The 122,822-nt window shown below is 34.6% G+C and overlaps 4 protein-coding genes across 7 annotated transcripts in view; 1 reads left to right on the top strand and 3 right to left on the bottom strand.

Annotated features, from left to right (window-relative positions):
* Window positions 1-7,635, bottom strand: part of LOC132558458 (NF-kappa-B essential modulator-like) — a 17,490-nt gene extending 9,855 nt beyond the window's left edge. The window contains exons 1-5 of one of the 2 annotated variants that reach the window (XM_060223035.1): window positions 7,577-7,635; window positions 6,246-6,539; window positions 5,668-5,867; window positions 4,050-4,196; window positions 3,324-3,717 (exon numbers count right to left, since the gene is read on the bottom strand). In XM_060223035.1, coding sequence (XP_060079018.1) covers window positions 3,324-3,717; window positions 4,050-4,196; window positions 5,668-5,867; window positions 6,246-6,507 — 1,003 coding nt within the window. In that variant the 5' untranslated portion in view covers window positions 6,508-6,539; window positions 7,577-7,635. Of the gene's footprint in view, window positions 1-3,323; window positions 3,718-4,049; window positions 4,197-5,667; window positions 5,868-6,245; window positions 6,540-7,425 lie in introns of both variants that reach the window. The other variant, XM_060223034.1, reaches the window with a different exon arrangement.
* A 10,928-nt stretch (window positions 7,636-18,563) lies between these two features.
* Window positions 18,564-49,073, top strand: LOC132558429 (histone deacetylase 6-like). Its single transcript, XM_060222996.1, has 31 exons — window positions 18,564-18,675; window positions 19,309-19,506; window positions 19,974-20,008; window positions 25,219-25,360; window positions 27,059-27,196; window positions 28,185-28,256; window positions 29,350-29,375; window positions 29,724-29,828; window positions 30,217-30,285; window positions 30,761-30,887; window positions 31,384-31,449; window positions 32,292-32,351; window positions 36,400-36,489; window positions 36,828-36,934; window positions 37,743-37,868; window positions 38,516-38,677; window positions 38,901-38,957; window positions 39,278-39,362; window positions 40,134-40,174; window positions 40,463-40,559; window positions 40,777-40,874; window positions 41,722-41,826; window positions 41,948-42,016; window positions 43,070-43,196; window positions 44,230-44,295; window positions 44,664-44,723; window positions 45,054-45,143; window positions 46,257-46,360; window positions 47,449-47,516; window positions 48,323-48,365; window positions 49,004-49,073. The coding sequence occupies exons 1-31, from the start codon at window positions 18,634-18,636 to the stop codon at window positions 49,071-49,073; spliced, it is 2,745 nt and encodes a 914-aa protein (XP_060078979.1). The 5' UTR covers window positions 18,564-18,633.
* Window positions 49,074-68,905: 19,832 nt separating this feature from the next.
* Window positions 68,906-72,453, bottom strand: LOC132558456 (uncharacterized). The gene is made up of 2 exons (XM_060223032.1): window positions 70,348-72,453; window positions 68,906-70,313 (listed from the first exon to the last, which is right to left on the bottom strand). The coding sequence occupies exons 1-2, from the start codon at window positions 71,111-71,113 to the stop codon at window positions 70,300-70,302; spliced, it is 780 nt and encodes a 259-aa protein (XP_060079015.1). The 5' UTR covers window positions 71,114-72,453; the 3' UTR covers window positions 68,906-70,299.
* Window positions 72,454-72,509: 56 nt separating this feature from the next.
* LOC132558455 (G-protein coupled receptor moody-like) lies at window positions 72,510-108,788 on the bottom strand. 3 transcript variants are annotated; one of them, XM_060223028.1, is made up of 3 exons: window positions 108,580-108,788; window positions 75,380-75,464; window positions 72,510-74,552 (listed from the first exon to the last, which is right to left on the bottom strand). In XM_060223028.1, exon 3 carries the CDS (start codon window positions 74,083-74,085, stop codon window positions 73,105-73,107), a length of 981 nt encoding a protein of 326 aa, XP_060079011.1. In that variant the 5' UTR covers window positions 74,086-74,552; window positions 75,380-75,464; window positions 108,580-108,788; the 3' UTR covers window positions 72,510-73,104. The 3 variants fall into 3 exon arrangements, with proteins under 3 accessions (XP_060079011.1, XP_060079012.1, XP_060079013.1); XM_060223029.1 differs by lacking the exon at window positions 108,580-108,788 and adding an exon at window positions 108,307-108,573; XM_060223030.1 differs by lacking the exon at window positions 108,580-108,788 and adding an exon at window positions 107,853-107,918.
* Window positions 108,789-122,822: the final 14,034 nt, after the last annotated feature.

Below are 122,822 nucleotides of genomic sequence, written 5' to 3' on the forward strand. Positions count from 1 at the left end.
ACCACCAAAATCAAAATTGCCACGTTCAATATCTAATGTGGCCACCATTTGCAGGGACACAAGCGCAGCATCTTCGAGGCATTGACCGAATAAGGCGTTGAATTTTGATTTGAGGAATGTTCCTCCACTCTTCCTGAAGAGCGATTTCAAGCTGCCGACGCGTCTGGGGCTGTTGTGGTCGCTCTCTCACAGCCCTACCCAATTGGTCCCAAAGATGCTCGATTGGACTAAGATCCGGGGAAAACGCGGGCCACGGAAGGGTTGTGATGTTCTGATGTTGAAGGTAGTCTGTAGTGATACGAGTGGTATGTGGTCGCGCATTGTTGTTTTGTAATAACGCTACGTTTGGGTGTCCAGCAAAGAATGGAACAACAGGAGGAGTTAAGACCTCGTTGATGTAGCGCTGTGCTGTTAGATTGCCGTCAATAATTACTAGAGGGGTACGGTATGCAAAAGAGATACCTCCCCACACCATCACACTGCCCCCGCTATCCGTTTCCATTACACAGCAGTCCAAAACCCTTTCACCTCGGCGTCGCCACACTCGAATTCTACCGTCATTTCCTCTGAGGCGGAATCTCGATTCGTCGGTGAACAGGACGCCAGCCCACCGACGTTGGGTCCATCCTCGGCGCTGTCTTGTCCAATTTAGACGATTCTGACGGTGAATTTGAGTCAATTCGTTTCCTCTAAATGGATGGCGCTACGCCAATCCGGCTGTGCGAAGGCGACGACGCACAGTACTAGCTGACAAACGTCTGCCATGACTTCCTATCGTCTGTCTAGCCGTTCTTGTCACGGTTTGAAAACGATCTCGCAGATGACTTATTCGAATGTAACGGTCCTGGTTTGGCGTCGTCACTCTCTGTCGCCCCGGACGAGGTCGATCTCTCACGGATCTGGTTTGTCGCACTCGTTCTGCCAGTCGATTGGTTGTGGAAGCAGAACAACCCATTCTCCTGGCAACTTCCCTCTGAGAAAGCCCTCCTGCCAGCATACCCCAAGCTTCGTGTCTTTCATTGTCTGTCAGTCGAGGCATTTGTAGCAAATAATGATGACAATTTAAAAAATTGATGACGGAAAAATGTCTGCCTGTAATTACAGTGTTCACCAGTAGTGACTGAGCAAGGATGTAACGCACTTTAGAGCGCCGACGTGCAAACTCATGCTTTTACGACAATGCCCTGTGGTACGACAAGGAGTTGATATTACTCGACCATTATTTCGTTAGTATTGTAGTGCATTGTGTTTTGGCTAAATACAGCAGAATAAGAATCTAATCCTTGTTGTGAAGAATATATTATGTCCAAAATTTTAGTGTTGCGTTTTTATTGGCGCCGAGTATATATTGAAATTAATCCCCTGTAAATATTAGAAACTATAAAGTTTCTTTCCCCACAGTTTTACTATTGCCAGTTTTGCCCTTTTATCAAGAGGATGCAATTATAAAGAGGGCTTAAAATTAATGCTTATGTAGAAATACATTTCCATATTTTCAAGGGCAAATTTAGCACTGGGTGAAATAGCTTTGTACCTGGGTGAAAATAACACTGGGTGAATGTTTCTATATATATATATACAGTAGCTAAATTTCAGTTAATACAATTTTGAAGCGGGCTTTATATAAATATATTCTATCTGCAACTGGAGTTTCATATAAAGCAAACAATAGATATCAGATGTAAATGCTAAGCGTTGGACAAGTATTTAATTTATTGTTAGATACCATAGGACAGATTTGTGAAAAAATTCTACAAAATTCCATTGTTCATTAAACATATATATATATACATGTAAAACTGTTAGAAAAGAAAAAAAGAAAAACAAATATAACATCTGTCAACTAGGATGATTTTTTTCAATTATCATGTCTACATTGACGGCGTTTTTAATACATACAACACAATGGTGACAATTTTAGTTCTTTCCACCAGACATTTGAGGGGATGTAAGTAAACTAACCAAAAAAAAAAAAAAAACAACCAGAGAGAAGTATGAAACAAAAAGGCCATGCCTTAGTGCTGTAGACCTTGAAAATGTCTTTGCATAAAGGCTGTTAATGAAGACTAAAAATATAAGCTAGGAAAGAAGAGAAAAGGTTAAGTCATGTAGCTGACTTGTCAAACTTAAATGCCAACAAGACAAGAAATGAAGTGCAGTCTAGTATATTTATGAGCACCAGCAATAAGTGAATATTTATTTGAAGAAACTATGATAAAATTTACTTCCTAATACAGTAAATGATGAAATATTTCCAATTAACTAATAATGTTCATAGATTGCTATTACTTAAATGCCTCCATAAATTACCGCTGCACTTAATAATCAAAAGTAATTAGTTTATGTATACAAAAGCAACACAACAGCTTATCATCATAAGTATTACTTGTAAATTCAGGGACAGATAAATTCAAAAAAGTCAGTAAGAGAACTTTGTGCTTAGATCCCGGACAGACCAATTAAAATGGTACATTTCTCAAGAGTGTTTTATAATGCTATACCTTGAGACTGAAATACATTCTATATATAAAACAATGACAAGCATTTCGATCAAGAAGCAAAAAATCATTTTATCCCTTACTTTAAATTAATTCATACATTGCACCAATACAACTAATTCTTTCCTTTCAGAAAATTTCATTATCTAAACAGCAATGTCAAACAAATGATTCATGTGCCACACAATACATATATGTATAATTTTCCGTTCACAGACTGATTGACTAGATAATAGCTTAACTATAAGCTTTATATAGATTTCTATGTGAAATAAAACATTACCTTCACCCGATTTCATTTCAACTGTAATTAATATATACAATGCTATATAAACACTTTCTTTCCAGAAAAGTTGTACAATTCTATGTAAAATTTATAGATGCTGTCAATAAGATGATAAGTGTACCATGTTTTTTGAGAATTGATATAGAAGATTGTGATTCAACAGCTATGTAGCTACAGGCAGAGTGTTATGGAGCCAGTATAATATATATTTCTCAGATACAACATTATTGAAGAGAATTTGAATGCATTTGACACCTATGACCTTGAATAAAGGTCAAGGTCAATCATTTGAACAAATTAGTAGCCCTTCATCCCAAAATGCTACAGACCAAATATCAGGTCTCTGAGCCTCTCAGTTATTGAGAAAATGTTGTTTGAAGATTTTCACATATTTGACCCCTGGCGATAGATAAGAAAGTAAATGTCATTGTATTCTTTTCTAAATCTTTTGGAGTATGTAATAAACTATATAAAGGAAAATACACACTGTCATATACTTATAAAAAAACACATTTTCACACTCACATGAAAAGACTTACATCTATCCCCTGGTTTGGGAGAGCCTTCCATCAAGGTATAGCCAGCACTTTTAAGCAACTCCTCATTTTCTTGGTTTTTCTTTGAAAGTTCCTCCATGCTACTCATCAAATCCGCAACTTCTAATTTCTTCTTTTTGATTTCTGCTTTCAGTGTTTTATTTTCATTTATCATTGCTCTTAATTTGTTTGATAGTTCCAAGTTTTCAAGAGACAACATATCATATTCATCTTGCACTCTTTTATTCATATTAAGGTCAGTTTTCAATTTTGAAATTTCTTCTTTGTCAGCTTGTCTCTTTAGGGTCAGTGTTTCCACCTCTTTGGCATGACTGTCTCGCTCAGATTCTGCCTTCCTCAGCCTTTCTTCATCCTCCTTTGTGTTGGCAACAAAGACCTTCAAATTAAGAAAATGAAAGCATTAAAATTATACCAATATGATATTATTTTTTTGCATTTTATCCATAAAGATATCTCTCCAATATCCATTTTAAAGGAAAATACATATTACAGCTTAAGAAAATACATGTAAGCAGTCTGTATCTTAAATCAGACCAGTAAATAGAAGTAAAATGTATCTGTACTGGCTTGCATGTATATCAATAATTCTTTTTTAGTCCATGACGATGAAATTCAATGTTTTAATAAAGTTCAGAATTTATAACTTTACTGGTGAAATTTAAAAAAAACAAGCTTTAATAACTACAATAAAAGTTCGTGAAATCTCACCACATCACTTTCCCTGCCCTGATTTGACTGGTTGTGAAGAGAAAGTTCTTTTAACTGGTGTCTAAGAATGCCAATCTCCTGATCCTTGACAGAATTTTCTTCCTTCAGTTTTGTTGTTGTCCTCTCCTGGTCTGTGAGCTTTTCAGTCTGGCAAGTTTAAGAAATGAGAAATCAGCTATACTTGTATGAGAAGTTTTTACATATATTTCCAAAGGACACATGCAAAAAAAAAAAAAAAAAAAAAAATGATGACCACTATTGTTGATGTTTGATATACCTGTAACAGATAACTGAAGGCAGTTTATCAAGATCCTCAGAGTAACATTTAATAAATTTTACTGATGAATTTTGCACAAATAATCCCTTATTTTATGGATGTACTTTTGAATTATGCCGGTCATTTAAAATAAATAAAATATTGAACTTGTTTGGGGCCTTCAATGATTACAAATGCACAGGTAGAGCCTGACTTTACGTACAGTAATACAACCTCTCTACCAGTGTCTGTACTGTTGAATATTAACAAAGGCTATTGCATGTTGATTAAGTTCCTATAATCCCATAATACATTTTTGTAAGCTGCATTAAAAACCGTTTATGATGTCTCCTACAGGTACTACATTTTTTCCCCTATTCTGCAGATTTTGTTTGGTCCACATATAAGCCGCACTGGTATATAAGCCTCACACTCGGCTCACAAGAAGAAAATGTGTGGCTTATAACATGGAAAATATGGTACACTATTATTTTCTATTCTGACCTAGATAGAGATCACAGTATTACATGTGCTTAATGACAATAAAATATGCAAAGGAAATGTACTGAAAAATGCACATATAATGTCTGAATGATGTTACTATGTATCAGCACTTCAATATTTTTCTACTCCTTCATTTGCTTCATCTAGATATCATGTGACACTTAGGATGTTGCACATCATGGTGATTCCCCCTCCACAGTAAAATTTACCATGTCATTCAACTGAAAAGCTTAGTTACAAAGACAGCAATATTATACTTGTACATATTATTGTTATATTCATTAATATATGTGTTATGTCTAGATGGTAGCAAACATACAGTAACTTCAAGTCCACATTCATCCTTCCTCTGAACAAAGGTAGCTCTTTTTGCTATCCTCTACCCTTGACCATCTCTACCAATGCTGATTTTACTCACAAGTAAAATTAATCTTTCTTATTCGGGTCTAATTGAGAATTTCAAATATTTCGTCATTTGAAAATTTTGGATTAGCTTTGGACTTCACTTGCCATGTAAGTGTAAAGTAAACAACTTCTATTTTCTCTGAAGTTTCATTTTTCGTAAATCAAAATTATTTCAAAAATGTATTGCCCGTTTAAAACTGAAAAAGCAATACTTCCAAAATTGTGACATTAACAGTTAAAGTACTAAATCTGAATTGATAGTGAATTCATTAACAAAACCTCATCAATCTTGATATATGTACTTCTAATCCAAAAAAATAGCAATCTGTGTAAATAGGATTGGCGAGGAAATCGTTTTTCTCCTTATATTAAGAACAATACCCACTGTTCATAGTGTCAAGATAGAGAGGTTCTAATTTTGTTAATCTAGCAATTTATGATTACTCTGATTACCAGTGCAAGATTTGCTTCATCAGCCTGTGACTGTAAGGATGATCTTAGTTTTGTGTTTTCCTTCTTCAGTTCCAGAATGACATTGCGTGTCTGTTCAAACTTGTCCTTGTTTTGTGCGTTACTTTCTTGGACCCTCGTTTTATACTCAGCCAGAGCCTCGTACTGCTGTCTCATCATCTCATTGTTTTCCTTCATATAGTCTACAAGGAAATACATTTCATGTAAACGTCAATTTCAATCAAATTTGATTGTTTTATTTCAAAGCATTGGAAAAGAGAGTATACATAATTATAAAACATTAGATTATGGAACAGGAATTTTTAAGTGATTTACGTATAATCTGAGAGCTGGGAGTATTGTCATCACTCATGCATTGATTCAATCAAGACTTATTGTTACAAATGACAAATACTGCAGTTGACTCTACATCACTGATAGCCCTAGACAAGAATGAAGGGAATTAAGATCAATAATTCAATAAATCAGTTAAGTATTTAAGTTTATAAATGAAGTTACAATTTTTCTCGGTCAACAAATAAATATTACAGATAATCAAAAATCTCATTCATCCAATGCACCTCTTAAATCTTTGTTTTCCTTCATCAGTTCCTGGACTCGTTCCAAAGCCTGTTCCAGTGTAACATCAGTCATAGATATTTGTCCCATTCCCATTGGATTAACATAACTCAAATCTGCTGGAGTTCTCTGTCCAGAACTAGGCGGAGTGATCACATCGAAAGACGTCCCACCATTTAAACTTCCGGGTGAGTGACGGAGTTCTATTCTTGGGCTTTCCCCATTGACCATGGGTAGACCATTTGGTGAATATATGGCAGACATTATTATTTCATTTCTTTTGCAGCATGATTTCCCTGAAAAAAAATATACAAAAAATGACCCATAAAATCTTAATGAAAAACTCATTACAGAAGGTGACTTTGTGAGGCAGATATCGTACAGAAACATTTCATGATCGCATGATGTCTTGACTTAATTGAACTTACAGGAGGTTACTTAACACATTTGATACTGGCATTATAAAGGTGTGAAGCCAGTCAGAGAAGTCATCAGGCAAACAGCCTGAATGCATGAATGGCTCGAACTGAAGTTGACACAATTCCCTGTTATTATCATAGCCTGTCAAGTACTTGTTGATAAGTGCTCTTTTCTTTGATGTAAAATTTTCTGTGCACACAACTTTTTCTCCATCAACCCAACCCAACCCAACCCAACCCAACCCAATTCAACCAACCAAACATGAAGCAAATTTTGAAAAGTAGAATGAAAGTATGAGGTCCAGCATATATATTTGTATCAATCAGACGCATATGAATGCAAATAACATGTGTTATATATGTCTCTGATATCAATGCAGAAGATAATGTGACTCAGAACAAACAGACTGAGAGTGTTGGGATGAATAAATGTAATACTATTAAAATCTATTGTATGTCCATAACCAAATGATTTTGATCCATTTAATACCAAATTGTACTTAAGATAATCTTAATATTAAAAGGAATGGTAAAGTGGTGATCTGCTGAACTGTCCATGTCAAATCATGTATGGTGTTCCTCTCTTCAGCTTGCCTAAATATTCTGTGTCTACTTTCCACATAAATAACAAGTTTGTATATAACAAACTGTATTGTACCTTTTCTAAGGAGGATTAATCGCCTATAACTTGCAGCGTTCTTTTTATGAATACGATTCTTTATCAAATGACAATAACATAAAGTAAAAGTACTTGCCTGCTTACCTTTACGTTTTAAGGAGGAAGAGTTTTAACTAGTATCGACAACAAATCGAAAGTAAACAACTGTTTAACAGGAACCTTTGAAGAAAACAGTGGTGATAGTCTGGATTATCATTAAATAATAAATAATTGCGCTTTAAGCATCATTTTCTACCGTGTAAAACTTGAATTCCGCGACTTCCTTTTCAGCTCAAAATAGGCTATGGGCTTTTTGCATCTGTCATATCAGTAAGAACTATTTTGATTGGAAATTCCCTGTTATCCTGAAAAGTCAGTCGTTATCACCAAGAAATAGTCTAGAACTGTGTCGTTGAACTAAACGTGGTAATCAAAGGAGTTGATTGAGTAAAACACAAAAGAGACTATGCATAGACCACGTTTGCATCTTTTAAACGCTTTAACTATGTATGTTAATTAAATTATTGTAATTATTTCTTAAATCACGCGAAAGAGATATTGTGTATAGTATACTTACCTTACATTGATTCCCTGTATATGAAGTAATTTAAAAAAAAATAATTCAAGCAAAGGACGTATTATTATATATATAATACTGGATTCTCAAACCAGTATCTAAATATTTAGTCACGAGATATTTTATATAATAGACTAGATATTCTGGTATAATTTGGTGAAGTCCAGGATCATTATCGTTCCAGTTGGTTTGACATAGCAGTAACTTAATTCCGTAGATCTTCCAGTTACCACAACATATTCGGGCCCTGTTTTTTTTTAAATTAACATTTGCTTTCATATCGATAAAAAAAAAATCCCGTTCGATCAGAGACATATATAACACATCCTCTACGACCGAGAAACCTTTGATATCTATGAGAGAAACGCTACATCACTCTGAAACATATATATAAACTTCATTTATTTTACAACAATTGCGAAACAAGTTATGTCAACTTATACTAATCACCCTTGTTGGCCGGAATGTAAGCGCGCGAGGGGTCTTATTGTGGGAGGAAACCGGAGTACCTGGGGTACACCCATATGGTCGGGCCTTTTCACGTCCGTTCCGGGAATCGAACTCCGGTCGGCGAGTGCGTTACCGCTGCGCTACCCGACCACCCACTCTGATGTCTGTGTCAATCTAGTATTGAAGGGTATACTTCATTGTAACTCTACTTGTTCCTGTACTTTATGTTGCATGTAAGGAAGATGGGTTCTATATTTCATTATTGTGCAATTTATATTCTATGATGCTGATAATGAGGAGTCTTGGACACGGAAATGACTTCCGTGTGTGTGTGTGTTTTTTTTTATCTTCATATAGCCACTAATTCGTCCGTGATTTAACGGGTTTCACAACGACTTTTCCCCTATTTTCAATGCCGGCAGTGAAAACGTGAACACTTACAGATAAAAGCTTTATCGCGCTATCTTGTACATTATCAAATTCACGGTGGTTCCTCGCTGTAAGTAATCTCTTTCAGTCAGTATCAAAGAGTTTATTCGCGTTGTATGTAAAATTGTCCTCTCCGGCATTCGCTCCCTTTATCGTCTAGTGGAGTAAAAGTATATGTTCAAGCAGGGACGTCCCTGATACAAGATATCGGAGTTAGGTTGTTTATTAACGGGTTTTGCGTCCACTATTACGGACTTTCAGCTGACGTTTCGATATTAGTTATGTACTGGTAGTAATGTAATACAGACTACGTCCTTTGTTGTTGGAGGCTTGCATGCAAAAAATAATTGTAAGTAATACCTTATTTTTAAACATAAAAAAACAAAACAAATAACAAAACAAAACAAAACAAAAAAACTTCCAGACCGAAAGTCAGAAAGTCGATTAAGGGAAAATGAAATTTCTGGTCCGGAAACAATCCTAGTTTTTTGTGTGTTATATATATCAGGGACGTTAATATATACGTCCCTGTATATATAAAAAGGTAAAAAAAAAAGTCGTTTTTTTTCGATATATAAGAAAATAAAACATATCCTAAGCTATCAGAAATAATTTGTATGTAAAATTCTGATCTCAGAACTTAGAAAATAGCGAATTGAATACAATATAAAACGGCGTTTCCCAAAAAGCAACCACGAAACGCTTCACTGCTTTTTTCTCAGAATTAAGTTGGTTATTTTCATTTTTTTTTATTTAGCTATTTACTAATCAACGAAGCGTTTAAATGGCATTTCTTAAGATACAAGTTTCACTTTAAATTAATCTTCATTTCCGATGTATCATATATCAATTTTCTAACGTTCACTTACGTTCGAAAATGTTCAGTCTTACAGAAGGAGGAAATGAAACCAGGGAACCGGGGACGTCGATGTAATATGAAATGTGACTGCTGAAGAATTGGTAATCCACAACGACGATAATCATGTTAGAGAAATAATTGCCTTAAAGGGGTCAACTACTGATCCTTAAAGTGCACTGCACTTCTGTAGTGTAACAGATAATTATCTGTTTGTCTAATGGGCCTATAAAGTATATTGCGAACAATAGAAATTGGCAGGATAAATAGGCAGTTCTAGTTTCTCCGTTTATTCCTGACTGTATTTAGTGCAACCTTTACAAATTTGAATTACTTCCGGGTCAAAATCTATTTCAGAAGTTGGAGTAATCTACACACGAACAACCAATGGTTACAGAAAAGTTGATTTTACACAGGTATGGTCATCATGTCACTCGTTGGCTGGTCTTACACGTAATCGTCTGATACATTAAGTTTTTTCACGACTGACAAATAACATATAACTTTTCCTAAATAGTTTCTTCATCTGAAACATGTATACCTATTAACTGGTTACAGCTGTAGCCTGTGGCCTAACGAATTCAGAAGCGTCACGTACACCATGCAGCATCATTCACGTCATAGATAACTTCCGTTATAAAACGGATTTTGGTAGAATCAAGATAAAAGTAAAAGATCGGAGTCGAATCATTGTGATTAATACCCTGGTGACATCATGGACCAATATGTATATGAGGATCCAACTGGAAAGCAATGTTTAGATGTTAGAGAAACATATGACAGGCGCCTTTTGCTCGGCACAAGAAAGTCAATATTAACAAACAAATATGTAGTTCAAAGCTAAAGATCAATTGTACATATGTTATAAATACTTTTTAGGATAATATTTAATTTTTCTCTTTCATACATGCTTTTCTACATTTTATTTCAGGTATTGAAAGAAAGAAAATAGCTATATGACTCATGAAAAAATATGTTTGCTGCAAAACTACACACGAACCCAGGGACATATAATATATAAATATGTATATGGCACTTTAATAGAATCAATTACATTGTATTGTTATATAATAATAGGGGCTGGAAACAAGTCTGCTAGAGACTTAACTAGCCTTGATGTCACCAGAACACTGATTTTGTCATGATCATTTGAGATAAAACCTAGAAATAGAAATATTCAGTGAGGACCTGTAATATAATAACTTGATAATTATTTATGGCTTTTATGTTTGTTCACTTAGCTGTGAAGTAATCAATCTCCCTCCACTAATGTCTGAACATCTTGGATTGATGACACATTTACAATATAGTGTATGTCTTATTCAGACTACACAGCGAGCCCTCAAATGATTATACTCCCGCAATTCTTCCTGTGATATAATGTCACAAAAAGTGCATCTACTTCATATGTACTATGTACATTTTTTTCATGACGGCTTTCTGAAGTTTGTGTAACATTAACTACTGGGACCAACTTTTATTCTCGAGTTCAGCGAGTGCTTTATAGTATTTTGTGTTGTAATTCTAAACCAACAAGATTCAGCTGTCGATCATACATTTTTTTTTTATTACATTAAACAAACATCCATTTTTGTAAAGATCAGTAATAACAACACTCCAATATATAAAGTTGACATTGTTTTTTGAATTTGTTTTAAAAGTTTAACGTCAACGATTATGGCCTTTTGGAATTTTAATATATCAGGAGACGTGATAAATATGACAATCAAGTTAATATGTATATAAATCAATGTCTGTACTCAACTTACACAAGTTAATAAATATTAATTCATTAATATAGGTGTTCCATGCTTGTTTATTGTAAAGTCTTGTAGTAAAGAGGAGATACAAATAAACTTGTGAATGAACGGAAGAAATTAGAAAAATTCATAAAAAATAACAGAATTATGCATCCTATTTATGTATGTAGTTATATATTTTACATACAATATGCAAAGATAAAATATGACATAATTCATAACGCGCGCGCGCGCGCGCGCGCGCGCGCGCGCGCGCGCGCGCGCGCGCGCGCGCGCGCGCGCGCGCGCGCGCGCGCGCGCGCGCGCGCGCGCGCGCGCGCGCGCGCGCGCGCGCGCGCGCGCGCGCGCGCGCGCGCGCGCGCGCGCGCGCGCGCGCGCGCGCGCGCGCGCGCGCGCGCGCGCGCGCGCGCGCGCGCGCGCGCGCGCGCGCGCGCGCGCGCGCGCGCGCGCGCGCGCGCGCGCGCGCGCGCGCGCGCGCGCGCGCGCGCGCGCGCGCGCGCGCGCGCGCGCGCGCGCGCGCGCGCGCGCGCGCGCGCGCGCGCGCGCGCGCGCGCGCGCGCGCGCGCGCGCGCGCGCGCGCGCGCGCGCGCGCGCGCGCGCGCGCGCGCGCGCGCGCGCGCGCGCGCGCGCGCGCGCGCGCGCGCGCGCGCGCGCGCGCGCGCGCGCGCGCGCGCGCGCGCGCGCGCGCGCGCGCGCGCGCGCGCGCGCGCGCGCGCGCGCGCGCGCGCGCGCGCGCGCGCGCGCGCGCGCGCGCGCGCGCGCGCGCGCGCGCGCGCGCGCGCGCGCGCGCGCGCGCGCGCGCGCGCGCGCGCGCGCGCGCGCGCGCGCGCGCGCGCGCGCGCGCGCGCGCGCGCGCGCGCGCGCGCGCGCGCGCGCGCGCGCGCGCGCGCGCGCGCGCGCGCGCGCGCGCGCGCGCGCGCGCGCGCGCGTCGTAATTTTCATTACATCAGTTTCCAATCTCTGACATGATTGTCGTGCATAAGACGGTGATGACACCACCGCGATAGATCAAAGTCTATTGTAACATATTGGTATTTGTGGATATGTCAATGTGTGTCTTGTTATGATCTTGCAAAATTTAAGCTAATGAACGAAAACAAAAAAAACTTTCGTGAAGCCATGAATCATGCAGTTTAAAATGTTGATCAATTTGCGTTCACTTTAAGGCAGTGCCGATTTCATGTTAATTTTAATTTGTTTTGATATCCACACAAAGTTTATGTTAATTGATATACCACTCAGCTTAGTATGTTGACGGCGTTGCTTTTCTCGCATCAATGCTTTTGCTGAAAACAACTGGCGTCAAGACTACGACAATCATTGTTTTCATATATATACTCTGTAATAATGAGTTATAATAATTTTAACCAAAAGTTTGTGCCACTAAAATCATGGGTAATATCTTATTGTAGTTGCATGAACATATTGTGTTGAAAATCTTACATTTTCTCACATTAATTCGTTTGCTAATAGCAACCAGTGACAAGACCACAAGAATCATCGTGTTCATTAATGTTAATTTTAATGACAGGCTGTTTCTCTCTGTGGTTGCTTAAACATCTTCTTTGTCATTCATGTAGACTTCCTTCTTTTTTCCATTTCTTGATAGCCTTTTTCCTGCATCTCCAACCTATGGTATTTATATGTCACAGTCGATTCGGTATTCAAGAGCCTGTTCCCATTATCATGATTTTAATGCAAGAAGCCGTCAACAGATGGTCAAACTCGTATTATGGGGAAGTTTAATGGTCGCACTTGTGATCTCATTGAGAAATATTCTATTTCTTTGTGTTATATGAATCTGGGCATATTTGAAACTTGTTCGTTTACTGGTTGGATCCGTTGTTCTAAATACCTTGTCCTTATTTGAGAATGTGACATTACTTACTTGGATTGACCAAAGTTAACACAACGGATGTTGTCGTTGAAGCAGAAGACGCTTGCTCTTTGGGAAATTCTGGTCTTATTTTCCTTGTACTTTTTCAGTAGTCTCCGTGTAGACTTTTCGTTTGTGTTTATTTTACCCTTGTTTCATTTAATTTGTGTTTGGATTGTAATTATGTTGACATAAAGGTATTTTCAGTTGTTTTTTCCAGTTTTCAGTGAAGTGAAAATGTTTGGACATTCAAATGTCCAACCAAGTTTGAACATATAGGTCATCATAACAACTAAAACACATTCAGAATAAACATGTAGAAAAATCTTATATTTCTACTTCACTTTGTTGTGACAATAAATATTCAATAAGGCTTGTAATTTAGACACTTCTTCAATACATCAGAAATTACAGTGTGTATAAAATAACTTTTTATTCAATGCTTCCTGAGATAAATTTTTTCATACAATATTAACGTTTTTCAAAAATTTCAAATTTTGATTGCCATGGCAACTTTAAACCGTAAATCAGTAAATTTTTGGCATATACATATCCTTAGATTCCTTCTCCAGTAGTTCACAATATCAAGAATTACGCATGTATTTTTTTTGTTATTCATTTCCATGGTTGAAAATATTTGCTAATACTAGGAAATTTATATTTTTTTTCCAAATGTTTAAGATTCTGGTTGCTATGGTAAAATCGTTATTCATACAACACGATTTTTGTCAAAAGATTCGGAAAGCTTGTATTTTATGGTCCTAAGTATACGGGAGTTGCTGACCAAAAAGTTGACTGGAAAAGGGTGAAAATTCATGTTGAAACAAACTGACAGATTTTTCTTAGTGTCATGGAAAATTCTTGGGAGTTAGGAGTTAAAGGATGAAGTGTCTATTTTGTTGCTTGTATGAACTGATTAATGGTAATGAATATTGTGCAAATGAGGTGAACTATGAAGCAGCGTGCATGAGGTTCAGTTCTCTTCATCAATACATGAAAACAACAAAAAATATTCAGTTCTTGTATCAGCTAAAATTTCAGCATTTTGATTGCATTTGACCCTGAAGTACATCAATATATCATACATGTGTGTACACATACAAAACAGCAGCAAGCTAGCTTCATTCATCGCCATAAGTAACAAAATTTTTTTTTTTTTTAAATTCGGTTTCGAAACCTGATTCTCATGATTTATGCTAAAATTAGACATTTTAAAATTTAATTTTCATTTTTCTATGAATTGAAAAAAAATGTTGTTTGTTATGCAAGATTCGGAAAGTGCTCTCTATTCACAATTGTTTTACACAGCAACAAGTTTGTGATTTATTCACACCTCAATTAAATGAGTCGCATATAGCTGTTGGAAGTCCTGTTCTAGAATTAAAAAACAAATTTATAAAAATGAAATTTGATAAAACAAGATGAGAATGCTGACATGAAAACTTAAGTGACCATTGTTTTGGAAGTTTTAACGTAGTGACATGAGATTGGCCTGTAGCAGTCACTAATTTCTCATTACTGCAGTTTAAAGGTAAACAGCCCCAGGTACACTTTACAGATGATCATGTAGACTCAGCGCTCAAGGACTGCATTTGAACTGTAGAATAATGAGATGCATATTTTCTCTGACCACGCATGAACAATCATCAATTCTGACAGACGAAGCAGATCGTTTTGCATGAAACCTATATGGTAGATCTTGTATAAAAAAACGCTTATCAAATGCAGTTGTTGAAATAGTGCTTTCAGGAATGTCATTGTCCTGGCAGATCAGACAGTTTCAGGTAGGGTCCTTGGGTAGTAAACCTCTGGATACCACAGGGTATGCTGGGAATTACTCGCTAGATATAATAACAATACATTATGTAGAAGTGTTCTCAACATTCACCAGCTGAAGCTGGGTTATGTGAAGAATGTCTTGTTGATTTCATTACATAATCCACGTTTTATTGAATAGAATGTTATGCATTTGTCCTTAGATAAATAATGTCAGCTGTCCAAAGGTAATGCTACTCAAGTGCTTATCTGTGAAGCATTGTTTGTTTTGGCATGGATGCCTTCATCCAGTTAAAAAAAATTGTAATTTTCATATGCATGTTGCACAAGGACATACATGACATGACTTTAATTGTTGATAACACTTACTGAATGTTTTCTTTGCCTGCCAAAGGTACAGAGTGAGAGGAACCTTTCATTGCAATTTGAAAGCAAGGAATTTTAGTGTACAAGGACAAATTACAAACCTCCATATATAAATTAACATGTAAGCTGGCAGTTTTTGTGGATCAAATTTTTGGTAATTTTCTCTTAAAACAATCAAATTATGTTTAAATGGATTTAAATTTCACAATCTGGATGTAAAAGGGCATCTAATACACATGTATTCCATTATTTCATGGACTAAATTTTCTAGGTCATTTTATATCGTGAAATAGAAAAAGTATTGTTGCGAAAATAATTGGCTCTATGGTATTACAAAAAGTTTAACATAAATAACATATCCCTTTAATAAGCAATTTATCATACTGAGATGTAAAATTTGATGTAAATCAAGTATTATATTTCTTCCCTTGCATGCAACACATCAATTTTGATAAATAAAGTTAGTGCATACTCTGATGACGTAATAACTGACACATGATTCAGGTTAGGAAATAATTTAGATCAGAGACTTTCTCATCGTCCAAGACTTAACACAATGGTCGTGACATGATCAGAATGTTCTGATTGAAATCATGTCGAGATTATGTTTTCTTCGGACATTTTTGATAGATTTGAAATTCATATTTTCACAGTTTGTACATTTGCATTGCCCTCAGTGTCCACCCTCAACACAGAGGTTTCGTACATGCATGATATTTTTGAAACAGTACAGGAATTGGATGTTCTATAATTAAGTTCTCTATTTCATGTAGTAATGTGACACAGAACATTACTTATGTTTCCTCACTGAACACGCATGCTTTGTATAATTGATATAAAATATATAAATCTATGAACATCGGCATCCGGAAGATGTTATTTAGGTCTCCAAGAGAAGTGAGTATTTATTTTTGGTGAAAAAAAAATTAAAAAAAAAAAATCGGTCATCACGACAAAAACTACTTCGGTGTGATGAAATTTTAAGCACATCTTCACAAATGTCATGTATTCAATTTGCATAAATGTATAATGTATGCGAGCCCAAGAACAAGAACAAGGCCATCTTCAGTACATGGAATTTTAATTTCACCAGGGGCACTAAATTATATTTAATCTTAGACACAGCTCTCTACACAAATATTCATACAGGTAACATAATTTCATACATCAGAAACAGGGGCGCAGATTTCAACTTATGTCTCTGAATAGATTAACACAATATGCATAGACACAAGTATAACATATAGCCATAGTGACGTGTAACTGTGAAAGCATTGTTAACTGAGCAAATTTATAGACATAAGATATTTTTCAAACTTTTCTGAACATTTTAAGCTGTACCCGCCCATTATTTCTCTGCACAGACCTGTTTGGTAGCCAGGATACATATCATATCTATTCTAGTGAGCTTATACTGTGGCCTGGCATCTGCCTTTTCCCTTGTTTTCAATAGCCAAGTGGTCCAGGATACTAATATTGGACCTCTAGCAATACTGAGATGAAGTTATAACACATTTGTTCAAATGAATGGTTGTAACCTACTTTCGTTGTCGCAGATGTGAAGTGTCAAGACCTTCAAATGACTTTTCAATAATCATAAGGCCAAGGTCACTGATATTGGTTCTGTAGCATGCTAGGATGAAGGGCTACAAAGTTTGCTAAAATGAATGACCTTGACCCACTTTTAAGGTCAGATGTCTTTATAAAGTAAGGTTTCTTCTTTTCAATTAGCAATAGATTCTGGGTCATACTCTTTGTGGTAGCACACAAGAGGTTTTCAAATTTGCAGAAATTGACTTAACAAACTGACTTTCCTATGTATAAACCACAGAACAGATAAACGATTCAGGCCTATTGGGCCTCTTACTTTTTTTTGATATAGGTGTGATGTATTTCTGAACTGCCCTGGTAGAGTTATAGGCCAATTAGTTCAGCATGAGTGTAATAGAATTATCTACCCTTCAACACATGCTAAATAAATAATTTGGATATCATTTTAGTTAAGAATTATGTTGTTACTTACATTTAAAAACATGTATTTCCATCAGGACTCCAGAACTGTTCACAACATCAATCATAAATACAGTTTTACAGACTTACTCATCCACATAGAATATTGACAAGTTACAGTTTACTCAAGTTTATATAGGAAAATAAAATTTTTGAGCATAAGTTGTTTAATTTCCATCAGAAATATCTAAAAAAAATCTTCTTCTCAAAACCCAGACATGGTAGAATTAAAATACTCTTCATGGATGGAAGTGTTTGAGGTTGTTTTGCCAAAGTCATGAATTTCAAGGCCCCTGGGGCTCACATTTTCCCCAGGGGAGGGGATGAAATTTGTTATATTTTATATAAGAAAAGCAGATTTTTGAGCGTAATTTGTTTAAACTTGGTCAGAATTGTTTGTATCACAGTTACAATTAGTTACTACAATGACAGTTTGATGTACTGGTGTAACCTTCCTATTCTGTGGGATCAGAAAAACTGGAACAATAGGTTCTTCTTTGATGATAGTTTTTTTTAGTCAGGTTAGCTGTATGTTTTATTATTTTTGTGTTAGTAAACTTTAGAACTGTATTTTAATAAAAAAAAAAAAAAAAAAAAAACTGAACAGAAAGAATTTTACAATTCATTCAATTTTCTTGAGTGCAAATTTAGTTTTCTCAGGGTAACTTCAAAAAGGTAGAAAGTTAATCTTTAATAGATTAAAAAAACCCAAATGATTACACACCCTTAAAATAAAATAGAAAAGAATCTCATAGATGGATTTTACACAATGTTCATGTGAAAACATGAAAAAAAACTTGAAGTCATTACCAGCACCTGGGCGCTATCTCTTAATCAAGGACGGTCGTCTAAATGTATGATTTATTTGGGAAAGCATTATAATGAGATAATATGTCCTCTTGGTAGTATGTTCCTGGCTGACAGAAGAAGAATACGGTCACTTAAAAAATCAAATTTGCCTTAATGGAAGGATTTTAACTGATAAATAAAGGAAAAGAATCCTGTTCCTGTAAAGTTTGAAATATCAGAAATTATTTTGTGATAATGAATATATAATAGATTCATTAATTGTCAATCTGTTGATTATCAAGTAACAAAAATATTTCATGTCAGATTTTTATTTTTTAATTTCAGAAATCTGAACAACTGATCCGTTTAGCTCACTGTAAAATTCACACTTTGAAATTCCTCTGAAACTATTGCAAGTCTGAGTATGGATGACAAAGGAACTGACGAGACCGAAGTTGAGATACCAGTAAGTCACTGATCTTTTTCATTGATTAAATTACTTGTGTTACATTGAATTTCAGAATTCATTGTTTGTTCTGTTAGGGTTATCTATTGTAGACTAATTTCTTTTTTTTTGGCCTTGAGTTTATTTATACTTTCAGTTCTTCTGTTCAACTTCATATATATACCTAATATCTGATTACATTAACAAAATTCTTTTACCTGGTTTGAAGTACATGAGATGATTCTGAATCTGTTGTGCTTCCATTTCCATCATATTTTGTCTGCCATCCATAACAACACATCACAGCTGAATTTAACCAAATTTTGATGTTGTATAGTTTTCTTAGCCTCTAGTCATAAAACGTTCTACATTCGTATAACAGAGGTCATTATTTATTTCAATGCCTCCGCTCAGATTTGAACCCAGGACCTCTTTGCTGACTAGTCTTACGCTCAACTGATTGAGCTAATACGAAGCTCTCTCAAGTCTAGTGATATATTGTGACTAATATTTTACCTGGGTTAAACATATCTAACTGAACTGAATGATCGTGGCTGTCTATGGTGCAGAGGTCATAGACCAGACATACTTGTTAACTAAACATTCAGTAGCTATATACAAAAAAATGATACAATGTTTGATATGTCATTACAGACTGAGGGACTTAGTGCGCACTCAGCACATGTCATTCATCGTGAGCGACTGGAGAGAGTGAAGCGTCAGGGTAGAGAGAGAAGAAAACAGGAAGAAAAGAGGAAAAAAGAGGAACAAAAGAAGAATCTAGAGAACCCTGAATCCTCGGAGAGTGATGATGAGGATGATGCTTATTTGATAGAACAGCTTACTAAAATGGTTAATATCTTGTATTTTGAAACATTTCCTTCATTCTGCTGGTGATTATATCGTTTATATAAATACTGACATATGTAAACCTGGTTCTATCGGCTCAGTCATGATGTTTTCACAATGACATTTAGCTAGAGGAGAGATGATAGTTTGGTTAATGATAAATTAGTTAGGATGAAGCTTGATCAAGTTTGCGAAAAGCAATGACCTTGACCTATGTCAAAGGTCACAATGGTTAAATTTGTTTCTCTCAGAATACCATTATTGCCAATTTGCCTTGTGTTTGTTCATTTACTTAATGAATTGTATACCTAATTTTTTAAGTTTGTCAAATGAATTTTGAAAAATTTAATATATACCCGGTGAGTGTTTCAGGCCCATTGGGTCTCTTATTCTGTTAAATATTACAAGCTATTATCTAATAGGATTGATGTAATATGACCTTAATTTTTGGAAAATTCTTTATCTTTAAGGGTATTACTGTGAATAAACCAGAGCCTCCTGAAGGGTGAGTAACATTTTATATCCCCATTTAGATTTTATTGGAAAATCCTCGAGATCTGATTGGTTTAAAACACAGTATGTAGGAAGCATTGCATCTACATGTTCTCTTAGGGGTAAGGGAGGTGGGTGGGGGGAGTTTATAGTCCTGACAAATGATTCTTAGCAGTAATTTAGTGAATGAGGTGTAAGTCATGTTTGGAGGCTTTACATGTCATATGACATCATATTTTATTCTTTTCATCTCCTGTGAGACAATAGGCTTTTGTTGTCTGCTTTAATTTGGCAAAAACACTGTCTCAGTTACTGACAAAGAAACACAGCCAGCTGGAGTTAATCAAAGGAGACATGAAGTAAATTTATATTGCTGAATTGTAGACATAAAATTTGTGAAGAGAAAAAATACAGATGATCTATGATTATAATGATGTCACTCTTCAAATGAAGGGAGATTTGTATGACTGCTAGTTGTGTTGTTGCTGCTGTTAAATAAATTAAGATATAATGAATCAAAGATGGATGATGTTGAATTGGGAGTCATGTTACCATAGACCAAGAACTGTGTAATCAAATGACTTTCTCTATTTTTACTAGGGAATCACTTCTCCCTGTGGGGACTGAGTTATCTATAAATATTGGCATGATATTACATGTCATTTGTGTAACACATTTTCCAGCTTCAGAACAGAGTTTAATTGGTGTTTTACAAATAAAACTCTTCAGAATAAAGAAAGACAGATTAAAAGGCAAAGTGATTTCTGAAAATAAACAATGTGTATTTTTGGATTTGTGTTTTTCTAAACATTATGAAGACAGCCTCATCATTGACCTTATACAATATCTTGTGGGAGTTATGTCCCTTTAAACACCATGTCTGGTCATTGTTTTGTGTACATCGGCACCCAAATTTGTCAGATTTTGTGACTACCCCAGAAGTTAGATGACTGTTTTGTACTGACATTGTGTCTTTTGTCTATCATATTAAGAGTTATTGCCCTTTATTGAATTTTGATATAGTTCTGTCCATTATTGGTCTTTGGAATGAGGAGTTTGCAAACTGAATGTCGAGTCGTGTGTCAATACCTGTCATTTGACTCCTGTATACAGAGTTATGTCCCTTTGTCATGCCTTTACTTGGGTTTTAGAAGTTCACACTTTAGTTAAATGTTAGATGCCCTGGTATATGTTAGTTTGTTCCTCCCATGCAGGCTTAGACATATAAAGCCCTTTATTTTTCTTGTAAACATATTGAATTCAGTTTAAATGTTTTATTTTCAGTTAAGTAATTTTCATTTTGCATAAAAGTTTGTCTAAACAATGATTAAACTGGTTAGTAGATTGTCTACCTTGCTCAATCTTTTGAAGTCATCTGGTATGAAGTATTCCCTCTCACTTTGTCTCAATACTGTGCTTTGCCTTTTTTTCTCATTTTTCTATACTACGTTTTGCAAATTAGACTGACCATGACCAAGTATTATGATTTGAAATTAGGAATAGGGAGGAGGCAGATTCTTCTGGGGCCGGGGAGGTAGGGGCCAAAAAGGTTAATTCTGTCTGATGTTGCACACAAATTCTATAGTGTATTTGATTGATGTTGACTGTTTTAAGTAGAAAACATCTGAAATTCTTACTCAGCACAACTGACTCTGATAAAGGGCAGGGGCAGAAATAGGGAATTGAGGCCATATTGTTTAATATATATAATATATAGAAATAAATATCAGCAATGGTACCTCTTTGTAGGATCGGGATTAACATAAATCAGGCGCCAGTCTACATGAATTGTTCAATGTTTTATTTATACATTGATATAAAGGACAAGATTGCAACTTAGACCATGTTTAATCTACACTTTGATGTAGACTAATACGATCTGTTACCTGTAACTGAGCGCGATCAGGGTATCTCAGTCGACGGCTAAGATCCTGTAATATAATCCCAACTGAGGCATTAGGCGAGGTTAGGATGTTACAGGATCTTCTTAGTCCGAGACCGAGATACCCGGTGCTCGCTCAGTTACAGGTAATAGATTTTTTTCCCCCAAATCTACTACTCGAAAAGTTATTTAATATTTCATCAAAGTTTGGAGTATCGTGTGGATGCCTCAAACTACACACACAGCCTCTTCACTTTTAAACAACGTTTGGATATTGCTGCGTTAACAATGTTGGCCGTACTTACAAAAAATACAACACATTTTACAGTGAAGATCTTATTTCATCCACAACATCAGAAATCTTAACATCAAAAAATACACAAAACAGATCATATAAAGCAGATAGTACATTTTGCACCGATTTATATGTACCTACAAGTGGATTAATACACTGATGCGTAAACATTTTTGAGAAAACACTCGTAAGGGTACTAGACAGATCGGGCGAGACAGAAAAATGTAATATTATGTATTACATGGGATATCCCTGTCTTAGGTGTAAGACAGTTATCTTGGACTTCTGGGAAAGTTTTAAAGTAAAGCATTCTGTCTACATCGCACAATGGTAATTGATTAACATCCTCCAAATGCATTCTGAATTTGTAGATTTAGCAAGTTGTTGGTGTGATATATATATAATATATCATGAATGGTCCATGAAGTATGTGTTAAAATTGATGATATTTAGTTCTATTATTTTATAACATGGTTACACTACATAAAATGATAAAATGATAAGGCCACACTGATGTGAGTGGTGAAAAAATGAAACTGTGCCTTAGCTGTTTTTCATGGGAAAAAACATATTTATCTTTCACTTACAAGAACAGGGATGTGTACCTGTGTGATATAGAGAAATATTGTTCTGAACTAGCTAGAATGGGTAATACTCTTGTTTTCAAACCAGTAAATAAATGTGAAGTAGTTGATATGAAAAAGCACTTTGTACAGCTGTATCAAAGCCCTTTATGGTACCATCTGTGGACCTAGTCAAAGGGAAAACATTTGTTTATAATAATTGTAAACTACCCTATAATTTTCCCAGTGACAGGTAGGATGTTTGCTTGTTTCACTTTGTAAAGACCATTTTCACCTGAACAGGTAAAGTAATAAGACCTATTCACCCTTATTAGTGAAGGTTGGAATTCTAGGTTAATACCAGCTTCCTGTTCCCAGATTTTACCTGAAGTTATCATTACTCTTATCTATCGCCTGTTGAGGTAACTATGTGACAGTCTTAGGGATCTGATCAATTTAGAAATAACCAGGTTTCTATGAAGGTACTTGATATCAAATCATTGATAAGTACTGTGACATACACGGAAACTATTAAAGAAACTTCGTCTGTTAAAGGATGTTATAAAAAAAAACTGCTTTTAAAGTAAAGATGTGAATTAACTACAAGAAATAGTCTTCAGGATATATGTTGCCTAAAACATTTGTACCTGTTTTGATGATAAGTGTTTGGCTTTTAGTTTAAAATGTTCTCAAAAATTTATTTAACATGATATTAAAAACTTATTCCCAGTATATTGTGTTTAAGAGTTATCACTCTTCAAAGCTTTTAACTAATATTTTTAAGTACTAGTTCAGAATGGCCCCTAGTCTGAGTCTGTCCTCATGAAAAACTTTATTTTTAATTACTTTGCACTTGAAATTTAATTCTGATGAAATGATTTCATTGAATTTTTTGGCATGGATCAGATGTTAATATTTCATGCGGAACCATAACAATTAAGAAATTAAACATAGCTAATATTAGAGTGTTTCAAATTCATTTGATAAAAATTCCATGTATTTTCAATCCTTTATGACAGTTCAACCACAGTAAAAGTAACTTTAATATCAAAATTCTCATTTCAACCAAGTGATTTTTCTATGTCTTTATAATAAGTAAACTCCAAAAAAATCTTACAAAATTTTGATGACAAATATGTCTTTGTGAACACCTGTTTTCAAAATATTATGTCAAATATATTGTTTGTCTGGTAACCGTTAAAGCCATCATTATTCTCTGGTGACAGAAATTCCATTTTTACCTTGTTGAAGAGACAACATCTCGCAACAAATACTGACAATCTGTATTAACTAGCTAACCTTTCAGCAGGATGTTGGGAGGGACAAAACGTAATATGTTATCAGTAAACTGCCTAGTCTTCTATTTACTCAAGATATTGCATGCATGATAATATTATTTGCTGAAAAGTCCTTGGCCGGTAATAATGACCTTTGCTCTTAAAATAGTTGGATATCATTTCTGTTCTTGACACTTTACACAAGGAGGGTTCACATGTGGGGATAATTGCTTATCAGCCATAAATTTCCCTGTCTCTGTTACGCATGCTATCTGCTTGACATTTTTTTGAGAAGTGACTACATACCACATAAAATTCGTTACAGGAAAAGTTCCCCTCATACTGACATTGGAACTGAGTTTTCTTTTCTTGTTCATTTCAAAATTATCAAAAATATTCTTGGAAAATTGTTTTAGTGAGAGTGGACAACGAAGTTCAATATACCGATTGTTAAAAGTCCGAAGAGTTGTGCAGTAGTCGTTTTAGGGATTTTTTATTTCACTTTCGAAAAAAAAAAATCCAAATTCTCAATGGGATATGCTATACATTCCATGTTGGAGAAAATGTCTGGAGATCCTTTACAGATGACCAGCAATTGTGATATTGTGGCGTTGCTGCTTGGAACTCTTGACCAGTGTATTTCCAATGGTCAGACTCTCTCATCATTGTAAAAAAATTTATGTCATTATAATTAGAATATCAACCAGTAATCGCCATGTGGAAAAAGTTATCCAAACTTGCTTCAAGCGTATTGACCTTTGTGAAAAGCTGGTTTTGGGAATGGCCTGACCAATTAAGGTATCTCACAGACAGGGTGTGATCTATAGTTTTGTTTAAGTGTTACTAATGGCTTTTAACCTCATCATTGGAATGATCCTACGTTTATCTTCATTTCAGCTTAGTATAAATATTTATAGACACACTGAATTATTTGTAATTGATTTAAAATCAATATACATGTAATACAAGGGACTGATTGTATATTTTGATTTAAGTACTTGGAAAATTGAACAAAAAATTATTTAAATGTTTTGTAGTAAAACTTCAAAGCAGTTACATTTCTGTTTCTGTACATATAAGGATGCAATATGATGTCTACTTTTGTAAAAAAAAAATAAAACATTTTTTTTTATATATATCATAATTAATCTTGTGTTCTAGTGTTAGATGTATTTTAGTTTTTGACAAATGTTTTGATTTTTACAGTTCTGGTCTTGTGTACGATGATAGAATGGCCACATTCCACTGTTTATGGGATCCAGCCTTCGCGGAGAAACCTGAACGAATAACAGAGGCATTTGCTCGATGCTCCGAGCTCAGACTTGTAGAAAGATGCATGAGAATTGAGGTAAATTGTATATGTGTAGCATTAAATATGAAGCCATGTAAAATTATGTCATATTTTTTTTTTTTTTTTGCTAACTTCCGAAACTCACAGTTTTTTGAGGTAGATTTTCATAAGAATAAAACTGAAAGAACTGATCGCAAATTGCATCCTTAATACTCCAGGGGTTAATCTCACTATCACTTTCTGCACCCAGGGAACATTCCATAAGAAAACTGAAGGTGCTACACCTTGCAGATAAGAGAAGACTAGTTTGATCCTTTAATGTACATCAAACAAATCTCGAGGTCGCATAAGAGGATGTTTTTGTGGGTATGAAGTTAGGTGTTGCTCATTTGCAATCTTCAAAGGAGCATATCAGTCTGTGATTGGTCAGTTTTAAGGTCACTTGAGACAAATTCTCATGGTGACCTATTGCTATCACCTTCATCCGGCGTCTTGCATCATGCGTCTGTAAACAATTTAATATTTGCCACTTTTTCTCAAAAACTCCTGATCCGAAGTCAATGAAATTTTGCAGAAACCTTTCCTAGCCTAAGATAAACCAAAAATGTGAATTATACAGTCCCCACACCACAGGGGCCTGAGGAGCAAGGCCAAAATGGGACATATTGACTTAAATTTCCTTGTGGGGAGGGGTATAGTTTATTATAGTATGTACATGTATAGAAAAGATAGATTTATGAGCATAATTTGTTTAATTTCCATTGAAAATATTTCAAACAAGGTTGAATTATGAGTGAAGGATGACAGCTTGATGGTATGCTATGTCCAAATTGATCCTGACTGACCCCAAAAGGGCTGATGAATGGGGCCAAAAGGGGTCAAATTGACTTAGATTTAAAAAAAAAGTCTTCTTCTCAACACCCAGATATGGTAGAATCAAATGCTCTTCATGGATGGAAGCATCTTAAGGTGCTTGATCAAAATTGTGAATTTCGTGGCCCCAGGGTTTCACATTTCTCCATGATAAGGAGGTAAATTCTGTTTATATAGGAAAAATATATTTTTGAGCATAATTTGTTTAATTCTTCTCAACACCCAGGTGTGGTAGAATCAAATGCTCTTCATGAATGGAAACATGGAAGTTGCTTTAATTATCAAAATTGGTCTCACATTTCTTCCTGGGGAAGAAATTGTTTTTTAACTTTACTGTAATTTTCATAGAAGATTAGCATTTTTGAACAAAACGTTGGTTATCTCCCACAGGAAATATCTTTGTAAGATTTATAAGTATAGGATGACAGTTTTACTGGCTTCATTGTCACAATTTCTGTTTCATGACACTTGATAACTTCCTTTTAACCTTTATAGTCAATATAGTCTCAGGTGACTGTCAAGGCCACTAGGCCTCTTGTCATTCACCTGAAACCTGCTCCAGACCAGTCAAATTACTTTGCCTTCTGTTTTACCATGGAATATTCCAGGGGTGCAGAGAGCAATTATAACCCCTTGACTAGGTAGGATGGTTCCATGAGTGTAGGGGAAAAGGTGATTGTAACCTTGGGTGTGTGGGGGATTCCCAAATAGACAAAAATGTTCATGAGAATGATAGAAATAAAAGAATGTGACTGTTTTTTCCTGAAATTTTAAATAATGACGTAATAACAAAAAAAAAAAAAAAAAACCAAAAAAACAAAAACAAACAAACAAACAAAATTGTTATTTGTATTTTAAGTCATTTGCTGTTTGTTATAACAGGCCCAGTATGGAACAGAGGACCAAGTGTTACTTCTTCACACAGAAGCTCATTTGGAAAAATTGAAAGAAACTGTGGACATGTCTAGAGAGGCACTTAAGAAACTTTCAGCTAAATATGACTCGATATACTTACACCAGGTATGTAACTACAGTATTTGTTCTAATATAGGCCCTTCCCCTACCCACTTCTGTCCACCAGTATGTACCAAAACAGTTTTCTGGAAGTTTTTTTTATTAGGTTTGGAGAGAAATAATTTAAATCTAGTGTGTTGCTTCAAACAACGCAGTTACAAATCAAAATCCATTCCTAATAAAAAAAAAAAAAAAAAAAAAACTCAAAATTTTGCATCTAGTCTATTGTTATGTTGAGAAATAATGACTCAAAATTTGGTGTTTGGCTTTAAACTACAGGATAACAGATGGAGTTTCAATCCAAGTAAAAAAATCCAAATTCAAATGTGGAGTTATTGCCCCTGACACTTTGAATATTGTGCAAGATTGCAGTTTTCAGAAAATTTTATTGTAATGCTTAAAGATACTGACTTGAAATTTGGTCTGCGGCTTCAAACTACATAGTTACAGATGGAGATTGAATCTTGGTCAAATCCAAAGTTAGGTGGAGTTATAAAATACCATTTAAAGTGGAGTTAATGGCTCTTTGCATTTTTCTGTGATGGTCAGAGATTATGACGTCCAGTTTAGTGTATGGTTTCAATATACAGAGTCACAGATGTAGTTTGAGTCCCTGTCGAAAAATCCAATTTCAGTTTTATAGACTTTTCTCTGTCACAGATAGAAATTGGGCAATATCAAAAAATTTTGTCCACTGGTCCCATTCTCCTGTTTGCTATTGGCCTATGTTTGTAATTAATTTTTGTTTAAAAAATCCTCGTTGCCCCACCAGGGATGATTAAAATCCTTGACATGGACCTCTCCTGTGAGATATGTCAGTAAGTGAGCTGGGGTGATAGGACATTCATAACATACCAAGATTTCTAGGGGTTTTTTTTTTTGGAATTGATATCTTTTATTTTTCAAATAATCTTAATTTGAATCAAATTGAAATCAATTTTCCTCAGCTGGTATAACAAGAAGATTCTTTGTCAATGTTATTATTACACTCTAGGCGACATACGAAGCCTCCCTGCTGGCTCTGGGAAGCACTGTGGAGCTGATGGAACAAATTCTTAAGAAAAAGGTATGTAGGTCAGAGGTGTAGGTTGACAATTTATCTGAAATTATGTAGGTCAGAGGTGTAGGTTGACAATTTATCTGAAATTATGTAGGTCAGAGGTGTAGGTTGACAATTTATCTGAAATTATGTAGGTCAGAGGTGTAGGTTGACAATTTATCTGAAATTATGTAGGTCAGAGGTGTAGGTTGACAATTTATCTGAAATTATGTAGGTCAGAGGTGTAGGTTGACAATTTATCTGAAATTATGTAGGTCAGAGGTGTAGGTTGACAATTTGTCTGAAATTATGAAGGTTAGAGGTGTAGGTTGACAATTTGTCTGAAATTATGTAGGTCAGAGGTGTAGGTTGACAATTTGTCTGAAATTATGTAGGTCAGAGGTGTAGGTTGACAATTTGTCTGAAATTATGTAGGTCAGAGGTGTAGGTTGACAATTTATCTGAAATTATGTAGGTCAGAGGTGTAGGTTGACAATTTATCTGAAATTATGTAGGTCAGAGGTGTAGGTTGACAATTTATCTGAAATTATGTAGGTCAGAGGTGTAGGTTGACAATTTATCTGAAATTATGTAGGTCAGAGGTGTAGGTTGACAATTTGTCTGAAATTATGTAGGTCAGAGGTGTAGGTTGACAATTTGTCTGAAATTATGTAGGTCAGAGGTGTAGGTTACAATTAATTTCGATTTATGTAGGTATGTTTATAATTGACCGCAGATTATATAGGTCACAGGTGTAGATAAACAAGTAATTTCCAGTTAAGTATGTTTAAGGTGTAGGTTTACAATTTATCAAAAAGGCTTTATAATATTAATTGATGAAGTTTACGTTTCATGCTTAAGTTTTACAAAGTGCCCATTAAGTTGATGTTTTCTGTATTTAAGGTGAGAAATGGACTGGCTATCATTAGGTAAGTAGCCAATCATTACATCTTTAGCTAATTATATTGAAATTATTGTTCTTGGTGAAACACTAGTGAATTTATGTTTAGGTGTAGGTTGATTATTTACAAAGAAGGCTTTATAATATTACAATTGATAAATACGTTTCATGCTTAAGTTTTACAAAGTGCCCATTAAGTTGATGTTTTCTGTATTTAAGGTGAGAAATGGACTGGCTATCATTAGGTAAGTAGCCAATCATGACATCTTTAGCTAATTATATTGAAATTATTGTTCTTGGTGAAATGTTTTGAATTTATGTTTAGCCTCCAGAAGTCATCATGATTAATTACTGAAGAAAACTCTTAAACCTTACAACTTATAAATAGGTTTGATGGTTGGTGAACAGAAGAAGGAAGCAGTCCTTCATTAAACAAGGCAAATGATGGAATGAATTTTCTCCATCTTCTTAGCATAGTTGTATTGGTCATTTCTGTATATGTAATTTTAGCACTCTCTGTTAATAATATCATTTTTTGTATGTTGTAGTTTCTTATCATGTTTAATTAAATGTTTTGTTTTCGACTTGTTTAGGCCTCCAGGTCATCATGCTATGACTGAAGAGTTCTGTGGCTACTGTTTCATTAACCAAGTGGCTATTGCTGCCAAGCATGCAGTAGATAATCTCGGACTAAAAAGGTAAGGTACTCTCAGGCTTCTAGGTCCAAACTCTGAGAAAAGTACCATTCTCTCAAACACTTAGTCCAAAATTTAGGAGTGAAAAGGTAAGGTACTCTCATGCTTCTAGGTCCAAACTCTGAGAAAAGTACCATTCTCTCAAGCACTTTGTCCAAAAAAAGGTACAGTACTCTCAGACTTCTAGGTCCAAACTCTGAGAAAAGTACCATTCTCTCAAGCACTTAGTCCATAATTTAGGAGTGAAAATGTATGGTACTCTCAAGCTTCCTGGTCCAAAATCTAGGACTAAAAAACCATATGTATCTATAAGCTACTATTCTGTGAGTCTTTTGAATGACGTTGATTGAAATGATGTAAGAAAAATCTCCTTTCTCTCTTTGTACTTCAGGGTGCTGATTGTGGACTGGGATGTCCATCACGGTCAAGCCACACAACAGATGTTCTATGATGACCCAAGGTAATTCACATTCCAAACCTTTCTTTGCCTGGTGGGGAATGTATACTGTAGTCAATTTTTCTCCATCAATTGATCTGTTGACTGCAGGTTTTCTTAAATTGTCCTTCTAATATTCACAATCATTTCTTTTTAAAGTTGCAGTTGGTGCTGATAAGAATGAAGTAGGTTGTGCCCTACAAATTCTTTTTCTGTTTCAGTAATGGATACATGCATGTTTGAGGGTAACACTACATGGAGATTGTCTTATGTAATGTTACTTACCCTGAAAAAGTGCTCTTAACATTTATTTATAACTGAATTGCCATGCTAAAAAGTGTTATCTCCCTTTAGTGAAATCTTCATTTTTTTTTTATTTTGTGATTTGGGGTTCAGAGTGGTGTTGGGGGAGATTTGTTTGTTTGAGACAGTGACTTACAGGTTTAGTTTTATGCACTTTAAGGATATTTATCTGAAATATATTTCTCTGTTTTTTTAGAGTACTGTACTTTTCAATCCACCGGTATGAATATGGAAAGTACTGGCCTAACCTTCGAGAATCTGACTACGACTTTATTGGGGAGGGAAATGGTAAGGGGTACAACGTTAATGTACCCCTAAATAAGGTTTGTATATCACGGTGATGTCTCCTCCATAGGTTTACATAGTCCTTACTTTAACAACCATTAGAATCTTAGATTTACCAAAAACATCCATATAATCTCATTGGGGATTTCTCCGTCCAAAATGAAAGTTTCATCAGGGTCGTTTTCTCTGCAATGATTTAGATACATAAGTATCTAGTTAGTTCATAGATAAACAATGACGAATGTCTTCAACGAAACAGAATATACCTGGTCTTTTAAAATACCTCGCTTTATTCTTTACACTGTTCAAAGGTCTGTGTTTCAATATTTTTTTTTAATCCAGTTTTATTAAGAATGAAAATTTTGACATTGATAATATAACTGTACTTGCGATAATTTCTCAAAAATGTTACGCATACGTGTAATTTTCTGTGCTATGGTGCATATTGTAACCCAGATAATGTATCAAAGTAACTTATATGTATTTGTATGACTATATACTGTCAGTGTGAAGTTTTCTTTGTCTTATCAACAGGTTCACATGAATGACACTGACTACCTAGCGATATTTCACCAGATTCTTATGCCGTTAGCTCATCAGGTACGTATTTTGCTATCTCTCATTCATTCCTGCTAATTGTGTTGAAATTCACTGTTTGAGAAAATTGATCTTGTGAAAAAAAAAGATAAAAGATAAAAAATATTATGTTTTAAAAATTTTTTTTTTTTAAAATGAATAACAGAAAAAATGGTAAATGGTTTCTTCATCTCTCAGGCCAAATCCATGTGAAATGACAGGTTTAAAGTTGAAATGAATCAGTTGAAACTGTCAACGCCTTCTCCAACTTAGTAGTGGTAAACTTGAGACATGGAATTTGGTGATTTGAGGATTGATAAACTTGACGTTTAATCTGAGAGTTAGATGTCGTACCATTTACAATGCTTACTTTTTCAGTTAATGATGTAAATGTTAAACTGAAATCAAACAATGCTGAAATGTTTTTAAGTATGATGAATTAAATTTTCAGCTCAATCATGTAAACCTATATTTTTGGTGATGTATTGCTGGTTGTTTTGCAAATATAGCCCAGCAAACAAATTTTAGTGCAGCCGGACTCGTCATTTTAACATCTAATGGTTGAATGTGTTATACAGATCAGTAGTGGTGAGAACTTCCATAATTCATGTTGTGTGTTTAATTTTTTTAATCTATTTGCATAAACAAAGTTGGAATTTATTTGCATAAATAAAGTTGATTTTTTAATTTCAGGAAAAAAACATGCTGAAAACTGATTAAAAAAAAAATCTTTAATATTTAAAATCTATTTTAATAAATCAGACGAACAAATATTCACTCCTTTGTTGAGGTTTCATAATTTGTAATTGTGGGTGGATGATGTCATAACTTGAATTAATCACAAAACAATTTTTGCTTTATTTTAGTTCAGCCCTGACCTAGTTTTGGTGTCTAGCGGGTATGATGCAGCGATTGGATGTCCAGAGGTACCAGATGGAATGCTGAGATCGTTTTTTTTTTTTTTTATATATAACTGCCAGCTGTAAACTCCAAACCCACCTTTCTACACACTGTTTGTTAAATTTTTGCAGCCAACAATATACCAGCATATTGAAAAATATATTTTTTGAATGGTTTAAGCTAGAAGCCTTCTGTGGACATATGTGGATGATGAATTAAAGATGAAAGAGACATATAGATAATATCAAGGTGTTTGGGGTTTGCAGCATTTGTTTGTTATATCATGTGTTGTGTCCCTTTGTTTCTTGTAATGACTTTGTAATGCATGTAGAGCTTTGCTGTTGTAGCATCCAAAATTATATTTCTGTACTAGAAATGACAACATGAGAAGCTGCACCTGCAGTACATCTGGGTACATCTTATACACGACCTATATACTAATTATAATGCTTGTAGATAAAACACGTAGAAGATAAAAGACTTATGAATACTTACTGCTGATTTAGTTAATAATTTCATATCTCTATATTTCAAGATTGTTTTATAAACAGGAAGTATGCTTCAAATACAGAAAACAGATTTTTTGTTATCCAGTTAGTCAATATATAAGTATATCAGCAATTAATTAAATTTAAGTCAATTGTTGTCTATATTATATAGATATATCAAAGTCATTGTTGTTCAAACTCCGTAAATCCTGTATCATTAGTTTACAGCACCGCAGATAAGTGGTTTTTAGATATTTGGACATGACTGGATCTGTTATATACTCAATTATTTGTTGACTGGATTTTTAATGCGGTACATTTGTTAAGATATTGTCAGAGCTGCATTGTGAGATGCACAGCTTTTGGATTTATCCACACCTCTCTTTCTGATACTTCCTAATAAACACACATAGAAGCCACATTATACCAATGTACACCTGTTGGTATGGACATTACAAACAACGAGCTGGATCTGATGACAGAGAATAAACTAAATTTAAAAAAAAAACAATAATAGTATTAAGATCATCCAAAACAAAAAAAGAATAAAAATGATCGTCAGTTTTTTACAACATTGTCTTGAAAGAAAATAATCTAAATTTCTAGAAGGATAGATAAAAGCTAAAAAAAAACCCCACCTCATTATCCAAAATCTTTCTTTCCGTCATATTCTAATATACTCGTATGATTTTTAGCCCTCCATCCTCAGATGGTGGGCTTTTTAAATCGCCTTATGTCTGTGGTGCTGGTTTGTCCGTCCCTTTGTCCATAAACAATGTTTGTTATCTCCTGATAAGTGATGGATGGATCTTTCTCAAATTTCAGATGTTGGTTCCCAATTGTTACTAGTTTTGCCAGTTTGATTTTGGAACTGATCAGCAAAACAAAATGGTGGATGAGCAGCCATCTTGGATTTTGAAAGAAAGTTTCTTATCTCTGTTTTTTTTTTTTAAATATTTGGGGGATCTTTCTTAAATGTCTCATCCTGGATTTGGCAGTTGAAAATTATTGTTGTTTTTCTTGAGAGGAATGTCCGAATTTTACAGCAGAGAGAAAAGAAAAAAGAGAAATATTTGAACTTTAAAAGAATAAATAAAGATCAAACAGTTGTGGGCACCAAGATTCCTTTGGGATCTCTTGTATAGATAATACAATAGTGATTTAGTCTTATAACACAAACTTAGATCTTCTTTTTGTAAAGAAGATCTGAGACCATTTAATACATTCTTGAGATACAGTGAAATTTGTCTTGTGGTGAGAACCTTGTTTATGCCCATTGATTCTAGGCAGATGATTTGTATGTCAGTTTTTCAAACACATAGCTGTACTTTAAGTAAAGAAACATGTCTGAAAGAAAGGAATCACATATTATTTATGTGATGCTGACGAAACTGGTGATAAAGCCAAATGATAGACATCAAAATTGTATATCGTAATACTGAGATGTAATATTCAGCAGTTAAAAATGATGGACTCTGACAACAAGACAAATTACATTGTACTTTTTAGGTATATGCCTGGCATGAATGCATGCATGTTTTGGTGACTAGAAAGACTGGTGACTAGAAAGGCTGCTATATGTTGAGCAGTAGATGTATATCTTATTTACTTAGATTGATAGATGGGTGTTGTTTCTGCCATAGTTTTCTCCAGACCTGGTGTTAGTTTCTGGAGGCTATGATGCAGCTATCGGTGACTACAAGGTCAGTTACAGCAAATGTACCGAGACAGGTGACAAGAATTGTAAACCGAGTCAAAATTTAAGATATTGAAAAAAATAACATAGAATATATGTCATTGTTATGTTTATAGAATGTAACCAAGAAAATATTTGATAAGATGATATAGAATTATCTGTAATAATGCTGGATGTACCATAAGGAAAATTGTAAAATAAGATGTGTTACATTTATAAAAATATTTGAGGAGATTTGTAAGAAATACAAAATAATATAAGATAATAAGATAGTAAGATAATTAACATAAGATTCATGAAAAATATTGTTTGGAGATATGTAAGATATTGTGTGAAGTGACAGATTATATCAATGTGGTTGTGACATTATAAGGTTCTTTCCTTATCATTTGGGTCTATTGTTATGTAAGGAGTATGAAGTTTGTACAGCAAGAGTACAAAATCTGAGATACCCAAAACTTTTGAATTACTTTTGAAAATTTGAAAAAGACAACTATGATGATATTGAAAGAATTCTGTAAAATCAAAGGAAAATTGTTGTATTGGTAAACTCTTACTATTTATCATGGTAGCCTTAAAACGTTAGTTTCCTGACTTTTCTATAACTGCTTTAACTTGATACTACATGTATACTATATGTAGACCAGGAATGATCTGTTAATATGTTATGTTCGGAGATCTGTTTTGTGGATTAACCCACTAGTAGTTCATATCCCCAGCATTGTGTGTTTGTATTTAAATTGCTTTGTGAATTAACCCCTGTAGTCCATATCCCCAGCATTGTGTGTTTGTATTTTAATTGTTTTGTGGATTAACCCCTGTAGTCCATATCCCCAGTATTGTGTGTATGTATATTAATTGTCTTGTGGATTAACCCTTGTAGTCCATATCCCCAGTATTGTGTGTATGTATTTTAATTGTTTTTGTGGATTAACCCCTGTAGTCCATATCCCCAGCATTGTGTGTTTGTATTTTAATTGTTTTGTGGATTAACCCCTGTAGTCCATATCCCCAGCATTGTGTGTTTGTATTTTAATATTGTGTGTTTGTATTTTAATTGTTTTGTGGATTAACCCCTGTAGTCCATATCCCCAGCATTGTGTGTTTGTATTTTAATTGTTTTGTGGATTAACCCCTGTAGTCCATATCCCCAGCATTGTGTGTTTGTATTTTAATTGTTTTGTGGATTAACCCACTAGTAGTCCATATCCTCAGCATTGTGTGTTTGTATTTTAATTGTTTTGTGGATTAACCCCGGTAGTAGTCCATATCCCCAGCATTGTGTGTTTGTATTTAAATTGTTTTGTGGATTAACCCCTGTAGTAGTCCATATCCCCAGCATTGTGTGTTTGTGTTTTAATTGTTTTTGTGGATTAACCCCTGTAGTCCATATCCCCAGCATTGTGATTTTGTGGATTGGTTGTTACGTGGATTAATCTCTTGTCTATAGTGTCCAAAGATTCATTCCACACTTGCAATGTTAAGGATTAATGATGTTTGACCCTTTCTTCTATTAATTTAACTCGTTAGTGGGGTAAATAGCAGGCTTGTTTTCACGTGTTAATGTTGTAAATTGAAGATTATGCATGTTTATGTTATTTTCAGAAATTATTCTGAAATGCAGTTGAATTTGTCATACTGTATTAATTGGATTTTAAAAAAATATCTGTATGTCCAAATTATTATTTTAATGTATATTTTCAATTATACTGGAACAAGTAATCAATATATACCGAATATAATTAGTTTAAATAATTAACATTATTGATCAGGTGTAGAAGTTAATTTATTAAAGCCGTATGTTTTCCTTTCTTTATCTTCATCTGTGTGTGTGGTACAGGCAGCACACTGGTCTCTATCTAGATTTTTTTATCCTTGTTTGATTGACAGGGTGAAATGCGTGTTAGTCCAGTAGCGTACGCCCACATGACACACATGTTGATGTCGCTCGCTGAGGGACGTGTCTGTATATGTTTGGAGGTAAAGCTATCAAATCTTTGTTTCTCCTGAAGAAGTTAAAATTTTCATCTTATATATTAATTTGTGTATCTGTCTCTTTGTGTTGGTTAGGGTCGAACTAGACTAGGATATATCTGTGGATCTAACCAATGTTAGTCCTGTCCTTAAGTGAGGTTAATATTCAAAGGAACTGCACATTTCATAAATGCAGAGCTCTAAAATGAAAGATAAATATCTTGACAAGTTAGAATGAATATAAACCAAAGAATACTATTTTTGTTGATTGTTATATGATAGTCTTAAAGAAAACCTGATGACAATCGAAAAAATATAACTTTAATTTCTACAAATTTGGACAGGGTGGTTACTGTATAAAGTCTCTGTCTGAGGCTGTTGCCTTAACACTGAGAACACTACTGGGGGACCCTTGTCCTATCTTACCTGCCATGGGGGATCCTTGCCACAGGTGAGTTTAGAATTGTGTTTGACACAGCCAAGGAAAGAACAAACAAATTTGATGTGCATTCATTGGCTTTCACACTTCTGTCTTGACATAAGACATTGTTATGCACAGCCTGTCTTGATATAAGACATGATTATGCACAGCTTGTCTTGACATAAGACATTGTTATGCACAGCCTGTCTTGACATAAGACATTGTTATGCACAGCCTGTCTTGATATAAGACATGATTATGCACAGCCTGTCTTGACATAAGACATTGTTATGCACAGCCTGTCTTGACATAAGACATTGTTATGCACAGCCTGTCTTGACATAAGACATTGTTATGCACAGCCTGTCTTGACATAAGACATTGTTATGCACAGCCTGTCTTGACATAAGACATTGTTATGCACAGCCTGTCTTGACATAAGACATTGTTATGCACAGCCTGTCTTGACATAAGACATTGTTATGCACAGCTTTTGTTAAGTATATTTTCAGACAATAGAATTTTTTGCTGTGTTAATGAAAAAGAAATAAAAACAGAATTTTTTTTTTCTCTTAACATTCAAGTGTGGTTTCCACATCAACATTAATAATTTGCACACAAATAAGTACGTAAGCAACCACATATGGTACTGAGTTGGATAATAGGATGCTTAGCTTCTTTTAGGACAAAAACAGGTTTTTAAGCTTATTTTCTCAGAAAGTAGGAAGCCCTATAATCATCCAGGTTTGATGCACAGCTGGCTTTCAACTTAGACATTATTTTATTGTATTCCGTCATCTCCTGTACTAAAGTTTTAATGTTGAACTTCTTGTTACAGTATAACGTCTACTATCCTCAATGTGATCAAAGTTCTACGTCCATACTGGAGCTGCTTCAGCTACCAGACAGAGCTTACGTGGGAAGAGTTATGTCCCTTTGAAGATGTTAATGAAATGCCTCCAAAGTAAGCATCCATTATGAAGTTATGCAGAAATTAAGTGTTGTGTAGTAAATAAAAAAAACATGGCTGATTTCCTTTGTTAGGTCACCTGAGACAAAGTCTCAAATGACCTATTGCGATTGTCTTTTGTCAAGCATTGTGCGTCGTCTGTCGTTCATTGTTAAATATTTACATTTTCGACTTCTTCTCAAAAACGGAAAGGCCCAGGGTCATGTTTTTGGGCCAGTAGCATGCGGGGATGAAGGTCTACCAAGTTTGTTCAAATGAATGACCTTGAAACTATGAAACAATAAAAATTTTTGTAAGTATGAATTTATCGGTTGTGTTCTGTCTGTCCTAATGCTTGGACAGATGGACAGGTTCTTAAACTGTCCAAAGACCCGAAGACTTCAGGTGACTGTTAATCATCAGTCTGATTAATTCTATCTAGTACTAGTTCTGTAAACTACACCAAGAAGTTATAGGTCAAGGTATGGTTTTAATAAGATTGACACAAGGATTCATTTTACAGAGCATTTAAGAAACTTTCATCTCATGCAATCATATAAAAATTGATCACTCTTATCTGTAGCATGCTTTGTGTTATATGTGATTGAATAGAAACAATACTTAAGTGTAGTCAGACTGATTAACATATTTTCTAACCACAGGCCAGACATGCCATTTGTCACAGACGAGAACAGACCCAAGGAGTTCCCAATCATGTATGAGTTTGAGGAAGGAGTCGAGGAGGAATATATCATACAACACAAATTTGACCCAGTCATCGATCAGCTGATTGCAGAGACCTCATTAGTTACACCCCCAAACAAGTAAGCTGACATTTTAATTAACAAAAAATAAACGAAAATACAAAAAAAAATAAATAGATATAAATTTTAGAAAAATTCATAGGTAATGTAAAAGTGACAATGATTTTTTAAAAATTGATAATTGGAATATCTACTTCACATTTCAGGAAACTATGTGAATATTTCTTTATTTAAACATGTTGAGGTTTCCTGTAATTAAACAGAAGTATTTTTGTGTTTATAGGACCTGTATAGTGTATGATGAAGGTATGCGAGCCCATCATGCTATCACATTCAGAGCGTAAGTTACAATTTTATCCTAGTGATATTTAAATCTAACAATGAAGCTGAATAGATGGTGATTTTAACGATATACTTAGCTTTTTACACTACATTTATATGTTCAGGGTCAGATAGACATTTCTTGGAGAGGAAAGCTTATTATTAAAAGTCAGCGAATGCATGATAACAGATAATTTATTCTTGGTAATTGCTAATACTTGCTGTATTTAATCCTTCTCAAATGTTTTCTTAGTATGTCTACCCTAAAGCTGGGTTGGAAAGACTCGAATCATGTCACCAGTTTTAAATTTATTTGATTTTGAAAACATTTTCTTATAGACATCCCGAGGATCCAGATCGTGTCACCAGTATATTTGACAAACATGCAGAGTGGGGCTTGCTGGATAGGTGTTTACGTGTTCAGGTAATGATGACGTTTTGATGTTTGATAGAATTTAAGGTACAATGTTTTGAAAGCCTGGACATCTTAGGTAAAATGTGATGAAGTGAAGTAACAGAGATATGTTACAATTTGGTCCACCATTTGAACTTTTGTCACAAGCATCCTGTGTAACTTGATCTTTCATTCTCTTATAAGGAAAGAACCAGTATTTTAAATGTAAAAAATCAGGGACTCAAGACTTCTTAATTCTATGTTCTTATTTGAAAAAAGATTCAATGAATGTTAATGAAAATTATGAGGAAGTATTATGGTCACCATTGCAATCTCATTGAGAAATATTCTATTTCTTTGTGCGACATGAAGCTGGACGTGTTTGATGCTCGTTAGTTTGCCTGTTGGCTCCGTTGTTGTATACCTTGTTCTCCTTTGAGAATGTGACATTGCTTACTTGGATTGACCAAGGTTTACATTGCGGATGTCATCGATGAATCAGAAGAGGCTTACTCTTCTGGGGCTCCTGGTCTTATTCTCATTGTACTTTTTCAGGAATCTCTGTGTAAATCTCAAGATTGTTCATAGTGTGCCCTAGTTAAATGGAATTTAAGTTCGGATTATGATTATGTCGACATGTTATTTTTATTGTGTTTTATGAGTAAAGGTTGATTAATGGACAAGAAGGGATCTTACTCATGAGAAGATGTTTTTATCATCATTGCCTTTCATCATTATGTACTCTATATTATAATGTAGGAAGATAACTGCTTTAAATCAGCTGCTGTTTGTTTATTTTAGTCTCGGCTAGCTACAGACGGAGAAATACAGACAATACACAGGTAATTCTACTGACCACTTGTTCGTTAATTTTGTATTTTTATACCAGGTAACAACTCAGTAAGTAATAATATCAAATTCTGATCCAGAAAACAGTTGAGGTTCATTATGATGTCTTCAGATGGTAATTTTTCTGAATCCAATAACTTTAAAATTATTGAAAAAAGAAAATCTTGGTCTCATAAAAAATAGATGTTAGATGCTATTTATCTATTCTATAGTATTGATTATACAACTGATTGAATATGATACCTGTTCTTGTTACTGTCATCCTATTTTTTCTCCTACAGTGCCGCCTATATAGAACAGATGCAGGCATCAGCAGAGTTATCTCCCATGGACCTTAGAAATTTGCAACACAGATTCAGTTCTATCTATATGTGTCCTGTAAGAGTAATTTGAGTATTTCCTGTCAACAGATGTAAATTTCTTTTTCATTTAACGTTTATTTTTTACTGACATAAAGTGATGTAAATAATTATTCAAAAGTGAATCAAGAAAATTTGTATTTCTGATAACGTGAATTTCCATGATAGAAATGAACATCTTTTCACATTATTAGTATTTGTTTTCAGTCTGTTATTGTTTTCTAATCTTTAACCAGGAAACCAATGTTTGTGCCAGAATGGCAACAGGATGTGTTCTCAGTGTGACAGATTCGGTGTTGTCAGGGCAGTCTAACAGTGGTGTCGCTGTTGTGAGGTAGGAAAAACTGAAAACCAATTCTGTGATGTTTACATGGAAGTGTGGCCTATAGATTATGGTAGAGAAAATTTATCGAGTTTTTAGGTTGAAAAATTTGAAACTTACAAAATATTGTGTTCACCATAAGAACATGTAAAAGCTTCAGTGATTTTTCTTGATAAATATGTTGTGTATTTTTTTTCTAAAAAGATAGTAAGGTTTAGTCTTATTTCTCTTGAATTTTTTGGAGCTGAAGTGATGGTATTACGTGTCATTGTTAGTATTAGGATAATATTGAACAGATAAAGCATTCTTTTTAACAAGTGTCCTCAAACAATGGCTATTTTAAATGATAGATAGCAATGGTGATGAGTTGATATGAGAAAGTTAGAAATACAATCCTTTGATATCATAGATCAGTTTTGTGTTTCCCGATATATAAATATACTTCGAATCTGATTACTGTTTGAAACAAATCTCTTAACTGAAAAAATGATATTATAGGTTTTTATGAATTGTTGAAATTGAATGGTTGGGTGAGGCAGTGGTAGTACACTCGCCTTTCATCAAGGCGACTAGTTTACGACTCCGAGGTTGGATGTGGAAATATATGGAGTCATCCGCTTGACCACTGGGGTTTTTGCCAGGTGCTCGGCCTGTTTCCTCCCACACTAACATCGCTTAGATGATAACACCTTGGCCAACAACAGTGATTTATATAAACTGACAGCTTGTTTTGCAGTTTTTTTTAATTTTGTGAAAAGAAATAAGATATTTTGTTTAATGGCAATATGTCTATTTCTAGTCTTAAAAACAAATGTTTTCGACAAATTTTGACTTTTTTATTGTTTTTTTTTTTTCTAAGGCCTCCAGGTCATCATGCTGAATGTACCAAAGCTATGGGATTCTGTTTCTTCAACAGTGTGGCTGTTGCAGCCAAGTATGCTCAAAATAAATTTGGACTAAAACGGTAAGAATTGTTTCAGTTGTTTCTTCAGGTTATTCAGAACTTCATGTAAACATGACAATGTAAACAACGATGAATTTGTAGTGAAGGAATGTATTTATTTTCTAACCTTTTTTTTTGACAGGGTGTTAATTGTGGACTGGGATGTTCACCATGGAAACGGAACCCAGCACAGTCTATATGAGGATCCAAGGTAACCAAGTTTTATTTCCCTACAGAATAAAAGTGTTATAGATATTCTGTTGCTATTAAAAGCTGACTCCATTTTGTGATTCTTATTGAATCAAAATGATGTAAAAATAAATTTCTCAACTTCAATTGTTTGTTTAATTTGCTCTCTCCATGGAAGTTTGATCACAGACTAATCTAAACAGCTCATGGGCTAGCTCTGGCTCTGAATTTTAATATTCGCCGAAATCTGAATTTTCAGATAAACCTCTAAAGAAAATAAGGGTGAACAAGTCCAGGACCTGTATTCATGAAACCATTCTCATGCTCAAGCATAGATTTTGGACTTAAGCAAACTTTTTTTATAATTCACCTAAATCATATAAAATAATACAAATGTCAAATATAAACATTGAATATAACTTTGACTTGAAGTCCTTTCCATTTTTTTTAAATCTTTGGCAAAATCAGCCTTATCTATTAATTTTTAACCTAAACAAGATATAAGGCTTGAGCACAAAATTCATGCTTGAGCATGAGGACGGTTTCATGATTACTGGCCCTGGTGTTGTCCGCGAAATACAACCTATTTATGAACAAATTACGCAGAGGCACATTGCGAGGAATCTTAACAGTTTATTACAATATAATAATATGGGATAAGGGGCTATAACAGCTGTAGTGCTTGCCAAAACTTCAGTATTACCCGGCCAACAAGTAAATGTTTAAATACACTGTCAAGATATCGAAGCTGCTGGCTCAACTATGTACCTGGAGAGAGGCAACTTAACTATTTACTGCCAAATAGAATTCTTGGGGGACTTACGAATTACATAATGAAGAAAAATGCCCAAATCGAAGATGTACCACAGCTGAAATACCCCCAAGCGAATTACAACCTATTTATAAAGGCTCCTCATTTTATTCCAGTAGCTTTAAGTGTCAAACAAGACAGATTAATTAGACAAAATATGCCAGATCCTGTAGTATTTCTTATTAGTCATGTTTACGGTAGGTGAAAACTAAGACATGCTGGAAATATGTTAGTTTTATAATTTATATTCTGCATCTGTTGCAGCATCCTCTTCATCTCCTTACACCGATATGATCATGGGTCTTTCTATCCGACTACCTCGGACGGAAATCATGATATGACGGGATCTGGGGACGGAAATGGATACAATGTCAACATACCATTTAATGAGGTGATATTTGTCAACCATATTAGTTTCAAATGACCTTTTGAATCCAAGAAACTGCATTTTGTGAATTGCATTTTAATGTAAGAAAATACTGGAAAAATACATATTTTACCAATAATCTTATTCTAGGGATTTTCTTGAATTTATTGAATTAAATATGATTGCACAAGTTTTGGAGTTCTCTCTTTTGATTTTACATAGTAATTACTACTTACATACAAATTTATCATGTTGCTAATTTATCATGGTGTTAATTTATCATGGTGCTAATTTATCATGTTGCTAATTTATCATGATGCTAATTCATCATGTTGCTAATTTATCATGGTGTTAATTTTTCATGGTGTTAATTTATCATGGTGTTAATTTATCATGATGTTAATTTATCGTGGTGTTAATTTATCATGATGTTAATTTATCATGGTGCTAATTTATCATGGTGTTAATTTATCATGGTGTTAATTTATCATGTTGCTAATTTATCATGGTGCTAATTCATCATGTTGCTAATTTATCATGGTGTTAATTTTTCATGGTGTTAATTTATCATGGTGTTAATTTATCATGATGTTAATTTATCATGGTGCTAATTTATCGTGGTGTTAATTTATCATGATGTTAATTTATCATGGTGCTAATTTATCATGGTGTTAATTTATCATGGTGTTAATTTATCATGGTGCTAATTTATCATGATGTTAATTTATCATGGTGCTAATTTATCATGATGTTAATTTCTCAAAATGGATAATGTGTTAATATCTGATTCTGCTTAAATAAGTAAATTTACTTTTTATCAATGGGTATGTTACTTTGATCAAGAGACACACTATTTCAGTGTATTTGAAGATTTTATTTTGAATCATGCTTTTTTTACCTTGTAAATAACTTAACACTGTTGCTTATTCTTTTATATAGTTTTCAAATAAAATTTACTGTGGTTTCTGTGGAATTGAAGCAGACATTTTTTGTAGAGATTTAAAAAACAAAAAATTGAAGGAAAATTTAATTTTGAGTCATAAAATACATGTTACAGGGTCCTAAAGGTGATGCTGAGTATATAGCTGCCTTCCAGCAAATTGTTATGCCCATTGCTTATGAGGTAAGCTTTATCTCACTTTATTTGAGTATTGTTTAAAGAATTATGAATTTTGATAACAATAGATGTCATCTGTCTTGCTACATGTCTAGAAATGAATGACAGAAACAAACATAATATTGTGAGTAGAATATATTTGAGATTAAACTCACAAGATTAGACTCGAGTCGATTAAACCTAATGACTCCTTATTCAATAAAATAATCACACAAGACTTTAAAGTTTTGTTCAAAGATATTACACATGAAATTAAAAAATAATCAAGAAGTACCTTGGTACCTGAAAATGATGTGCTGTAGTCATCATGGTTAATAACTTTGTAAACACCATTAATGAATTGGTTAAGTGTTGAATGACCTTTGACCTCACAGTTTGCTCCTGAACTTGTCCTCGTGTCAGCTGGGTTTGATGCTGCTTTAGGAGATCCATTGGTAAGATTTTTACGTAGTTTCTGTCCATGACTTCACAAGAATTTTGTATTGACAAATTACTATTATGTTGTATACTATTTTTAACTAGTTGAAACATATTTAAGGCTAATGTTGTGATCATATTAACTATGATTAAAGATGATATGTTTTTATTTTTTATCATCAACTGTACCTGTAATTTATAATTATATGTACCTGTAATTACACCTGTAATCTGTAATTGTATACACCTGTAACCTGTAATTCTATACACCTGTAACCTGTAATTCTATACACCTGTAACCTGTAATTCTATACACCTGTAATCAGTTATGTACATCTGTGTTAAAGGGTGGATATCATGTCACACCTGCTGGTTATGGTCACATGACCCACATGCTATCATCACTGGCCAATGGGAGAGTGATTATTGTCTTGGAGGTAAGTTTCTCATGTAGAAACATTTAATATTTTTGTGTAAACCATTTTATGATGGGGCCATATGGTGGTACCCCTGTCCTTCTGTATCACTCCATCACATCAAGTCCCATTTCATCTCATCCTGTTCTGTACCATCCCATCCTGTCTAATTCTGTTGTGAATCCATGTTAAGGTTAAGAGTCAAAGGTCAAATTTAATAACTTATGCAAATTCATCAAGTTCAAACGATATTACTGGGTAAAATTAGTAAGATCATTCTTTCATTGTGATTCTTCAGGTCGAACGGTTTAGGATCACTCTTAAACCTGCTTTTTAATTTGCCTCCTTGCCTTCTCTCAAGGAGTTTTGAAATCTCTAGATGGGATTCTGTATATTTATGTCTGCTCGTATTTACCTATGTCAAAAACTTGTTAGTCCCCTGACTGTAGTTGGATTCATTTCCATCATGACAACCTCAGCACAGAAGAAGGTACTTATATCAGTAATCTATTTCTGATTAATAAATACCATTTGATACTAACATACTTCTGAAAGAAAGTGACATGTACATGATATTGAGTTACATAGTAGTTAAAATTCCCATGTCATGTTCTAACCAAGGTGTTTGTAATGTTGCTTCAAAAATGCTAATTATGGCACAGCAGGGGCGTGTATTGCTTGCAACACTAATGTAAGCTTGTTTCTGTCATGAGGTGATATTTAGACGTCATTACCAATGACCCATCATCTTATTCACATGTTTTCTCACAGTCAAATCCACATTTATCTTTTTCTACAAGCCTTTGTATAGTTAATTTCTTTGATCTCAAAATCTTTTCTGGTTCAGTTTTGTGGAACATAATGTCTCCCCCAGAGAGAATTTTTATGTTGGCCTTCACTACATCACCTGAGTAGCTTCTGGCCTTGCTCTTGATAATAGCTAGAGGAAACTTATAATTATTGTTGGTTTGTCCTTCCACATATCTCAATGCTAAAAAGAAAACAACATGGAACTGCTAACAGCATCTAAGGTGTTTTCATACCTCTTTATATGTGCAGGATTAATTTTTCTGAAACAGTTTTTGTTATTCTATCTATAGATTATTTACATGATGTACAATTTGTATTCATCAGGGAGGGTACAATCTGACGTCTATAGCAAACAGTATGGCCACATGTACCTCTATGCTGCTTGGTGATCCGTGTCCATATTTACCTTACCAACAACCCCAGGAAAGGTAGGTTTCTTTCAAACAGATAGAAGACTATAAATCCTACTAGACCATGGTCAGGCCAATGAGGCCAAACCTAGATCAACTTGAGACTATTTAACATCATATATAAAGTTCCACTATCTGATATTATATAAAAAGTAACACTGTACAATTATTGACCTGTTTTTTAGTGAATATGATGAAGGCCGAGATAGATGTCACTTTCCTGGGTTGATCAACAGGTTGATAACTGTTTGATTATGTAAAATGATTGTTTGCTATTATTTGAGAGCAGGGACATTTAAAATATCTATCAAAGTTCATAATAAGATAAAAAAAAAAAGGAAACAAAAACATTATGATTTTGAAGTAAATGGATAATTTAATGTTGCTAAAAATTTGACAAAGTCATTTGGAAACATATATACATAAGGTTGTACAACACCAATCCATTTATCGTTCTTGCACCACCATTAATTTCAACAACAAACTACAGCTGTATTCATCACTCAAAACAATTTTGGCTTTCTGTTGACTTGATTTTTTCTAATAAATATAACCGAAAAATCTTCACCTCCATATTTGTTGCATTTCTGGTGTTTAAAGTCTTTTAAGTCCCTGGTTACTATATTTGGATATGAACCAGCTTGGATGGATTGTTGTATCCACCCAGAATGCAATTATGATGTCACGGAAAGTCCCTCGTTTTCTATATTTGGGTACAAACTAGTATTGTTGGATTGATTAAGGGTTGATATAATGTTTGAGCAATGCGGGAATGTTGAAAATCAGCCAATCAGAAAACAGGAAAAAACACGGTCATACAGTAACATTTGATTTTATATAAAAAGTTCCACTGTCTTATGCTCTAAAACAATGTTTATGTAACACGTTTTTTAATTGGATAACTTTCATTATCTGATCCCTGATATACTCATTATTTCTGATGCCAGCCCAAAGATGGCGACTCTCTTTCCAGTTGAGGTAGATGATGGACATTGGCAATTTATCATGATGACATGATAATGGAAATCTTTATGACATGTTCCGATTCACTTTTCTACACTTCAGGTGAGCTTGTTGGTAATGATTGTTGATTTCTTCTGTTACAGTGCTGTTAAGAGTATAAACAATACCCTGGATTCTCATAAACAGTTCTGGAAATGTCTTAAGTTCAGAGGTAAGACACTAATATATATATCTGTCTCATTAACAGTTCTGGAAATGTCTTAAGTTCAGAGGTAAGACACTAATATACATATCTGTCTCATTAACAGTTCTGGAAATGTCTTAAGTTCAGAGGTAAGACACTAATAAACATATCTGTCTCATTAACAGTTCTGGAAATGTCTTAAGTTCAGAGGTAAGACACTAATAAACATATCTGTCTCATTAACAGTTCTGGAAATGTCTTAAGTTCAGAGGTAAGACACTAATATACATATCTGTCTCATTAACAGTTCTGGAAATGTCTTAAGTTCAGAGGTAAGACACTAATATACATATCTGTCTCATAAACAGTTCTGGAAATGTCTTAAGTTCAGAGGTAAGACACTTATATACATATCTGTCTCATTAACAGTTCTGGAATGTCTTAAGTTCACAGGTAAGACATTACATTTGAGTCATTTTTAGGTGGGAAACCCTTGTAGTAGCTGGTGGATACCTCATTGAATAACATGCAGGAGGCCCATCACATGTTTTTCAGAGCAGTAAGGGTAAAGTGTTTTGCCCAAAACCACAATCATGTCAGCAAAAACTGGTTTTTTGTCAGTTTCCTCAGAAACACAAATTGTCACAGGTGAGGATCATTGACCCATGCACCTCACCTCATATCTTCCAAAACCTGAAGTTATGTTTGCCAATTATCTACCAGCTAGCTAGCCCCTTATTTTCATATCTATCTTCTTTTCATTTTAAGAGGTAATAATTACCGACCTGAAATTAAATGGCAGATAACTGTATACTGTAATGTCTTATTTACAGTGGCAATACCAGATATAAGGTCTAAAGCAGAGGAAGAAGAAAGGTACGTAAAAAAAGTCTCTTTTATTTCACTTATAGTCAGATATTTTTTTCACAGATGTTTGGTATGAAGGATATTTTTCATTTTCAGCATCACAGGAGTTTGAAGGACAAGCAAAAGTAAGAAATAGTGCCAAGCTACCATTAGAATAGAGTGTGTGGTGTTAAGTTTCTTTTTCAGGTTTTTTAAAATGCTTTCGAATAGAACCCTTAAAAGAGCCCTGAAATTGCGGAAAGGTTTTTTACGTAGAGGAAGTTCTGTCACTCGGAGTGGAACGTGTATACATTCTATAGGGGAAGGAAACAATCCCACTGACATGCTTTAACATCATTGTAGGTAGAGTCTGTTAGTAACATCAAAATTTATCAGTGGAGTTTCTTTTTTTTTTTACATTTCTGAAAATTGATCGAACTTTTCCATGTATTTGTTTCCTGTGTACATCCATCTCTATAAAAAATCTGCCAGAAGCAAAATGTATTTTCTTCTATAATTATCAAATGGCTTTGATTGAACATTTACATACCAACATAAAGCCACACATTTTTGTCAAGATTTGATTTATGGGTGAACAAGATGGTGCTTTTCTAGATGTTGTCAAACAGTTTATTGTGACTACAAACCTGAACAAATCCTGAACTTAGCCAGCCTGTCAGTCAGGAAGCCACATGCACAGGATTGGAAGCCTTCTATGTGGCCCAGCAGTGGAAATAGGTAGTGTAATGGAATTGTATGCTGAACTTTCTGCGCTCAAGATTTAAATATATATGTATATGATATTCCCAAAGTAGATTTTAGCAAAGTGGTCAACCATCTTGTTTAGTACAATGACCAGGCCTGGTAATAAGCCCACCCTTGTCCAGTAGCATTAGCAACAAGTACTATTTATTGACCTGTGACAAGCCCACCCTGATATACTTATTAGCAACAACTACTATTTATTGACCTGTAGTAAGTCCATTCCTATCTTTTGTTGCTCAGTAACATTAGCAACAGATATTAATTATTGATCTGTACTAAGCCTACCCCCTGACTTTGAGTCTAATGATATGTTGACACCCTGGTCTTATTACTTAATTACAGTGATAAAGAAATTCCATTCCTTTTCTAGTCTTTACAAAAGTATGGATTGTCCACATCAAATTCCTAGTGGTTTGTTGCTTGTTTGTGATCTAAAAAAAAAAAAAAAAAAAATAGGCACCCCTCAAAAACAGGTAGAATGTAGAAGCCACCTTAGGTTGCTGCAAATGTTCTGCAAGAAAAAAAAATTGTATGCCAAATATGATTTCTTAACAAGGGCACACATAACCCAGTACTAGTATATATTGTATCTGACATGATAGATTGTTTAAAAAAAACTAACATAATTATTGATAAGTGAATATAAATATTTCAAATGAACTCTGAGCAATGAACAAGAAGAATGAGATACATGAGATGGTAGATTTTCCAGTAGATAAGTTTTATCTGTTAATACCTTAGTCTCCTTTGATGATGAAACGACTGACAGTCATAAAAATGTGAAATGGATGCCACTCATGTGATAAATGCCTTTAATCACCTGATCCAATTTGAGAAGCAAAGATTTCTCCAGCAATGGCTGTCAAATTCATGATATACATTTATGTGATTCTGTGAAAAATTTCCAGCCTTGAAACTTCTACCCTAAAACCATAAAACTTCTTGGGATATGTTATGTGAAGACTGATTAAGTGTCTACATATATATACCATATATAGCAAGCCTGAGTTAAAATCTGATTTTAAATTGATGGAAACTTTACAACTACAAATGATGTTAAACAGTACTATAACACTCACACGTTCTCTTATAGCAATTCTTTGACCTTAAATGTACGATGTATATATAGTCGTCAACTGTATTCTGGTGGTGCTGTCATTTGTCAAACAATATTTATCCAACAGTATTCTGGTGGTGTTGTCATTTATCCAACAATATTTTGGTGGTGCTGTCATTTATCCAACAATATTCTGGTGGTGCTGTCATTTATCCAACAATATTCTGGTGGTGCTGTCATTTATCCAACAATATTCTGGTGGTGCTGTCATTTATCCAACAATATTCTGGTGGTGCTGTCATTTATCCAACAATATTCTGGTGGTGCTGTCATTTATCCAACAATATTCTAGTGGTGCTGTCATTTATCCAACAATATTCTGGTGGTGCTGTCATTTATCCAACAATATTCTGGTGGTGCTGTCATTTATCCAACAATATTCTGGTGGTGCTGTCATTTATCCAACAGTATTTTAGTGATGCTAGAATAAAATAGAAATTCTGACAGCCTTCATTCAGTCTGTAGAAGTTGAGTACAAGTGATTGCCTTTATTTTAAGTCTGTGTAGATGTTGACTACAGGTGATTGCCTTTATTTTAAGTCTGTAGAAGTTGAGTACAGGTGATTGCCTTTATTTTAAGTCTGTAGAAGTTGAGTACAGGTGATTGCCTTTATTTTAAGTCTGTGTAGAAGTTGAGTACAGGTGAATGTCTTTATTTTAAGTCTGTGTAGAAGTTGAGTACAGGTGAATGTCTTTATTTTAAGTCTGTGTAGAAGTTGAGTACAGGTGATTGTCTTTATTTTAAGTCTGTGTAGAAGTTGAGTACAGGTGAATGTCTTTATTTTAAGTCTGTGTAGAAGTTGAGTACAAACCTAAGATGGATACCTTTAGATACGAAGGATGATTGCTCAAATACCTAAACATAGCAAGGACTGGGTGACCTGTAGTATTGCTTTCAGCCTTTAGTACATATATTTTGTGATGTTAAAGCAGGTGTTAAGACTGACTACTGCAGTGCAGTGTCCTGTTAAATCTGGTAAAAGCACTGCTGCAGTGTTTTCTTCCATTCAGCCCTCTGGCTGTAGGCAGTCAGGTTATATTTATGTTAAAAGAATCCCTCTCATCCATGCCTTGGAGATGCTTGAATGAGGGGCAGATTTCACTGGTTTCTGGAATTTGTTCTGTTAAGGGTTTTGGAAGCATTGGATCACAGAAATTGGAGTTAGAAAATTTTGTTGGTAGAATCTGAACCTGCAACTTTCTTATCATTAATGAAGTATGTCCCTGAATATTAATAAAGTTCAGGTAGAAATTTATTTCTAATTTTAAAACAAGACAGGGCTTATCGTGGTATGGGATTGTCTATCCGGGTTGTATAGAAAGAGAAACAAATGGATATTTAGTGATGACTCAATTTAAATGTGGGTCAATCATTTTTAAGTCTGTCTAAAACAGGAATAGCATAGAGGAAGAAGACTTAGAAAAATGAATTTGGTTATTCTGGAATAAAAAAGAAAATTCTTGAGAGAATTCCTTACAGCAGTTTGTGGATTCAAATATCATATGAAACATGATTAATTTTTTATATATATATATAGATATATTTATATATTTTTTAATAGTTCCTTCAACTATTTTGAAGTAATTTTGATGCTTTGAGATAATTGCATGAAATCTTGAAATAAAGTCAGGTTAATAATTTCCTTAAATTCTGGGTTCATGTGTAATTTTTTCAAACTAACTATCCCTTTAATCTAGTTTTAATAGGCTAAAGGTGCATTAAATTAACCTTAATGCATGGTAATTTTCTGGATCATATAATTAAAAACCAAAGAATGCATTCCATAAAATTGAATTACTTCTTAACTGCCAATAATTCCCAGAAAATGACTATTGGGACATTCCAGAATTTGTGATGAATAGTATCAACAACAGCTTAGTGCTGACAACCAGTATTCTGATTTCAATTCTATCACATTCTGTGAAAAGAGAATTTTTATTCTCATTTCAGTCCACTACTGCTGAAACCTAGTAGAGCCTCTATGTATGCTCTATGTCTCGTTTGTCAGTTCAACATGTGGTTTTCTAATTTTTTTCCCCATATATAAAGATAGTGAACTGAAATTTGGTTTGTGGCTTAATATCAATATATAGAACAAGTTTGAGTTTCAGTTCCTTTTCAGTCTGTACAGAGTTATTGCCCTTGGAACATATGACAAGAAAACAAATTAATTATGAAATTTTCATTATTCTTCAATAATGGTTACAATGTAATAGTTTGTAGGAGCTGGAAGGGGACTTGTTATACTGAAGTAATACACAGAATGCTTGTTTTCCACAGGTATATTAATTTCCTGATCGTCAGTACGATTACAGTGTTATTGATAAATACATTACATTACTATTTCCTTTATCTACTATTACTGATTCTGCCCAGAGTCAGAACAACATCTATCATAACCAGTTCATCAGCTACCCATTAAACTGATCTTACATCACGCTGGAGAAATAGGCTTACATCAGATTCAGATTGCAGAAACACAAATTAGATTTCTGAATTGTCCCCCACGGAAGAGAATATGACATTTCTTTGATGGCGTAATTCTGTGATATTGAAATCAAAGTTTCCAGAAAAGTCCTGTTAGGATATTAGTATCTCATACCATAGTCAGCTGTTTGCTGTCTGCTTCAAGATGGCCTTAGACAATTTATCTTATATGAAGATGTCGTATACATCATTCAGATATGTAAAACTAATATTTTGCAACCTTCAGCTAGGCAAGAAGAGGTGAAGATATTTCATGTTTATTTTTTTCTGTCAACCATTTTGAATGTACACCATGAAAATTTGTTTTGCCGTCAGTTTTCAATGATATGGCAATTTTGGGAGGGTTTGGTTATTACCAAAAGAGAAATTATAATGTAATATATGTATACATTGTAATGGATTTTTTTGCTCCACATCATGTTTTCCAGACATATATTTCATATCAATTAGAACATAGAAATGAAGGATTTTTTAACAGTGATTTGGGAAAAACATAAGTAATCATTTATATATATCATGAAATTGGTTCAATTGTGATAGAGTGTGTTGTGTTCCTGAACATTGCAGCCCTGACTTGTGTAATATGCATCGTGTGTGAATTAGGAAAATGTCACACTGAATTTAGTGCTGCAATTGTTTGAAAGATTAAACTGTGTTTTTTGACACGGAGATAACCTGGAACATTACTTGATGCTGAGATAACAAAGAACATTCTCACTGACAGAGATGACATATAGAATGGTGGACAAAAATGTTTGTATGGACAATTTATTTAGGGATGTTTTAGATACCCTAAAAAAAAAAAAAATGTATGACACAGGAGCAGCAAATTATTGTTAAGTATTGGTCATGTGATATATATTGCAATTTACCATGGTAACCTGATTGGAAATTTCATTCTAAATGAAAAAATCTAAATGGCACATACCAAAATTTACATACCAGATCTAGATGATAAGATTTGTATCAATTATGACTTGAAATATTGTAAACTTATTAAAGACTGAAATGTCTTTGTGATCATGTTAACACTCTGGGCCATCATATGGACAGTCATAGTTATAACAGATCCGTTACTCTATAGGGGAAAAGTTCACGGCAGTAATGTTAATGTTCCACCATCACAATCAATTACATTTACAAGGCATTGACTTCAATTGTCAGTGACATTTACGACAAGATAACTGCCGAAATGACTTGTATGTCTGAGGAAAGATTGTGATGTTGAGTCTATGATAGACTGAAAATTTCTGTGTCTAAAATTATGATTTAATATCAATATTCACATTTATTATGCAGTGACTGATATTTCCATTTTTATTGACTATCGGTATTCTCTTTCCCCATGGTAACAACTGAACGATGTAAATCGTTTTACAGTGCAGTTTTGTAACCTGAAGTAGCTTTTTCACCTGGAGCCTTTAATGACACTGGGGATCAGCTAGACCAAAATGGCAAATACAGTGAACGTAAATGCAATTATTCAAAGTTTTCAAAAAATCTGACATCATCATTCTGTGTTTAATTTGATTTGATCCTGAGGTTTTTAAAAAAAAACTCTCAGAATACTAAATGTATTTATTGCTGTCAAATTGAGTTGACTAGAAATAAAATTAAATTGTCAAAGACTTCCTGATTTTTAAAATGAGACATGTATATTGTATAAACAACAAAATATTTCTTCCATAACTTTAATGAAAACAACGATTTAAGGTCCCCAGAGACAAAGTCTTTTTTTTTAGGCTGTCATCTTTGTTTTTAATTGGAAGCTGTCTTTTAAATATTCATATGACATTTTGTAGGATAAAAAACGTGTGGTAGCTGAGTTTGGATTATATGATAGAAATGAAGATTACAATGGAGTGAAAATTGGCTTCAACTCCAATCATTCCTGAATTAACGTGTCCATGTTGTCATGTGACTGCCACCTAATTTCAAAGTATGGAATAATGGCACTGTTTTGACAGAACTCCACATTTTCCCACATTTTAAAACTTTTTTTTATTTAATTTTTTAAAATTTTCATTTTTGTTTATGGCATTTTATGAACATGCCTATTCTGCATTATTATTTTAAATTTGCAACATACAGAGATGTTATCACATAGCTGTCTGTACTGTATGATAATCAATATGTTGTTCAGTGTTAATTTTGCATTGTTTACTCTAAACACTGGTTGAACACATAATCACCACAGTCTGCACTAAATCCTGGTGTTTTCCCACTAGATCTGTTTTGTGTGTTGATAAATACAGTGCACTAGATGCTTCTGGTGTGTTCACAGGTCATTCAGCCATATTAACTGGACAGACAGCAAAGTATAGGAGACAATGTCTTGTCTGTTATTTGGTCTAGCAGTAGTTTCACATTCACAAAATTTATGAAGGACAGAAAAATAATATCTTTCAATTAAAGATTTTTTAACTTAAAAAGTGTGGGCGTATGTCAATACAAGTTTTAGGATTCTTTTTGTTGTTTTTTTTTTAAATTTTGTTTCAAAAGAAGATGATTGTCTCTCTTAGTGGTAGTTTACCTATAAGTTAGGATAATGTGAAATGAAGATGATTATCTCCCTTGATGGTGCTTTACCTACAAGTTAGTATGATGTGAAATGAAGATGATTATCTCCCTTGATGGTGCTTTACCTACAAAGTTAGGATGATGTGAAATGAAGATGATTATCTCCCTTGATGGTGCTTTACCTACAAGTCAGTATGATGTGAAATGAAGATGACTATCTCCCTTGATGGTGCTTTACCTACAAAGTTAGGATGATGTGAAATGAAGATGATTATCTCCCTTGATGGTGCTTTACCTACAAGTTAGTATGATGTGAAATGAAGATGATTATCTCCCTTGATGGTGCTTTACCTACAAAGTTAGGATGATGTGAAATGAAGATGATTATCTCCCTTGATGGTGCTTTACCTACAAGTTAGTATGATGTGAAATGAAGATGGTTGTCTCCTTTTATGGTAGTTTACCTACAAAGTTAGGATGATGTGAAATGAAGATGGTTGTCTCCCTTTATGGTAGTTTACCTACAAGTTAATATGATGTGAAATGAAGATGATTATCTCCCTTGATGGTGCTTTACCTACAAAGTTAGGATGATGTCAAATGAAGATGATTATTTCCCTTTATGGTAGTGTACCTACAAAGTTAGGATGATGTCAAATGAAGATGATTGTCTCCCTTGGTGGTAATTTTGTCAACATGCTATTTGTAACATTTTCTTTTTGTCAGATTTTGGATTAGAAATGCCAAAGTCTTGTTTTTTTTTATTTATTAGATAGAAATTTAAACTTCAGGACTTTTTTTATCCTCATAGTATATTTTGTTTTGTTTGGTGTTTTAGCTAAAGGTCATATCAATGTCTTACACTTTAGTATGACAGTATTTGACAGTGCAAATTTGAACTGTTTCAGACCATAAATCATGGAAGGATGGTAAATGTTCAACTTCTTGTTTTATATTCGCTGCTAATGATGATACGTCTAGACTTTTTCCCATGGGGAAAATAAAAATGTCTTTTAGATTCTAGTATACTATAATCAAACAGCTTAACATAATAGAGACAGTGTTCTCCCCAGAAGGGAAACAGCGTTTTATGTTGCCTACAGTCTTTTTAATGCTGAGACAGATGCATATTTTCCTGAAATCAAATTTACAAGTTTCAGAGTGAGGATGAAATCACTGTAAATTACATGAAATTAAACATCAGATATATTTCTATGTGAGTGAATGGCACCAGAAATAATATTCTAAATCACTTCTGCTGCTGTCTGTCATGTGTCAGTCCTGAGGAAATAGACATAAGAATTTGTAATTACATGTTCATTTCACTGTGTTAGATTTCTTATGTGCTGTCATATGTCTTTTTGAATAATTTTTATCTGAAAAAATTCGTTTTTGATATTTCACAATTAAGCATCAAATTCTAACCTGGAACTTTTTTTTTTGGAAAGGTTTTTTCATTAACAATATATATCTGCTTGCTGCCAGTTTTGTCAAACATGACTATTTCCATTATTTCATGCTTGGAATGATATAGCGCTGACCTTTGTCTAGACCAGAATTATTGTGTCTTTAAATAACACTTAATGTAGTCAACCAATGCCTTCAAAAGACAATAAAACACAGATTATTATACATCATATCAACAAAGCTGTTGATAGAAGTTTTACAATGAGTCTGCACATTGGACAAAATACACAATTTAGCAAACAAGATTTAGTCACAGAGAGCCGAATTAATCATTCAGTCTATTGAACATGAAATTGGCACAAAAATCAGAACTCTTCAGACGGGGAGATTAGTTTGGTATTTACTGTCCTTGGCCATGATTAATTGAAACCAGTACATCTCAATTTTCCCTGGATTAGGAGGAGGAGGAGGAGGGGGTGGGGGAGGGGGGGGGGTTGTCTTATTTCTGGGCGATGCTGATTAAGTTTTAGCATACTTTCACTGTCCCTGTAGATTTCTTGGGTCGTCTGGCTTAAAGATTTCTTGTGTTAGGTCACCAAGGTGTTGTTTTGTGGTAGCATGCAAACCATAGGAGCTTTTGTTTTGTGTATGAGCACTGTTGTCTGTTCAATGTTGATATAGCCTAGGGAGATGGGAATGAATGGTTCTGTATACATATTTCATGTGATGCTGTCAAAAAGTTTACATTACACTGTTTTAAGCGATTAAGCTTAAAGAAATTTGATGGGCATGGCAGCAAACAGTGTACAGTTCTATAGAGAAGGGGGATTTAATTTTGCTGTTTTCTATAATAGAAAAAAAATCAGAAAAGTAGAGACCTTAAACAAAAATTAAAAATCAATTGCAGCATCCATTTCATTTTACGCAGGTCTAGTTGAATTTTGATGAAACTTGAGTTGGTATACTTGATACCTAAATCCCTTGCCCATGTTCAATTAATGGCAAGGCTGCTGTGACCTGATTGGCTGATTTCTTTAATCACTCTCAGGTGCTGCCTTCTGCGCGATATCTTTAGAAGGACTGGTCAGATTTTAATGAAACTTGGTTGGTACACTTGTTACCTTAATTCCTTGGCCAAGTTTGATTAATGACAAATTCTGTGCATATTTTAATGGGGCTGTTTTAACTTGATTGACTGATTTCTTTAATCATTCTATGGGAAATCTTTCTGCACATTGTCTTATGAAGGAATGATAAAAATGTTAGGAAACTTACTTTGTAGATTTATTACCTTAATTCCTTGTTCAGGTTCAATTATTGGCATTTTCTATACACATTTTATGAAACTGCTGTGACCTGATTGGCTGATATCTTTCGGCACTCTAACTGAATGCTTTCCACATGTTATCTTTTGAAGGAACAAATGATTGGTAAAGTTATTACATGATCTCCTCACTCAAGTTCAATCAACCATGAATTCCATGCATACTTAATCATGTTGCTCTTACCTGATTGGCTTATTTCTTGAAACAGTCTTGATGATCGATTCCCACACTTCTTTCAAAGGAGTGATCAAATTTTTTTATTAGACTTGCCTGACAGACATAGTATCTTAATCACTCCCTAAGTTTGATTATCAGCTAATTCCACAAATATCCAATGAGGCAGTTGTGACCTGAATGGCTGATTGCTTTGCACAGAATATCTACTGAAGCTATAATAAGAGACCTTTTAAAAGACTATCAACATATCTCTTACCGATTCGGAAATTTAGACATTACAAAATTATTGAAGAAGAATAAGTATAATAATGATAAGAAACAGAACAATAACAATAGGTCTACTCATCAGTTGGTAAAACGCCCTCATAAACCTATGATAGTGATTCTCCAAAATGTTTTTGAAAGTCTAATGTTTGAAGTGATGTTGCACTATCACCAGTTACTGTACGTTTTAATGATAGGAACTGTCTTGTTACTTTACATATCTGACTATTAGATGCTGTATTGTATTTTATCAATGTGTATAAACCATTTCACTGTTTGTCATACTTTGAGTGGTAATAGAATCATTGATTGATCCAGCATCACTGAAATTAAGTGACAAATATTCTATCATTACCATTGGGTAAAAGAAGGGAATATAAAGGTATGATCAGCTGTTTTTAATATTCACAGTATTATGCTACTAAATTGTTATTATTTGATCACTGGAACATAAACAATAAATGGTTTCAATGCTTTAGCATTCTATGGTGCTCACTTTAAATCTACATATTTCATAAATGGACATTGGCGGGGATCTCAATGACTAGTCCTTGTTTTCTTTATGCTTGAAAATAAAAGCCCACAAATATTTGTACCATCAGAAGAAATTACCAGGATTTGGAAGGGTATGGGACACAATCTCTTACATACAAAATCTACAACCAAGTGTTGAACAAATGTTGACTACAGTATGTTGTAACCATCTTGTCACACTGTTTGGGACCTTAATGTACACAGGATTATAGTATATCTGAAAATGTACACTGGGTATGTCAGTGCTAGTACGCTCCACACTGGTCATTCGTCTGATAAAGGTGACCATGTAGTCATCAAAACATCACACTCCAATCTTTTACTGGTTGTGTTATATGAAGTTGGTAATCTATAGATAATTTTGAAATATATGAACAACTGAGAAATGAAGCTATAGTTATGTTGTGGTGAGAACGATGACCTTTAAGAAAATATGATTGGTCTTGTGGCATGAATGTAGAATTGTTGTCAATTATGCACAATGTATTTATGTATACATATAGATATTGCAATTATACTTATATTGGCACTGTCTAATTGTGGTCAATTTTTAATATATTGGTGTAAGCGCATGCATGATAATTGTGTTATGAACAATACATATAACTACTATTAGTGTGATATTGATATAGTGCAGTACATTCAGTACAAAGGATGCTAAAGTCTTAGTATGTTAGTATGTTCTGGCAGTCATTATACAAGGATAATACCTCAAAAATGTGACTGACAATTTTCATGGAATCGAGTTTGTTGTTGACTAATTTTAGCCCAGCTTGTAATTAAGCATTGGGTGTTTTAGTGCCAGCATATCGTCTAATCGGTTCACAGGCGACATTTACGGTTACGTAATCTGTTACTAGTGTTTCATAAAACGGTTATATCATGTGGCATGCAGCATTTCGCTTCACACAATTACCTCAGATGATCAAAGTGGCAGACGATACGAATGGAGGAGTATATTGTTCTTATATGTCACCAATCTTGATATCCAGATTTCTCTCCCTTGCTGATTAAGATGTGTTCGTAGTTTCAATAACAAGCCCGAATAAAATTGAAAATTGGATTCTAAAATTCTAATGTCATGTTAGTCAAACAAACGATGTTGTGTTCCTGAGCTCGTTGGTTGGTGAGATTTCATTGATTGCATCTTATGATACTTAATTTTATGCGTAAGTTGTTGGAAGTAAAACTGCTGACAATGACAGAATGAGATTGAAGGTACAGTATATTTGTTGAGGATTGGGATGCACAGTCTGTCATGTAAGCTGATTTGTGTCATTACATTGCAATCCAACCAATCACACCCAAATACATGATCACTCTAAAACAACCCTAACCTTCTCAGTGGCAGTATCGCTGAATCTTCAGAATTTATAACTTTTCTAGAACAGAGTTTAAACCTATACCTGTAAGGTATTATGTTTTAATCTCAACACTTCCTTATAATTTAGACGTGTTTTTGAGCCAATTTAGAGAAAATGTATTTGAGAATCATGAACCAGTGGTAATTCCAATCTGTTTTCTCGTAGTAAATAGATATTCGCAGTGGCAAATAAGTCTGTTCAATGGTGACAAATTGATATCTCAGGTGGGCAAATAAGTCTGTTCAATGGTGACAAATTGATATCTCAGGTGGGCAAATAAGTCTGTTCAATGGTTACAAATTGATATCTCAGGTGGGCAAATAAGTCTGTTCAATGGTGACAAATTGATATCTCAGGTGGGAAAATAAGTCTGTTCAATGGTGACAAATTGATATCTCAGGTGGGAAAATAAGTCTGTTCAATGGTTACAAATTGATATCTCAGGTGGGCAAATAAGTCTGTTCAATGGTTACAAATTGATATCTCAGGTGGGCAAATAAGTCTGTTCAATGGTGACAAATTGATATCTCAGGTGGGCAAATAAGTCTGTTCAATGGTTACAAATTGATATCTCAGGTGGGCAAATAAGTCTGTTCAATGGTTACAAATTGATATCTCAGGTGGGCAAATAAGTCTGTTCAATGGTGACAAATTGATATCTCAGGTGGGCAAATAAGTCTGTTCAATGGTTACAAATTGATAAGGTGGGCAAATAAGTCTGTTCAATGGTTACAAATTGATATCTCAGGTGGGTAAATAAGTCTGTTCAATGGTTACAAATTGATATCTCAGGTGGGTAAATAAGTCTGTTCAATGGTTACAAATTGATATCTCAGGTGGGTAAATAAGTCTGTTCAATGGTTACAAATTGATATCTCAGGTGGGCAAATAAGTCTGTTCAATGGTTACAAATTGATATCTCAGGTGGGTAAATAAGTCTGTTCAATGGTTACAAATTGATATCTCAGGTGGGTAAATAAGTCTGTTCAATGGTTACAAATTGATATCTCAGGTGGGTAAATAAGTCTGTTCAATGGTTACAAATTGATATCTCAGGTGGGAAAATAAGTCTGTTCAATGGTTACAAATTGATATCTCAGGTGGGAAAATAAGTCTGTTCAATGGTGACAAATTGATATCTCAGGTGGGAAAATAAGTCTGTTCAATGGTTACAAATTGATATCTCAAGTGGGAAAATAAGTCTGTTCAATAGTTACATGAATATTGCAGTGACAAATAAGTCTTGTTTCTTGCAGAAGGGCAGACATTTCCAGTGACAAATAAGTCTTGTTTCTTGCTGAAGGGCAGACATTTCCAGTAGCAAGCAAGTCTTGTTTCCTGCTGAAGGTCAGACATTTCCAGTGACAAATAAGTCTTGTTTTTGCTTAAGGTCAGATATTTCCAGTGACAAATAAGTCTTGTTTCCTGCTGAAGGGCAGAAATTTCCAGTGACAAATAAGTCTTGTTTCTTGCTGAAGGGCAGACATTTCCAGTGACAAATAAGTCTTGTTTCTTGCTGAAGGGCAGACATTTCCAGTAGCAAACAAGTATTGTTTCTTGCTGAAGGTCAGACATTTCCAGTGACAAATAAGTCTTGTTTCTTGCTGAAGGTCAGACATTTCCAGTGACAAATAAGTCTTGTTTCTTGCTGAAGGGCAGACATTTCCAGTAGCAAACAAGTCTTGTTTCTTGCTGAAGGGCAGACATTTCCAGTAGCTAACAAGTCTTGTTTCTTGCTGAAGGTCAGACATTTCCAGTGACAAATACTTCAGTAGCTGATGTTTTATTTTTCCTTTAACACTTTAATCTTGTTTCGTGTTTCCGTGAATTTGTGGTGGTGTGGCTATTCCCATCTGTAATATGTCTGGTTTTGTTGCAGCGTTTACATTTCCAGTTGTTAGTGAGATCAGTAGAACGTCCCAGTGGTACACTATGCCATTTATTACAGTGGCTAACTATAAACCAATATTTAGACCAGGGTCAGTTGTCAGATAAAATGTAGGCTTCTACATCTACAACAGGGAATATAACAGAGATACAGTATCCAAGAGACAGCAAAAACTTTGAGAAAAATATTATCTTTTTATTTCTTAATTAAATAAAGTAGGGTTTTAACTGTTTAATTGTCATTTATCCCAGGGAGAAAAGATAGATTATTTTAGATTAGATAAACTGAGATGGTCAAAGTTGATTACTTGATATGTAAACATTTTTTCTTTTGATATATAAATCTCCCGAGCTTGTCTACCCTTTGACTTAACTTGTTAATGTAATCATATGTGATACAGAAGTTAATAAGTTACATAACTAGATTAAGTCATCCTCATCATTCTTTTTTCTAAAAAAAATTCCCTATTAAGTATGTCAAACTAATACAATTAGTGTTGACTTATCAGCTTGCTATGCTTGTAGGGTACATGCCTAAATAATTGATGTGATTGATGGTATATATTGCCTAAAAATACAAACAACCAAGATTATGTTTGAAATATGTAAAAGGTCTTTGGTACTATAAGCCTAGGGATCTATCTGCAGGTACCGATGCCTGATGGTGTAAGCGAGCAGAAACATGCCAGCCATGATTGGCAACGGTTCTGAGGTTTTCTCTTGTACCGTTAATAGTTTAAATGTAAACATTTTAAACTTCTGTTATAGTGAATCGGTGTTATTGTAAATGTTTTGTCTTGTTCCATGGAGAGTTCCTGTGGAAATGATGTTTCCTGTTAAGTGATATTTTGTCATGTTCCTTGGTAAAGTTCTAATATTTTGTTTTGCTCGATGGTAAAGTTTTATGGTAAAGGTATTTCCTGTTTAGAAATATTTTGTCTTGCTCTATGGTAAAGTTCTATGGTAAAGATTTTTCCTGTTTAGAAGTATTTTGTCTTGCTCAATGGTAAAGTTAGTTTCTATAATATTTTCCATGAAGTAATATTTTGTGACTTAAGAAATAAATTATTCTAGATACTGGACATATCTGAAGTGCAAATTCAGAAACAATGCAAGCATTTTTTTTTAAAGAACTTTGGAAAAGATGAAAAATATCACCTTTAGATTTGATGAAGTTGGTAAATGCTTTAGTCTCCAGAATTCAGAATAGGTAAAGAATTTATCAGTTTATTTTAGAAAGCTGAGAGATTAATCTTATGTAGCTTGATAAACTTAGAAATGGCTTAAGAATATTTTAAGATAGAGAGAGAATAAAATTGAACAAGGAATTCTTTTCATATTTCTTAATTGTGGTAAAGGATAAGACTCTTGTAACAGAAAGCAGAGAATATATTTATATGTTTATTTGGAAAATTATGGTACATAATGGACAAAATCTAGAAAGTATTTTTTAGAATTAGGTGATATTGAGAAAAGACTTGAATACAGAATGTCTGGAGAAGGAGATTGACCGAACAAAATCTGATCTACGATGTACTAAAGTTGTTGTGTCAGATAAGATGACCTTTTACATTTTTTTTGTCATTCCGTAGTCTGTAGGAAGATTGTAAATCTGCCATTGTAGCTTGCTGGATGAGTAACTGATAAGGTCTCTTGAAATTTACGCCCATCACCTGTCCTAGCTGCTACAGTCGTTGATTTCACTTTTGATTTTCATGAACATGTGTCGTCTATATCACATATAAAATATAGGTACACATTGTTTTTTCAATAGAACCTAAAATATTTATATTGATTGTGACAGACACTTAATTCATTGCAAATTTTCACTTAATTTCTTGAAATATATTTCATATACCTTATTGCAGTGGTTAGAATTTATTAAAACTGTCCACATTTGATAATTTATACTGTATGATATAAAAAAAAATCCTACCTTAGGAAAAAAATCTATCTTACATATAAGAACAGGGTGTGATTTATATATCCGAGGTTTCACAGTAAAGGTCTTTCTGTCAATCAACACAGCCACAGTTTTATCAGATCAGGAGAGTTGAACTCTAGCTGTGGATGGACATAGAGCACAAGTTATCTGTATGTTTTGGCTTTTTGTCCCAGTATCTGATAGAGATCTCATTTCTATCACCTTTCCTGTGGGAATAATTCAAGTTGATCATGTTTAACAGCTGAAACCTTTTACACTTGGAAAATTTTACTATAAATTTTATGCATTGTATCGTAAATCAGATTAAATGATGCCTTAAAAAATCATCAATTTTTTTTCTAGCCTATAGAATATTTCTGTTGAATGGTATAAAATTCAGTGTTCCCTTATTTTAACAGTGAAAATGTATTTCAAGTGGATTTTAAAATGTAAATATGTTGTTATACTGTATGATGTACTCCTTTTTTTTTTTTTATTAAATACTTACTATCAAATTTATAGTAGAGAATAGTAATCTGAGTTGTGTCCCTTTATTTTATAATTGTGTTTTAAGTCTTTATCCAGGGTTTTCCATAATTTTGTTAGTAGTAGGCTGTGTAGTGAAAGTAGGAGGCTGGCCTGCCGTGTACATGTAGTCTTGTATGGAACATTATTACAGATCTGGATTGGTGTAGGCGGCCAAATGATCAAAGTAGCCGGTCAAATTGGCCAGCGACCGGCTCTTATGGAAAACCCTGTTTATCACATTGCATCTGAAACCTTCCTTTCATTTTAATTATTCATTGATATGTTATCGCATATACTGTAAAATCCTTCATTTTTGAGAGACATTTATTTTTGATATTCACGAAATCAAATGTCCCAGATATAGTGATTTTTTTTTAAAAAACACACACAAAAAATATAGGACTTCACAGTACCTTTCCTCAGTAAATATTTATAGCTAAAAAGCATCTAAACAAGATGGTAGAATGTCAGACTGAACATGTACCCAGATATATAATAGAGTTATTGCCCTTTGATCAGATTACAGTACATTGTGAATGGCTTATCCCATATTACTAGTATCTCTTACAATTTTCAAACTTAAGTCTGGTGTTAGCAGTGCATCACATTAAAGTATGACATGCTACTAATTATACATACAGAGTTGTAGCCCTTTGTTCATACCAAAGTTTGGCTAGAGGTTAAGGAATTTTGGTTGATTACAATAATTTTCTTTGTAAACATATGTTCCAGTAAACAACTCTGACAGTGTTTGGTTGGTTTTAAATTTTAAATCAGATCAAGAATATTGTCAATTTCATAATAATATATATTTATATATTTGAGATTAGCATATGATTGTTTTTCTGTCTTTTTTATTGAAGTGAATGGCAACATGCTTTATCATGCTCTGTCCTTTATCTAGACTGAATGCTTGAATTACAGCTTCATGTTTTCATAAGATTTGTGTAATGTAAGGTACATTTCTGATAGTGGGAGTGTATGAAGACTATTATTGGGCCTATTATGTATTTGGTAGATAAAGAATCTGACATGCTTCAATATGCCATGCATACATGAATGTTGTAATGAAAATCTACACTGATATGGTGGCTGTTTATATTAATTATACAGTTAGAGTACATATTTCTATTATCTACGCACAGCATAGATAATTTTGGAGACAAAATGGTATGGATAACAATCAATATTTTATGGAAAACTAATAACTTTCAATATCAAAGGATTCTTTCGATGAATTTCCCATAAATATTTAATAGTATCACAAGGAGTGGACGCATAAAGTTGTGCTTAGTCACTAAGTGCATCACTTCTTTGGAGTGCTATGTCATAAACCTGGTGAAATGTGTTTGTCCAGAAGTTTCCTGGTATTATTTCGAACCACACACATTCTGTATTCTTTCCAACAGAGAAGTAGCTTTTGACTTGCATTCATCACTTTGACTTGTGGCATATAACTTCATAATTTTCTTCAGTAACTGATTTTGAATATCAAATCCAGGAATCTTGTTTAGTAACATTCTATGCAGAGTTATAGCCCTTTGTGAGCACCATGACATAGTTTTGAGTTTTCTTTACACAGAGTTATAGCCCTTGAATTTGTTCACATCTTCCAGGGCAACTTTCGCATCATTGTAATTACCAACAATTGCAATTGATTTTTTATTTGAACATTTGCAGACTGAAATTTTGTCTTTTGGTTGACTAAGAAGCAGGTCCCCTGCAGATTGTTGGTCTTTTTGCATATGGCGGTACTAAAAATTTAAATTCTTCTCATGACCTAAAGCCTTAGAGGCATTATATTTGACTGGTATGTTCTCAGGATGAAGTCTGACAAAGTTTGCGAAAAAAATTAACTTGACTTATATTCAAGGTCACAGAGGTCAAATTTGTTAAAACCTTTAAACATCTTCTTTTCATAGACTAAAAGGCCTGGAAGCATGATATTTGGTTGGTATATATATATATATATACCAGGTGAGTGCTGCAGGCCCATTGGGCCTCTTGTCTAGTTTATATCGTCTATATTATTCTATTTGCTTGCTCATGATTTTTTGCCCTGAAGTTTCCTTATTATGTTGGTTACATCTGTGATATTAGTTATTGCGTGAAAGAGATGCTTTTTAATTTCCTGCTACAAATCCTAGAAGCCTGTATGTAAGCAAATGGTAAACGTAATCAATATTTCTTACTTAATGAATGATAAGTGTCAAGCTACTTATCACAGCTTGATATATTTGATCTCGAGAAACTAATCTTTGTAAAAGAGAAATCATAAGGAGCCAGGCTGATATTTTATTTTGTTCATGTTGAGATGAACACTTTTTGAGGAATAGACTTTTCTGGCATCACGATCAATACTGTGGTCTGTTTAAAAACCTCACTTATCTATACATTTAGGGACTAATGTCATCAGTCATGTAGCATTCATTGAAATATTTCTGGAATGTTTGGAAAGAGCAAACAATACATATATTGTACATGGATTTTCATTATTTACACTTCCTGGGACTGTATTAATGGTAGAAGAATGACAGTACTGTTTGTATATCAGCTGTATTATAAGATACATGTCATTTAGTTTAGGGTCAGAATTCAGTCAGGCATTAAGCATTTATGACGTAAACAAACACTGATTGTTAGTTATTACAGCTGTGTAAAAGTTTTATATCAATTGTATTCAGCGAGTATAAAAAATACTCCATTAAAAAATTGATACCAGAATATTGTAGCAGATTTGTAACATAAAAATGTATTGACTATACAGGCCCATGTATTGACCTATATATTGACTACTCATGTATTGACCTATATACTAGCTCATGCATTGACCTATATACTAGCTCATGCATTGACCTATATACTAGCCTATTTGTTGTCCTATATACTGACCCATGTATTTACCTATATAAAGATTTGGGTATTGACCTATCTATCAACTCATGAATTAACCTTTATACTGGTCTATGTGTTGACCTACATAATGACCCATGTATTGACCTATATATTGAAACTTATAATGACCTATATATAGACCCATGTTGTGACCTACATACTCACTCATGTATTGATCAGTCCATGTATTGACCTTTATCCTGACTTATCTATAGACATATGTAAAGTATGATATACTTACTTATATACCGACCCACATACATGTATTGATCTTTGTAAAGAACTATGTATTGACCTATATACTGACATAGGTATTGATTTAGACCTATATATTTGACCAATATATAGACCTGTGTAATTGTAACTACAATCCGTACTGGTTTATGGGGGTCGTGAAATATCATAGAACTCTCCTAGCTGTTTCGTCTGTCATACTTCAGTCAATCAATGGAAATCTTGTAGAACAAAATAGTTGAGTTTAAACCATTACAGACATGCCGCTCGTTTCCATACTTAACACTGTCATTTCACTTGATAAACATTTGTCATTTCCAGCATCTGTGTCCCAGTTCCTGTGTAATGTAACAATATCATGTCAAGATTGTTTTTTCATGTCAATACAATGTGATGTTATGTGAGTGACTGATTTGGTAGAAGAAAAAAATTAGCATTTTGATGGGCTTTCATGTCCCCGGGAAAGGAGACGGGGAAACCATAATGTAGTGAACGGATGCTTGGCAGTTATTGGTAATTGATACTAAGTAAATTATGTATAGAAATGTTACTAAATGGATACTTGTCATGCGTATATTAAAATTAAATGATAGAAAATGAGAATTTTGGAGATTTAACATTAGAATCGGCACATCATTTATTTTATAATTTCAATCTGAATAAGTTTGTTTAATGTGTTCTATTTTTTTATGTCTACACTTAAAGAAAATGGTGTTCTTGTCACCATAACTAATGCTGTGTTTCAGAAAATCTATTGATGAAAAATGGAATATGTAATTTTTCCACAGTGGGTATTAAGACAATACTGAATGGAAGTAAACTTCTGGAAATAGTAATAACACACTGAAGAATTGTCTTGTTATTCGGAATAGTGTATACAATTACCGTAGATATTTTACAATTCCATTTTCATTTGAAACATTTGAAAATCAATTTCCTGAATCTCTATATGTTTTGAAGGAAGTTTGTTCCCAGCAGATTTTATCGTAAATCATGTGTTTTTCCATATATAGAAATAATCGCGGCAGGAAACAAAATTGGTCTAATTGTAGTGCTTTTAGGAACCTTATTTAGCTGTGTACATCATTATCCGACAACATTGAAATTACGGGAAAAAGACAATGACGGAAACAAAATCACAGAACATTCATTGCTTTTATTTCACGGACAGAAACAAAACAATGATTAAGGGAAAAACTTAGCAACAACATTTACAAGCCTGTCTCTGACATCCTCTCACACAGCAGCTTCACTGTTCATTTTTCTTCACTGACACACAGGTCACGAGTAACCAATTTGGCAACACAAGACAAATGACTGAAGACTGAGGTACAACATATGAGAGATATTTGTAACAATCAGACTAAGATTAGGCATGTAATATAAAACTCATTTTGACAAAGCTGCGTCACCATTCGCTCTTCTCAGACAGAGAAATGAGTGTTTTTATTGTTTTGTACAATTATTATACAACTTGAACTTTTGCAATTTGTTAATTTCAACAAGTCTATTTGTTGTTTTTGAACATTTCCAAAAGAATACCACTAACAACTATTTCAACCCTAGCTCTTAGAACTGGCATAAAAATAGCACAAGGATTGTAAGTAGTTTTAGTGTTGTCTGAAATTCTACACAGAAATTTAATGTTTGATAATGTTATAAAAAGCTGACATTGTGAAAGGACATTATTTTTTTTAATGTCATTTAACGGGTATTCTGTGATCACTTAAAATAGCTAGCATTAAATGCTGATAAAAGTGTCATCTATAGAGGCCATCCAAAATCAACAGAATGAGTATGTGTTAAACTCCCTGGGTTGTTATAAGACAATACTTCAAATAAGGTCTTAACATGGCAAGATAATGATTGATATCAGCTCTAGATATCTTAGGGTTGTACATGATATCAGCTTTAGATATCTGAGGGTTGTACATGATATCAGCTTTAGATATCTGAGGGTTTAACAGGATATCAGCTCTAGATATCAGAGGGTTGAACAGGATACAGCTCTTGATATCTGAGGGTTGAACATGATATCAGCTTTAAATGTCTGAGGGTTGAACATGATATCAGCTTTAGATATCTTCAGGTTGAACATGATATCAGCTTTAGATATCTTTGGGTTTAACATGATATCAGCTCTAGATATCAGAGGGTTGAACATGATATCAGCTCTAGATATCTGAGGGTTGTACATGATATCATCTCTAGATATCTGAGAGTTGAACATGATATCAGCTCTAGATATCTGAGGGTTGAACATGATATCAGCTCTAGATATCTGAGGTTGAACATGATATTAGCTTTAGATATCTTTGGGTTTAACATGATATCAGCTCTAGATATCAGAGGGTTGAACAGGATACAGCTCTTGATATCTGAGGGTTGAACATGATATCAGCTTTAAATGTCTGAGGGTTGAACATGATATCAGCTTTAGATATCTTCAGGTTGAACATGATATCAGCTTTAGATATCTTTGGGTTTAACATGATATCAGCTCTAGATATCAGAGGGTTGAACATGATATCAGCTCTAGATATCTGAGGGTTGTACATGATATCATCTCTAGATATCTGAGAGTTGAACATGATATCAGCTCTAGATATCTGAGGGTTGAACATGATATCAGCTCTAGATATCTGAGGTTGAACATGATATCAGCTTTAGATATCTTTGGGTTTAACATGATATCAGCTCTAGATATCAGAGGGTTGAACATGATATCAGCTCTAGATATCTGAGGGTTGAACATGATATCAGCTCTAGATATCTGAGGGTTGAACATGATATCAGCTCTAGATATCTGAGGGTTGAACATGATATCAGCTCTAGATATCTGAAGGTTTAACAGGATATCAGCTCTAGATATCTGAGGGTTTAACAGGATATCAGCTCTAGATATCAGAGGGTTTAACAGGATATCAGCTCTAGATATCTGAGGGTTGAACATGATATCAGCTCTAGATATCTGAGGGTTGAACATGATATCAGCTCTAGATATCTGAAGGTTTAACAGGATATCAGCTCTAGATATCTGAGGGTTTAACAGGATATCAGCTCTAGATATCAGAGGGTTTAACAGGATATCAGCTCTAGATATCAGAGAGTTTAACAGGATATCAGCTCTAGATATCTGAGGGTTGAACATGATATCAACTTTGAATATCTGAGGGTTGTACATGATATCAGCTCTAGATATCTGAGGGTTGAACATGATATCAGCTCTAGATATCTGAAGGTTTAACAGGATATCAGCTCTAGATATCTGAGGGTTTAACAGGATATCAGCTCTAGATATCAGAGGGTTGAACATGATATCAACTTTGAATATCTGAGGGTTGAACATGATATCAGCTTTAAATATCAGAGGGTTGAACAGGATACAGCTCTTGATATCTGAGGGTTGAACGTGATATCAGCTTTAAATATCTTCAGGTTTAACATGATATCAGCTTTGAATATCTGAGGGTTGAACATGATATCAGCTTTAGATATCTTCATGTTGAACATGATATCAGCTTTAAATATCTTTTGGTTTAACATGATATCAGCTCTAGATATCAGAGGGTTGAACAGGATATCAACTCTAGATATCTGAGGGTTGTACATGATATCAGCTTTAAATATCTGAGGGTTGAACATGATATCAGCTCTAGATATCTGAGGGTTGTACATGATATCAGCTCTAGATATCTGAGGGTTGTACATGATATCAGCTCTAGATATCTGAGGGTTGAACATGAAATCAGCTCTAGATATCTGAGGTTGAACATGATATCAGCTCTAGATATCTGAGGGTTGAACATGATATCAGCTCTAGATATCTGAGGGTTGAACATGATATCAACTCTAGATATCTGAGGGTTGTACATGATATCAGCTCTAGATATCTGAGGGTTGAACATGATATCAGCTCTAGATATCTGAAGGTTTAACATGATATCAGCTCTAGATATCTGAGGGTTGAACATGAAATCAGCTCTAGATATCTGAGGGTTGAACATGACATCCTCTTTATTATAATGATAAAAACCTTCCCTACCAATCCTTTAATTCCGAGTACCAATCCGATGTTAAGTCCAAAATGATTGAAATATTCTGAAAAACCTTTCTTGAAAACCAACCTGATCTCAACGATAAAGACTGGAGTTCCGACCAGTGGACCGTGAAATCAACACCTGTAGTGACACTTGTAAGCTTTTGGCCTGTCACAGGTGGGCTTTGTACACAAGGCCTACCCTGATCGAAGGGAATATAAAATTAACATATGCTATAGATATCGCAAATGACAATTTGAAACCTATCAAACGAGTCCATTTCATCGAAGTGAGAAACTGCTGTGGTTAAAGTGAAAATAAGTACCGATACAGAGTTCAGTTCTATGAGAGGCTGGTTCGGTCAACTTGCTTCACTTCTACAAATCAATTCCTCCCTAAACTGGCCAAATATTCATGTCTCGTGCATGGTCAGTTGAGAGAAGTCTCACTGATTTCATGGTCCTTCAATAAATTAGCTGATCATTCAATCAAAAATTCAGTGATTCTTTAGTTTACTGTAGGTTAGTGAAGGGAACAGCATTACTATATCAAATACTGTAACAGTGTACAAACACATGATAAAAACATTTTCAACTTTCTAGGGCTATAGAAGTTGAAATAGTATAAAAGGAATTTCAAATTTGCTTTGACAAAAAAAATTAAGAAATTCAAATACGGTAGTTTCTGTATTAAACCTACACAGTACCTAAATCTAAAATCTTTTGATTATCATGCAAGTTAAAGAAATTATCAGTATATTTGAGAAAATTTGAAATCTTTTTAAAAGGATCAATAATATGAAGAGAAAGTTTATAACGTTTTCTGAGAATACCATCAACATGAACGAACGCTTTAAATCTATACATATCAGTCTTTACACTTGTGAGCATTCATAAACATACATTCTTTCTGATAAAATATCCTCAGCATCATATCACACCTGTCTATATTTACCTATAACTCGTTAGTCTGTATACTTATATATAGCACAAATGTACTTTTTATCACATTTCTGTTCTGTCTCACCAATGTTTTAAGAGCTAGATACAGTAAAATTTATCTAAAATTAAAATATTTTAGAAACACATACATTACCTGTTCTCCCATTGTATAACGATATAATTGATGGTTCTAAGTTACAAGATTCTTTAACAACTATTCATATCACATCAGTAGTTCTTTTTCTTGATCGTCGTTGTCTGTATCACACCTGTAAAACTGATATATTTTTTGTACCTATATTGTCTCGTCTGTATCACACCTGCAATTACCTGTCCATGTAGACATCGCGTCTCTAGTTTCATACAGGTGTGCCCGAGGTGGTGGTTGGTCCTCGATGTAAAGGACTTTTCTCACAGTCCCCCATAATAAGACGACGATACGCTGTCCGGAAGTTGTTGTCCATAACAGTATACACGACAGGATTGAGGCAATATGACAACCATCCAAGCATTGTCGTCCACAGGTGATGAACCGGTTTGGAAAAGCTACGATCATACACATTCATTATAAAGTATGGAAAAGTTCCGAAGAAAAATATGGCAAAAATACACATCATCATGGCCGAGAGACGGAGGGCTTTAGTCATGGCTGACGTTCCTTTCCACTGGCCGACACGTTTTGAACTTCCATACGCTACACATCCAATTCTAGCATAACAAAATACTATGAAAAGACATGGCACAATAAATCCCAGTGTTACAGTTACGATTCTATTGGAATGATCAACATTGAAATTGTTAAATGTACATGCTAAAACGGCAGGCTGGAAACGAAATGACCCCCAAATTCCGAACGAGGGTGGGACCGTGAACATCAGGGGTAACACCCAGCTGACTATAAGAGTTATAATGAGAGGGCGAGTGTTCGAAGCTTTCTTGTACTGTCCTAGATGTACAATATTTAGGTAACGATACAGTGCAATTACACTTAGATGTACCATGATAACCCCAACAAGTGTGTAGCGGATACCGCCAGCGGCACTACAGAAGTCGGGTGGAATGAGATGGGGGTCCTGAAGGTGAAACACAACTGCTTGAAGTGGCAGAATTAGGAGGCAATACAAAAATCCAGCGAAACTGAGGCTCCCGATGAGGACACAGTTGATGTTGTTACAGAGACTACTGGAACATATCGCCAAAACGGTGATGAGATTTCCGAAGCTCCCTATAGCACACAATAAAATAACTACCACCTCCAGCACAATCAGAGTCTCGCGCTGGTCACACCACCATTCAACGCAGGATGAATTTCCTGACATATTCATTGTAATATTAATCATAAATTGAAAATATTGATAAAGTTTTGTACTATGTATCTATTTGGGAAACTTCCATAATCATGAAAATTCCACACAAACAATTTTGGTGATTTCTGTGATTCCTAGTAAATTTGATCCGTCCAAATGTGCACATTCTAGAGATTGGTTCGTTCATCCACTCTCACCTCTTTCACATTTTGAGGTTGATATCATTACTCCTTCTTCTGATTATAAATGGATTCAGTTGAAGCTTGAAATTTCCAATCAATTTCTTGTTTTAAATTACTGAATTTGTATGAGAAAGCTCCCTGAGAACAGGTCCATTTCCTTGAGCATCAGTTGTAAATTTGATTTCAAGAGATCGTTTTGATTACTCTTGCCTTTTAGAATCCACAGTCATGGAATGTGGTCCAGTTCCTTATCGCACTGTTTTATACGCTCTTTCTGGCTGTTTGGTCTTGACGGTAATTGTCACTTTCACTGTCCAGCTGAGGATGAAATTAAAGAAAATGTTTCAAATTGTTATTCTAGAGAATAAATGCATATGTTATATATATATATATATATGTAATTACTTAACCCAGTTTGCTGTCTGTCCTGGGAGCCCAAACCCGCGATAAAGAATCTGGGAATTGTTTGTACGGAAATGTCTTTATATTCTGAAGGTCTTCCTATCATTACTGAAAACATGAATTATGGATCCCAACAAACCCATTCGCCTGCAAATAAACACGAATTGTGATTGTAGGAGTCCTATTGATTATAAACAATTCACTTTATCGCGGAAGCGTGACTTGTGAAGCTGGTCATGTGTAAAAGTGGCTGATAAAGCGGAGACACCAGCTTAGAAGCATAATACAATACTTCGTAGCATTGTGTCTATTCTCATCAAATAATCAATTTACAATTAATTCAAAGCAGCGTTCAAAATACCCTTTGTGTGATGTTTCTATTGTCCACTTAGTTAGTATTTGTTCTGAAAGTTAATTAAATTAGTTTTTTGAGAGATTCTTCTAAAGTCATTATCACTTGAGCTGAGAGTGATCCACTCGATCAATCTAAAAATCATTTACGTTTCTTGATTAATACATAAGAAATCGATGTCCATAAATCGTATTAAGCACTCCCAAAAGTCGTTACTGTGATAAGTTGACAGTATAATAGAGGTTGTCTATCTAATGAGTCCAAATATGGTCGTTATATGAAAGATATGCCTCTGAAACTACTGTAATTAATTTCTTGTCTTTCACATTCGTGCACAAAAGTAACAAGTTGTACGGTATTAGCAGAATATCTGTATGATCCTTATAATCACCTTTGTATCGTAAAATATCTTCCCGGACTTCTTCTAAGCTGTTAGTTCACTAATTCGTCGTCATCAACAGCAGCTCATCTTGTACCTGAAAGTATAAATAGGATACTTAATACGATGGTATGCTAGTAAATTTAGAAAGTATTTGGGATTAGCTTTGCCCATAATGGACACACTTCATGCTTCATGAAAAACTAATTTCCTCAGAAATTCGGAATTCGGTGATGGTTACCATATCTTGTGAAGTTTATAACAGTAAAGACGGAGTGAGACAGATAAGAATTGGAGCTGTAGATTTCTATGCTTGTCAGTTAGGGTGGCTTGGAAAAGAAGGCTTGTCAATCAATTTTTCTCGAAGGCCCCTCACAGCAGCTTAGAAAGATCTACCAAACAAGCCACTTCTGTGTAGAGATCGGCAGCTTGGTGACAGAATCGTCTCATAAGTGTCCTTATAAGGGTTGCAAGTATCGGCAGAGCGCCGTGTCTGCTTGTATACACCAATACCAGAGAGTGGCTTACTTGAGATCTAAAGCCAATGTAATACCGTTGTGTTAGTGTTGGTGACGTTGTGTGTGATTGATTGCAGACTATCTTAATAAGTTATACGTAGATAATGATGCACTCTGACAAGATCACTGTAATCCTTATCTTTAAGTACATGTTACCTATCAGAATAGCGGTCCTTATTTTAGACTCAAAAAACATTTGTAGTAAGATGACAGCTATTACTTAAACATTGATCTCTCTGAATTAACAATTAGAAATTCACTTAGGGTTTGGCATTCCACAGACAGATATTTGTAATCATGGCTCTCTTTGCTTTAAACTTAATCAGTGATGTTATCAGAAATCTTTATGTTATTGTTATATAGCAGCATTGTGGATATTGTTAATATCTGAGGAACTTTTACTGTACTAATTAAGAAAACTTTCAACACTGATGAAAACTTTTAGTTAGAAACCCTTGGCATAAATATGACAAAATATTAGTGTGAAATGCTGTGTTTTATGATATAGTATTGATGTAACTAAGTCAACCATTACATTTCTAATGATGAGGTGATTAAACTTCATCTAGAAGGTAAGATACGGCTAAAACGACATAAAATTTCAAGATTCTGCCTTGTCATACCGGTAGGTAAAAATTCTGCAAAATTCCGTTTTTCAATGTTATGCCCCTCCATTTTATTGAGAAGTTGCAGGATCTAAGGTCAAGGTCACAATTACTCTAATTATAGAAATTCATCAAACATTGATACTTATTTGCAAGAGAGTTGGAAGGGGGATTGTGGTGGGAGGGGGATGAGGGTGGGGGTGGAGTTGTAATGAGTTCAGGATGCTGGGATGTCCATTGAAGAGCCGAAGTAAGTCCTGCGGAATTTGATTGATAGTGAATGATTGGTTTCTCGTCAATGTAACCGAGTTTTAATGAGTCATAAAGTACGTAATTAAGAATCGGGAGTAGTTCTGTCTCTATATGACAATAATTCTATTATGTTTCAAAGAAAAATGGCATGTGTGCCTCGCTCTGTAAGAGTACATCTTGTTGAGTTGAATTACTAATCATTTATCAACTGTCAAATTCAGAGCTACCAATTACAAGGCTTTTACGCAGGGGGTCCCACGGAAATATCCTGATTCTATTTCTTTGAGCCAATTAGAGTGAGAGAAATAAAAGCACTACATCCATGGCATCTGAAAAAGTAATGCTAGTTCAAGGTTTCTTGGTTTTTTTTGCAGTTTTATGACCAATATTACCAATATTACAGTTTGAAATTCTTTTACAAAGAATGATAATTTTATCCAGTGCTAAATCAGTAGAAATAACATTTTTCTTTGAAAGGCCAGAGTCAGTCATTTTGAAGCACTTCAAACTTTCTGTTTGCAACCTTGAATATTTGGTCATGTGGGCTACGTGACGTAGGTATTGTAGCTGTAACAGACAGTGATATCAGTACACAGTTAAGTGTGGTGACAGTTACGATAACAGAACATTATATTATCTACTTGGCTGTCTTACATTGTGTGGGTCCCAGTAGAGAGTTTATGGACCAGATCATTTATTGATTAAAATCTGTCATCAATCAATAACTGTGTAGGTATTATTGATTTATAGATTTTTATTGTGCTCTTCGTCATTCTGATCAGTTAAGTGGTAATTAAGGTATACAGTAAGAGATAAGTTTCAGTGCCTATTACGTAATTTACAAATATTGACCATCAATGCTTATCTTAACGAAGGCTTGAGAAGCTTGTAGCTCACTTAATGTATTAGATATTGAGAACAAGTCTGAAAGTAACTTTCTCAACTTTGGGAAGCATTTCTGGTATATTAATGCAAATTTAGATTATGAATGAATATATGAAACGTTAAGGTCACAAATTAAAGAGTGAATCAGACTCATTAAATAGTATACTAAACATCTGTGTATTACCATGTCACTGGACAGTCGATTGCAGTAGGAATAGAATTACACATTGAGTAGTTGTGGTATATGGTGATTTTTTTTATTTTTTGACTTTTCAAAAGTTAAGCCAAAAAAAAAAAAAAAAATTAAATGGATAAACGAATTAAAAAAAAAAAAAAAAAACCCCTGTTAAGAAATTGACTTTATTGAGTACTTTTGTAACTTTTTGAAAATAACTCAAAAGCGAACGAATTATCATATATAAGAATTACAAATTTGTTTGACTTTTATCACATTATCACTATTCTGATGTTGAATTGACCTGTTCTGTACCTTATTGCACATTCTAATTTTTGTCAGTGCATGAAGCGTTCTTTCGGTCAAAGTTCACCCTGTCAGCCAATCAAAACATGCTAAACGTGGTATAACATGCATATTTATACAACAGTTTCAGTGATTAGTTGAAGACTTTGAAGTTGGATAACACTCACTATTTGTTTATAGTATAGGTTTAATGAGTAGAAGGAAGTGATGTATCATTAGATTTTATAATAAGGTGCCACTTATCAAAATGTGGCAGTATATAACAAGATATTTTCAGACATTTGACAAATAGTGACAAGGTAATCAAGTTTTACTTGTACAATTTAATTGTACCAGTGTCACAAAATTTGTCTGGAAAAATTGGGGATCATTATCAGGTGTTACTGACCATGTGTAGGATTTTTATCACAACTTCACACTGACCACCTGTCCATCTATAAGTAATTATATCCCAGAATACATCTGTCAATAGGTATACAGATTATAACAGATATAACTTAAACTTCCGTTGTGAAAGTCTGTGAGTATCTCAACAAGTGGAAATCCTGGGAATCATTATATATCTATAACCCTGCAGTCATCAGTATCAAACATTAAACACTGCAGCTGTTGCTCTGATTCCGCAGTTCCGTAGACATCAGCTCGGGCCAGGAAACCACTGACACAAAAATCTATGGGTAAAAGTTCAAGAACACGTATGACTCTAAACCCTTTCTCCTGCCATCCATTTCCAACTTTTAAAAACGGTTTTATCAATACAGAGAAAAGAGAACTTTATGATAGATTAAGACTGATTGGACAGTGAATCTACATTTATTTACGAAAGAAAAGCTGTTTCGTTTCATGTGTGGCTTTGATCCTCTCTAACCTTTTGTAACTTTATAACGATTTTCTAGTACTCCCAGATGTATGAATGGGCACCTGCATCTAATTGGATGTTATTAATTTTGTATGTGCCTTAATAATGTTTAATTTTACTGCCCTCATATTTTTTCCATTTAGCTTCAATAGAACATCCCCAAATTCATTTGAAACAAAAACTTAAGTGCTTCAGCTTTTAAAATCAAGCCTCCCCTTTCTAATTATTTTGAAGTATTTGACACAAAATGTATTGAGAAGGCAGTAATATGTGTTTAAGATATATTTAAGACTACATGTAGATCTTATTTTTCTTCATATCTGCTTTGGGAGTCTTCTGTCCATCTTTGGTATTCAGGAATGGATAAAATGTGATGTATATTGTGGTAATTTTTGCAAATTTACATTACCAGACAAGTCTGAAGGTGTCCATCTACAGATATCAGAAACTTCAAGAGATTTTTTAGATAACCACATTTTCCCAGGAAATCCTTCTCATTGGTTATTACTGTCAGGGTAATTGTAGCTCTTTTCATAACAGGAACAGACTTTGGGAAACATTGCAGTGAATATTCTATGTAACATTTGTAGTGGAGGTCAGGAGTTCGGGGAAAATTACACATTATTGGTCTGATCAATAGTCATATTACGCTGGAAATGGAGGCTTCCTGTAATGATCAGAGACCAACAGGATGTCTTGTAGAGAATGGTGAATTGGTAGTCAAATGGAATGCTTAATACATAGATTGTCACTTCATTATCTTAAACGACTCCTCCTATTTCATCAAACACATACAATTGAATTAGGGGCAAAAGGAAGTGGATTTAATTTTATAAATCTGAGACATTTGAACTTTTGAGTCATGGGCTTATATGATGTCTATTTAGATGGATCTACTGAATGCCCTTTGTAAATTGTGTAAACATTTCCACTTGTTTTAAGAAATACCATTGTAAAATACATCAAATACCAGATTGAACTTTATTGATAATTAAGTTATGAAAAATGTTTAAAAATGACAAAATTTAGAGTTTTTGTCAGTTTGTCTGAGAAAAACTGGTGTATCTGGGAGTTCTATGATGTGTTCACTGATTACTGAAGAATGAAACTTCATGAATAAATGGCATTTCTCATTCCTTCTTCTCCCTTCACCCTTTATCATAGACCCAGACATTTCATAAATAAACATGAAAGCAGCAAAAGACTCTGCAATGGTGTTGAAAAAGAAATGTAATTTTTCAATTTTCAAAAAATTGAAATTGAATAAATTTCAATATTTCAAGTGTTTCACGAGACCTGCTATGGTGTAAAGCAAGAAATGTGATTTTTTAAGTCTCAAAAAATTGAAATTGAATAAATTTCCTTATTTCAATTGTTGTATGAGGCCTGCAAGGGTATAAATATTAAATTGGAATTTTTCAATTTTCAAAAAATAGAATTGAAATTAATCCTAATAAACATTTTTTAATTCCATCTCAGCATGGAGTCAGATTATAATGTTATAGAGTTTGTAGAAATGACAAACATAGTAGACATCATGAACATAGGAGAATTTTCTACGGTACACATTCTACCATTTGTTAGAGTAGAGAATCAATTTCCTGTTGTCTTATCAGAGCCACAAGAATAAACAAATTCAGAACAACATTTACATTAAATGGTTTGGTAATCTGTCTGGTTCTTGAAAATCTTGTAGCTTTCTCTTAAAAGCCATGCACTGTACATCCTGGCCACACTCACACTGAACCAGAAAAAGTACTTTTCCATCATTTCAATCAAGGTAAGTTTACAACAGTTGAGAAATTGCTGGCCATTTTTGACACATTTGAAGCCAATTTTTTACGGGGTTCCTGTTAAGGACAAAAGAAAACATAGCATTCTACACTTGATCGGCCCCGAGTGTCTTGATAATACAAGGTTACGATCCCGTAATCGAGTCGTGCCAACGATAAACAGATTTATAAACGCCAATACATAGATTAAAATATACTCTTACTGGCTGTGAAGAAAACCTAAGCAAGTTATATGCAAAGCACAGTGTCATGGTAAAGGTCTTCATACAGTTTATCTAAGTAATTTCTAAAGCAGTTCGTGGTAAGCTCCAAAAAGATTGTCACCCGGTAAATTATTTAACAAAAATGACATAAAAATTGGAAAGGTTTTTGAGTGTTGATAGAGTGCAATGAAGCACTTTGATCAGTAATATGGATACAGAATCTTGTCTCCGGCTTACACCTACTTAAGCATGCTTGACCTCGTTTATATGGTGACTGGTTGATTAAGCATGACTATCGGACTAAATGGTTTGGCTAGTATTTGTAGTGTTAGGTCCAGTCAATCAGAAAAGTCGTCGTTGTTGAAAAAATTAACTCGTTATAGATTTCTTAGAGGAATCTGTCAACCGTTGGACATCTAGTATCAATTTGTCAGGCGTGTTGGGATGTTTTTCTGTCCCAAAACCACTTAACACTTACGATGATATACGACTTTTTATAGATTTATCATAGAACGGTCATGACAGCTCAATACGAAGGATAAGAGTTGAATCTATGGTCAGTATGTAAACCAAATTATGATTGACTTAGAAAATGGTATACGTAGCTTTCTCCAGTCAATATAGCGCTTTCATATTCATGTTTGTAGATTTGACCAGCATTGTATGTTTGTTGGGAATATTGATGGCAGTCTTGTATTCTGAGCAGTAAATATTTCTCTACGGAGGGTTCTAATGTTCGACCGAATGTATCCCCGACTGAAACACGCATTCACACTAATATACCTACATGAAAATCCATCTCCACAATAAGTGGTATTTAACTGTTTCCTGTAGGGTGTGTTATGTCTCTATTGAAATACTCTTCATCTTCCTTTTTTCTGTTAAATAAGTCTTCGATCACCCTTTGATGCCAAATGTTGATATCTCTTAAATTTATCACAAATATTATCTGTAACCTGGACACTTAAAGTGCTGACCATTAGATATTCAGTATAATTAGTGAGACAAGTGTTGACCTCAAGATATTCAGTACAATTGGTGAGACAAGTGTTTGTCACCAGATATTCAGTATAATTGTTGAGACAAGTGTTTGTCACCAGATATTCAGTATAATTGTTGAGACCTCCCAGTAGAAATCTGTCCTGTTCATATTACTTATAACAGTGGTACAAACCAATCTCCATCAGCAATCCAAGCAAATTCATTTTTGATACAAACATGTGTTCCATGCACTGAGTTCTTCGCTCAAGCAATCAGATATGCGTTATCTGATGATAGTGATATTGGTGGGATATGTGGGGCCCTGTGTAATTATAGTGGCTAGTTCATCAGGCATGGGGCTATTTATTTATTGGTTGTTTCTCTCAAATGATTTGGATTCATTTTCATTTTTTTCAGACAATTTTCCTAAGTAAATATATAAAATAACATGTAAAAAATTAAAGTGAATTGTTTTCTCTGTTTTACTATGTAATGTGTCTGTGTGCAGGTGCTTTATGGGGTTGAAAATACTGACTGTACGCTTCTACTTGCATAATGTACACACCCAAAGCTTTAGTCGAAAACAATCTACGGGAGCCAAAAAATTGATCTCAGAATGTTCAGGTAACACGGCAGACAAATGATGTAAAGTTCAAAACTGTGCTCGAAGCTTCTTGGTTGTGGTATACGACATGATGACGAATAAAATGAAAGCTGCCAATTTCATAACAGTCGAAGTTATATGCGTTTTAACCATAATAACATGATTATCAGCATATTTTTCAATGTCTCAAACAGGCCACGGTCTTTACCGATCCTGTTTTTCTATGAAAAACAAAAAAACAAAAAACAAAATTGAAAAATCCTAAAGTTCAGTAATGTCTGCGCTTTCCACTTTGCACCTTCAATTTCTTTAAAAAAATGTCCTCATTACAAGGGTTTTTATGGTATCGTTTTGTTTCAAAACAAAATGCAGTAGAACTGAGGTCATCAATTTTACATAAACGAAAAGATCAGCTGACAACAATGGTTGTCATTATCATATATCTTTTCTTTGACTAATATTGTTTTCAAGGAGATTTATATATACAAGCTATATTCTTACTTCAAATGATTTTGACGACCATGTTTGATACCTTCTCCGTCTACCAGGGCAAAGTTAAGAGCAAATCTTTCCCCACAGCATTCCGAAAATAGGTAATGATTTAAATGCCGAAATGGATTTGCTAGTGTGAGGTTTGGAGACAGATTTATTACAATCTTCATGAAGATATGTATGTGAAACTTAAAAAACAAAAAAATAACAGATTTATGCATTTATACATTATGGCTTGCTTGGTTGTCATAGTAACACTCTGGTAATCTCAGTAATCATTGGTACGGGTTTGTGTGAAGTAGAATAAGTGTGAAGGAGAATAAGTATGAAGGAGAATAAGTATGAAGGAGAATAAGTGTTGAAGAGAATAAGTGTTGAAGAGAATAAGTGTTGAAGAGAATAAGTGTGAAGGAGAATAAGTGTGAAGGAAAATAAGTATGAAGGTGAATAAGTGTGAAGGAGAATAAGTGTGAAGGAGAATAAGTATGAAGGAGAATGAGTGTGAAGGTGAATAAGTGTGAAGGAGGAGAATAAGTGTGAAGGAGAATAAGTATAAAGGAGAATGAGTGTGAAGGTGATTAAGTGTGAAGGAGGAGAATAAGTGTGAAGGAGAATAAGTATGAAGGAGAATAAGTGTGAATGAGGAGAATAAGTGTGAAGGAGAATAAGTGTGAAAGAGAATAAGTGTGAAGGTGAATAAGTGTGAAGGAGGAGAATAAGTGTGAAGGAGAATAAGTGTGAAGGTGAATAAGTGTGATGATGAATCAGTGAGAAGGGGAATAAGTATGAAGGTGAATAAGTATGAAGGTGAATAAGTGTGAAGGAGGAGAATAAGTGTGAAGGAGAATAAGTGTGAAGGTGAATAAGTGTGAAGGAGAATAAGTTTGAAGGAGAATAAGTGTGAAGGTGAATAAGTTTGAAAGAGAATAAGTGTGATGGTGAATCAGTGTGAAGGAGAATAAGTGTGAAGGAGATTAAGTGTGAAGGAGAATAAGTGTGCAGGAGGAGAATAAGTGTTGAGGAGAATAAGTGTGATGGTGAATCAGTGTGAAGGAAAATAATAATTGTGTCATGTTGATGAACTAAGGGAAGGCATGTCTGTCTGTATGTCTTTGTATTACTGGTTTTCCATGAATCTGATGTATTGTTTGTGTTATTTGACAATGGCAATATATTTGTGATTTGAAATACAATAATTCATAGAAAAATTGGATAAGAAGAAATATTGCTGACATTTGTATAGAAATCATTATCACTTGTTTGCCCATTGTAATATATTCATAGATCTTGCCTGTATTTGAAATTGGCAATTAACTGTTTTTTTTAACCTTGAGACATTGTCTTTAGTACTATATAATGCTCTTTCACTAACCAGCCTTCCATTCATACCAGGTCAAAAATATTTGTTAAAAAATGATTAATTTCATGGTGAATGATTGAAAAAGTTGCAACTTGCAGACATTATAAGCTATAAATCTGTTCACGGTCCCCTGTGTTTATCAATAACCCTTTAGAGGCTACAGAATATTGGTGGTTCAATGGTGATTGCTCTACAGAATTAATTCTAAAATGTTGATAACACGATACTTATCTTTCAAGTGGAACAAAGTAAGAACAAAAAAGATTAGCTTACTCTGAATATGTCTATCTTATTGCGACCAATAAAATGATGACATTGGAAAAGTCACTTGTGCTGACCTTAAAAGAACATTTTTAAGTCTCTGTCATGTTATGGGGGTGGAGTTGGAGAATAAAGAGTTACCCATGTCTGTCTGATGTGTCACATATTCCATGCTAAAGCAATGTCAAGTCTTGATAAGCTTTCTTCAAATTTGGTTTACATTGTCCCTCTAGCATTTAGTGAGATTGCTGGAGGTCCACTTGGATATGGAATTTTAATGTCAGAGTGTTGGTCTGTAAACTTTTATGATACAAACAGAAATTAAACTAGAATCCGAATAAAAGCCAGACCATGGCAAGTTGGAAGGCATGTGAATGATCAGAGCCAGGAAATGAATTTAGAGGTGAAGTAATTTGTGTAATATCATGACACTTGTGTCACCATTATGCATGTCGATAGTTTGGGCGAAACCTGTCGATAGAATTGATTTCGAAGGGATTTGTTTAACGTTACACTGGATAGCTATTTAGATAGCACTGCCAGTGATGTGGCATTGTTTACAGACACCAATACTCTCTCAAAGGATTATTATTGTTCATCAACACATTTATTGTGATGTTGGAAAAAAATGAAAGTTGCAAATTCTGGAGATCGCTGTGACAACTGTCATATGATGAAAGATTTAACTTTGCTGGATTTTGCCAATTTTTTTCTCTGAGTGTAGCGATCACAAACTGAATTTGTTTAAGCTTTATTCAATTTTGTTTCCAAATAAGTTTAATGAATATCTAACTCAACAGAGGATTTTTTCATTTGATGGGAATTATGAGTTAATTTTCTATAAAATGCTGATAAAGGACAATTTAGTCGGATTTCAAATGGCACCAGAGTTCCAATGTTCACTGAACTCTTACTTGCTGTCAGAAAAGTGAACATTGCAGCCAATTAATGCTGTAAGCCACGAAATTCATGATAACCTTATTTGTCCTATAATAAGTCCATGCCTGGTAATAAGCCCACCCTCATCTTTTATAATTGTCAATTAAAATTCTAACAAATCTTTTATCATTGTCTTGCGATAAGCTGGCACCTCTTGTTAAGTTATATACAATGTTTTAATTCAGCATGTGCTGTGGGCTTATTACAGGTGAAGTACAGTACATGTTGTATAACATATGATAATGTCTCTTGCTGTTTGATTGAAGTACATCCTGCGTATAGACAGATATTTGTTTGTACCTTGTATTTCGTTACTATATATAGATCGACTTTAACTACTGACTTCCTGTTCGGTTCCTTTGTGTTAATTCTCTATTGTCTGAAAATTTTTTTTATCTTTTTGGTAAAGCGGAATGTTGATAAAACACAGATATATCTTTTGGTGCAGAATGGTATCATGTAACTGTTTATCTTTGAGAGAAAACTGGAAATAATTGGATCCTGGTGAGGCCTGGAATTTTATGATAGCCTTTCAATCGTCCTCTCATTGATTGTTTAGATGTTGATATGTCTCAAATGAATTCAAATTTCCTCCTACAGCTATTACTGGGATGTGTTCTAAATTGATTACATGAATGAAAATCATAGATGTGGAGAATTTTATCATATAATGTTTAGCAATGAATTTAAAGTTTCTTTATTGAAATGATGATATTACATTAAAAGATATAGGGTTCACATTTTTTACATTGAGGACAAAATGGACAGGATAGGAAGCATTCATAAAAATTTGTGTAAGGGGCAGTATGTTTATAACAGGTTCAAAGGCGTAGACCACAAAATTAATTAAGTTACTCAAACTTCATCCTTTTTGTGATATCAGACACCAGAACTGGACACATCACCCCTACCTTATCCCTTGTCTGATATCAGACACCAGAACTGGACACATCACCCCTACCTTATCCCTTGTCTGATATCAGACACCAGAACTGGACACATCACCCCTACCTCACCCCTAGTGTGCTATCAGACACCAAAACTAGACACATCACCCCTACCTCACCCCTTGTGTGCTATCAGACACCAGAAATAGACACATCACCCCTACCTCACCGCAAGTGCAAGTGTGCTATCAAACACCAAAACTAGACACATCACCCCTACCTCACCCCTAGTGTGCTATCAGACACCAAAACTAGACACATCACCCCTACCTCACCCCTAGTGTGCTATCAGACACCAGAAATAGACACATCACCCCTACCTCACCGCAAGTGCAAGTGTGCTATCAAACACCAAAACTAGACACATCACCCCTACCTCACCCCTAGTGTGCTATCAGACACCAAAACTAGACACATCACCCCTACCTCACCCCTTGTGTGCTATCAGACACCAGAAATAGACACATCACCCCTACCTCACCCCTTGTGTGCTATCAGACACCAGAAATAGACACATCACCCCTACCTCACCGCAAGTGCAAGTGTGCTATCAGACACCAAAACTAGACACATCACCCCTACCTCACCCCTAGTGTGCTATCAGACACCAAAACTAGACACATCACCCCTAACTCACCCCTTGTGTGCTATCAGACACCAGAAATAGACACATCACCCCTAACCTCACCCCTTGTGTGGTATCAGACACCAGAACTAGACACATCACCCCTACCTCACCCCTAGTGTGCTATCAGACACCAGAACTAGACACATCACCCCTACCTCACCCCTAGTGTGCTAACAGACACCAGAAATAGACACATCACCCCTACCTCACCGCAAGTGCAAGTGTGCTATCAAACACCAAAACTAGACACATCACCCTACCTCACCCCTAGTGTGCTATCAGACACCAAAACTAGACACATCACCCCTACCTCACCCCTTGTGTGCTATCAGACACCAGAAATAGACACATCACCCCTACCTCACCGCAAGTGCAAGTGTGCTATCAAACACCAAAACTAGACACATCACCCCTACCTCACCCCTAGTGTGCTATCAGACACCAAAACTAGACACATCACCCCTACCTCACCCCTTGTGTGCTATCAGACACCAGAAATAGACACATCACCCCTACCTCACCGCAAGTGCAAGTGTGCTATCAGACACCAAAACTAGACACATCACCCCTACCTCACCCCTAGTGTGCTATCAGACACCAAAACTAGACACATCACCCCTAACTCACCCCTTGTGTGCTATCAGACACCAGAAATAGACACATCACCCCTAACCTCACCCCTTGTGTGGTATCAGACACCAGAACTAGACACATCACCCCTACCTCACCCCTAGTGTGCTATCAGACACCAGAACTAGACACATCACCCCTACCTCACCCCTAGTGTGCTATCAGACACCAGAACTAGACACATCACCCCTACCTCACCCCTAGTGTGCTATCAGACACCAGAACTAGACACATCATCCTTACCCCTTATATGAGTCAGACCACAGAACAAAACATACAATTCCTACTTCACTCCTCCTGTGATGTCAGCTGATACCTGGCCCATTGTTTAGAAGTCCTCCTATAATATTTACAGTAGCTACAGACAACAAACCCTTTAATCCCTCTTTACCAGGATAGGAACCACTTGTGGTGTCATTATCTAGTAATTGTTTCCACTTGTCCAAACTCAGTTAACTTGTGGATGATGTCTCCCTATCTTCTTGAGCTCAAAATATTGGTGATAAATCGCCAGTAAATTATAAATACTCCGACAGAATTTTAGACTTTTTTTTTATATATCGTACTGCTGTAGAACCTTTTATCTGTTTTAAACTTACTGATCTAAAACGATAAATTAGATGTAATTTTGACAAAATTTTAGGCAATCTCATTAATATTTTTTACTAAGGATGAACGTATTGTATTGTGTATCTTTGGCGTAAACAATATTTTATTTTCAGATTTTCATTTACAACATACACATACACAAATTATAAAATATATATTGTGTATCTTTAAAGTTGATTAATAAGCTTGAGGTTCTAAATTCATGTTTACTGCTTTTTTGGGAGGGAAAAAAAACATTCTTCAAATTTAGGTGGTCATGATTGACAGAAATTTTTCAGAATTATCAACTGGTCATATACAGTGTTTTGTAATTATATCAAAAATGTTCAACTTTTATCTTTGACTCAGAGGTAACGTAATACTTTTAAGAGAAATTCTGAAAAATTGATCTTTAATGAGAAACTTCAGGAAAATATGCTAATAAATTGATAAAGGAAAATGTTTATTGACTTTGAATTTTTGCTGTTCTCGTGAGATACAGTAGACGTAATGAGAATGGAGGAGAAAAATGACACACTTTATTTTATGTCTGCATCTGATTTCCAGCGGCATACCAGCAGGATACTGTCATGATCTATTCAACTTCATTTTTTATTTAAACAACAATTATATTTTTAATGGACGACTTCAAAAAATGGCAGGAAGAACCTGTGCAGGATATAGAGGCAAACTTGTTAGAACTTTGGTAGTGATAAAAGGGACACCTGATGTTTGGATCCCTGGAGAAAACCTGTTGTAAATTTTAATGTTTTAATACTTCAACTGTAGTCTTACATGCACTTCTATATATTTTTCATGACTGAGTCAAGGTTAGATAAGATCTGATATATGTATATACAAGTGTACAATCCACATGCCAATTTTTTACTGTTGAAAAGTATTTACTTCAATAAACACTCCTTCTCAATAATCTCATTTTTCCTTCCAACCAAAAAATCTTAAGTAACAAAACTTAAGTGTAACCAAAGTGTTATCTTATTCAGTTTTTTTAGGAATACTACAGTATCATTGATTTGTTCAAGGTCATATTTATCATAGTTTCAGTTTTCTTTCCCACATTTCTTTCCTTATAGACTCGTCACAAGGTGGTTGACGTAACATTTACTGTTATGTGTATCAGATTTTTGTTAAATCTCCGAGGTACTTACAGAAATAACTACGGCATGTTCTATCAACTGTACTCACAGATTTAATGTGTTCTGTTTACCAGAATACAGATGTATGTAATGGTGGAGGTGGGAAGAGGGAAATAAAACGTAACTTATTCTACCTGGATGTCATTGATATTTTTTTGTTAGACACAATTTCACTTTTGTATATTAGCTAATTGTTCTTTCGAAGGTTTCTGAAATGACTGTGCACTTCTGTAAGAAGTTCACCTAATATTCGTGATTGACATCAGAGATAAGGTTGGTTCATTCCGGTAATAAGAACAAAAACAAACTCGTCTGCATAGGATATTGGTTTCTATATTTGAATCCTTTTTAAAGCTGTTAAGTAATTTGATGGTATAATTGTATACAAAAAAAAAAAAATGCATAATTAGATTGATTTGTAATTAATTGATCAAAGTTACTGACAGTAACTTAGTCAAGTCTATGTTACAAATAATTAGTTAATGAAAAGCAGTATTTTTTTATCTGTTGTACTATTTTGAGGGCAAAAAGAACAAGCTAACATTTATATGATGTTAGTTAAACATTGAGATTACTGTAAAGTCATATATTTTCATTGAGCTCAATTTTCCCGGATTTTTTTTTATTTTCCCAAAAAAATTACAATTTTGTGGAAACGCTATTTTCAGGATGATACAGTTCAATAGATTCACTAAAAAATATTGTAACTATTCATGGATCAGGAATAAAAACAACGAAAATAAATCTCCCACCAAAATTAATCATTTTACAGTAACTTTGGGTCTGGTTTGTGAAAAAACATATTTACATTAATTAGTGATAGTAGTCATATTCAGGAACTTGATAAGTGGTCTTAGGGAGGAATTAATGATAGATATGGCATGATAGACCTTTTACAGGCTCTGTACGGACGTATGTGATGGGAAATCATCATATTTATATATATATACATAAATACCTTTGGGATAATGAATTCCTGTGGAAATAAAACAAACGTGTCTGGTACATTGTTCTGGTCATAAAACGCACGCAAGTACCGGATGGTGGTAGTAAGTCAGGTATTTAGAAACAATTAGATAGATATCTCAAATTGATGGAAGGGCTTGGTGTTTTCTAAATAATTCAGGCTGAAAGAGGAAGTAAATTGTTCTGCTGTTTGCATTTCTGCACCTATGATTACAGAATTCCAAAAACAGATGGAAATATTTGTAAACAGTTTCCGATTTAACCATAAATATCTTGATATTTCTAAAACTTTTCACTTTGCAGTTTGTGCTCAATATAATTATGATTATGATGCAGGAATCCATTGTAAGTGTAACATACATCAAATATCTGTTATATAAATGTAATGGATTGAATTTTGTGACCCTGCACTTTAAACATCTGGTATCAGGACCTCTAGAACAGTGCTTTTAACATCTTGCATTAAACCCATTTAGCATTTCTGACAGAAATTTGATAGAAGTCTTAACATTTGCCAACTTAAACACTTTCATATGCATTAAGACAAAGAAAATATTTAAGGTAAACAACACTTGGACTGCAAAGCCTTGCATCGCTCTCTCAGCCCGCCCATACAACTTAAGTCTTGGAAGAAAAAGGGCATAAAGTAATGATGATTGAGAAACATTGTTAGAATTTCTGGTTACGAATTACTGATCGGAATTTTGTCTAAATTGATGAAACACAGTTGCATCACTCACAGGATCAACTGAATATGTTTTAACCAAATTTGCTTAAACAAAAAAATGACTCAAAAATTCATGCTAATCCATACTTTGTGTTATTTTTTGATAAGATACATCATAATTATAAATTTCAAGCCTCCCTCCGAAATATACTTAAGGGGTTTTTGATATGGGTATATTGTCAAAACAAAACAATTATTGTGATATATTACATAACAGATAATTTTCAATCTTAATCCAGGCTGGAAGATTATCTGTGTTAATTGGCTTAGAATAGTTCTGTGTATTGATATCTGAGTGCAATGCCCTTAATGACCAACTTGATATGCTACAGATGTAGGGTTGTTATGTATAAATAGATATGTTTGTATTTAGGTATATATGTCTCAGGGTTGTCGTTTGTGCTCTTTAGATTTTTTTTAATGAGAAAAAGCATCTGTAGGGAATGTGTTATAACAGGATGTTGGATGGTTGTTGAAATGACTCGACAATCTTCGTAAGTTCAACAGATCTAATTAAAACGAATGGAAAGAGATTTCCCATCAGCTAGAAAGGACTAAATGCCATTTGCACAATATAAAATGTGATGTTGTTTATATCGGTCATGATGATCAGCACATTTACTTGTTTGTTATGTCAAATAAAGCTGTCTTAATCAAAACAATGATATCAAGGCAGTACTACGAATCATCTATATTCATTTGTTAGTATGATAATTGTACAAAAAACACACAAGTGAATAACACTTTTGATAATGAGTGAGATACAGTAGAGCCACACATTGAATTAAACTGCATCAGCTGTTTTGTCCTTCAAGGACTCGTCAGTTATGCTAACGGGTAAATTTTGAAGCCGAGGAAGCGACAGAGGAGAGTCCAAAGTGATCGAAAGAAAAATCAAAATCGAGACAAGGGAGGTGCACAAACCCAATAAATAAATCAGTTTTGTAGTTTTCATATATCAGGTAGTTTTCAAAAACAGCATCAAGCATATGTGTATATTCTGATCCGTGTCACTTTTCCAATGAATTAAAACCTAACACAGAATTATATTCTGCATTAAAACTCAGAGTCTAATACACAGGGTCAGTCTGAAAATAGGAAGGTAGGCTTGTCAAAGAACAGTGACATAATTTTTGTTGGTATTTCCGGTAACATCTGGTATATGCTGAAAAACCACAAAAATAAGTTGAATGAAAAAAAATATATTTTACAGTATGTACTTGTAAACTGAAAAACCACAAAAATAAGTTAAATAAAAAAATATATATTTTACAGTATATAAATGTATGAGTGTTCAGGTATTGCTTAAATGAGTAGTAGATATCATGAACAACATGCAATGAATAATTCAAGAGGGCCAATTTCAAAAAGATGCGACAACAGAAATGGAGCCTATTTTGTATTCTATAAGTCTTATAGCAACGGTTCTAATCAGTAATGTTTGGTTATTGGCATGCATGGTGATGTAGCTTCTTCCTGTCATAGATTTATCTAGCTTTGTTTGGCGTTAAGACAAATGGGAATGGTATTTGTAGAAATGTGATCGTCTTATTTTTCAATACATATAAAATGTGTGTATGAGTGCATGCAGTCAAGCCGAGAAGTCACTCCTATGGAAGGCTGTACGGACCTGTAAACTTTATGTAAAATTTATAATTAAGGGTTGCTATCCTAACACACATGAAAATACACTGTCATTGTGACTTATTGACTGATGGTCAAAGGTTTTAAATATCTTCATCATGAATTGTCTTCCAACGGCAGAAAAAATGCCAACTGTCGTTAGGTTTTCTCTAAGTGGTAATGAACAACAATATCAGACATCTTAAACCTTAAACTTGATTGATTAAAACGTCCATTTTGAATAATAACTTCCCTTCAAATGTGAAGATCTCGATAAGCCATTCAATTACATTGAAATTATACCTGTCATGGTTGCTTGGCGACAAATGATTTTATTCCAAGGGATTAATGATGGAAATTGTATTTAGACAAGATTATTTCTGAGTGAACACCAGTGTTATTGGTGTCGATAATCTATCCTTGGGGGTATTCACGATGTTTTGTTTAAAAAAAAAGAAAAAGGTTTTGAAGCTGTTTAGATATACAAGTTCAAAGATATAATCACAAAGCTTGGTACTGAACATGAAACAACTTTAGACTGCCCGTAGCATATTGCTGAATTTTTTGTCTCTTCCAGAGTCGTAAGACAGCCTAGAATGTTGACTTCAAAGATTTTTTGTCCAGTTTTATCTGACATAATTCCTGTAGATAGAAAAATTGTACGCCAGTATTGAGTACATTGTGAAAATGTCATAAAAGATTGCACAGCTACTATTTCTAAAACCCAATGTCTGCATGTGATATATAACTGCATCATTGTCAGTAGTGAGTCTCTGGGTACAGTGGCTGGGAGTGGCAAGTCGATGTTTTTGTGCTGAAGCGTCATCGTGGTTCTATAGTCACTGAGAAAGGCTGCAATGAAGGATTGCAGAATCCATCACCAAGAATCAGAAACAGAATATAATTTTGGCCCATTCAGCATCTGATATCAAAGGATTGGCAGAGATGATAATTCTCCATGACCATATTTGGTGTTGCCTTCTGATTGATGGCAAACAATGTATATATCTGTCTCACGTCAGGATCATGATTAAGTCCAAAATTGGTTTCTGTTAACAAGTTGCATCAATATGAATTTTTTTTTCTTTCATTTTATACCACATTGCAGTATTTTTATATTTCATTTTTTCGCCCAAACTTTTGGCACTGTGCAGTTAAACCAAGAAATATACAAGATGGATATCGAAGAATCTCTTCCATTGGTCACGCAGCGTCAATAAATAATGATAAATGTAAATTGAAAACTGTCATATTACTTAATAAAGATAAGTATATTTAATACAGTACATGCAGCTGCGACATCCCACGCATTTCTCAATCAAATCATCTGTTGTAGTGTAATTGTCTATAAACTAAAGCTTTTCCTATACAGAAAACCGTGTGGCCAGTTTGTGTTCCTTTTGTTAAATTTCAGACAGAATCAACTTTATTCTGGATTTTTTTTTGTTTTTTTTTTTTGGTAAATTGACAGATTCCTTGGTAATTTAAGGATAAATTCTCAATTTCATTTTCCAGTAAACATACACTGACAGGGTTGTTAGTCTAGGAAGATAAAAACTTAAGTTTTGTAAGAACTCACGGAATAATTGCTAGCATTAATTGAGAATTTTGGGTAAGAGGTGCGAAAGGGTGTCTCAAAACATACAGCCGATAATTACACGACGTAAAGCTAATAATGCTCTGAAATTTAGTAAACGTCTTTCGCTCAGGCTGACTGCATTAAATGTACATTATCTAAAACAATGATCAGAGAATACAGAAAACGGAAAAAATATTAATGATTATTGCAGCTCGTGATTGTATTTTTTTGTTGTTCTTAATGATGAAATGTTGTTGAAGGATATGGTACAAAGAGGTGCTTGTGAGGTCTGTAGTAAGTTAATAATCCCCTGGTAACTAGCCATCATCACATTTTATCAGTGAGTGAATGACAATGTTACATAATTGTATTTTAACATTAAGTTCATATGTACTTAGAGCGTGAATCAGTTTACCGAGGAGAACAATTTATAGTCAATGTTGTCTTCAAACGAATTTCAAACCAATAATTATATGAAGATTCAGATTAAGTCAACGAAATGCTATACATCTTTCAACACTTTCGAAAGTGTGGACTGTGTTTGTAACAGGCTAAGTGAACTTTAATAAATGATTTTTGAAAGTACTGTAAAACTCTCACACTATAATTTTCATGTATATGTAGTCTTCATGGTAAAATCCCAGTTGAAAGAGTACACTATAGTTATTTTGCCAAGTTTAAATGTGGCTTTACAGCCTGTAAGACAGGTCTGCATTACTTACCCTAGTAAGTGTTATAGATAGGTTAAATACCTGTAGCCGTGTTTACTTATTTAAGTAATCTCCGGTCAGATTCTGGTTACAAGGCCGAGTTCTGCGGATTTTACTGGATCAGGAAGAGCATGTTGTATATATATACTGACTAGTAACGTGTGAGTGTACCAGATCATCTATCATTAAGTCACAAAACCATCACACTTAGCAGCTACCATAAAATTGACATCTTGACAACTGTTGCCTGCACTTTTTGTGAAAGTCAGATATACATGCAGTGTTGGAGAATGTTTCCTGTACAAACAGAGCTGGCTCCCATTACTGTTGTTAAAACATGTCTCCTTTGAAACAAAGTCTGTCATTTATGATAACTTTTGAATGTGCGGTAGTAAAATGCTTAATCAGTAAATCTTCAATAATTTTATTTTGATGATTTTGAAAAAAAAAAAAATTAAAATGGGAAGGGGGGCGGAAACCAAAAGTTGAGGCTGAATTTCAATTCACTATATATGTTGTTTTCATCTGGAAATGATATTACACCAAAATGATTTTATATGGTTTTAAGTAATTCAACATTAAGATTGCTAGAGCCATGAGCTTAACAATGATGAATTATTTATATATTGCATAAGGGAAGATAACTCTTCATAAATCAGTTTATGTTTTCATTCAGCCAAGGTATTGCACAAAACCAGCTGTTTTGTTACAAGAAATCAAAAACCAGCTGTATGAAGATGGTGCTGCCTTTCAAATAAAATCTAAAATTGAAAGTTTTCGCTTTAAATTTTAGACACATTGCGGTCACCTGTTTTTTCAGTCATCTGGCTCATCAAGTCTTTGGAATTGATTGTTTCGAGTTTTAATGTACTGTTGTACTCACTTGTGAATCGTAACAATAGAAATAAAGAGAAAGGATGTTATCACATAAGCATACAAGTAAACATGCCTTTTATTTCAAACTCCGCAAATAACCCAAGGGCTAAAATAACAAAAAGACAGCCATTTTGGTGAGATTCTGCAAAGTGGAAGGTTTACGCGGTCAAAATGTATCTGTTTAAAACATTGTGACATGTTTTCAATACATACGAATTATTTTAAGATTGTGATATTTAATAAATTGAAACTGTGTTTGAGATGTAATATCATTATCGTAATCGTGAATTAAACAAGTTTTATCAATTAAACACACATTTACCAAAGAAGTAGGAAAGTTTAACAAAATTTCAGGATGTAGAAACTTAACATGAAACTGAATCTAGATATTGTTCATTTTAAAAGCAGCTATTATACTCTCATTGTACAAGTCGATGGGCTTGTCACAAACAGGTTTTTTTTTTCGTTACCATCCTTTCAGATGTTGTAGCACTTAATTGTGTATCATCAGGCGTTTTGTACTCCGTGCCACAAACTGTTGTCATACCAGATGCTCATCAACAGGTTTGCACTCAGTAAACACACAGTACAGCTCATTACAAAACAAAATATTTATCATATTCTGTGTCGAAATACTCTCAACACAATGCATGATCTGGACATTTTGTACGTAAACCAATTACACATGTAGTGAAGTTATCGAATTACAATGATGGATAATTTGATATTAGTGGTACACAAAAATAAATATGACACCTTTGGTCATTGTTAATTTTGGTTTGTACGGTAGAATTTTCATTGATGTCACTCAAAATATCTATTAAACATTTTTTTGTATGAGAACATGATGATTGTTTTCCTGAATTACAAAGTGCGGAGACTGAATTGGTGAGAACACAGCGTTTAATTCCTCAAATACATATTTGTTAATAAACTAATTGGCTATAAGCAACAGCTGCAAAGAGATGATTTAATGAAAAAATGATACTTGTTTAAATTCTAAATATATTTTAATTCTTTAAATGGAAAATGGAAATAATTTTTAGACTTGCAGAAATTTTGTGACAGCTGGCTTTAACTTAAAACAATTTCCTGTATTTCATCTATTGAATTCATTTGAATTCTAATTAGTTTTCGATGATAACTGTACATAACCATTGATACCCTGTAATATTTTTCGTTAGTTATTTCCATGGATGCAAATGTTCTTGTTTAAAAATGATTTTTCAGGTTTATCAATTTTTCGAAGTCTGATAATGTCTTAGTGGATTTTGAGATTGCTACAGACATGTGCCCCGTAAGCTGTATTCCATGTTACAATGCCTATCATGGTCTGATACATATACCTTCAGCTATAAAAATCTATCTCAGCATGATTTACTACCTACAGAGAACCGATACTCGTCTCCTTCTGTCTCGATCATAAATGCTACCGATCGCCTCTCATCATGTCTTCTACTGCCTGAGAGACTTTGATGTAGTACTACTTTATTTGTCCTGCAGTAAGACAGGGTAAGCAGTATTGGATGTCATTTTGATGGGCTTTGTTAATCTACATTACCCGACCTTGTTAGAATAAGGACCACGTTACAAGGATCATGTTTAGTGGAGATTGTTCGTCATATTTTCTGAATACAGTTCGATAAAAAAAATGACAATTCCCAAGACCGCCCGTCTACATTAATTGTTACATTGTACAGTTTTTCTCCATATTCTACAGTTGGTCATGAGTCTGTGGAGATTAATGTTTAAGAAAGTTTTTCGATTCTGAAGATAAACAAAAAGTTTTTTCGATTCTGAAGAGGAAGGAAAAGTTTTTTGATTCTAAACATAAACAAAATCTTCAGAAAAATTTTCTAGATTCATCTTTGATGATTAAATTTTGTTATGATTCCGAGCTCTTAATAAGTGTTTCAGTGGAGACCAGTTTTATGTCAAGGCTGTAATTAGAGGTTGTAGTAAACATTTCTATCTTTCTTTTCTTTTAATTAAATTTATTTTTTTAGATTTAATGAATTTTTATTTTAAGAGTTTATATTCATGACGCTCAGGAAAAAGGCTAATTTTTTGCAATTCTTTATTTCAGTAAGATCCTCATTAGAGAAGTGTTTACAATGCGTTTAGCCCTTCCATATCTCCTTAAGATAATGCTTTCAACAACCACTCCTTCGTGGAATTTGTACTCTTTATCTCCCCTCCTGTATATATTCTCTCCGTTAACGTTGGTACATTTCATCATCACCTGTTTAACACCTGTAAGTATCATGTATACCTGGGGAGACATTGTGTATTATGTACTGTTCTCTGTATGGAACATCACTGCTAGTCTGGGCTTTCCAGTAGACAACATACTGTATGTGTTCTAACTCTGTGGAATAATTACTCGGAGAGTTCACAATGATTACTTTCGTCTTTGATTTACAGGTGGAACAATCCAATTAGGAGGTGTATGATGACATGTACCAAATGGCATAGAGGTTTTAACACTACAGCAAAGACGTTATAAATAATCTTATAATTTAAATAACCTGATTCTACAGACTCAATTTTAACAAAAGTATTTAGGATTAGTACTATAATAAAATCAATTTTCAAAAAATTGGTTAACCAAGATAATAACCTTTTTCTGGTTAATTGTCAAATACATGTGCCCAAACTATCTGTACAGTATTAGATGTCGACTTGAAGTCTTGTAGAGGAAGTTATTAATTATGATCCACTACAATATCAGTGGTTTAGTATCTTGGCCTAAGAAACACAGATGTTAATTTTATGCAGATTGTTGCTTTACAGTGTACGTAATATCATTATATAATTTTACACCACCCGACCTCAACTATACATTAAGAATTCATTATCGATGTATACGAAAATAAAACTTAAGATCCCAGAACACTTAATTTACCTCAGTGTTTATGAAATGGCTGTATGTATAATTCAAAGCAGTAATTCAGGTTGGATATTTACAGGTTTCTCTCTTGACTGACTTGCTTTCACCATGGTAATCAACTGTTGTGGCTCAGCAACTCGTATGCACTTAATAGCAAAGGGTTCAAAGCAGACACATAAAAACTGACTGCATTGGGCAATGTGAGGTTCAGATTAGGCAGGTGATATCTGTCTACACTGGACAATGTGTTGTTCAGTAAAGACAGCTGAAACCTGTCTATACTGGACAAATTGTAGCATTCAGAGTAGACAGTTAAAACCTTTTTCATACTGGATAATGTCTGGTTCAAAGTAGACAAATAAATGTCCCTGAACAAGTCAGATCTGTTTCTAATATGTCTTTAAGTGTTCAGTATAAAAGAGAACTTGTTTTAATAGACTGTGTACACTTGTAAGTTTATTAATCATTCTATCAACTTTATTTCACAACCATTGCAAAAAAAGCTCTCAGCTTATACTAATCACTCTTGTTGACCCAAAAGGAAGTATGAGAGAGGTTTTGCTGTTGGAGGAAACTGGAGGTACTTGGGAGTGGGAGGGAGGGGGGAACACAACATGGGGGGGTGGGGGGGTGGGTGGGAGGTGAGCCCCATACCTTTTCACATTTGTTTGGGTAATTGAACCCCTGACAACTAGGTGAGATGTGATTAATTTCTACTTTGATGCCTGGCCACCTGGGTGCCATGTTTTATGCCACACATTCTATATAAGTTTGGCAAATTTTAACAAAAAGTTTTAAAAAGAAAACACAAAAAAGCAGGAAACATGAATCGTCAGTAAGCAAAGTTGTTTAGATAAATGGAGAAGTATTTTACACCTAATGTATCAAATAATGTGATAAAGAAATTGTGTTTTTTCAGTTAAGCTCTCTCCCCTTATACTGCCAACATTCTGTTTCTTGGTTTAGTCCTCTCCTCTTATACTGCTAACTTTCTGTTTTCTTGGTTTAGTCCTCTCCCCTTTTACTGCCAACATTCTGTTTTCCTTTTTTAGCCCTCTCCCCTTTTACTTCCAACATTCTGTTTTCCTTTTTTAGCCCTCTCCCCTTATACTGCCATCATTGTTTTTCCTTGTTTTAGCCCTCTCCCCTTATACTGCCAACATTATGTTTTCTTGTTTTAGCCCTCTCCCCTTATACTGCCAACATTCAGCTTTCTTGGTTAAGCCCTCTCCCCTTATACTGTCAACATTCTGTTTTCGTGGTTAAGCCCTCTCCCCTTATACTGCCAACATTCTGTCAGTGACTTTATTGTACTACCTACTTTTGAAGACAATATTACAATGTCAGTAACAGATGACATGTTGATAAATCTCTTCCACTAATGATTCAGTTGTACAGAGTAAAAGTGAATCATATTATCATGTCTACATGACATTGTACCTAAACTCAGGCCAGACAATCACAAGACACATCGTAATTCTGCTGCTGTCAGTACAGGGCAAATGTTTGCACGTGGGATGCTTCTTTGGACATTTTTTTCTCAGCACTAGGTGACAGACCATCACCAGAGTGCTAATGGCAATGTCTGTTACAGGGAATCTTTCCTGATGTGACCTGTTTCTGAACAATAGCTAGCCAACATATCAGCTACTCTCTAGGGTTAGTGTAGTATTCTGGCTAAGGACGATCAGAAGATAACAATGCTAGGTTTCTGGTTTCTTTCTTTCTCAGAAAAAAAGCAAAACAATTTAGTCAGAAAAAGGGGTGATAATCTTCATGTTTTATATATAAAAAACAAATTGACATTGATAAAACTCATTATTTACTGGAACATTGTGTGAAAAAGTTAGGAGATGCTTGGGAGCCAGTTTGTTGTATAAAACCTAGTATATTTAATATTAATCATGTTTTGCCCTTTTTTATGTTACGTACTTTAAGAATAAAATATATTTTATTAAACCATTATCAGAGTGTACATAATTGATGTGTTACCAACTGGAAAGGATGTGGAGCAATAACAATTATTTATCTCAACGTGTAAGGCCTATTGGCACAATGTACGCTTATCAACATCTTGCAATAAATCTTTGTGTAATTATGAATCAGCACCTCTTGAAGGTGTAAATTCCGTCATGCTACCAATTCCGATGATATCTGTACCCCATACGTAGCATTGGTGTGTATCCTATGAATGCTATGGGGATGAGACTGATCATATCCCAAAAGAACTCTTTTGCAGTGTAAGGTAGATTTGTATATACGTTTCTGTAGCACTTACACTACCTGTCATGTTATCAGATGGTTCCTTGGTCGAAACACCTATTTCTTTTTGTCAGAAATTTGGCATGAGAATGGACTGGTACATTGTTTTCCTACCATACATTATAGCACTGTTTGTTAAAAAGACATTGGCAAGGGTAGTATACTTGGAAAAAACTGTAGGGACCACGTTAGCTAGAAAGATGGAACATCTTATTTGTTTACACAATGTTATTTATCACCTATCATGCTTCTGAGATTTAAAATGAAAAAATGATAGATTTTTCATCAAATGGTATGTCCTGGCACAATCTCATAAATCCTGCACTAAATGACCTCTATAGAGCACTGGACAAGGATTCACTCAAGGTGTCAATGAGTTTATCCTGTTTCACCATGGCCTCCAGACCAAAATGCTGGAAGACAGACATGTATATACCATCAAACTTCAAAACATTGAAGTTCATGGGACTAGCAAAAAACTTTGATACATGAAGACATTGAATCATTCATGGTTGGTTTTATCTGCTAACGTTTTCATGCTCTTGTCCCAAGTTGATGACAACAATTCTACCCGAACAAACACAACAAATACGGGTCCCAAGTTTAAATGAAAAGAGATATTATTTTTATTTATGAAACAAAATATTTTAATTGATAAAGCAAAAAAAATTCTTTTCAAAGAAAGTACCAAGAAATCGACAATATGAGCATACATTTACATTATCTCCGATTGGTCAAGGCGTATATGTCCTCAGGAACATACAATATGTATTTTACAGATCAACTTTAAACAAATGATCTGCAGCATTAAACTGGCCATCACATGTTACAGTAATTATTTAAAGAGTGATACATCAATATCATACGCACTAATGAATTTTTAAAGAAAGCAAATCAATATCATAACGTTATTGTCTAGAAACAACAGCTCCAATGTCACACATCTTGGGTCGTAAAATTACAAGAGCATTTGCTGATGTTCTGATGGCAGTCTGCCTGAATCAGTAGAAGACATGATTGACAGATAAATCACTGTGTTTCTCTGGCTTTTAAGCTGAAAGGTGACAGTTTGAGAATGATTGAAATTATCATACAAATGTTAAGGATTTTTTTTGATGTTTTTACAATTTTGTAAAGTAGGCTTTACTTCATGTTGTTAATGAAATGGCGGTGATGAACGTCACATGACTTTCCATTGTCTTTTTTTTTTTATTAAATGGCATGGCTTGTTAGTTCACAATAAATACTTAATGTGTGTCTAGTCGTTAATTAACCTCATAACACAGTGTACATAAATAGCAGTGCGCTAATGTAATCCCATTGTCAGGTAGCACTCTTAGTTGAAATGTGTGAAGTTCTGGCACAGAGCAAATATATCGGTACAGTACAGGTAAACAAGTAAATGTTTGTTTAAATCATGGGTTGTCAATGACTGTATTATCCTAGCTAGTAGTCTGTGAAAAAAATTTTTGTTACGTCAGAAAAGTTTGGTTTATAAAACTTTGATTCATAATAGGGTGAGTTATTCGTAATGTACAGTCATTGAAGTTTGATTTATAGAAATTGGAATTGGTAAATAACCAGTTTGGTTTTGTTGTCTGAAATGGTATAACTAGCAAATTCAACAGGACGATGATAAGAAACTTCTTCCAACACGAAAAAAAAAAAAAAGAAGAAAATCCAGTTTGGAGCCCTAACTGGTAATTTCATTAAGTCAAATACGGTACATCAAAATTGATTTTTCTTGGTGAAAATTTGTCCCCTGAATGTGTTGCAAGACTTAAAAATCAAGATAGCCCAGAAAACAAGATGTATAAATTTTTACCATCAGTTCTATCTTATGTAGTCATCAAAACTGGTATAGATCAAATCTACAGGTCGACATCTCGTTGGTAGATTATTTGTCAGTCATTAAATTACATAAAAAATTCATTAAAAATTCTGATAAGGCCTCACTTTACTGATGACATTCATCTAATAAATTTAAAATTGTCTCCCCAATACCCGAAATATTTTAACCTTATTAGGATTTTAGAAATGATAACGATGTTACAAGTTTTGTTTCTGGCACTAATTACAAACGCAGAGATGAATCAGGATGAGCTAATATCCTTCTCCGGGGTGTTTGATGTGGTTAACTGCTACAAGTTTGAATGTGGTGAAGTCACAGGGTATAACATTTCCAGCATTCTACATTTTGTTTTTATTATTCACTTTCGGATGAAATGGTTACCAAAGTGGTTTGAACACATTTATAACATAGCTACTCATTTGTTAAACTAACCATTGCAGTATAATTATCAATTACACAATATGCTGAGTTAAAATGGTGGTATGTGACACATCTGAAGGCTATCAAAATTCATCCCAAAACTTTTCATAATTCACATGATTAAGGAGTGTGTGTGTGGATATTGAAGATTACTTAATCCCCCACACTGCACACTATCCCTCTAACTACAAACAGTAATTTGTCCCCTCCCCAATACCGCAAACTATCCCTCTGACTAGAAACAGTACTGTATCCCCTCACCGACACCTCATCCTGTCTCTCTGACTACAGAATGTCCTGTGTCCCTTCCCCAACACCCCATCCTGTCTCTCTCACTACAGAATGTCCTGTGTCCCTTCCCCAACACCCCATCCTTTCTCTCTCACTACAGAATGTCCTGTGTCCCCTCCCTTACACCTCATCCTGTCTCTCTCCCTGCAACCTGTACTGTATCCCCTCCCCAACACCTCATCCTGTCTCTCTCACTACAGAATGTCCCATGTCCCCTCCCCAACACCTCATCCTGTCTCTGTCACTACAGAATGTCCTGTGTCCCTTCCCCTACACCTCATCCTGTCTCTCTCACTACAGAATGTCCTGTGTCCCCTCCCCTACACCTCATCCTGTCTCTCTCACTACAAAATGTCCTGTGTCCCCTCCCCTACACCTCATCCTGTCTCTCTCACTACAGAATGTCCTGTGTCCCCTCCCCTACACCTCATCCTGTCTCTCTCACTACAAAATGTCCTGTGTCCCCTCCCCTTAACCTCGCACTATCTCTCTCAATACAGAATGTCCTGTGTCCCTTCCCCAACACCTCATCCTGTCTCTCTCACTACAGGATGTCCTGTGTCCCTTCCCCAACACCTCGTCCTGTGTCCCCTCCCCTTAACCTCGCACTATCTCTTTCACTACAGAATGTCCTGTGTCCCTTCCCCAACACCTCATCCTGTTTCTCTCACTACAGAATGTCCTGTGTCCCCTCCCCAACACCACATCCTGTCTCTCTCACTACAAAATATAATGACTATATTCCATCTCCTTATTCTCCACCTTATCATTCTTACAAGCCACCTGTCCTGCTTGTATAAATTATCTCCCCTTGGTTTGAAATCAGATGTCCAAAACTTAAATTCTAACTCATTTTAGGGTCTCCTTTTGCTACCTAAAGGAAAGTATATATTTACTGTCTGTTTGTTCATCGTCATAATTTTGTCCGCAGCATATCAAAAACAATAAGTTGTATTAACATAAAACTTCATAGATAAATAATCTCAACAAGGAAAACTGCAATGCACAAGTACTATCACTATCTTTTGCATAATTTAGGAGTTATTGTCCTTTGCTATTTTCTAAATTTAAATTTTGTTCCATTTGGGGAGCATAACCTGTCTCTGATAAATTCAAGATTCTTAAAACAGGGCCCAGCTGGTCTCCCTACTAATGGTATTCTTGTGTTAAAAATGTGATATAACATATTAATAGAATTACATGTAATCTTTATATGAAAGTATTTTTCTTTCTGTAATTGCAAATATTTGGCATTTCATCTCTGGATGATATCTAGCATACCCGATCACAAACAAAGTTATTTTAAGAAGTTGTTCACGCATGACGATAAGAATTTAAAGATTTTGTTTGATGATAATGTTGGTAACAGCAGTTAAATATGAAGTTATGAAATATTCTTTGATGCGCAAATTCTTTTACGATAATGCATTAAAGTGTATGTAGGAAGAAGGGGGTTTGGTTTCCAGTTTGGGTGTATACAAGAGAAGAGGGATGGGTTAGGTAGGGGGAGAGGGGACTTAGTTAACTTAGAATATTACAGAATCTGATTGAATGTCAAAAGACTCTTTAACTCTCTCCTATATGAAATAGTTATGTTCTGAATATAATTATTTTTAATAGAAATTATTCATTGAAATTAAACAAAAATTGATAACATAGATAAATCGAACTCTTTTTGATTGGAGGAGATGTGTGATGATGTACTATACAGCCTTAATTCTTGCTTTATTTAAGTCAGACATTTTGACAAGGTTGATAAAGGTTTTCACAGTAGGTATGTATCTAGTCTATGATTGTAATAATCATTTCAGTATTTTAAACAGCACTCTTTGTTAAAACTACTGTCCTCATTGATTTGGGCCGGAATTCATAGTGGGTTAAAAATAGACAAGTCCACCAACCTTTTAGAAATAAATATCTGTTAATGAACTGAATATGTATTATGTTTCAACATAGGGTTGATAAGAACCATTATTTTTCCATAACCAATAATATTTACCTTTGTATAAATCAGATATGTAAATTGTTAAGAGGAATTCTGTGTAAATACCCACAGTAGTTAGGAACATGATCCCAGTTTGAGATTGACCACTGGTGTATATATATAAACAAACTGGCCAATCAGAGGCTTCAATTGGTCAATAATCTGCCTATGCAGCTGCTGTATCAGTATGTACATTGACTATAGACCACCAAACATCACTGCAGCATCCAATCCTCTGTGCTTACTTATCAATATTTCCTTAAAGTACAACCTTTCTGTGATACAGGCAGTGGAATATCTGTTCCACATTATGTACAAAGCTCTAGGTTTTAATACAAAACAAACAGTACAATTTGTTACTATGTGTAGTCATATTTATGAGAATGATGTAGGAACACATTTTCATTTTAAACATATGATAATAATTGTCTTGAAAACTGCAAGAAAAAAAATCTTTTTATCTTGTTTACTATTTCATCCGAAGCATTGTATCAAGTATTTATGGATTTCAGCTGTTGTTTGTAGAGCTTTTGTCTCTGACAGTGACCACCATTTTCAGAGTGTGTGGATAATACCTGTCTAAGGTGGCCATCTGTGTAATGTGGTCACTAGTCACTTTATCTAGAGACCACCTGTGCACAGTGATCAAATCATATAAGTCTCTATGTAGGATAGGGAGCAACGACCTACTGTGCAGGGATTCAACAAAATTTAATGTCACGATTTAAATAATCGTCTCTCCCAACTCTCAATAAATTCAAAACTTTGCCAAAGGAATGGTTGATTAATTCATAGTTCAGACAACAAGCAGACCCCAAGTTTACCCAATTCTAAGAAAAACACAGCTATTTTTCCCAATTCTAAGGGCCCTGGGCCCCAGTCCCAAAATGGGGTGTGAGAGCCCTGACAAGTGAGGTTATGAAATGATAGTGACAAGATTTTACAGAAAACTAACACTCAAACACTGACCAGAACTTCCACAGAACTCCTAGATATATCCTGTACTGCTTGTCAACTCACTCATACAGCAGACTTACCTTACAGATATGTGTTCAGATGAGAAATTATCCAGTACTGATTAAAGCTGGTTTTTACTGTTGATAATCACACAAAACCTTCATGATAGAACATGAAGAATCGGTTCTGTTCTGTCATAGGTACAATTTGTCGATGGCTTTAAGCTATAACACTTCCTTGTAAAGCACCAGTGTTGTTTTGACGGAGTATTATGTGCCAGAGAAAAGGATTATATTACAGACGGATCCATTGTATGGTAAATAAATACCTGTACAGACCTGGCGGTTTGGTTTCATTGAGACTTTACACATGGAATTTATATGGGTGAAATTCGCAATGAGTTGACAATTTTATGATGGGGTGTATATATGTGTTGACCTGTCTCATGTTATCTGAGTATACCTGATTCCATACATCATATAAAGCACAGGAAGTTCGAATGCATCCAGAAAACAATATCGTACACAATGTTAAAGAAACGTGATTCAAAATTCCACTTTTTTTTTTGTATTATATTCAACGACAATAAACTTTATCATAATGGGTAATTTTTTGTCTTACATTGCCTTGTGTGTATGTGGCACAGTGTGATATCACAGGAGAATTATCATATCTTAGGAATGTTGACAATAAATCAAAATATTCAGGCACGATATTGACATGAAATGTAAATTTCATCACGGACGTTATACATTTCAGTGTGACGACGACATGTCATCATTTCTTTGACAGCTGTCAGCTTCAAAAGAATTGTCTTTTTTTTTTTTTTTTTTTGTTATTTTTTTTTTTTATGTTTTTTTTCCCCCCTTTCATTTTGGAACTAATTCTAGTAAAATGAAAAAGATCTACTAGAATAACTAACCAGCTATGCAGCCATTCAACCAATTATATGTTCAGAATTATTTTTGTGCATAAAAGACATATTTATTCTAGGGAGTGATTTCAGTGTGATGCAGTTATAAATCAAACATGTGACTGCTGTGTGTTTGGAACATGACAAGAAATTGTTATTTTTTAAGCTGAAACAAATAAACTTAACCAGTATAAAAAAGTAGGTGAATGTTTCAGGTAGGAGTTCTTACTGTATACAGTATTGTGTACTTACCTGTGAGACAGGTAGGTGTTTTATGCATAGTTATTACACTGTAGAAGAATTCAATATCGGTAAGGTCCTCTCCGTGATAGTACAGTACAGAATATGTATATAGAGACATTCAGTCAACCAGAATACAGTAGGTGTGTAGCCTGTGTACCTATCGATAACATCAGAACACTCTAAGGTAGTGACATGCCTGAATGCCTGTTATGATGGCTGCAGCAATTCCACTATAATCCGAAAGTTCTACTTTGACCCATAAAGCACTGATAGTACAGTATCATATCGTAATCCAATAACCCACCAGTGACAAAAACGTATTCCCAATTCTTTTTGAAATTATGATATAAAAAGCGTATGATACACATATTTACAGTTGGTAAATGGTAATAAAGGTTAAGTGCATAGATTATGATCAACACAAGTATGTCTACAGTCTACACTTACGAGAGATAGTACTTACTTCAAGTATAGACGTAAATTTTAACTTCCAGTACTGTGTGGCAATGTAAATTCCAGGTTATTTCATCGAAGATATTGAAATGGACAAATCAATCCCTAACTCCAATTTGGTCCTTTACAATGAGTGGCAAATCAAATTACAATAAATAATGTGTTTAAGGATTTTGTACACTTTCTGGAATGTTGATATTGTGGCACTGTCATCACAGGTACTAGACAACAATATAATCCAGGTACTGTGACAGAACAGCTTGAGATCATCCTTTGGTCCTACCTTAAATCTCCTTCGTCATCATCACAACTGAACATATCACTCCTGACCGCCACATCAGTCCTATTAAAACCTTTAGCCTTTGAAGGTTATGGTCGGCCCTGATGCCACTGTTTATCCTAGATAGGGCCTGGTTTGGGTATGGTAGACAACCAGAAAGCCTGTGTTTATACTGTTGAATTCTGTGTTGAAATGCCAACTGCAGATTGTTTCTAGCAAGCCAACGTCAGTACTGTAGAGAGATGTGTAGTCAAAGGGCTGGCTATCTCTACCATTATATATACATAACAATGTGTATTGTATAGATAGTTTGCGTTATAGGTAACATGGAACTAATTAGATATACAGGTGAATGAGTAACCTTCAGGTGTAATGAATGGCTTACTAGTTTAATATCAAATTAATTCAGAAATTTCTTGTTCATTATTTCTTCGCTGTAATTCTACGAAATATATAGCCACGTTATTTAAGGAATGTGTGAACGTGATGTTTCATCATTTGATTTGAAAGATTTGCTTTGTCATAGATAATTGACATAATGTGATGGGTCACTGAATGAGAAATTGGACTTTAAATTGAGGTGAACTTGTGGTTCAACTTCACAGGCTGTTGTCAATTATGTGGATGTAACTGCCAAGTTACCAGTACTGGGGGTGGGCTGTGAAGTATTACCCCTGTCCATCCTGTCGAGTCCCATCCCAAAGTTATAAAACAATACACTGGAAATGTTAATTAAGGCTGTATGGAAAAAAATGTATCATTACATGTATGTAAGTTATTCATGACCTTTATAACAAGCCTTCAACATTTTAAATTCTGATCCAGGCTTGTAAATCAACGAAGGATATGTGTTTGAGACGATATTTAGGTAGAACTTGAATCTATTTGAACTGAAGTTGCTTGAAGCAGGTCATGAAAAAAAATATTGTTAAAAAGTAATGTGAGACATTCAGGATGGTGAGGTAAATTATGATACATGTTAAAAAAATCTGTAGTTAATAATCAAAATATTTCAGACATTGTGAATGCCTAGATACATGCAGGTATATAATATCTAGGCTACATATAGGTATAATGAAATTGTCAGTGACCTGTTGGTGACACTAAACAGCCCACCTGTTTACAAAGCTATTTGTTTCACAAGATGACATAACCAATGTTTCAATACTGTTATATCTTATTTACATACTTGACCAATGGTCACACCACATTTCACTGACCATTTCCTGTCTGTACAGGAAATATTATTCACCATGTGATTGACATGAATATCGAGATATTAATTTACCTGACCGAGAATCATACTTACCTGAGGATGACAGGTGTGTTGATCAGATGGAGCTGCTTGGAGTAGTGTGTAATACCTAATATGCAGTAGTCTGTAAAATTATGTAAATTTTTCGCTGAACACTGTAAAATCTTCATGAGATAGTTTATTCAGGGCAGTAGATATCTGCCTGCAATAAATATATGTTACAATGAATGGTTGTTATGAAGAAAAAAAAATGAAAAAAAAGGTTATGATGGGTTTGGAAAAGACAGTTTTGATTACAGGTAGATACATAAATGTATAAAGAAGGGGAGATAACTTTTACAGTCGGTGTTTGGAAAATAAACAAGGTAATGATGGAATTTCTTGGTAAATATTCACAAATAAGGGAGACTAATTCTTTAGTGATTACAATTAAATAATTGCAAATAAAAGGAATCTATATTCTATCATAAAATTGATTAATATTCTAAATCAACAAATAAAAGTATGATAACGGTGATAACATTAAAACACATAATTGTTTGGAAAATAAACAGCAATATGGTGATGATCAGTGCATTATATTAATAGTTAAGGGGAGGTAATCGGGAAAATATATTTATAAGTATTTAGGAAATAAACATGAACATAATGATAAAAGGTAAATAATCATTGAAATTCAAGGGAGATAACTTTTGATGAGTATTGAATAAATCAAATAATAGTATTTGATCCTTTCTTGCTATGAAATCATAACAGGGAATAAAAAAGTTGATATTTTTGAAAGTATGTATACTGGTGATTCTCAAACACAGATTTATTAAATTCTCTGTTTGATAAGTAGGGGAGATAATTGTTATTGACTGTGTAAATTTCAGTCTGCAGCGATAGAGAATGGTTTTACTACCCTAATCTCTGTAATGATAAATAGGCTTATCACAAGACTTTAAATCTTCTGAAAGAAAGTTTAGGAAAACTATTTATCATATGATATAGTATTCCTTCTTGTCTTATGTTATTACCTTGCTTTATAAACAGTAACATTTTGATGGGTTTTTTTTATTATCACTCTTTTTTTTTTCTTGCTATATTTATGTGATACTTTTGAAAATTACACTGTGTGAAAAATGTTCTTCCTGTTAAAAACCCATTAAACACCAGGACTTCCTGGTGTGCATGAAATAAAGCCATCACTGCCCTAGATGTTTTATAACAGATGTCAAAATGCTATACTCACGTAAAGTCAGGGTGAATTTAATTCTTTGTATGTGTCTTTATTTGCTTTTTTTAAATTGCGAATTATTTAATGCTAATTGGCTCTGAACTAACTTTCACATCATTTTAAGTCCTCATGTGTTTTTACTAGTTGAGTGAACCTTACTCATTAAGAGAATCAGATTTCTACAGGGATCATTGACATCATTTTTTAAAAATCGGGCAAGGGATAAAAATACATTAAATTATACCTTTGGTGCAATTTCTTGGATGGAAAATGTCAATATGATGTTGATAAAAAAAAATTTACAAAATAGGTGGTATTAGGGCCTTATTTAACATTATCATTGTACAATTTTTGTACCCATTATGTGTTATTTTTTAGATATATGAATCAGTGATTTCAGTTCAATAGATTTTACCAAATCAGACAATAAGGTAATCAGAGAAGTTAAGGCGTATAGGTAGTAAATCCTTTTTGTTAAAACTGGTTTTGTTTACATGTTTGAGCTTCTTACATACAGTGAAACATGGATAAGTTGACGGGACCAAATGAAATATTCGACTTATCTGATGGTTTGACTTACCCGTGTTTCTATGAATGGAGACATTTTGCATCGAAGATTCACCCTATTTTCATTAGTTTACTGGATACGTGACTCGTAGCATGGCGTGACAGTAATGAATGAGTAATATATAAAGGAATACATTTCGTAATTCTGTACACTTATAATATCTGTTAGCTAAACATACAGTTATAAGTACATTTACATCAAAAACTGATATGTGAAACACTTGTCATTGGATTGCAACACACCTGCGGATACACATCCACTCTCATACACATATCTTAGGGAAATCAATATCGAAAGTGATACAAATATTGAACTCACATTTATATCCTTAACAGTAACATGTCCCGTCAACAATTTTAACACAAAACTCAATAATTACATACTCATTAACATTCTCCATTGATATAAGATCAATAGCACTTACGTGAGTTACAAAAAGTTGAATGCCGCGCAATGTCAGTGAAGCATAACTTTACATGAACAGCATGGTAAGAGTGAAACTACAGTATAGAATCTAATAAAACATTGTACATTTATATCTGGTAAATGTATTTAAAATCATAAATAAATGTGTCAATGACAAACTAGTATTTTTATTAATCTGCATTGGGGCAGCATTTACCACTTATTTTCTCCTTTTGGTTTCCGAAAGCCATGCACATAAAAAAAAACAAAAAATAACAACAACACTGTAGATTTATGGTTAAAAAACAAAGTGTATCATGTTTTAAGTTTGGTTGTCTAATTCCGTATAAGTTCTAACTGTGTAAATGGAGGAATTAATGTTAAAACAAAAGTTACAATAGATCTCATTAACACAGATTCAGCTGACCAATCACATTCAGTTATTTAGACCGCAGTCAGGAAACTTTTACCTGAGACAAGATGATGCTGGAAAATTCGACACAAACAAGGAAATTTTGATAGAATTTAGAACGAATGGATGACAAGATATAAACGCAATATTCGACTCAACAGTGCTAGAATCATCCATGTTTAATTAGCTTAGATGAAGAAGAGAAAAAATTGGTACCGAACAAAAAATTCAACTTAGCTGATGTATTTGATTGAAGCCTGTTCAACACAAGCAAGATTTACTGTATGTTAGTTTCTGTTTAAAGACATATTGATCTACATCAAGATCTTGAAAAGTCTGCAACACTCTGTGTAGTCAATACTTCTTCAGTTTGATTTGTAATAAGCTGAAAAAAAACTAAAAATACCCTTATGTTTTAGAGAATGATGATTTCTTAGTTAGCCTCTTTATTTTCATTTTCCCATGATTCCCGAAATATCTCGGTATTTGTTATAGTCTGGTTTCACTGAGGTGAGTCCAAAAATTTACGTGTATATTAGAGTGTCCAGATTATATGCCTTTTAGAGTGTTCAAAATATCTGTGTATGTCAGACGGTGAGAAATATCTGTGTATGATAAAACGTCCACAGTATCTGTGTATGTAGAGTGACCCCAGTCATAGGTATGGGTGATGGGTCTGATACCTCATCAATCATCACTGACGCAAGGAAATCAGAAATGTATCATTAGTGAGATAATTAACGTAGTTATCAAACATTATTGGTCTCCGATCTGTAGACTTGTAGTAAGTGTGTATGGGTGATATTCTGTCTACTCTGTAGACTTGTAGTTAGTTTGTATGGGTGATATTCTGTCTACTCTGTAGACTTGTAGTAAGTGTGTATGGGTGATATTCTGTCTACTCTGTAGACTTGTAGTTAGTTTTCTGTAGACTTGTAGTTAGTTTGTATGGGTGATATTACTCTGTAGACTTGTAGTTAGTTTGTATGGGTGATATTCTGTCTACTCTGTAGACTTGTAGTCAGTGTGTATGGGTGATATTCTGTCTACTCTGTAGACTTGTAGTTAGTTTGTATGGGTGATATTCTGTCTACTCTGTAGACTTGTAGTTAGTTTGTATGGGTGATATTCAGCTCACTCTGTAGACTTGTAGTTAGTGTGTATGGGTGATATTCTGCTCACTCTGTAGACTTGTAGTTAGTTTGTATGGGTGATATTCTGCTCACTCTGTAGACTTGTAGTTAGTTTGTATGGGTGATATTCTGCTCACTCTGTAGACTTGTAGTTAGTTTGTATGGGTGATATTCTGCTCACTCTGTAGACTTGTAGTTAGTTTGTATGGGTGATATTCTGCTCACTCTGTAGACTTGTAGTTAGTTTGTATGGGTGATATTCTGCTCACTCTGTAGACTTGTAGTTAGTTTGTATGGGTGATATTCTCACTCTGTAGACTTGTAGTTAGTTTGTATGGGTGATATTCTGCTCACTCTGTAGACTTGTAGTTAGTTTGTATGGGTGATATTCTGCTCACTCTGTAGACTTGTAGTTAGTTTGTATGGGTGATATTCTGCTCACTCTGTAGACTTGTAGTTAGTTTGTATGGGTGATATTCTGCTCACTCTGTAGACTTGTAGTTAGTGTGTATGGGTGATATTCTGCTCACTCTGTAGACTTGTAGTTAGTTTGTATGGGTGATATTCTGCTCACTCTGTAGACTTGTAGTTAGTTTGTATGGGTGATATTCTGCTCACTCTGTAGACTTGTAGTTAGTTTGTGTGGGTGATATTCTGCTCACTCTGTAGACTTGTAGATAGTTTGTATGGGTGATATTCTGCTCACTCTGTAGACTTGTGTAGTCAGTGTGTATGGGTGATATTCTGCTCACTCTGTAGACTTGTAGATAGTTTGTATCACTCTGTAGACTTGTAGTTAGTTTGTGTAGTTAGTTGTGTATGGGTGATATTCTGCTCACTCTGTAGACTTGTAGTTAGTTTGTATGGGTGATATTCTGCTCACTCTGTAGACTTGTGTAGTCAGTGTGTATGGGTGATATTCTTCTCACTCTGTAGACTTGTAGTTAGTTTGTATGGGTGATATTCTGCTCACTCTGTAGACTTGTAGTTAGTTTGTATGGGTGATATTCTGCTCACTCTGTAGACTTGTAGTTAGTTTGTATGGGTGATATTCTGCTCACTCTGTAGACTTGTAGTTAGTTTGTATGGGTGATATTCTGCTCACTCTGTAGACTTGTAGTTAGTGTGTATGGGTGATATTCTGCTCACTCTGTAGACTTGTAGTTAGTTTGTATGGGTGATATTCTGCTCACTGTAGTCAGTGTGTATGGGTGATATTTTGTACTCTGTAGACTTGTAGTTAGTTTGTGTGGATGATATTCTGCTCACTCTGTAGACTTGTGTAGTCAGTGTGTATGGGTGATATTCTGCTCACTCTGTAGACTTGTAGTTAGTTTGTATGGGTGATATTCTGCTCACTCTGTAGACTTGTAGTTAGTTTGTATGGGTGATATTCTGCTCACTCTGTAGACTTGTAGTTAGTTTGTATGGGTGATATTCTGCTCACTCTGTAGACTTGTAGTTAGTTTGTATGGGTGATATTCTGCTCACTCTGTAGACTTGTGTAGTCAGTGTGTATGGGTGATATTCTGCTCACTCTGTAGACTTGTAGATAGTTTGTATGGGTGATATTCTGCTCACTCTGTAGACTTGTGTAGTCAGTGTGTATGGGTGATATTCTGCTCACTCTGTAGACTTGTAGTCAGTGTGTATGGGTGATATTCTGCTCACTCTGTAGACTTGTACAGTCAAACCTCGTTAACTCGAAGTCGATGGGACCACGAAAATACTTCGAGTTATCCGAGTCTTCGAGATAGCCGAGTTCATGAGTTTTGGTGCAAAGATTTTTAATGTTCCTGACGTTCCTTGTACTTTTTGTCACTTTTTGGCTATATACAAGCTTGATGTAGATTCCGGTAATAAGCAAACATATTTTGTTCTTGATCGTTGAAAAACCAGAATTGATAATTAAATTAGGTGCAGTTTGCTTATTATAAACCGAGTCCTTCGTTGGATTGCTCAATTGACTTCGACATTTCGAAACGGGTATGATTTCGGTGAGAAACACCCCTGCTTTTATCCCTATGTGACACTCATGACATCTCCTCACTAATTCTGCCCTAAGTACTTCAACGCTAATTAAATAATTGTTTCACTCATTTGTCGGTTTAATTGAGCACAGGTGACCGTTTCATGCGTACTCCTGTAAAAACATTAAGCCTAGTACCGGGCCAGTGTTGTGATTGTTTTCTATAGCTTAGTTCCGCTTCACTGAGTGTATACACAGGTCGGTGTTTGTTATGGCTGACAGACACGGAAATTACGCAATGTGAGTAGAACTTCACTTTTTATCGCCGATATCTATCAATTATAAGATCTAACGGTTACCTTTTATCATTCAATTAAATAACAATAAACACTTTTCTAAAACATGAATATTGTTAATTACAGTATTGTTCATTAATATTCACTTGTAAAGCCTATTGTCGGTAAAATTGCAAAACGGCGTAGCGCATCAGCAATGTAATTGACCGGCACAAAATTTATACTTCGAGTTTTCCGATCATATTCAGTATATGTTTTGTTGTTGGGACCAAATTTTTACTTCGAATTAACAGAGTTTTTCGAGTTTTCCGAATTCGAGTTTTCCGAGTTTTGATTACTAGAATAAAGAGAAGATTTTGCCGGGACCGACAAAGTGCTTCGAGTTAAACGAGGTCTTCGAGTTTTCCGAGTTCGAGTTAACGAAGTTCGACTGTAGTTAGTTTGTGTGTGTGATATTCTGCTCACTCTGTAGACTTGTGTAGTCAGTGTGTATGGGTGATATTCTGCTCACTCTGTAGACTTGTAGTTAGTTTGTATGGGTGATATTCTGCTCACTCTGTAGACTTGTAGTTAGTGTGTATGGGTGATATTCTGCTCACTCTGTAGACTTGTAGTCAGTGTGTATGGGTGATATTCTGCTCACTCTGTAGACTTGTAGTTAGTTTGTATGGGTGATATTCTACTCACTCTGTAGACTTGTAGTTAGCTTGTATGGGTGATATTCTGCTCACTCTGTAGACTTGTAGTCAGTGTGTATGGGTGATATTCAGCTCACTCTGTAGACTTGTAGTTAGTGTGTATGGGTGATATTCTGCTCACTCTGTAGACTTGTAGTTAGTTTGTATGGGTGATATTCTGCTCACTCTGTAGACTTGTAGTCAGTGTGTATGGGTGATATTCTGTCTACTCTGTAGACTTGTAGATAGTTTGTATGGGTGATATTCTGCTCACTCTGTAGACTTGTAGTTAGTTTGTATGGGTGATATTCTGCTCACTCTGTAGACTTGTAGTTAGTTTGTGTGGATGATATTCTGCTCACTCTGTAGACTTGTGTAGTCAGTGTGTATGGGTGATATTCTTCTCACTCTGTAGACTTGTAGTTAGTTTGTATGGATGATATTCTGCTCACTCTGTAGACTTGTGTAGTCAGTTTGTATGGGTGATATTCTGTCTACTCTGTAGACTTGTAGTTAGTTTGTATGGGTGATATTCTGCTCACTCTGTAGACTTGTAGTTAGTTTGTATGGGTGATATTCTGCTCACTCTGTAGACTTGTGTAGTCAGTGTGTATGGGTGATATTCTTCTCACTCTGTAGACTTGTAGTTAGTTTGTATGGGTGATATTCTGCTCACTCTGTAGACTTGTAGTTAGTTTGTATGGGTGATATTCTGCTCACTCTGTAGACTTGTGTAGTCAGTGTGTATGGGTGATATTCTGCTCACTCTGTAGACTTGTAGTCAGTGTGTATGGGTGATATTCTGCTCACTCTGTAGACTTGTACAGTCAAACCTCGTTAACTCGAAGTCGATGGGACCACGAAAATACTTCGAGTTATCCGAGTCTTCGAGATAGCCGAGTTCATGAGTTTTGGTGCAAAGATTTTTAATGTTCCTGACGTTCCTTGTACTTTTTGTCACTTTTTGGCTATATACGAGCTTAATGTAGATTCCGGTAATAAGCAAACATATTTTGTTCTTGATCGTTGAAAAACCAGAATTGATAATTAAATTAGGTGCAGTTTGCTTATTATAAACCGAGTCCTTCGTTGGATTGCTCAATTGACTTCGACATTTCGAAACGGGTATGATTTCGGTGAGAAACACCCCTGCTTTTATCCCTATGTGACACTCATGACATCTCCTCACTAATTCTGCCCTAAGTACTTCAACGCTAATTAAATAATTGTTTCACTCATTTGTCGGTTTAATTGAGCACAGGTGACCGTTTCATGCGTACTCCTGTAAAAACATTAAGCCTAGTACCGGGCCAGTGTTGTGATTGTTTTCTATAGCTTAGTTCCGCTTCACTGAGTGTATACACAGGTCGGTGTTTGTTATGGCTGACAGACACGGAAATTACGCAATGTGAGTAGAACTTCACTTTTTATCGCCGATATCTATCAATTATAAGATCTAACGGTTACCTTTTATCATTCAATTAAATAACAATAAACACTTTTCTAAAACATGAATATTGTTAATTACAGTATTGTTCATTAATATTCACTTGTAAAGCCTATTGTCGGTAAAATTGCAAAACGGCGTAGCGCATCAGCAATGTAATTGACCGGCACAAAATTTATACTTCGAGTTTTCCGATCATATTCAGTATATGTTTTGTTGTTGGGACCAAATTTTTACTTCGAATTAACAGAGTTTTTCGAGTTTTCCGAATTCGAGTTTTCCGAGTTTTGATTACTAGAATAAAGAGAAGATTTTGCCGGGACCGACAAAGTGCTTCGAGTTAAACGGGGTCTTCGAGTTTTCCGAGTTCGAGTTAACGAAGTTCGACTGTAGTTAGTTTGTGTGTGTGATATTCTGCTCACTCTGTAGACTTGTGTAGTCAGTGTGTATGGGTGATATTCTGCTCACTCTGTAGACTTGTAGTTAGTTTGTATGGGTGATATTCTGCTCACTCTGTAGACTTGTAGTTAGTGTGTATGGGTGATATTCTGCTCACTCTGTAGACTTGTAGTCAGTGTGTATGGGTGATATTCTGCTCACTCTGTAGACTTGTAGTTAGTTTGTATGGGTGATATTCTACTCACTCTGTAGACTTGTAGTTAGCTTGTATGGGTGATATTCTGCTCACTCTGTAGACTTGTAGTCAGTGTGTATGGGTGATATTCAGCTCACTCTGTAGACTTGTAGTTAGTGTGTATGGGTGATATTCTGCTCACTCTGTAGACTTGTAGTTAGTTTGTATGGGTGATATTCTGCTCACTCTGTAGACTTGTAGTCAGTGTGTATGGGTGATATTCTGTCTACTCTGTAGACTTGTAGATAGTTTGTATGGGTGATATTCTACTCACTCTGTAGACTTGTAGTTAGCTTGTATGGGTGATATTCTACTCACTCTGTAGACTTGTAGTTAGCTTGTATGGGTGATATTCTGCTCACTCTGTAGACTTGTAGTCAGTGTGTATGGGTGATATTCAGCTCACTCTGTAGACTTGTAGTCAGTGTGTATGGGTGATATTCAGCTCACTCTGTAGACTTGTAGTTAGTGTGTATGGGTGATATTCTGCTCACTCTGTAGACTTGTAGTTAGTTTGTATGGGTGATATTCTGTCTACTCTGTAGACTTGTAGTTAGTTTGTATGGGTGATATTCTGTCTACTCTGTAGACTTGTAGTTAGTTTGTATGGGTGATATTCTGCTCACTCTGTAGACTTGTAGTCAGTTTGTATGGGTGATATTCTGCTCACTCTGTAGACTTGTAGTTAGTTTGTATGGGTGATATTCTGTCTACTCTGTAGACTTGTAGTTAGTTTGTATGGGTGATATTCTGTCTACTCTGTAGACTTGTAGTTAGTTTGTATGGGTGATATTCTGTCTACTCTGTAGACTTGTAGTTAGTTTGTATGGGTGATATTCTGTCTACTCTGTAGACTTGTAGTTAGTTTGTATGGGTGATATTCTGCTCACTCTGTAGACTTGTAGTTAGTTTGTATGGGTGATATTCTGCTCACTCTGTAGACTTGTAGTTAGTTTGTATGGGTGATATTCTGCTCACTCTGTAGACTTGTAGTTAGTTTGTATGGGTGATATTCTGTTAGATAATGCTGGTATACCAACTATTACAGATGAAATATTTGAATAGAAATGAAGGACATCAAAATATGACTTCTGATTATACAGCAGACTTAAGATAAAGACTGTAACACAGGAAAACAGGTTTTCTTTTATCCTGAAATAACTACATCAGCAAAAAGATTGTAACAGTGAATAACATTATTTTATACAAGTGATGGGAAAACATTGCTGAATTTTTTTTAATTTTTTTTTTTTTTACATTATGTGTTGAGTTTTCTTATTAGGAAAGGGTTCCAGGAAATTATTGTTCCCAGATATAAACCAGTTCATTTGCCGTCAAAAACAAAAACATACTGTAATAAGTATATAGACTTCCTAGACACTGTGGAACCATTTTCGTTTTCAAGTACAAAAAAATTCTTTCCTGTAGATGTAGAATATTTGTGGTTACGTAATGTAGATTCTGTGTGTCCTATTGATCTTTATGAATGGCAATCATCACATCATGAATGACGCTTCCGTTAGTCTTTGTTTCTAATTAATCATAACATACAGCCTTAATTGCTTTTTGGGTCATTCACTGAATTTATTACTGTAAACAAAAGTATTCATCAGTCATCATATATGTTACTTGGCTAACGGTTTCCGGAATTGTAAGTTTACATAACATGTAGAATGTTCTTGAGGAAATATTTTCAGTGGTAGAAAGACGATATAGAATTTGATATCATTGTTAGTGAGGTTAAGTTTTTACACGAGTTGGTTTCATGACCAGTCACGGACTTAAAAATGAGTGAGATAAATAAGGTGGCTGTTTTTCCATTGATTTTGGTTTGTTTATTTGTGCTGTAAAAATTAAACGGAAAACTTTGTTCATCAGTATACATTAATGATATTGGAATTGAGGTGACACTAAACCAAAGTGAAAACAACAATTAAAACTAAGAACACACTTAACCAAAGTAGAGACAATATTTAAAAACCAAAAACACACAAACCCAAATGGGAGAGAGCAATATAAATCAACAACACACAAAATCAGTTATAACTGGGGACACATGCAAGGAACGGAGCCAAAAGGAAAACACCAGGGATGACAACAATGAGTACTGAATACTCACTAGAGTGAAGAGCAGTGTTTCAAACCTCTTGCCATATTGGGTCATAGCCCTTAAAAATTAAGGATGATAGTGTTTTAAACATCCATCGAAGAAAATACAGTTTATTATCAATTCTACTCTGTAGTTATCACTGTATTTAGATGATGCTTCATGTAATGGTTGAACATTTTTTGACCAAATTTGATCCAAAAATTGATTTTGAATTTTTTCAATTCTGAACTAAAGTGAGGAAGTAGTTGGTGATTCTAGCATTTTTCATGATTTGAACAGATCAGTCCTCTGGTCATTATCATATTGATCTGATGAAATAAGGTGAGGTGGCGATACTAAAAATGGAGATAAGAGTGGGATTGGGACATGAAGCATTTTTTATGCTTCCTGAAGGGAGAGCATATGGTCAATGCTTGTCTGTTTGTCCAACCATCCATCCGTCCGTCCATTTGTCCATCGGTATTATTTTGTCTGGAGCATATCACAAAATCAACATGAAACTTCTCGATAAGGAGAAGTGCAGAGTACAAGAACCATAACTCTCTTTGGCATAAATTAGGAATTATTTAAACTTGGTGTAAACACTTGTCATACTAAGAGAATGCACAGTATACCAAATTCGGGTCCTGCAACTTCTCAGTTCTAGAATTATTGCCCTTTAATGAAATTTTGTGTCCAATAAAGTCATTTTCAGGGAGCATTCATCTCTTTCACTGATACTCTTGTAACAGGCCAATTGTTCAATAAGTTAATCATTTTTTTAAGCGGTATGATTCAAATAAACACTCATAGGTTTTTTTATTCTTTTCTTGTTGGAGAGGAAACTTGTTTTGAATCATATCCTGTTACCAGTTGAAAACAGCATACCAATTTACTGCAGGCATACTTAGTCATTGCTGAAATGGACGCTGACTAGGTGATCTGATCATCAGTATACAGGAAAAATATAAAGGTTTTACAAAATGAAAGTGAGATCATCGTGTTTGAATCAGCGATAAGTCTCTCTGTAACAGGATTGGTTGGTAAATGGCCAAATGACATGGAACTGTTACAGTGTTATAGCACGGTATCACGATTGATTACCATAGCTACCTTGATGAAATCACAGGTGATTATCTGTCACAATGAAAAAGTACAATCACATACCTTGGTAAAAGGATCGACTTTCTGTTAACAGCTGCCTGGCATGGTCTGGTTATTTTAACTAATGTTTTCATTAGATTTGAGAAGATATTTCTTAATGTGAACATGAACAGGAGTGCACAGGTAGAATCAGAATAAAAATGAAAAAAAAAGAAACAAGAATGAAAAATATCGTAGTCAGCTTATTTTGACAAACTGAAGAACTTTTAATTGGGACCATATTAAAGAACTAATGCTAGTTATACAATTCTAGTCTTATGGCCTGAATTTATAATTCAAAATCATAATTATATTTCAAATTATTCATAATTTATGGAAGAATTTTCATAAGTCTTCAGTAAATTCATCTGTTGCTACTTGATGCTGTGTTAACCTCAGATTACAGAAAGGAACTAAACATTTATACTTTACAAAAATAACTAAACTTATGGCAGGTCAAATTACCTATTACCAGTGTGTTTTCCTACTAATATTCAGTACGAATAGGAGAATACAATAGGGGAAAGTGGTCTGAAGCTCACACAGGGTCACATCACAGGAGTCATTGTAATCATCACAGATACTGAGGCACCCTACAAACACACTATAATAAAAAAAAGCGTTCACTAATACTATTTATTGAAATAATTAAATTTATTTACTAACAAATAAAAAAAAATCACAAAGAAAAGGAATGTGCTGACATATCTTCTTTCTATGGTAAATTTCATAATGAAATTTTGGGTCTGAAAGTTGACTGCTTTCAGGTGATATTTCAGCAGATTTGTTTTTACAGAAAAATCTTTCAAAAACCATTCAATTAGACCTAATTAGCATCTGCAGCTATTAACACCTGAGTCAACATCGCAATGAAAAATGTTCAGTGAGAGATAATTTATTGTGTAAAATAACAAAAACTCCCAATGGATCTGTGATCTATTTATTTTTCAAGTCAGAATGTATTTTCCAGAAGCTGAATTGTGTAGAATTACAAAGGTT

This window comes from Ylistrum balloti, unplaced genomic scaffold (genome assembly GCF_031769215.1).
Source record: "Ylistrum balloti isolate Yb309-2 unplaced genomic scaffold, AGI_CSIRO_Ybal_v1 Utg370790, whole genome shotgun sequence".
Taxonomy (NCBI): Eukaryota; Metazoa; Mollusca; class Bivalvia; order Pectinida; family Pectinidae; genus Ylistrum; species Ylistrum balloti.

Bases quoted from the DNA above. Each gene is read 5' to 3' on its own strand.
- LOC132558429 (XM_060222996.1), top strand. From the start codon at position 18,634: ATGGATGACAAAGGAACTGACGAGACCGAAGTTGAGATACCA. The intron at 40,560-40,776 runs GTAAGAGTAATT...ATCTTTAACCAG, and splicing joins GTTCTATCTATATGTGTCCT to GAAACCAATGTTTGTGCCAG. The intron at 44,296-44,663 runs GTAAGCTTTATC...TTGACCTCACAG, and splicing joins TTATGCCCATTGCTTATGAG to TTTGCTCCTGAACTTGTCCT.
- LOC132558455 (XM_060223028.1), bottom strand. From the start codon at position 74,085: ATGATTAATATTACAATGAATATGTCAGGAAATTCATCCTGCGTTGAA.
- LOC132558456 (XM_060223032.1), bottom strand. From the start codon at position 71,113: ATGTTCAACCCTCAGATATTCAAAGTTGATATCATGTTCAACCCTCTG.